The 141279-nt window shown below is 43.0% G+C and overlaps 4 protein-coding genes across 5 annotated transcripts; 3 read left to right on the top strand and 1 right to left on the bottom strand.

Annotated features, from left to right (window-relative positions):
* The first annotated feature begins 22849 nt into the window (after nucleotides 1-22849).
* PARP1 (poly(ADP-ribose) polymerase 1) lies at nucleotides 22850-51858 on the top strand. The gene is made up of 23 exons (XM_035562428.1): nucleotides 22850-23029; nucleotides 25575-25737; nucleotides 26614-26732; nucleotides 27796-28010; nucleotides 33313-33409; nucleotides 33740-33856; nucleotides 34770-34946; nucleotides 35397-35538; nucleotides 37070-37210; nucleotides 37884-38126; nucleotides 38925-38993; nucleotides 39801-39933; nucleotides 41271-41466; nucleotides 42956-43084; nucleotides 44382-44465; nucleotides 45387-45509; nucleotides 45923-46051; nucleotides 46766-46864; nucleotides 47373-47525; nucleotides 47789-47916; nucleotides 48287-48348; nucleotides 49403-49517; nucleotides 51029-51858. The coding sequence occupies exons 1-23, from the start codon at nucleotides 22910-22912 to the stop codon at nucleotides 51108-51110; spliced, it is 3036 nt and encodes a 1011-aa protein (XP_035418321.1). The 5' UTR covers nucleotides 22850-22909; the 3' UTR covers nucleotides 51111-51858.
* A 2876-nt stretch (nucleotides 51859-54734) lies between these two features.
* LIN9 (lin-9 DREAM MuvB core complex component) lies at nucleotides 54735-94798 on the top strand. Of its 2 annotated transcripts, XM_035562928.2 has the most exons (15): nucleotides 54735-54819; nucleotides 65988-66020; nucleotides 67095-67189; nucleotides 70658-70762; nucleotides 72632-72765; nucleotides 75373-75498; nucleotides 80126-80283; nucleotides 81458-81591; nucleotides 82583-82702; nucleotides 82872-82973; nucleotides 88013-88093; nucleotides 91386-91511; nucleotides 91856-92038; nucleotides 92135-92232; nucleotides 93406-94787. In XM_035562928.2, exons 1-15 carry the CDS (start codon nucleotides 54741-54743, stop codon nucleotides 93509-93511), a joined length of 1680 nt encoding a protein of 559 aa, XP_035418821.1. In that variant the 5' UTR covers nucleotides 54735-54740; the 3' UTR covers nucleotides 93512-94787. The 2 variants fall into 2 exon arrangements, with proteins under 2 accessions (XP_035418821.1, XP_035418826.1); XM_035562933.2 differs by lacking the exon at nucleotides 70658-70762 and having other exon boundaries at nucleotides 93406-94798.
* A 1223-nt stretch (nucleotides 94799-96021) lies between these two features.
* Nucleotides 96022-96822, bottom strand: MIXL1 (Mix paired-like homeobox). The gene is made up of 2 exons (XM_035558780.1): nucleotides 96526-96822; nucleotides 96022-96450 (listed from the first exon to the last, which is right to left on the bottom strand). The coding sequence occupies exons 1-2, from the start codon at nucleotides 96820-96822 to the stop codon at nucleotides 96022-96024; spliced, it is 726 nt and encodes a 241-aa protein (XP_035414673.1).
* Nucleotides 96823-113866: 17044 nt separating this feature from the next.
* ACBD3 (acyl-CoA binding domain containing 3) lies at nucleotides 113867-130126 on the top strand. Its single transcript, XM_035562041.2, has 8 exons — nucleotides 113867-114187; nucleotides 120389-120530; nucleotides 121576-121716; nucleotides 122431-122589; nucleotides 123713-123887; nucleotides 125782-125974; nucleotides 126706-126990; nucleotides 128053-130126. Exons 1-8 carry the CDS (start codon nucleotides 113923-113925, stop codon nucleotides 128262-128264), a joined length of 1572 nt encoding a protein of 523 aa, XP_035417934.1. The 5' UTR covers nucleotides 113867-113922; the 3' UTR covers nucleotides 128265-130126.
* Nucleotides 130127-141279: the final 11153 nt, after the last annotated feature.

The following is a 141279-nucleotide window of genomic DNA, read 5'->3' as shown; positions in this document are numbered from 1 at the left end:
TACTAGAAAAAATATCAATGTATTCTTTTCTCTGGAACAGTGCCATTTGCTTCTTTATACCTGGAGAGGCATTGTGCTAAAGCCATTACAAAACGTTACAGGTGGTGATGGTGTGAAAGCAGTGTAACTGCAGATTCTGAAGAGCCTCTTCTTCATAGCCACCAGGCTGATGCTGAATTAAAGAGCCTTTAAAATGGAAGTATTATTTCTTCCTTACTTTCATAACTTTCCTATTCCTCTAATGTCATAATAGCACATTGTATTGTGTTTACACGGCAAGGGTTTGGTAGCAGGGGAGCTGCAGGGGTGGCCTCTGTGAGAAGAGCCCAGAAGCTGCCCCATGTCAGATCTTGAAGTTAGATCTGTAGTTTTCAGACTGGCTGGTAAAGTTGGCCTCAGCTTCTCTGCAAACACAGGCTCTGAATTCTCTTCCAGATCTAATCCAGGTCTAGCTCTGAGAGCTTTTACATATCTTATGCCACAAATTTCCTAGTCAATATGTTGGCATTTTCTTAGAACTGCAGGTCTATCAGCCTTCCGCTCCCCTTCCAAAATATGACTGAAATAGATACTTTTCAGATGTTTGGTTTTGTAAGGGAAAATTCTTCACTGCCTGCAGGAAGGGTGACAGGAGATGATCTGACAGGCTGTATCCCATTTCTAATTTTTCTGAAGGGAGAGGTCTTCCACAGGTACTGCATATCTGCAACTGCCATTGATTCTAGGTGTGACAGGATAAACTGAAATGTGAAGAGACTTGATTACTATGGAGTATGGAAGCTCACTGTGACTTTTGGAGCATGACTGTCGCATAATGATCACTTTTTGAAATCACTGAGTCTGTGTTACAGCAGAGAATCTGACCCACAGGCTTACCCCCTTCCTGAGAAACCTGTTCTGTCTCACATCACCCAAGCAAGAGAAAAATCTACAAATAGCTCTGAGCTGACATTTCTACTGGTGGTGCCAGAGACAGGACAGAATCCAGCTCATTCCTTCCTTCTTGCTGTTTCATTAGTAAAGATAAGATTTACAAATACACACAGAACAGATAAACTGAGGAAGAAAGCCTTTTATAAACTCAGATTTCTAATTTGCTATTTAAGGTATTTTCAGCAAACTCTGTTTCCAAAGACTGCAAAGGAGATGCTGTCAAAACATCCCATGGTTATTGTATTGCTCAGGCAGTGTTGAGAAGGTAAGGGCAGTGTTTTCTACAGCATTGTCATGAGCAAAGAGGAATTACAGCAACATAACCCTGCTGAGAGACTTAGTTGTTTTAAGAGAGTATGAAAACTGACTTGCAGCTGATATTAGCATCAAGATGGAAAATAACCTTGTATTTATATTCAGTATGTATTCTATAATGTCCAGTACTGGAATCCAGCCTCAGTCAGAAATACCTAGACAGTGAAAAGGAGGTTCACCGTGAAGTACACAAAGATGTCCTTGCTGTAGACTTCCATAAATTGACCCACTTCTGACTTTCAGCAGGGCTGCATCATTTCTGGAGTTTTAGTTTTCACATTTGAATGCTCTGAAACAATTCAAGGCTTTTGCCCAGTGTTATGCTAAACTAAGTAAGAGATTGAATCAGAGCTCTGGATCATAACTATGTGTGCCTAAAGGATAAATCCAAACATGAACTTTCTATGCAGGGACCATCTCAAGAACAGTTTATTCTAATGTCACAAAGTCAACTTCACTATGTAACAGTTTAAGGGTACAGATGTATTTCTTCAACGGCAGAGCAAACACACTTTACCTTGACCATACATCCAACCCAGAAATGTCTCAGGAGACAACAGATCTCATGTAACACAAGTCAGGAATGTGAGCAGCCCTTTGTACATCGGACATTGTCTCCTTGTGTACATCAGTGCACAAGCTACACTGTTGTTTGCACAGTCCTGAGTATTATTTGCTGCTGTAGTCTTACTATTTTCCAAAAGGAGATTTTTAAAGTTTTGCCTTTTCTAAATGACCAACACAAGCATTTGCATTTCATCCTCTTTCAAATTCAGCAACAACACGTGAACCTTTAAAGTACAGATACTGCAGCAGTGTTTAACCTAAATGGCATTTCTAAGCAAACACCCACAGAGTTATTAGGCATTTGCTCAACACAGTACATCCATTTTACATTAGAAGGATGAAGCTGAGACCCATCTGCTTTTTAAATATTATTTGGCTCAGTCCCCCAAACCAATAATAATAATAATAATAAAGTAGTGTTTTGTGATTCTCTGCTAAGAGATTTTTACAAGATTATTTTTTTTCTTTATCTCTCTAGCAGTACTTGACATGACCCAAAGCTGTTTGTAATACAACTGCCTCACTAGGAGACTGCTTTTTCAGAAGTACTTTAAAGTAAGTTAGTAGTAGTGTAGAAAAGAATATATTGGTTTCTACAGTATCCGTGTGCCTTTCTAATGAAAGGGAAGCTCTGCTCAAAACTTCCCTTGGGTAGATGGGGGAAATGATGTAGCTTTCTGTGGGGGAACCTTACATGCAAGCCAAATTTTAAAAATGGTCAGTTTTTAAAGCAAGGAACTTGAACAGCTTCAAGATTTAAACAGTTTTGTGACATTGTCATAATATCTGAAATTGTTTTAAAAGTATGTGTGACAAAGTCCATTTTTAACATTAAAAGCAAAGAACTCTACTGAGTAGTACTGAGGCTAGAGGAGTATCTATATTTAGGTGAAAATAATAGAGCTGAGTTCAAGTAATTTAGCGTCCACCTCTTTGTTAATGAAAATCAAACTTCTGTACCACAAGACAGTATATTTTACTTGTAAAATGAAATGCTATTCCCTTTGAAGCTAATGATGATTTTGCTTTGACTGTAGTGAATAGAGTGTTTCAGCTATATTCTTTATGAGAGCACTGTGACGGGGATGTACAACAGCTTTTCAGAAGCAAAAGAAAGGTGTGTTAGAACAAAATAATGTATTGTTCTCTAATTTATTTACACTGTAAGTGAACCTTCAACACTAATTCAAATTCCGCCAATAAGCCAACATAGGAAGAATCAGCGCACGTTACTGAAATGTGTCAAAGCTGTAACACCTCAAAAATAAGGAGACACCTTAACTGCAGCCAGTCCTACCTAAAGCATCCATATCCACAAACAGATATATTAGAATTTATTCTTCAAAACAGGTATTCTCTGAGCAACCCCAACATACTGCTGCAACAATTTATTCACTGAGCTCAAGTGTGGATTTCTCAGCCAGTTGATTTAAGGCCAAGGCAGCTATTAAATCATTTACTGCAAAAAATGTGATTCAGGGTACACTTTTGGCTGAAAGGACAGAGAATTTGGTACTTTAGATGGAGCTAAGCCCCAGCCCTAAGATTTTGACAATCACTGCTGTAATTTCCAAATCCAACTTCCTTTCCTCCATGTCCTCACAGTAAGCCTAACACATTTGTTGACACTCAATCACCAGTGTGGGTTCAGTGATTCACACACTAACAGCCTTTGTGTTCACTTATATACGTGTTTGTACTTAATTCTTAGTCCTTAGTTTCTAACAATGTTGTTCCACCTGTGTATGAAGTTAATGAACCCCAAGATGGGAGGCAGAGTGTAAAGTGCAATTCCTTAAGGTAGACAGTGGGCTTTTAACTGTGTATTGTTGTGTGTTACAAAACATAATGCTTTCAATTAGGTAATTTTTAGTCTTTTCTGGACTTCAGTAGTTGTTCTTGTCAGGTACCAGACAAGGTATTAGTTATTTTCTTTCAAATAAATAACAAGGATGCAATTTTTGACACCATGGTCCAAAAAAAAGTAGCTTTAAAATCCATAAAACTTTTTGAAAAGAAACCATAAAGGTTAAAACTACCAATCTCCAACAGGCAAATTTTGATTATACAGAATTGTTCTTGAAAAAGAGTCTGTAGCATTGATGTTCAATAGATCGTATGCTAGGGGTTTCAGCAGTCAGAGACCACAAAAAGATCAACCTTTATTTCCTTCCTAATGACAACAAAATCCTGTTGACATCAATGAGTAGGCCAAATTCATCACTCATGATTCACACTATTGGGTCTTTGTCCTCCGTCACATTATTTCTCTGCTTGGCCTGCTCCTTGAGACAACTTATTCTTTTTTGTCCTTTCAAATCATTATTCCCCTTTCGTACTGCTATCAGGTTAATGTAACAAATACTGCCATTTGGGTGCCATAAGGCTTTTCACTCAATGATTAAAATGTACTCTTGGAATATTAATTAAATCTGAAAGCACCCAGATGAAGTCAGTAAGTAGCACATAGAGATCAATTTCTCTCCGGACATCTCCTTAATTGAGTTTAGCACTACTACATAATGCTTCAGGATAGAGAGTAAAGAAATGGTGAGCTTACTTGAAACCACATGGGATTTAACTTGCCAATATCCCATTTATTAAAGGAAAACTAGTTTTGATGGTTTAGAATACATCCAGTGGGGCTATTTCCATATCTGGTAGTGTATACAATTGCAAAAGTAAACACCATGTCTGTGGTTTTATACCCTTGTGGAGAACTCAGAGAAAGACAAGCTGTGCTCCCAACTAGCCTGTATAACCCAAAGAAAACAGGAGTTCTAGGCTGTTCTCCAACTTCTTCACGGAGAGGTTGGTTGTTCTTACCTTCCTCGGAGTTTTACTCTGAAGAGTAAAAGAAAATTAGAAAACCAAGAAGCAATTAGCTAACCCAGGAGCTATTAAATAACATGTTTCTGAGTATGTTGCTTTTAACTAGTATTGTTTTCATTAGAAGACAGATGTAGGTATCAGGCATGTTAAGAATTGGTACAATGGAAATTGAATTGACATTTTTGTCAGCAATAAATTAAAATGTTCTGCTTTTTGCAACTGCCAGTTTGTCATACTTTACACAGGAACATCAGAAAGGCTATACTTGCTCAGAGTAAAGGTCCATCTGGCTCAACATCCTGTCCCTGGGCAGTGGCCAAGAAAGGATGCCTGGGGTGAGTATAAGAACAAGGAAAATCAATAGCAATTCTTCCTCAGAATATATCTCCAGCCTTCAGTTGCCAGTGACTGGGCAACTTCCAGTCTTACTGTCTCAGTGCATTTTCTAAGACTAAGAGAGTCTAATTTGACATTGATACAAAGGGTATCAGGCTTTGTAGGTCCTGTGACATCTGTTAGTGATGCCCAGAGAGTTCTCAAAGAAGAGAAGATGTTTGGGTACCCCAGCTAGTCTGTTCAGCTCAAGGACAGCAGCAGTTCTTGGCTGTTCTCCATCTTGTCACTTTCCACTGTTGACAAGCATCTTTCTGTTCAAATACTGGGTACACTACCAATTTTCTCAACATCTTCTCTCACCAGCCACTGCTCTCCTTTGTTTCTTATTCTCTCATCAGGCACAGCTAAACCACTTCTCCTTTGCTGCACACACCTTCAGGCTGACTGTAATGAGTGAGGAGGGAGGATAAGGCCAGCCGCCCTCACAGTATTTCTAGAAAGAATGGGAGCAGGTCCTGCAGGAGCCCGTGCATCGGCCTACTGAGCTCCCCAAGACTGGAAGACTGGAGCTGCTTGTGAAATTAGTCCAGGTAAGTGTATTTGCATGTTCATGGGTAGACCTCCCAGCACAGAGTTTTCCTATAAAGCTCTTGACTGCATAAGGTCTGTGCAGAGGTCAAGCCAGCTTGATATAGCTCACTACAGGAATGATCCAGAAAGATTAGAGGTGATCAGAACCTTGTAGTGCAGGTGAGAAAAGCAAACACCCCATCAAACATGAAGTAGCTCATCTGGGAGTCATATCCTATCATGTGTTTTAAAATTAACAGCCATTTTATTGTTTCCATGGAAACACTGAGGCAACTTAACAGTTTGCTGTGCAGTTGACAGACTGGTAAAGCTCTGAAGTTGGACCTTTAAACAAACTAAAGCTTTCAAGTGCAATATTGTGTAACTTTTTAAAGTGACATTGAAAAGTTGGTACACTTTACAGGTGGAGAAAAGGAGCATGTAACTGTAGTGGGAGAGTGCACCCAGGAGAAAAATTCTCAGCTGTGGTGTTAATAGGTCATTAGTATGGGCTTAATTTATTACAGAGCTTTTCTTGTTAGTGCCTTGTTGTGGGTATAATTAAAGGGGTGTAATATGTATATCAGTAAAGACCCTAGAATGATTTGCTATGTGGCTCATGTTTGATCCAAATTACTGCCATGCCCTTCATTGTGTCAGCAGAATACAGCCTTGTAAGTGGTTTAAAAATAAGGTTGCTGCCCTAAGGAGAGACTTAAGGATATAAGCGTACAAAAGTAATGTGTGGTGAGTACCTGTCTCATTTTCTCCACACAGCTGACTGTGCACACGTGAGTACACCCATGATGGATATGGATGCCATGGATAAGAACTGGACCGAGATTCTCTAGGCTTTTTATATCAGTTACTGAACAGGTGGTAAGCTACCATTGTTGTTATTCATATTCCAGCCTCATGGAGCAGGGTTGTGAGCTAGCAATTTCTTTTTGCCAGCTTGGGACCAACAGATCTTGAAAAGTCACAACATTACTACTATTCCATTAATCCCTAGAGACCCATGAAGACTGGGGCTACTTGTACTGAGTACCTACACAGGATAGAGGCTAGTATGAATCCCTCGTCCCCAATAGTTTAAGTAAATATGGATCTAATTTTGGCATTGGCCTGTGAGCTATATATAAAAGATCCTGAATTCCTTTGTGCTGGTCCCAACATACCTTTTCCCTGAAAGGGACATTGTTTGTGTATGATCGGGTGGGTGGTCTGTGCCCCCAGCTTCTTCTGGCAATAACTGTTCATCACACACTCCAAATTTCCTGCAGTGACCTGCTGAAAGTGATTTACCTGTACTCATTTTATGTTGTGCTGGAATAGAGTATGTGTGTGTATGTAGATGATTAGTATGTTTGTTGTGGGGCAATAGGGACATCTGGTTCAGGCATGATCACTTTTAAAGCCACTTTAGTGTGATATCAGGTGTTTAGCTGATGATACCGATCATGTCAGGCGAGTACAAAAGGCCATAAAAAATCTTGGTGAAGTCAAAGCTGATCTGAGACCTTAAAACCACAAGCATTGTTTCTGCTAGACAGCACGATGACAGAAGCTGCAACAAACCATTCTTATATAATGAAGCAATTTATGTTTTCCCAGTCTCACAAGTTTTTGAAAACACAGCTTTCTCAGGCTTTCCACTGATAACACTTTGAGGTTTTTTCAGGGAAAGTATGATAAATAAGCAGTCACTATTGAAAGCACGTGTTTTATCATCGTTTTTTACTCCTACCCCCGATAGTCATCCCCCCCTAAAAAGAGAGCTAAGTAATGAAACTTACAGCTTTTCCAATCCATTTTTTTATCCTAATCTTCCTGAAATATTATATTACAAAAGCCGCAGCAGCAGACTCCTCGGACAAAACTGTGCCACGCATACAAATTAAAAATAAATTATAAATGGCTCTGTGCAGGAAAAAATGTGATTCTTCCCATCAAAGCATTGAATGAACTAAGGAGAATGTCTCCTATGGCTTGTAGAGACACTTGAGAAGGCTACAATTTGTCTTGCTAAAGAAGCAACAACTAATATTTGTGGACAAATTATGGTTTGCTCTTTGCAAAACAAGAATGGAACTAGAACTCTTTAAACTAGTAATGTGGGAAAATAAAAATGATTCCTCAATCTGTATTCCAGGTACATAGGGCTGTCACACAGACGGGTTTGAGATCCAGACGTGAAATTGCACATCTTGAAATTTGGTATCCCAAGCCCCCCTCTGTGATAATAGCAGAGGACCCAAGGACTCTGAATGGTTGTGTTTATACTGAGACTTCAATGCCAGGAAATGCCAGGAGTACATGCAGAGAGAGGGATCAAGCATTGCCTGCATTAGCGCCCATCTAAGTGTGCAAATGAGTATTTCTGAAATCACCTGATCTTAATGCACTCATAGGGAAGAGAGAATGCTCAGAGCATTACGTGAGCAGTGTTCAGCTGTGGCCAAAATTAAAAATCCTCTGTGCCCAAATTCACAGGTACGTCGAGCACCTGCAGCTTCCCTCTACATTCTCTGGAAACTGCAGGAGTCCCCTGGATGGTCTCTTAACAGCAATTATTCACAAGTGTCCAGGAGAAATAAAACCTCTAGCAGGCTATAGTTGTTCCAGGCCAGTGAAACTACAAAAACAGTGAATCATAAGAAAGATGTAGACCTATTGGAGTAGGTCCAGAGGAGGGCCACAAAGATGATCAGAGGGCTGGAGTACCTCTCCTGAGCAAACAGTCTGAGTCTTCTCAGACAGACTGAGGGTTTTTCAGTCTAGAGAAGAGAAGGCTCGAGACAGACCTACCAGTGCCTAAAGGGGGCCTACAGGAAAGCTGGGGAGGGACTCTTTGTCAGGGAATGTAGCAATAGGACAAGGGGTAATGGTTTTAAACTAGAAGAAGGTAGAGTTAGATTAGACACTAGGAAGAAATTCTTTACTATGAGGGTGGTGAGGCAGTGAAACAGGTTGCCCAGCGAAGCTGTGGATGCCCCAACCCTGGAAGAGCTCAAAGCCAGGTTAGATGGGGCTTTGTGATCTAGTAGGCGGTGTCCCTGCTCATAGCAGCGGGGTTGGAACTGGGTGATCTTCAAGGTCCCTTCCAACTCAAACCATTCTGTTATTCTATGATAAGTAGTTCTGTGGCTTCCCTAAGCATAGCTCTGGTATTTGTCTGAGAAATGAAATTCAGGTAACCAAGCTGGCAGGGACCCCAGATTTGCAGAAGAGGAGGAACAGAATTTGACCAGCTCAGCTTTGGGATCTGGTTCGCAGTGGCAACAGGTGAGTGGCAGAGCAGGGCTGGGAAGGGGATGGAGCAGGTCCAGCTCTGAGCTGCAGGCAGTTGTGAGATAACACAGCTGGGACCTGAAATCATAATACAAGTCCCCTTTAGACTTCTTTTGGGAATTTATTTTGCATTTAGACTTTTTGACTGGTGAAAGAAATTGATTTAAAAAAAAAAAAAAAGGTTTTATTTGACTCGAATTTGCAAGCACTTTGCTGTAGCAGAAGCAGTTGTCCAGTCCTGTGAATAACTACTGTCTTTTACCTGCAAAGGTCTTTTACTTCCCCTACCAACTCTCTGGTTCCAGAGAGCTCTACTGGATATATGCTGTGGAAATCCATTTTCAGGAGATGAAAATCTGATGGAAGAGCCTATGGCTCTTGAAGAAACAAATATACCTTTGTTAAACTGTGAGTGCCTGTGGAAATGCTAGCAGAAAGTCTTTAACTGCCATGGTATTAATAGGGTAGGAAGAACTTATTATTGTAATAATAACAAGATGGTTCTCAAAGAATAAATCATCTCTGCAGCAAACTATGCCTTAAATGCAGATCACTGTTGCAGTGACATCTCCAAACAATTATTTGTAACAGGAGTAGTCAGTTAGCATAAGCTATGGAGCTCAGTGACCCAGCAGCTGGAACGTGCTGGGAATAGTTCATAGAATCACAGAATATCCCGAGTTGGAAGGGATCCACAAGGATCATCGAGTCCAACTCCTGCCTCCACACAGGTCTACCCAAAAATTCAGACCATATGACTGAGAGCGCAGTCCAAATGCTTCTTAAACTCTGACAGGCTTGGTGCTGTGACTTGGAATGGGACTTCAGTTATCCTGCTGATAGATTGCGTGCTTGAATCAGCAGTTGCTGTAGCTCTTTACTTTTGAGACCTATAGGGTGGCTTTGGCAAAATAGTTCTGAGCCTCTTGGATCAGTACACTGACAAGCTGGGAAAAGGCGCAGCATATATGTATGGAAATGTTCACCCATCTCACAGGTGCTCTGTGGCATAGTGAAATGCGGCATTCAGTTGCTTTCTTATCCTAACTGGATATGTAACTAAAATACGAAATGCATTTGAATATAATTATAACTTATACATTTTTCAAGAGAGTTATTCACCTCTGGAAAGTACAAGTGAAAGCTGTACAAGTCAAGAAAAACTGCAGTATGTAGTTTGGTGTAGTTATACCATTGGTCTCTGTTTCAGGCATCTTTTGTCTTCTATGTAAGCCTACCAATTTCTTTGTGTCTACTGTGGAAAATACTTCCTATCAGAGCTATGTCATTAATAAGCTGAGTGTTCAGTTTTAAATGGTTACTTCATCTGGCAATTCTTGCTCTCTTTTCCACAAATTGAACAAGTAGTCCTCTTGAGAAAAATCACAGAGGGATGAAATGTTTTTATGACTATCCCCCTAGTATGATTCTTTGTCTCCAGGTGTTTTGTTAGCTTTCTCTTTGAACTTTGGAGGAGGGTTGATGGGACATGGTGATCCAGAGGTACTTCTGTTTTGTTTGATCACAGAATTTAGGTATTTATCCTGCATCTGGATTTGTTTGGATGAATTAATTTAAAATTTGTGCCAATGCAATCACAGAATGGGATTTTTTTTTTAATTTTTTTTTGAGTGGGGGAACATCGGTAAGTGAGTGGAAATGTATAAAGTCAAAATAATTCACATCTTCAGTCAAGCAAATAGCCAGCTAATATATTTGAGTAAATGCCTTAGCACTGAATTAAGTATATACCTAGGGACTAATATTCATAGGTTCTCCTCACAGTCTGCAAAGTGCATGGAGCACTATATATACTCCGAATAACCAACAGGGACATGTATTAAGTGTACTGAAAGAAAATAGTTGCAGTCATGCTGCTTCAAACAGCTGCTGCAGGAACAATTTATTTACATAAAGGGGGGAAATATTTCTAAGCTATTTCCTTTCTTACTAGCACAGAGAGGACTTAACTTCTAACTTACTTTCTTCCTTCTTAAACATAATTTGGTTTTCCTCGCTTCTACCAGTAAAATGTGCATCTCTTTTCCTATTGCCACAGCCCTTTTCCAGGCTCCTCTGCTCTACCTGACATTCAGATTTCTGTCCCCTTTTAATTGCAGTCCTAGTACTTGACAGTGATTGTCCAGTGGGGTGAAATGAGACATGAGGTGGCAGCTGCGATCTCTTCCATGTTGCCTGCAATGCACATACTGTCACATATATGTTGCTCCTTTGCAGGTTACACCATCTCTAATTGCTCCATATCTGTTTTTCCTTAAGCAGTGTTTCCACCATGATTCTATGGGCGTAAGGAACAGATTAAAATGTACCAAACTATATCATCTTCAGTGCTCAGAAAAATCCCTGCAGTTGGTGGGTGGCTATGGGGGAGGGAGTGATTGATGCAAAATGTCCCCTCTACCCAGGAGATCTTTCTCCCCCACACCCATAATGTAGCAACATAAGTACCTTGTACTTATATAACATTGCCATCTTATGTAGCACATATGCAATTGATCTGTCACCAGAAGGAAGCTCAGTCAGAACTTGGAGCAAGAGACTGAGTGTCAGAGGGTCCTGACTTCTGCTGCTGATGCACAGTGGGCATTTGGCTTCGATTTTCCTCTTTGCAAAAATAGATCCTACTGATTTTTGCCTTGCCCACTGAGCAGATGTGAAGTTTATGTTGATAGAAATGCTTGGAGATCCCTTGTTAGAACATGTTAATTTATTAATGGAATCTTATCAAATCAACAGATTTCTTTCAAATAATTAACGAAAATCCCTTGTAAGGGTACAGTATGATGTTCAGCAAGCAAGATAAAAACCCTGACCCTCAGACAGCTCTTCTAGGTGCACAGAGAGAGGTAGTGCTGGAGTCTCAAAGGGTGGCAATGCCAGAGCTCTTTGGGTGCTGCACATTGCCAGACTGCACTGGGGCCTGGCAGACTGCAAATCTCCAACAACTGTCCTGTACTTTGGCCAGATAAGCAAGATATGCATGTTAACTAAATCACATTCCTGCTCAAGCCCAGTCTCAGCAATCCTCTGCTGATTTACAGTCACTTGGTATTTCAACACCAAGAAGCCTGGCAATATTCTACACCACATTGTTCCTATGAGCCACTGAGTTATATTAGTCTGTCAAGTTTTTGCATTTTTTCCATATATCCTTGGGAACAAGCAAAGCACAAGCTGAAGGAAACAATTTCTAGCCCTTGCTTTACAGGGGGAATCCGGAGTTGGTTATGTCTCGCTGCCTTAACTGGCTGCTATCCTGCACTTCTGAAAGGCAGCAAGACAAAGATCAAATTAAGCAGGTCGGAATATAGCCTTTGGGTCTGATACATTTTGGTTAGAGTGATCTCTTTGGCTGGCACATCTGAGCAGCCAAGGTTAAGAGGTGTGTTTCCACTCACAGCTCCTCAGGTCAGGTTCCCAGTGCCTGCAAGTAGGACCTGATCTTCAGGGATAACACTGGCACCTAACTAACCTGTGGTGCTGGGCACAATTTGTTGCTCCTTTAAGCACAATGACAGCTTTTTTTTCCATCACAGTGTCTGTTGATGCAAAGAGAAATCCAAAAATACTGAGATGTAATTGTAAGTTAGCAAAAGGCTGTTTGATTATAACAAAAATGATTGTAATACTGTTCCTTTAGGGCTATCAATGTGTCTACATTCTCACACAGTCGATACCTTGTGTGGACACATTCACACCTCTTCCATCCCCAGTCCTATTCCAGGTCTACTGTCCTAAATATTCTGTGAGCTATGCATACTTTCCAGATACATAAATTCAAAGTACATCTGAGCTAATGTGGTATTTAAGAGTAACTTCAGAAGCAGGATTCGGTGCTGAAACAGTTACATCATGGGTTTGGATTTTAAAGCACAGCACTTGGACATTTTGCCTGAGGTCCTTTATCCTGAGTAGCAGAATCCAGCTGCTCTCAGAAACTTCCTGCTAATGCTGGGTGAAAATCATGTCACAGAATCACAGAATCTCCTGAATTGGAAGGGACCCACAAGGACTGTCGAGTCCAGCTCCTGGGTCCACACAGGAAATCCCCAAAGCAAACTGTATCTCTGAAAGTATTGTCCAAATGCTTTTTAGCTCTGTCAGATTTGGTGCCATGACCACTTCCCTGGGGAGCCTGTTCCAGTGCCTGATCACTGGGTGCAGTGACCTGCACCCATTCTCTGGGTGCAGAACCTTTCCCTAACACCCAGCCTGACCCTCCCCTGTCCCAGCCCCAGGCCGTTCCCTCGGGTCCTGTCGCTGTCCCCAGAGAGCAGAGCTCAGCGCCTGCCCCTCCGCTCCCCTCGTGAGGGAGCTGCAGGCCGCCATGAGGCCTCCCCTCAGCCTGCTCTGCTCTGGGCTGAACAATCCAAATGACTTCAGCCACTCCTCATACATCTTCTCCTCTAGACTCTTCACCTGCTTTGTTGCCCTCCTTTGGGCACTCTCTAATAGTTTTATGCCTTTCTTATATTGTGGCACCCAAAAACTGCACACAGTACTCAAGATGAGGCTGCACCAGCGCAGAGCAGAGTGGGACAATTCCTTCCCTCAGCTGGCTAGCAGTGCCATACCCGATGCACCCCAGGGTAGGGTTGGCCCGTTTGGCTGCCAGGACTCACTGTTGACTCATATTCAACTTGCTGTTGACCAAAACCCCCAGATCCCTTTCCACAAGGCTGCTCTCCAGCCTCTTGCCCCTGAGTCTGTACGTATAGCCAAGGTTGCCCTTTCCCAGGTGCAGAATCCTGGGACTGCTCTTATTAAACTTCATACTGTTGGTGACCAATACAAAGTACCAGAGAAGGCAGCTCCCTTACTGAAACAAGAGAATAACACTCAGCTGTATTCCTAAGCTCTCTCTGCCCAACGCAGCAGCTGGTATACAGCAGGGTCAGCAGTAGCCAATTTTCCACCTGCACAACCTGCTGCACCCATCAACTCTGAAAAGATCCACCACACAGACTGGTGGCACTTCCTCTCTCCACACCTGGACCCCATCACACATGAGGCCCAGATGTGCATCCTTTCTTCAGCTCTGCTGTATGCCCTGCTTGCCAGCGGGAAAATGGGAGACCAGTACTATGGGCATGCTTTAAAGCACATTTACTCTTCAGTTTAGAAGCAGCCATTTTGTCTACTTCGTATGGCACGCATTGCTGAACTCATGCAAGTCACGTTTTCAGAGCTTGTGGCTTCCCTATTTCTGAGCTGTGGGACCCAGAACTCATACCACATGTTGGAGGAAATCCCATCCAGGGACAAGGCAGTCCCGCTCCATTCTCTCAGCATGCACAGGTGGCAGCTCTTGCTGAAGCCATACTAAAACAGTATTTTTAACATGACTTGAAAGAACTGCCAGCTTTTCTACGGCTGAAAACTGGGCTATTTTTAGCAATTAGCCATGTTCAAATGTTCCTTGCATGATTTGCACAGACAGCAAATGGCTTAGTAGATTATCAGAAAGGATCAGATATTCTTCTGGATAAAAGCAGTGTTCACTATTTTCAACACAGATGGAAATCTGCACACTTCACAGCACAAACTGACCCCTTGGTGGTTTCAGAAAGGGATCTTAACTTGGGGCATACTGTTAACATCTGTTTGCCCACATCCTGAGAAGAGCTTGACTATTATCTGTTGCCTAGTTCATGATAACACTTTGCATAGCACTCCTTTCAGCTCACAGTCTCAGACCTTCCCCTGAGCCATGACAGCGATGGCTAACATGCTCAGTAGATGGGTGTGATCTGTTTCCATCTGGCAAACCCTTTCTGTTGAATGTAGCCCTTCATAAAATCTATCTGAGCTTCCTGGCCTGTTGTGGTTTGTGTCTTCCCATAAACCATGCAGTGTTGTAAACAGCAATTAATTTTCCCAGGAAGCATAAAGATACACTTGACAGGAGTTCCCAGGGAGGCATGGGGCTTTGGTACAGACTCGAGGCTCAGATCAGCAAAGCAGACTTTGGCATGAGGATTGGTGCTGCAGCATGAGGATTGCAGTAGCAGCCAGCGACACATCTTCACTTGCAGTAGTCCCGTGCTTTAGAATTAGAATGGCTCAGTTGGAAGGGACCTACAGAGATCATCAAGTCCAACTGCCTGACCACTTCAGGGCTAAGCAAAAGTTAAAATGTTTTAACGAGGGCATTATCCAAATGCTTCTTGAACACTGACAGGAATGCAGCATCAAGCGCCTTGCTAGGAAGCCTGTAGAACTGTGTGTTTGACCACCCTCACAGTAAAGAAGTATTTCCTAATGTCCAGTCTCACCCTCCACTGGTGCTGCTTTGTGCTGCTCCCATGTGTTCCGTGTGTCCCAGGGAGAAGAGACTGGCAGCTCCCTCTCCACATCTCCTCTTCAGGAATGTGTAGAGAGCAATGAGGTCGCCTCTTAGCCTTCTTTTCTCCAGACTAGACAACCAAAGTGTCCTCAGCCTCTCCCCACAGGACATGCCTTCCAGCCCTGTTACCAGCTTTGTTGCCCTCCTCTGGACACTTTCAAGGACCTTAATATCCTTTTTATATTGTGGAGCCCAGAACTGCACACAATATTCGAGGTCAGTCTGCCCCAACACTAAATACAGGTGGAGAATCTCCTCTTTTAACTGACTGGCTATGTCGTATTTAATGTACCCCAAAATGTGTTTTTGCCCTCTTGGCTGCCAGGGCACACTGCTGGCTCATGTTGAGCCTGCTGTCAGTGAACACCCCCAGATCCCTTGCCACAGAGCTGTTCTCTAGCTGCCCATCTCCCAGTCTGTACCTGTGTCCAGCATTACTCTGTCCCAGGTGCAGCACCCAGCATTTCCTTTTGTTGAAACTCATGTCGTTGATAATTGTTCAACTCTCCAAGATCTGTCTACAAGGCCTCTTGTCCCTCCAGACAGTCAGCAGCACCTCCCGGTTTAGTACCATCAGCAGACTTGCTGAGGATGCGTTCCACTCCTGCATCTAGATCATTGATAAAAATGTTGAACAGAACTGGTCCTGGAATTGAGCTTCCTCCTGTTCCTTTAAGCAAAAGGCAAAGAAAGGGGCTGACACCAAGTACCTGGCATTTTGCAGGTCATGCTATTATTTCATTGGCCTTGCCACAAGGCACAAGTGCACGTCTGTCTGCAGCAGCTGAGCCTGGTGGCTGTGCCATGGTTTAGTCTGTGTGTGACCAGAGGTCTGGGAGAGCACCTACACTTGTGGGAGAAGTGTCATGTTAAACATGGCACTTCACTAAAATTAACACTACTCTCCTAAAGAAGTCTGGCATCAGCCATCAGGTTGCCATGAGGTGACAGTTGATTTTAACGTCTCTTGCTTGACCTGTAAGGTTGGGGAATTATTCAGTTGGGGAGAAATGCAAAACACTGATGGCATGCAGATGGCACATTTCCTCGACTGCTGGACAGGAGTGAGCCCCAGGCCTGCCAGCCTCGGCGTTTCTTTGAATGGAATGTGCGGATGCTGAAGGTAATGGGTACTGGAGGCAGCTGTCCCATAGCTCAGGGCCTTTGGGAAGGGTCGTATGCAAAAATCTCCCTTCAGGCATAAAATCACCTATACAATCCTATTCTACGTGTTGGGGGGGAAGGGAGGCATGGTCTGCCTTTTCTTTCTCTTAACAAGCATCCGTGTGAGTCAAGATTTCCCCTGTAAGCCAATGTGGTATCTTTAATGCCTGACATAAAATATTCATTTTTAAAGCTGTATTCAACTGGAAAAAAAATGTCAAGTAGAGTCTCTCGCAAAGGAAAGAAAAAAGTCTATTAGCTAACGCAGTGACATTTCCTTTTTGATAGGAAGCTGGTGTTTCCAAGAGTCTGAGATATAGGCTAATAGGCAGTAATCAAAACCACATGAATTGGGCCTTATGGAATACTTTTCCTATCCGTTCTGCACAAACCAGTGATCAATGTGATCTTTACCATTAAGCAAGAGGATTTAACTTCACCCCCCCCCCAAAAAAAAACCACTCTTGCAATATGTGAAAAGAGTTATATCTGGGCACAAGCTTTCTGTCTGGCACATTTCTCCACAGCTGAACTACATTCAGATGTAAAGTTTGTTCTGTCCTAGTGTAAAGCTAGTCACCAGCCAGAAATGTAGATCTTGGAGCATCCTGGTTTCAGCTGGGATAGAGTTAATTTTCTTCACTGTAGGTGGTAGGGTGCTGGGTTTGGGATTTCGGATGATAATATGGTTGATAACACACTGATGTGTTAGTTGCTGAGCGGTGCTTATAAGGGATATTCCATAGCACATGATGTCACGCTCAATAATAAAACTGGGGGTAGGTGGCTGGGGTGAGGTGCCTGCCTTTACTCGGGGACATTGGTCAGCTGGTGATGAACAACTGCATTGTGCATCACTTGCTTTGTGTATTGTTTCCCGCTTTTCTTTCCTATTAAACTGTCCTTATCTCAACCCATGAGTTTTACTATTTTTTCCCAATTCTCTCCCCCATCTCTCTGGCTGGGAGAGAGAATTGATGCGTGGTGCTTAGCTGCCTCCTGGGCTACACCACAACACAGAGCTTGAGGAGGTATTAGAGCCGGAGTCCTGAACTCAAATTTGTGTGTAAGATGTGGGGAAGGTGCCACTCTGCAATCCCAGCTCTGGATCTTAGGTTGTCGTTCATCCGTCTTTCTCTTTGTTCCTATTTTGTTCCTATTTTATTCCTTTTTATCATCCTTCTAGTTCTCCTCTTACTTATCTGCTTTTCTGAGCCTTGTGCCCTTGAGATCTCTGCCCCAGCTCTGACTGCCAGGGCCAGAGAGGTCAATACATGTTGCCAATAGCTACTTTGAGCAAGCAGACACTGAGAGGTTTGTTCTTTTGGCTGCTTTGCTAATCCCAGTGCATGTTACATAGAGCCTCAGTGTCCTGTGCAATAAGAACATGAATTACAAAATACGCTCAGTGCTGAGTCCCCATCATGAACTTGAAGCAGCCAGCAGGATGCACTGGTTCCTGTTGCAGAGCATCATGTTTTTTCCCTTGTGGAGCAGGTGCAGAAATCTGAGCCCAGAGAAGGGAAGAGCCAGGCAACGGCTCAGGGTCGCTTCTCTGTGCTGCCAACTGTGAGCAGAATGCGGTGGCCCCATGCTTTTGAAGTTGCCTGGTAAGGGACTCGTGAGTTTGTAGAAGGGGACTGTGCCTGTCCTGCTCAGGAAACACATGGACAGCCAAAGCGCTCTCATGGCTGGACTTAAGGACTAGGGCAACAGAGTCCTCAAGGGAGGGAAGGACTTCAGTCCCCAGTGCTATCTAACTTGAAGCCTCCTGTAGCCATCGCCAGGCCACAGTCCTTGAGGCTCCCCTGCTCAGAAATACGGAGGTAAGTTTCTGACAGCAGCCACCGCTGCAGAGTGCAGTAGGAATTCCTGATCCTCATCTCACTGGTTTTCTTACTGCAAAGGTCAGAGGAACTCAGAAAGGCAGAAACATACTTCTTCCAATACATGATTTTTTGTTGTTTATTATTATTATTATTATTGTAGATTCCTAAATGCAGAGACTTCTGCTGCTTTTAAAGCAAGTTAGAAGCAACTGCCTTCAATGGGCTTCCCTCCTCACCCATCAATGAGATGTCCAAACAAGTGTTTGAAAACCTCTGGAGTTGTACCAGGCAGCCCAGTTCCTTCAAGCAACAGTGCTCTGGTTGTGAGTTCAGGCAATTTCTGGTTTGAATACCCAGTGAATTTTTTCTAGTGTTCTTTAGAGCAAACACTAATGAGCCTCAATCAAAAGTAAAGAATCTCATGCTTCATCTTCTGGCACTGCATGTTCCTTGATTGAAAAGAGACAAGCTGGTGTTTGTGTCTTTCCTCTGTAAAGAAGAGCTTGAGTGGGATTTGAAACCCAATGTGAAAACAGCTTTTGCTGAGAAAGTTCACTGAAGTCAGAAAGCTATTCAGAACAGCCGAGGCCAGTAGGAGAGGGAAGTGACGGGAAATGGTTGTGATTTCAGACTCAGAATCACAGAATCATCTAGGTTGGAAGAGACCTCCAAGATCACCTAGTCCAACCTCTGACCTAACACTAACAAGTCCTCCACTAAACCATATCACTAAGCTCAACATCTAAACGTCTCTTAAAGACCTCCAGGGATGGCGACTCAACCACTTCCCTGGGCAGCCCATTCCAATGCCTAACAACCCTTTCCATAAAGAAGTTCTTCCTGATATCCAACCTAAACCTCCCCTGGCGCAACTTTAGCCCATTCCCCCTCGTCCTGTCACCAGGCACGTGGGAGAACAGACCAACCCCCACCTCCCTACAGCCTCCTTTAAGGTAACTGTAGAGAGCGATAAGGTCGCCCCTGAGCCTCCTCTTCTCCAGGCTGAACAACCCCAGCTCCCTCAGCCGCTCCTTGTAAGACTTTTTCTCCAGACCCCTCACCAGCTTGGTCGCCCTTCTCTGGACTCGCTCGAGCACGTCCATGTCCTTCCTGTAGCGAGGGGCCCAAAACTGAACACAGTACTCGAGGTGCGGCCTCACCAGAGCCGAGTACAGGGGGACAATCACTTCCATAGCCCTGCTGGCCACCCTGCTTCTTATACAAGCCAGGATGCTGTTGGCCTTCTTGGCCACCTGAGCACACTGCTGGCTCATATTCAGCCGACTATCAACCAATACTCCCAGGTCCTTCTCTGCCAGGCAGCTTTCCAACCACTCATCTCCCAGCCTGTAGCTCTGCTTGGGGTTGTTGCGCCCCAGGTGCAGGACCCGGCACTTGGCCTTGTCAAACTTCGTATGGTTGGCCTCAGCCCATCGCTCCAGCCTATCCAGATCCTCCTGCAGAGCCTTCCTTCCCTCGAGCAGATCGACACACGCACCTAACTTGGTGTTGTCTGCAAACTTACTGAGGGTGCACTCGATCTCCTCATCCAGATCATCGATAAAGATATTAAAGAGGACCGGCCCCAGTACTGAGCCCTGGGGGACTCCACTAGTGACCGGCCTCCAATTGGATTTGACTCCATTCACCACAACTCTTTGGGCCCGGCCATCCAGCCAGTTTTTAACCCAATGAAGCGTACGCCAGTCCAAGCCACGAGCAGCCAGTTCAGCCAGCTCCCTTCAGGATCACCATATCACCTTTCTGGGTGCGCTTTCCATTTTTAGCTACAAAAATGGACGTTGTGAAGTACTTTGCACTTTATCAGCCTCCAACACAATGTGCATTCTGAGCTTGGAAAGTGAGGCATCCATGGTTGCATTCACTGAACTTGATGGGCATTTTTACACGTACTTTAGTGTGAAAAGGATCTCACACTGGTTCCCTTTCCTAAAATGTGATCTTACAAGATGGTGAACAACCTCAAATTCTGTTAAGGTTGATGCATGTGCTCAGCTACTGGCAGGATTTGGCCCCTCTGCTTTATGCCTTTGTATATAGCTTATGACTCTTTCTCCTTGGCTATGACGTTAAATGCCATATTACTCCATTGGTTCTGCACCAGGAACACAAGAATTACTGCTCTTTCAGGAAAATGTGGAAATGATTACTTTGTTTTTCCTGTGTTGCTAATAGGCTTCATAACAGAGCCGCAGATTGGGGCAGATGTACAAGGACCACTGTAGGCTTCTGCTTGAACTGAGTCCACCAACACCAGGTTGCCTTGTCCAAATGAGTTTTGAATATCTCCAAGGATGGAGATCCCACAGCCTCCCTGTGCACCTGTTCCATTTCTTTATCACACTCACGAGGATATATTTTTTCCTGATACCAAAGTCAAAATTTTCTCTTCCAGATTGTGTCCATTGCCTTTCATCCTTCTAGCGTACACCTTTCCAAAGGGTCTGGCTCTGTCTTCTCTAAACTTTCTCTAGCTCACAATTCCTGCTCTGGTAACAGAAAGGAAAAACAAAACATTGGTCTCGCATGTCCCCATGGCACTCGTCATCTAGCAGGATCCCAAAAGTTGGCAGTCCACTGACACAGGAATATTGTTAGATATGTGGAGAGCCTGCATGGAAACACAAAAATCATACCCTCTTTAACTGTTGTTGCTGCAGCGTCTTGTAAAACCCAGCAGCCAAATACTGGGGCTTCTAAAATACCAGATTTACTTAAATGGATGGTTGCCTAGGAAACTGGCCTTGCAGGCGCTGCATCTCACAGTTGCCACCAGAGCATCCTCTGGTTTGCAACAAAACCTAGTATCCTCGGTGCCATTTGCATTATTGAGGGCCCTGTGTGAGCACTAACTCACTAGTCCCTTGCTGGCATGTGAGAGGTGAAGGGGGACATGTTATGATCCATGTGTCGCACTTGAGAAACAAAGATGTGACAAAGGCAAGCCATCTGAGACCGTTAGATTTACAGCAGGGACTAACAGGACCTGGCAAACGTAACACCACAAATCAGGATGACAGTTTGTCTACAGAGCAAATTACATGTTATTAAAGTTAGAAGACTAACAGTGTAATTCTTTGTGTAGACATTCCTGTTTCAGAAAGACTTACACTGGTTATAACTGTACAAACTCCAGTACACCAATTCTCAAAATAAGGTAAAATACACAGAGCTTCTAACCTGATCCTTTCAAGCTCTGTGTTTGAACTCGTTCCTAAAGAACCACCTACCCCCTTTTAAAAAGAAAATCCATTAAAACCCATTTTGTATAGTGTTTATTTAGTGGCTTGTCTTCACAACAACAACAACAAAGGCTAAACTTTGAACAGCCATTTGTTACTGTCATTTTTCTTTTCCATGCTTTCATGTTTACATGCCTGTGAATGTCTGTGTATAGTTCTGTAGGCCACTTCATGATATTTTACAGATCCCCTGCTGGTCTCTAGGATGTGGGTTGTATAGCAGCACATTAGTATTTAGAAAGTGCTGCCTTGCCTTAGGAGTGAAAATGGCCCCAGCAGGAGGAAACACTAACAAGAAGCCGTATCTCCTTTTCTGGTACTCTGTAAATAAATGTTGTATAAACAGAAGAGTGTTTTCAGAGGAGCTGGACAAACTCATGGAAGAACAATTCCCCCTAGGGAGACATTATGCAGGAAACCCCAGGAGGCTGGGAGATGTTTGGGAGAGCAACCACTGCTTGCTTGCACACTGGGAGAGACAGGACCTGGGTTAAATAACCCATTGCCTTGACTTGGGACCTTTGTATGTGCGTAGTTTGCTTTTATGAAAACTGATGGAGCGGTGTATTTGTTGAAATGGGTGCACGCAACTCCTCGCTTCGCTTTAAACTGGACAGAGACCCTGGCAGGCGTGCTGGGTGTCATGTGGGGGCACCACCTCTGGGTCCCGATCACATCTCCTGGGTCTTCTCTCCAGCGTGAGACTCCGTGTGGTGATCTGCCTCTGAATGCCCGGTGCCTGGTTCAGGAACGTCTGAGGGAAGTAGTTAGGTGCAGTGAGGGCAGCGTGGTGGTCGTGTGGTGCTGCTATATTGAGCATATGTATCTGCCTGCGGGCACGCAGCACCACCTAGTGCATTATAGCGATTTTTTTTTTCCTCATTCCCTCAAACCGCAGCGATGCATTCGTGGCAGAGCTCTCCTGTCGCCCCCCGCCCTGCTGCTGCCCGCACGCCATCACAGGGTTTGTCGTGCACTGAAACGCTGACTGCATCCGCAGCAAACGCCTGCCGACCCGGGGGGTGGACGGGACGAGAGGAGCAGGGGGCGCTAACAGCTCACGGCCCACACGGGCTGCGCGTGCGGTTCTCAGCGGCACTCGGCACCTGCCTCACACCCGGCGGGGGGCCGGGTCCCGTCAGCACCGCCCGCGCCCCCCCCTTCCCCCCCCCGCGCTGAGGGGGCGCCCGCGCTGAGGGGCGGGTCCGCGCCGCGGCGCGCGGCCCGCGCTCCCGCCGCCACGTGCCCGCGCCTCCCGTCCCCGCCCCCCCACACGCCGCGGCGGAACGTTCGAGGCGCTGCCAGGCGCGCCGCGCCGACGGCCGAGCGGCGGATCCGGCCGGGCCCCGGCTGCGGGGCGCTGCTCGGCGCTCGGCTCGTGCCGCCTCGCGCGGGGCGGGGCGGGGCGGCTCGGCGGCGGGAGGCGGCGGGAGGCGGCAGGGATGGCGGAGCCGTCGGAGAAGCTGTACCGGGCCGAGTACGCCAAGAGCGGCCGCGCCTCCTGCAAGAAGTGCGGCGAGAGCATCGCCAAGGACTCGCTGCGCCTCGCCCTCATGGTGCAGGTACCGCGCGGCCCGGCCCGGCCCGGCGCTGAGGGCCGCGCTCGGGGCGGAGCAGCGGGGACTGCTGGGGGCCGGGGCCCCGTGCTGAGCGCCCCGGGGCGGTGCCGCGGCTCCAGGCCCCGCGAGGGGCGGGGCGGGGCGGGGGGGGGGGGGACACGGCGCTGCCCCCCGGGCCCCGGGAGGCGGGGAGGGGGAGGGAAGGGCCTGGGGCTGGTTCCCGCAGGGGAAACCCGCCTTCGCCTCTGTGCCTCGGAGGCAGTCCCCTGGGAAGGATGTCTGACCGGGCGGCAGCGCTGCTGCATGCGTTTCCGCTTCCTCTTCTTGTTTCTGGCTGCCCTCGGTTGTCACTCTCCTCCTCTTTCACCCGTGCCCTCGCTGCTTTTCTCCCGTTCCCCCTCGTTGGTCATTCCTCCCTTTCGTGCATGTACACAGCAGCTTGACCTGACCTGAGGCAGGCTGCGCTTCCTCAGCGCAGGACCTTAGATTTTAACATGCCTTACCTCTGGGTGCTCGGCCAGGCAGAGGGGCAGCGTTTCTTTAGGTCGGGTTAAGTTTATCAAGTGATCTCCTGGTGGATGAGCGGATCTGTGCAATCGGATCTGTGGCATCCCTCATGGAGCCGCTCCTTTTCGGCCGACCGTCTCCCTAAAGCTACTGGTCTTTTGCCAACTGCTTGCAATCCACTTGCAATTTTTTTCTCAAAACTCTTGAATTTGCTTGATCCTTTCTGTGAAAGGCTCTCTCCTCCCTCCTTATTTTTTTTTTACTTTTTGTACCTTGCTTCTGAGCATCACCCCCAAGCTCAGGGCCTGAATTTCACCAGTGCGCTGTGATCCCTTCTTTTCTCTTGGAAAAATACCCTGCAAGCAGCCACATGAAGTGTGCTCAGGTTTTCTGCAGATGATGCAGAAGAGATTAAAAGGAGACCCATGGCAAGTCACCAACTTGGTGCCATTTTTACTGCATCTGCTCTTTTCTTTTGGATTCCTACCTGAAGAACTCTGCATGGAAGTGTGATTTCCAGTATTTGGCATGGTGTGGGCACCCAGGGCTTCCAGCACCATCATGACTTTGACTTTTGCTTCCACCTGGAACTTGGCGGTTTGTTATCTACGTGCACAGCCAGAAAGCAAATTGGTCTCTCTTTTTTTTCATAGCTTATTTAGGAAACTGTGGTGGAGAGAAATTGTATAAACCTAAGTTTAGTTTGCCTGGAGGTTCCATTGCCCGCACGGAGAGAAGTCATGCTTCGGGTGTGCGACTCAAGTGGTGAAGGAGATCTGCCCCCTTCTGTGCACCCTAGCGACTGGTGCCCCTAAAACCTTTGTGTTAGGGACAGAACCGTGAACAGTTCTCCAGGAAAACACCAAACATGAGCCCATAGCTTAGGAGCGTCTGACTTTGAGTGCCAGAGGTATGTGCGCCTTCCAGGCGTGTTGAGAGCAGCCCCAATGTGGCAGCTGCGTGGCTGTGGTGCTACAAGGGTAACCATATAATCTGATTGTGGGAAGAGTCTGGCTAGAAATAGGAATGTCCTTTTACAGTTCTGGTTGATGGTTGGGCTGTCACTGGGGCTCCCATCTTTGAAGCCCTTTCTGCCTCCTTACTGCCCCTGCATGAAACTCTTTGATGATTTTTCAGCTCAGAGCCATCCCTTGAGTTGCTGAGTGGTATGTAGAATGCTTTCCTAGGTCAGTAATCCTGTATCATCAGTAATAATAATAACACAACACCGAGTGTTGTTAGTACAGCAGGTGTTTGTGTGCATTGCTCGGAGCCAAACCGCTGCACAGTTATTTGGTCTGATGGGTAACTGGAACGGTGACAGGTTGGTACCTAGTATGTCTGAGTCATAACAAAGCAGAGCGCTCCCGTGACGAGGCTGGAGAGAGAGCTCCAGAGCTGCTGTTTGGGGAAGACTTCGGTTATGGTTCTGTCCTGATGCAGGACTTTGGGTTCTGGCATTCCCTTCAAATTTTGCCTCTGCCTTCTGCAGCCCGCTTAGGAATTTCTTCAGGTTGCGAGTCAGTTTGCTTGAGAAGTGGTCCTGGGAGGGACGGTGTGTTGCACTTGGTGGTCTTACAGAGAGAGACCAGCGGCCTCTTCTGCTACAAGAGTCTCAGAAGAGGTTGTAGCAGATAAGTCAAGCGTTGTTACTTGTGCTGCTTTCTCCACAACCTCTGTTTTGCTCTGCTCATCACTGCAGAAGGACTGATTCTTACTGAGAAAAAATCTTTTCCTCGTCTGCTAGGGGTCGGTATAGCCATGTGGAGGCTGTAGCCTTTTTGTCTTGAGAAATATGGATGGGCTGAGGAGCTCAGTGATGGTCTCATTGTTCCTTCCGCATCTGTGCCCTTTGGGATCTCTCTGTTGGCAGCTTGTCTGTCACACTACATTTTCTTCTTAGGCTTTTCCTAATTCACGTCTAGGTGTTAATTTTAAAATAAATAAATAATGTCTACCCAGACATTCTTATTTTATCTCCCTCCACTCCCTGCCTTGGTTCTGAGTCGCTTCATCTTAGCCTAATGTGCTTTTTTCCTAGTCACCCATGTTTGATGGCAAAGTCCCTCACTGGCACCACTACAGCTGCTTCTGGAAGCGGGCTCGGATTGTGTCCCACACAGACATTGATGGCTTTCCTGAGCTTCGGTGGGAAGATCAGGAGAAAATCAAGAAAGCCATTGAAACTGGAGGCCCTGGAGGAGGTATGCAGAGGTTCGGAGGTTCAGCTGGAACAATGTTCTCTCTTCTCAAGCTATTATTATGGTTATTCGATAGCCACATCCCTCTTAGCAAGTGATGTCAGAAGAATTTCTGTGGTGCCGCTGCACTCCAGGGCTAGGACACTGGCAGTATGAATGTTCTTAGAGGAGGAAAAAAAAAAGCCAAGGCAGTTGGCAGACATATTGCCAAATATTTGTTGTTTTTAACACTGTTGTATTTTGTTTTCAGTTCTTCAGTATTAATGAACGTTCTTGTCATGTGCTGTATTGATGGTATCTTCACTGCAATGTGTGGTTATGGTAGCTCTTTGAAATTCTTACACAACAGAGTTGGAGCAAGTGAGGAGGGTCTAAGTACAGACCAGACCAAACACCCCAAGTCACTCTGTAAACCAAGGATGCTGAGCAGTTTTAGGCTGATGTCTGCCTGTTGAAATGTAATAATACAAAAAAGCTGGCACTTAGAACACATCTGTTTTGAGAAGAGTTCTCTTGTGAAGCAGAGATGTTTGTGACTTGTTACAGTCGGTCTTCAGTAAGACCTCATTTTACACAACTTTCAGGAGAGAGGTAAAAGGTGTCAGCTCTGTGCTTACTTGGTGATTTTTAAAGACTTCCAGAGGTGCAATCCTGTACAATTGCTACTTGTTCGCTTAAAGGAATAATCCTATTTTAACAGTGCTTTTGAGCATGGACCGCTTATCTTGCTCTGAATGCAGATTCTTGATAGATGAACTGCTGGACTGCAGAGGTTTTATTAATGCAGACTGCTAACAATCTGGTATAGAGGAGATTTTTTTTAAAAGTGGGGGAGGATCACATTTAAAGCTGAGCTCTGTGTTTGCCTTTGTTCTCCAGGAAAAGGAGGGGACCAGGAAGGAGGTGGCAAGGCTGAGAAGAGCCTAAATGACTTTGCTGCGGAATATGCGAAGTCTAACAGGAGTACTTGCAAAGGCTGTGAACAGAAAATAGAAAAGGTAAGAAGATTTTCTTTAATTCTCTGTTGCTTGTCTTTTCTCCCACCAGTCCCAATTCCAGCAGTGGCTTTTTTACTTGCTTCCTATCCATTTTGCATACGGAAAGCACTTCGAGCTGCATTTCTGTGTCTGAGAAGCAGCTGTGTGCTGGACATGTGACAACAAAGGCATCTTTCAGGCACTGGAGCCTGGGCTTTAGACCTGCCAGTGCTTCCTTTTGCCTGGGCTTTTGAGCAGGCTGGAACGCCACTCGCCAGTATTTTTGGTAGGAAGAGACAGGTGTCTTTTCCTGCCTGTCGAAGCACTGCAAAGGTGTAAGCCTCTTCTTCCTCCTTTGTTTGTGTGCAGAGCATCTGTATTGGCTCCACTGAAGCAGACAAAAACGGTGATGCGACTAATTAACGATGCTGCCCTGTATTTCAGCATGTCTCGTTGCTCTGCTTTTAAAGGCAGTTGGTGAAATGAAGCTGTGAGCTTGTGGTAGGTGTGAATAGACCTGCCAATTTGGTAAAGTTGATGAGGGTCAAACACCAGTGCTGATATACCTCTGTCTGCAGAAGCATCCGTGGCTGGAGTGTAGGCATTTCTTCATTGGAGCATGAAGTATTGCAGTCTAAAACTACGTGGAACGACTACTTCTGGGGCATCTGAAAAGTAATTTGCAGTTAGAGGGGATTAGATAGTATTAGCACTGATGTTTGACTGGTTAAAATGTAAACTAATTATTCAGAGTTGCCTGCAGGGGGTTTGGTGATGTGATCTTTGCTTCTTCAAGTTAACTGGCAGTCAGGGAGTTGAAGGAGTAAAGACTACAGGATTACCTGTTTTGGATGTTTTTTGAACAGAAAATTACTTAAAAGGATGTTTTTTCCAACCTAGAAAGAGTATTAGTGGAAGCAGAGGAACTGTAGGGAAGGGCTTGAGCAATAGCTGCAGGCATTGGTGAAGGAACCATTACTATTTCGCAGGTGTTTAGGAAGCATCAGGTTGGTAATGAGCTTACTGATATCCTGCTCTTTCCAGAGCAGCCTAACGATTGCTTTGTCTCTTTAACCTGCTCTAGGGACAGATTCGGATTTCCAAGAAGATGGTACATCCTGAAAAACCACAGCTGGGAATGATCGATAACTGGTATCACCCAGACTGCTTTGTGAGCCGCCGAGCAGAGCTGGGTTTCCTCCCTGCATACGGGGCCACCCAGCTCCTTGGCTTCGGCATCCTGAAAGCTGAAGATAAAGAAACTCTGAAGAAGCAGCTCCCAGCTACCAAGAGTGAAGGGTATGTGCGGAATGCAACCGGTTGTGTTGTTACTTGCCTTCGCGTACATCTGTGATGAATGTGTTGTGTCATTATTGTGTCTCTGTTAAAAGAATAGCAGCTGTAGGATGATGAGGTATTCCTCTGGCGTTAGGTAAATGGCAACAGACCAATTCCCCGTCCCTGGGAGGCTATAGTCCACTTGCCCTTGTGACTTCCGCGAGGGGAACGCAGAGACCAGCAGCTGTGACTTGTAGAACTGATGCAGGGCTTTTGGCCCTAAAATGTGTGCTTAATACAAATGGATGCTGGGCTCTGCACCTCCTTGTGTGATGCTGTTATCAGCGGTGGTTCCTCTGGTCTAACCACTTGCTAGACAGTTGATTTGATATCTCATCTACGTACTGCTGATCTGTGACAGATGCTGAGTCTGATAACATTGCTTGTTGGCTGCCTAGTGTTCACACTTGGATGTTTTTGTTGGCAAAATCTTTTGTGGTACAACTGAAATTGTATCGCCTGGCACTGAAATTTTCAATGGAGGCTCTTGAAAGAAGTTGTATTAACAGAGAGGCCTTTCAGGGTGGCTTGCTAGCTTTGGTCGATCTTTTTCTGATAGCGGAGGCGTTTGTTTGAATTTTATTTTTTTTTCCCATGAAGGAGGAAACGTAAGGTATTGCTGGGTTCTACAAACAGGAAAGATGACGTCTTTGTAAGATGTTGGGCTTTTCCACGTACCTTGTAGACTGAATTCAGCTCTACTTTTATAAGGATTCACTGTGAAACTGCCCAGTGAGACTGACACTGGCTTCTGAAAAGATGCAGTCAAGTCAAATCTGTGTGGTCTTTGTTGGTTTTGGTCCTGTAAGTAGGTGGCTGACGGGCATGATTCAGAGCCTTTTGAGTATCTCAGTGTTGTCCTTGGTTATAGGTAACAGCGCGGCTTGTGTAAACTGATGTGTGTTGTTAAGAGGATGCCATTCAACTTCCATGCTTTGTTCTTGTTTGGCAAGCAGCTGCTCCAGAAGCATTCAGCAGTGGCTCGGGTGCCATGGGGAGGGTCCTGCAGCGCCATGCAAATGGGTGCTGCTCCGTGAGCCCTGTTGGGTTCTGCACCAACTGGCTTGTTCAGCTGAACTGCTGCAGGCTGTGGCCTTTCAGGCTGAGACGAGCTGTCTGTGACTCCCTGCCAATTTACCTTTTCACACAGGCACTTTCCCTCTGCGTGTGTTGCAGGCTATAAGTAGAAGTACGGTGTTTTCACATACTTGCACAAATACTAAGGCTTTGGAAAGATAGGCCACAGAGTAGTTTGCCAAGTCGCTGTGTAAATAAAAGCCTAGAATTGCAATGGAAAAAAGCTTAGACTGGTGATGTAAGGTAATGTGAACCTTGACCTCATGCCAGAAAAGCAGCAGAACATCTGATCTTTTCTGCTCTTTAAGCACCACATGAGCAAACCCCTCAACTGTGAGGGTGCTGGCTGGCTCTTGTGATCTGCACTACCTTTCTTCTGCTGTTTGGGTTGCGTGCTTGAGACAAGGGTGTTAAGAATCAATTGGAAAAGTAGCTGTCTGTCAAATGAACTGAATGAATGGGACTATAAACAGGGGAGAGAGGTGTGGGTGTGCTTCCTACCTGGTGACTGTCTGCCAAAAAGCAGACAAGTTCTGAAGAAGCAAACCCTACAAACAAAAAACAAAAAAAAACCAACAGCCCAGAAGCTTGAATGAGACACAGTTACCTCCCGTCATTCATCTTGTGTGTTCAGTCAGATAACAGAAATTAATGACAGAAATTGCATCTTCTCGCAAAAACGGCATTAGAGCATCTGTTACAGGTGAGATTCTGAAAATGAACTTTAAAGTTATCTCTACCTGTGCTGCATCCAAATTACATCCTGAGTCAGGTGTTGTCTGCAATTCAGATATGACGTATCCAAATTCATGTCCTGCTTCTGCATGTCTGGCCCATACTCTGCAGAGAAGCTCCAACTTGGGCTGCCCCATCAGCCCTTTCTAAAAGGGTGGTGGTGTGACATCTGTATTGCAGGTTAGTAAAACTGAGGCACTGAGCAGGGTTACTGAGAATGGGATGGGGAAATCCCTTCCCTCTGAGGGAGAAAAAATAGGAAAGCTTCCTGCGAGAATCCTGGTGGCTTTTCTTGGTCGGCGCTGGGCGAGACATGCTGACCCTCCCCTGGGCTGCAGGCTGTCCTGCCTGAGTGCCAGCATTTTGCAGGCTTGGGGAAGGAGGGTCTTGTGTCCTTCCCAGTGGCCTCTCTGCAGCAGGTGCACTCATGTACTGGTGTAGGAAATGCAGTGGCAGCTTGCCTTGTCCTTTTCATTGTGCTTCTTTGGTAGCATGTGTTTTTGCCCTCCTGCTTTGATCTTTAATGCTATCTGCATTATTTCTGCAATGTTTTCTGCATTGCTTGCTCGAGTAGAATTGCTGCTCAGGACAGGAACGAAGCCTCGTTCTGGAGGTGCCATCAGGTAGCACCTGAATAACTGCAGACTGAGGCAGAGGGTCAGGTCAGCAACAGTCTGCAAGTGCTTCACGGAGAGAAAGGAAGGGGGTACCAGCTCCCCCCTGCATCAGCTGCTTGCTTTATCCAGGGTTGCTCTGACTGTCCTTACCTCTTCATTTTCGTTGTAAGGAGAATGTGAAAAACAGAGTAGATGGTAAGGAAGGGCCAGGCTAGAGTGTGCCAGTTCATCTTCCTCTTCGTCCTCTTGAAAGTCTGGGTAGGCCTTGTGTTTCTGTATCTACCAGGGAGGTGAGAAGTGTTCTGCATTGGATGCTAAGTACCAGTCCTTCTAAACAAGCTGTTGGACCCTATGTGTTGAGTGCCTCAACTGTCCCTTCCCCAGCAGGAGAAAGGGTGTACGCAGTAGCACCTGGCTGCTGCTGGCAGCGCGTGGTGTTTGGTCCCAAGGATGGCTTGTGGCTTCCGTGTCAGTGAGGATCTGTTCTGTCAGTTCTAAAACTTGCAATTCTGTGCAGACGGGAGGTGAATTCAGCTTTGTCTATCCCTTCTTCAAACTATAAAATAATGATTAGTGTTTACTTTAAGTCTTCAGCATAGCCAGGGACAAAAGAGAAAGCGAGAAGCCTGCAGCTTTATGCCTCTGCAATCCAGATGATCCTTCTCATTCTGCAGTTTGAGTGGCTGGATCAGGTACAGCAACTGCTCTGTACGTGGAAAGCAACCTGCTGTCCCCTTAGCTCTGAGAAGTTGCCAAAAGTGCAAGTTCCTGCTGGGATTTGGATGCTTTCCCTTGGTCCCAAGGCATCTCAGCAGGGTGACTGCCTTCCAGTGGTTTGAGTCCTGGCTTTCCTCTTTTCAGACAAGTTACTACACAGCCATGAGTCTTGGCCTGCTGGAGGCAGCCTGACTCTCAGCCTGCCAAGGGAGAGAGACTGCAGATACACAGCACTTGGGCACCCATCCTAAATACTTGCGTGATTAAGCCCTCTGGCTTGGGAAGGTACAGCAGGGCGCTTTGTGCTCAGGCTGATGTGTTTTTCCCAGATTATGCTGTGTACCTCTGATTCAGGTAAAAATTCAGGAGCCGTGATTCTCACGGTGAGCGCTTTGTTTTCCATGCTGTGCTGAGGCTCAGTGGATGCTCTGGCCTTGCTCCTAGTGAGGGCTGCAGCCAAAGGGAGGAGAGGGGACTTGCGAGGTCTGGGAACCTTTGAAGGCACAGCTGTGCTTGTGCTGAATCCATTCTTGCCACGCTGGTTCCTGTTATGTGGTTTAATAAAGAATAGGGACCATTTCTTGCAAAATGCAAGCAAATGCTGATAGCCTGGTGTAGCCATTGTGTGTCCCCTGGGGTAGCAAACCTTGCAGCATAGCCCAGGCTCTGACTGATTGGACCTTGCAAGGGGACAACTGGGAGACGAGGTCTTCCGCAAACTCAGCACCTTAAAGATGTGCAGAACGGTCTGAGTCATAATTTGGTCAGAGGTGCTAACAAAGGACTATGGTAGCTTCTGCAAATAAAATGAGATCTTGGCCCAATTTTAAGCCCAGGATACTTTTCCTAGAACTTGCAGGGTCCTCAGGGACAGTACCTTTCAACATCCTCCTGCAGCTTTATAGCTAATAAGCTATTGTACTAAGTTTATCTTAATGGTAGCAAAGCACTAGAAGATGAAGTGTTGAAAATTGTGGAGGGCAACCAAGAACATTAACTTTGACTTAACCATCAGCCACAGCTTATAAAGTTAGAATTTGCATACTTAAAAAAGATTCCTGGCTGATGTTTCCAAAGGATAGCAGCTCTGTCAAAATGAAGTGCAAGGTGTCCAAGCTGTGCTCATATTGTGCCTCAAGTGCCAGGTCCATCCTGCCTCAAATGGGATAAAATTTCACTTTATTTCCTCACGTTGAGAACATGCACTGAGATGATTTATTGATACTGATGTGTGTTGAAGCCATGCGGACCAAGGGGATGACAGGAGTCTGGAAACGTAAATGATCTTCCTCTGAGGTCTGTTGTTCTTCAGAAGTCTGCCAAAATCCCCTGGCTTTCATTTGGCTTCCTCATCTTTCTTGAGCACAGTTTTCTATAACTTCTCCCAGTGCAGCTCTGAGGGCCCAGCTAATAGCAGTATATTTTATCACACAAAACTGCAAGGTAGTAAGTACATCATAAAACCGCTGTCAGCCTGGGAGTACTTTACAGGTAGAAACTTCCTCCTGTCTGATTTCAGAGATCAGACTTAATTCCAAGCTGAAGAGGAACTAGCTGGGAAGTATCAAGTTTCCCGGTGTGTTAACTTACTAAAGTATTATGTTTGCTGTCCTTTATTTCAATATGCACTGTCTTAGCTGAAAAATGAAGCTGTTGATTCAGCCGAAAGACACTATAGTCCTGTCTTTTAACCTTCATTGCTACCTCTCCTTGGACGTGGAGAGATATAAGTATACACAGTAAGTTTTATCTATACCTTTGGAGTAATTAATACAGGTGTGGCTGAGTATGCCTGAAGCTCTCAGCGTTGTAGTATTTTCTGTGCTCTTCTGCCAGATCACAGTTATCTTGTGGAAAAGCTCGAAGTGTGCGTGACCTGATTGAGGTGGCTGTTGTTGCAGAACCAAGTACACGTTTGCAGTCTAGAATTGAAGAATTTGAAAAGTGGTCTTGCCTGCTAAAACTCAGGACATAACTCAGGACATTCAAGTCCCTGCAGATATCAGCAGTCAATAAACTGAGTTCTGGTAACATAAATATTAAATAACTTAAATTAACATAACATAAATTAAAATACCTTTGTGTGTGTGGTGTTTGTGTTTTTTTTTCTCTATTAGGAAGAGAAAAGGAGAAGAAGTAGATGGAAATGTGACTGTGAAAAAGAAGCAGAAAAAAGAGAAAGAGAAGGAATCAAAGCAGGAAAAACAGCTGAAGGTGAGTTTTAGCTGATCAGATCCTACAGACTGCCTTGTTAGAAGAGTGTAGTGTCAGGTACTAACTGAAGAGCTGGGGCATCTGGAGAGGGACTGTACCTGGTGCCCAGACAAAGCAGAGCTGCAGTGCAGAGTGGCTTTAAAAATCTGTTCTAGCTGTTTGGGTAAAACGTGTGACTCTCCCTTTTGGCAGAGCTTCTTGTTGCTCTCTGTCTCCCAGGCTGTCCTTAAGATCCCATGGGCTTGCTAAAACCTCATCCACACACTGCAGTTTCAGGTGTGTTCTTAGTGACTGACTGCAAGTAGCTGAGCTGCTGGTTTTTGTTAACAGGAACAGACAGAGCTGATCTGGGGCATCAAGGATGAGCTGAGGAAGGTCTGCTCCACTAATGATCTGAAAGAGCTGCTGATTGCCAACAAGCAGGAAGTGCCTTCAGGGGAGAATGCCGTAAGTACTAAATTTAGGTGTGTGCTGGGTCTTCAGTGAAGCCAACCCACGCTGATATTGCTGCACAGTCCACAAGCATGCAGCATGTTCCTAACGAGAAAAAAAAAGTGCAAACCCCAGTCCGTTTGTCCCAGGACTCTGACGATACTACTATTACACTGGCTTATGAAGGCACTGCATGGTGGTGTCTGATGCTGGATTAAATGCTTTGGTCTCAGTGATGTGCCATTTTTCTGCTGTGTCCCAACTGGTCCCTGTTTTTGTCTCTGGCCTTGCAAGGCCAGCTGTGTCCCAGGCCGCATCAAAAGAGGCGTGACCAGCAGGGTGAGGGAGGTGATTGTCCCCCTCTACTCTGACCTTGTGGGGCCCCACCTGGAGTGCTGCAACCATGTCTGTGGCCCCCAGCACAAGAAAGATGTGGACCTGCATCCACATGGATGGGATGTAGATTGGATGGGAACTATCTAGATTCAAAATGGTCAAGAAAATCTCAAGGCAGGAAAACTGGGATTTGTCTGAGCCTACATTCCCACCTACGTTCTTGTGCTCAGATGCAGTAACTCATCTCCTTCTTTCCCATTCCTGTACTGCTGTCCAGTCAGGGGCTGTGTGGTAGATATGCTCTCGTGAATGCTGACTCCAAATAGGAGATACTGTGAGTCATGAATGCGAGTGAACAGGTGTGGTGTGACTGGGGAAACTTTATGCCATGTTTTTTAAGGCACTGTAAATCAAATAATTTTGCAAAGAATCTTGGCTTATGTGCAATGTACATGTGACATGAAGCACTGGAAAAGTCTGTCTGTGTGCCAACAACTTTACAATAATTTTCTTGTCCAGCCCAGTGTAATGCAATATGTGGGCTTCCAGTTTACTCCTGCCATGACATGTTTTATATTCTTTGTGGCTTTAGATCTTGGACCGAGTGGCAGATGGGATGGCATTTGGAGCTCTGCTTCCCTGCGAGGAGTGTAAAGGGCAGTTTGTGTTCAAGAGCGATGCATATTACTGTTCAGGGGACATCACTGCCTGGACTAAGTGCGTTGCTAAAACACAGACTCCCAACAGGAAAGACTGGGTAATCCCGAAGGTGGGTATTAATTGCAAAATTGATGATCTGAAGTATGCTTCTTAATTGATGTTTCCTCTTGTAGGGAGTTTGAATAGACAGCAGTCAGTGTTGGATGCTAGGGAGAAGAGTGCACTGCAGTGCTGAGCCACTGTGACAGTGGGGAGGTCCTGTCACAGCTACGTCCCTACAGGGCTAGACAACTAATATACAACAGTCATCTTTTTTTTCCCAGTAACACTAAATTAAAAGAGATGTTGCTGATTTGATTTGAAACTAGTCATTTACTCTCTTCTAGCTTTGGTTTCCCTGTCAGTAAACCGGGTTTTTGCCTGTCTGAATATGAGTATCTCAGAAATCCTCTCTGAGATCTGCAGTAAATGACAAAATCTGACCAATGCTCAACTTAGCCTTTACATTTTCTAATATTATTTGTTGTTTTTAAAGTCTGTCTATGCTTCCATCCCACAGGAGTTTCGTGAAATTCCTTATCTCAAGAAATTTAAGTGTAAGAAACAGGATAGGATATTCCCTCCAGAGGCTGCAACTGTGAACTCTGCGCTTCCTCCACATGCATCTGCTCCTTTAACAGAGACCGTTTCTGCACCCCAAGGTGAGTGGAGCTCAGGATGTTGTGTAATGCCATTCCTATCAAAACCCTGAACAGGCATGCTGTTTGCTGTTCTGCTGCTGAGTGACTGAGATTTTGTAGTGAGAAACAGCATAGCAGAGTCTCATGTGCTTCATCTTCCTAGCAGTGGTAGACCCTGTTATGGTGGGTTGCCTGGGGACATGCACTTGGGATCCTGGTTGTTTTCTGACAAATCTTCTTGGGTATGTTTTGGTATGCGTGTGATGAATTAGAAGTGTAAAGGCCTGTGTCCCAAGTGACATCTGCTGTGAAATGCCTTCTTGCTTGACTTCTTGGGGAACATCCAGGGTCCTTAGTAGTGCCATAGTCCATATTCCATGTCCAGTGTTACCTTTTCAAGGTCAAGAGGTTGTTTGAAATCCTCTGTTTGGATTTGGTCTTAACAACCACTGACTAGCATTGCGCACAAAAGATAAGCTGTCTCCAACCTGCAGATTGGCGAACGATGCAATTCCACTTGGGACACTGGAACAAGTTACACCCTTTAGTGATTTGGCTAGTTCATTAAGAAGTGTGATGACTTCTTGCTTGTTTAGTCTTTTTAGTCCTGGCTATAGTTTTGGGAGTAGGGGGTTTGTTACTTGGTGAAAAGGGTGGGAATAATTCTGTCCAGCTAATTCTAGCCCAGTTGTGGTATTTCAACAATGAAGACAAAGTAACTCATGTCTTGGTAAGTTGATTCGAACCCCAGTGTTCCACGAAAGTAAATTCAATCTGTTAAGTAGAATTAAGCCCAGGTTGCTTTGTTTGCTAGCAGCTTAACTCACTTGTGTCTGGGCGGTAGGGGGTGAACAAACACCTCTGTTGGTCAACCAGAGTTAATAGCACTTACTTTTAGAAGTGGAGATATGCTTTGAGACATTTCCTGTGTCCTGGATCCACCCACATTGCGAAGCTCACTGCATCAATGTTCACACTATGATGTGATGGAGCAGCAGCTGGTTACCAGTTTGCTTCCGTCTTGTTACGGGGTTTGTGTGATTTAGCCAACTTACAACTTTGTACTGTCTACAAGATCAAAACTCAAATGTATTGTAACATGGGAACACTGCTGTTTGAGACACAAACGTTCTCCAGCTCTTCAAAAACGGATTTCCTTTTGTAGAGGCGGAAGCTTTCATGCTGTCCAGGCATCAAATGAAGAGGGAAGCTGAACAGTCTCTAGTAGCACAGTGTTGAAGCAGACTGATTTTAATTTTTATTTTTGTTTAAAGGAAAAAAAAATCCAGGCAAATAATGTGCCTACATATCCATCTTTCCTGCCCTCTGTCCCTTCTGTTCGTTGGGTGAGCTGGGTTTTGTTGCCTCTCCTAGGGGAACAGAAGCTTTCTCCCACTTGCCTCAGCACAGGTCAGACCTGTTTGGACCCTTGTCTCCCTGCTAGCTGGGCTGATCATTCTGAGTGTGTGGGATGCTGTCCGTTACTGTTTGTTATTTGTCGGGGGGGCTTTGTGCTTGTCACTAACGTGCTGTGTTGTTTCCAAACCCCTAGACAAACCACTGGCCAACATGAAGATCCTGGCTCTTGGAAAGCTGTCCAAGAACAAGGAGGAAGTGAAGAACATTGTGGAGGAGTTGGGAGGAAAGATGACGACGACAGCTAACAAGGCCACCCTGTGCATCAGCACACAGAGTGAGCAGCCATGCAGTGCTTTCTGGTAGTGCTCCTCACAGAGCTGAGCAGATTAGAGGGGGTGCACATCCTCAGAGCTCTCTGTGCATTAGTGTTTGGACTAGGAGGAGTGTTTGTGTCTGCACACTGCCTTAGTGTGTTTGGAAAAGTAAAGACATCATGTGCTTCTTAAGTTTTACTCACCTAGTACGTTAACCTTGTGGGTTGTGCCATAAGGCTGTGTTGGGTTTGCAGCAGCTGAAGCTCAGATCCCTGTGCAGACCGTGGTGGTGTGCAAGCCAGTGTTGGTGGACTGAAAGGTGCTGGGGACTATGACCTTGAAGAAGCCACCCTTGCCTTGGAGAAGCTGTGGAGTTGACTGTGGGCGTTTGAGGGCAGTGTTTTCTCTGTTGGTGTTGACCTCCAAACTGGGTGCTGAGGTAGGAGATCTGCTCCCACCTGGTAGGATGCCCAAGAGGGCAGCCCCAGCCCAGCTCTAGGAAGGGGAGAGCTGGACCAGCCAGGTAAAACACAAGTGTTCCTGCTCTAGCGCAGGCTACAGTTTTGAACGTTGTGGAAATGTATTTCCTCAAAGCTTTGGAGTCCTGAATCATGGCCAGAGGTAGGGGCTGAAGTCTGAAACCTCACTGATTTATTTTTTTTTTTCTCTCCCTTCCCCACCCTGCTTATGCAGAGGATTTGGAGAAAATGAGCAAGAAGATGGAAGAAGTGAAGGAGGCCAAAGTCCGCGTGGTCTCAGAGGAGTTTCTTCAGGATGTGAAATCCTCCAGCAAGAGCTTTCAGGAGCTTCTTTCTATCCATGCAATTTCACCTTGGGGTGCAGAGATAAAAATGGAGCACCACGAGGTGGCCGTGGATGGGAAATGCAGCAAGCCCCAGCATACAAAGAGTGCTGGGAAGGTCAAAGAAGAACAAGGTGATGAACAATGTAGTTGTTTCTCCAGGGGCCTGTTTAATGCTGTGTGTGTGCACAAAGGAAACCTGGGTATAGTCCAGCCTCTTGTTTTGCTAGAGTTCTCTGACTTTTTTTCTCATAATAAATTTAGATAAAAAAACGTGCTCACATGTGAGAAAATGCTGGAGACCAAAGCAGTGGTCTCTGTTGTAGTGAGTATAGAATGTATTTTTTTAATGAAGGAAGGAAAAAAATGCAACACCAATAGCATTCCTTAGGACTGCCGAGCAAGTTTACATTATTCATGCTGGAAAGTGAAGAAAGCCATTAGATCTGCTCAGAACCTATCTTCAGAACCCATTCTTTTCCATATTCCCCAAGCTTTTGATTTCTATTGCTCAACTGGGTGTGTTATTACCAAACTATTTCACAGCAGCAGGATCTCTGGGGGACTGAATGTCCCACATGTTCCCTATGAGGTTTTTAAATCCTATTTAAACACTACCACGAATGTGACTTTAATCTACTGTCTAGGTGAAAAAATGGTACAGCCCGACTTTTGGGGCCAGGAGGAAGGAAAATGGATGTTATGTGGGGAGACCTTGTTTTTCATTTCATTGGGTGGGAGGTGGGAGTGGATGGCTGTGAATTGGCTGCTAAAGGCAGCTAAAAAGAACATTGACATGTTGGTGTTCTTATACTGGGAACCTGATTTAGAGTCTTATTAAGGTGGTAATTAGGCAAATTGAGAATTTGTATCTTGTTTCAAGTTAAACCATGTTGCCTGGGTAAGGAAAAAATAACTCCTTATTCCTGCAGGACCTAGCAAGTCTGAAAAGAAAATGAAGCTAACAGTTAAAGGTGGAGCAGCAGTAGATCCTGATTCTGGTGAGTGATTGCAATGGTTGAACCTGTGCCACAGTGCGCAGGATGCGTGATTATTTACAAAATAGATTTTTGTGTGAAAGGATGAGGGTTTGGAGCCCTTAACATAAAAGTTAAGGGTTAATATAAAAAATAAGGGTTCCACAAAAGGAACCTGAATTTTTAAACCAGCTTTTCTTGCTTTCGGAGGAAGGCTATTAATTGACATCTAAAGATGGGTTTTCCAAGATTTTCTTGTGCAGCTGTCTGAAGGACCACTTAAACTGGAGTATACACCTTGCTCAGCTTCGTGAGCATCTGTCAGAGGAGTAAATAAAAGCTTAGCTAGTAGAGGCCATGGGTCTGGCATGAGCATCTGCCTCAAGATTCTGACTGGGGGGCAAATTCTACTGCTCTCCAAACCTACAGTGTACAGATGTCATCCTGAGAAGTCATACTGCAACCAAGACGAGCCTTCATTTTTTCAGTCTATTTTCTAGTTGGCACCTGCAAAACTATATCTCTTGAGAATTCCTCTAGCCAGCCATGCAGTGTTAAATACTAGATTTTTAGATGGTCCTTTCCCAAACATACAATTCTTTTTTCTTAAGTTAGGGTTGAGGTTCATTCCAATATATCTGAAGGTGTGTGCTCACTATCTGTTGAAAAGAAAATATGCTTCAATTAGTTTTGAATTAGCATGTTATCAATGGTTTTTTCCAATAGTTTTGTTAAAATTCACACAACTTTATAAAATGTCTGTGTGAACGTGAATGTAGCAAGACAACCTAAAATGGTAACCACTTCTGTTTCTGATTTTCATCTATGTAGGTTTGGAGGATTCTGCTCATGTGTTTGAAAAAGGTGGAAAGATTTTCAGTGCAACTCTTGGTCTAGTGGATATTGTGAAAGGAACGAATTCCTATTACAAACTGCAGCTCCTAGAGGATGACAGAGAGAGCAGGTGAGTTTAGCTTTCCCCATAAATGTCTTTGTTTACTTTTTTCCAGTAAGTACTGGATTTTTTTGTTTCTACAAAAACACGGAATGGGTAAAACGTTTTTCTGAGAATACGCAAACATCCAGGGGAGGTCTGTGCCCTGTATGGAGACATTTCTTTGTGGTGTTGACAAAACCTAAATTGGGAAGTAATAAAGGTTGCTGAGTTGTATCTGGAAGCATTCATTCTTGCATCGTGGGATAAGTGAGGCACATACAATAGGAATCTTCTCAGGTCTAGGTTAACTGACTAACAGGAGGGCCGTGCTGCTCTGTGACTGATGGCTGCCCTTGAAAATACAGAAGGAGAAGGTTCCTCTGTTTTAACATCTAAGATGCTACGCATGAAGTCTGCAATGTTAGGAATCTTTCCCATATTCTCGAACTTAGTTTTGTCTTCCAATTGCAGAGTTGTAATTCTGGGAAACAAAACCAGATTCTGCCTTTTCCATCACAGTGTATTTCTGAATTGAGTGTACTGAGGCTTAGCAAAATGCATTGAAATGGTCAGGGGACGATAATGCATTTAGCTATCCAGTCTCATCAGGCATGTGGAAGAGCTGTCCAGTGGTTGTATTTCTGACAGCAGGTAAAGAAGTGAAGAGGGTTCTTTAAAATGGAATTGTGCCCACAAACATGCAAGGGATGCACAGAAATCTAGAGGAGCTAGTAGCTGTCAGCAACAACCCTGGTTCGTCTCTGGATTTGTACTCTACCTCGATCATTGTAAGCTTTTCTTGCTGGCTCCTGTATTTGGAGTTTTTACTTGGGTCTGTGATTTGGTACATGGAGGGATCTCAGCACCTGCATTTTGTACCTGACAAATTGGATTGTTTGCTTGATTGTATCCCTGTAAATAGTACATAAGCTTACACAAGTTGGTGTCAGTAATGGAAACAAATACGTGAGTTGCTTCTTGGAGAAACTGGAATCTGAATTCTAGGAGTTCAAGTCATAGGCTTAAAAGTGCATGGTGTTTGTTTTTTCAAATATACCCCAGAAGTCTGAAGATGTGTATTTACAAAGCATTGACTGAAGTGGTGATAGCCTTTTTTTCCTTCTCCTGTGCATGCATTTGTCTTCAGGGACGTATGTCTGGTATGTAATAAACGCAGTGGGTGTTTATTACACCAGTTTTTGTTGCTCTTCTGTTGCTCTCCTGCAGAATGTCTCCCCTTAAATTAATGGTACGGAAATGGCCAATTCACAGTTGCATGGTTGTTGCAGAATCAGTTTAAGTTGGACTGAGATCTAGAGACAGAGATCTTACATCTGGTCTTTTCTCATGTTTCACTTCTCTAGGTACTGGGTGTTTAGATCTTGGGGTCGTGTGGGCACTGTAATTGGGAGTAACAAGCTGGAGCAGATGCCATCAAAAGAAGATGCTGTTGAACACTTCCTTAACTTGTATGAAGAGAAAACCGGAAATTCTTGGCATTCAAAGAACTTCACTAAATATCCCAAAAAATTCTACCCACTGGAAATAGATTATGGACAGGTAACTCTGAAATGTCCCTGTGCCAGCTGGAGCATTGCTCAGCTGCTTTCCTGTAACATTCTCTTCTGTGCTCCCTCTTGGATCATTTACACGTTAACAAATTTGAGGAATGAAGCGCAGATGTTTTTGTTGCACGGGTTATTAATATAAGCGTAGGGAGACCACTGGGAGGACAAATATATGCTACTGTGTGTACTGTTCAGGGCATGTTTAAAAAATATATCTATATATTCATAGCGTTGTATGAAAAAGTGTCCAGTCAGGGAAATACTGAGATTCTTACTAACAAAGTGAACTGACCAAGCAGTAAAGTAACTAGTGCCTATTCTTTCCACTAGAGGAATAGAGCTGTAGATCAAATGAGAGCAGTCGTGTGTAAAGATTAAAATAGATGTGTTGGTAAACTAGTCTGTTTTCCATTGTCAAGACTGAAGTTCGTTTAGCAATTACTCTTGTTTACTCTATGTAATTTTACAGATGTTCATTTGAAATTAAATGAGCAGTCATTTCACATACTCCCTTGTCTGAAAACACCATTTTCTTCTATTTAGATACTTCTCATCTGTCTTCTGCATCCAAAATCCTCCCAAATGGTGAAGCAAATCTTATGTAGCACACTGCCTAGTGCAGATATTGAGCAGACTAAGAGAAATCACTCGTTGTTAGTAGGATTTGGCTATTTAGACAGCTAAGCAAAATACGAATTCTATTTCTCCTGCCCATTGGGGTTTGTGTCTTTATTTAAATATTTACCCATAACTTAAACTATTTTCAGATGACATAGTTGAATGCTGTTAATAGCTATAAAGACATCAGAGGACGTGTTTTCTAGACGTTGCATTTTTCTATGGCCACATTACTGGATGACTTCTTCCAGTATGAAGTACTCAGTACTTAGCTTTATTTCTGGAAATCTGAATATTGCAGCAACAAAGTGTCTGTTACACTGCAGTGTACAGTGACACTGAAGCATCTGGCAGATGCTTTATTGGTGAAATGCTCTATCCATGAAAGTACCTAGATGGTATTGTGGCTAATTGATGATTCCTGTACTCATCTATGACAGTTTTTATTATAAGAACTTAGCAAAACTAATTATTACCTCTGTATTTTGTCATAAAACAATGAAGTAAACAACAGTCTTTTTTTCATATCAAGGTCTTTATGTAGCAGAAAGCTTCCAGAAAAAGTAAATGACTTATTCTTTGAGGTAAACCAGAGATGCACACAGAGTTCAGTTCCTTAATTCTACGTTTCTACCTCTGACAATTCTCCCTCATGAAATAAGGTCTGCTAAGTTACTGAATAGGTGGATTTTTGAAGCCACTTTGCTCCAGAATGTCAGAGCAATGTCCCACACTCCCTATGAATTTCAGTCTAATAATAGTATGCATACACTAAATTGAGTTTCATTTGTTACCATGGCAGCCAGTTTATCACCTTTATCCTTTGTGACTTTGCTATTTCTGATACTATTTCTTCTTCCCAGGATGAAGAAGCTGTCAAGAAACTCACAGTGGGTGCCGGAACTAAATCAAAACTTGCTAAGCCAATCCAAGACCTCATTAAGATGATCTTTGATGTGGAGAGCATGAAGAAAGCAATGGTGGAATTTGAGGTGACCACACACATTCATGTGTTTCACTTCCAACCTTTCTTTCTCCATTTACATTGCACTTACACAGCCAGAAGCAAGTTCTTTGCAACCCAGAGTGCATCATGCTTACCAGAAATAAGTGTCAGTTTTAGATCAGCCTTAAAAGAAGGGCTGACCAGAATTTGCCAAGCACTCGAAGTAATAACTTAGTTATGATGCACACAGCTTTTAAAACAGGTGTGTTCTTTGTTCTTCAGTAGGGAATGTCTGTATCAGCATCTTTAACTTCGCAAGCCTATGAGAAACTCATCTGCTGGTCCTGGTATCAGTAATCATTCTTTTTTTTTCTTTTCCCAGCAATACATGCATCATGACTACTGTTTGATGAATATTCTTAAAATATTAACACAGGTAGCCAATTTGCTGGTGTTGTGAGGCTTTTTTTTTTTTGTAAGGGGTAAAACAGATTTTTTGTGGCAATGCTGCCACTAATTTAGCATGCAGGTCAGACTTGAGAAGTGTTGCTAGTTAATACCAAGTGTTAATGAATTGCCTTGTCAAAGTCCAGATCCTCTTTTGAACTGGGCCAAACTCTATTTTTTTTTTATTTCCCACTTGTTCTAATGATACCCTTTTTTCTTCCATACTTTGTGATCTGTGCTGTTATCCTCAGTGCACCTGGCAGTATTAATCTCAAATGTGTCCCCAAGACATGATCACTTTTGAAGCCTTTCTTCTCTTTCTACAGTCCGTCTTGGCTTTTCTTAGTACCTGGCTATATGTATGCGTAGCTGCAACTAGAAGTAAAAGTATCTCCTTAAAAATCACCATAAGGCTTTCAAACTAGTCTCTGTGTTTTAGAAGAGCCTTCTGAGGTTCGGCTTGCAGAGAAGATTTTCATACAGCTGGGTTTCCTAGCTTTATAGTGAGTCAATAATGTAAAGCTTATCCAGATAGTACGTGGTTTCATAGGATTTTCTGTCTTTGAGCTGAATTTTAAACCCATCAGATTAAGTAAATGCTAGTTTGACCTGCAGGGTGTATAGTGAGTACTGTCAAGAGTCCAGAGGGTATGTGTATGACCTTTGTAAACAACTCCATTGGAGTCAACTTTTGTTACCTGCTTTTGTATTCGGACAGTCCTTAATTATGCAAGAATTTAATGCAAATGTGAAACTCTCCCAAGATCAGTCAATACAAAAGCGACATATGAAATAAATCAATAGCCAAGACATCACTTTTGACTTCACATTTGACTCTGTGTTGCAATGGTTTCAGTGTCGTGAAATCCTGTTTTAATTGTTCAATTTTTCATCAGATTGACCTGCAGAAGATGCCACTGGGAAAACTGAGCAAGCGACAGATCCAGAGTGCATACTCCATCCTTAATGAGGTTCAGCAGGTAAGCGTGAAAGAGACGTTAGAGCAAGAGTTGTTCTGAGCTTGGAGTGGGGTGAATGCTGACGGGTGTGTATGAGCCTGTGTAGTTTCTTTCCTATTCCATAACTTAAAAGACAATGGAAAGAGGTGGCATTTATCTTAAAATAAAAAGGAGAGGGGAAAGCCTTTTTGTTGAAAGTGAAATTATTAGTGATTTAGGAAAATATCTGAGCTGTTTCTAGGTGAAGATGTAGTTTCCATGGGTAACTAGTTAGTTCTCTTCACTACTGTAAATGTTTAGGTAGTACTTGTATCTTTCTAGCTTTTCTAGCACAAAATTCAGGCTAAGACAGACTTGCTATTGACACAAATGACCGTTGAGCAAATGAAACTGGTGTCTTGGTCTAGTAGTGAGCTGGCGTTTTCACCCCAGAGGAGTCTGACTATGAGAATAAATGTCTGGTTGACTCAGAGAAGAATATTTATACATCGTGACCTGGACCATTCTAAGAATCACTGCATAGTACTTCCTGAACAGCTTGCAAAAATGTATCAGCGTACCCCCTTTTTCTTTTTTGTCATGGACTCCCTGGGAAAGCATAGATACAAGAAGTTATTTCAATTGCTAGAGTACCTAGCTGAGTGTGTGCATGCATACCTTCTGTATCTAGAAGGCTTTATTTTGCTTTCCAGAAAACGTAGTCCCCATTAGATTTTTCTTATACCAGAAATTCTGTATATTTCTAGGTAGGTACAGTGACTTACGACATGCAAAACGATTACGTACAATTCCCCCTTTTACTCCTGTGGGAGTTCAACATTAACATGATTTGTATTGCTGCTTCTATTTATTAGTTCTCAAGTATCTTGTGTGTGTCTGTTGCCATGGAGCCTTATTCTGCCATGCTTGATAATTTTCTTTAATGCTTGTTTTCTTGTGTAGGCAGTTTCTGACAATGGTTCTGAATCCCAGATCTTGGATCTCTCCAACCGCTTCTATACTCTGATTCCTCACGACTTTGGGATGAAGAAACCACCTCTCCTAAATAACTTAGAATACATTCAGGTAATGATGAGAAACAGTACGCTGTTTGCAGGCAACAAATCTAATACCAAACATCTAACACAGAAACTTTTTGAGGTTTGAAGACTTGTTTTAACCTCATGAAAGCGTGAGGTTAAGCTTGTGTTGTTTTTCTCAAAATATCTTTTTTGTTTATGTGCACATATATTTGTGTGTATAAATACACAGATTATACATAAGGTATCAGAAGATATGTTATATATTATGATCTGTTTTTATATGTGTGTGAATATACATATATTGAAATATATTTTCATAGATGTATGTGAAAGGCAGTCTTGTTAGGTGCCAGTGCCTGGCATGTGCTTCACATACATTTTTATAGTTTGGGGTATTACAGAGTTATTCTGAACATTGCAATGGCGCAAGTAAAAAAAACTCTTTAAATTATTCAGGCTAAAGTGCAGATGTTGGACAACTTGCTTGATATTGAGGTTGCTTACAGCCTTCTCAGAGGTGGAAATGAAGATGGAGATAAAGACCCAATTGACATCAACTACGAAAAGCTCCGAACTGATATTAAGGTAAAGGAAATGAGCGACCAGGAATGCAACCTGACATCTTGTTGGTTTGGAGTGCAACAGATCAAGTAAACTTTAAGTGGACAGATGTATTGGCATGAGTTCAATAAGGGCTACTGAGATGGTTAAGGGAGCATTAAGGGACTAGAGCGTATGTTGCACAAGGTGATACTAAGAGAGCTTTAGGCTTTTTAACCTGCAGGAAAGAAGGTTTGGTGGGTATCTTATCGATGTGTACATCGATGTGATACAGTTTGTGGAAGGGAGCAGAAAAGACAGAGGTATCCACTGACAGGAGGAGAGGCAATGGGAGCAAATTTAAATACAGGAAATTCCACTTAAACTTTTTTTTTACTGCAAAAGTGGTCAAACACCAGAAGAGGTTGCCCAGAGAGGCTGTTGAGGCTCCATCCTTGGAGATACTTGAAGTGTAACTGGAGTCAGTCCTTGGCAACCTGCTACAGCTGACCCTCCTTTGAGCAGGGCTATTGGAAATCATGTAGACTTCCAGAGCTGCCTTCCCACTTTACCTGTCAGCCATTCTCTCTGGTTAAGGGCTCTCTGTATATCTTCTCTATCTAGAAAAAAAAAATCACAAATGATAATACGAAGAGGTAGCTTAAGCTGGGGAGTTGCAAGCATAGGGTGGATGTCCTCATCTTATAAGAAGCCTACTAATTTATATTCTAAAGAAACTTCTCATTTGCCTCTTTTCAGGTTGTTGACAAAGATTCAGAGGAAGCCAAGATTATTAAACAATATGTGAAAAATACTCATGCTGCTACTCACAATGCATATGACCTCAAAGTCGTGGATGTAAGTGTGGCAATACTGGGTTTGTAGTTTGTGAAGACTGGCATATACGAGTCTACCAACTTGTTTGTGGTTTCTCTTTGAGTACCTTATTTTGTTTCCCTTATTGAAGGTGTAGTTTGATAGACCAGTTGGTATTTAATAGAATAGCAAAAGTACATCTAAGCTTACTGAGGTGCTTCTATTTCCTTTTAATTTGCTTCGTAAAAGAATAATCATCTTCGGAAACTAAGCCTTAGTTCCTTAAATGATTTTTCAGAAAACTATGGTCTCAGGAAAATGTAGAAGGTAGGCTGGAGAAATAATTAATAACATGTACTGTGTGATCAAAGCTGCTACTTTTGCTAACGTGACATAGCAAGCTGCAAATACTGAAAGCCATGTAGATCATTTTTCGTAGCTGATTGATGTATGTTCCAAATTGGGTAATTTTTGGATCTGATTACTTGCATGCAGGTGATGGTTTATTTACTTGGTTTTTCTTTTTCTCCTATCCCATTTTGAATTGAAGATCTTCAGGATTGACCGTGAAGGAGAGAGTCAGCGCTACAAGCCCTTTAAGCAGCTTCATAATCGCCAGCTGCTGTGGCACGGTTCCCGCACTACCAACTTTGCTGGTATCCTCTCACAGGGTCTCCGAATAGCTCCCCCTGAAGCTCCTGTGGTATGTTAAACAGATACCTTCTCTGGCTGCCTCCCAGAGATGGCGATTGTCAGAGAGAACCTAAATAAGAGAATTTCTGCGGGAATTACCCAATGTTATCTCTGAGCATGAAGAACAACATTGGGTGTCCAGAGCAGGTTGCTGTACAGTGTCTACAAGAGCTAGAGTTGCAGCTGTGCTCTCCTGAGAGCCCGGCCAGATGGATTCAACGCTGCCTTTATTAATGTCTCAATTTTTTATTCCCCCTCCTCTGTTGCTTGCAGACTGGCTACATGTTTGGGAAAGGCATCTATTTTGCAGACATGGTATCCAAGAGTGCTAACTACTGTCACACATCTCAAGCTGATCCAATAGGGTTAATACTCCTGGGAGAAGTTGCGCTTGGAAACATGTAAGTAACAGATGAAAAGCATTTCCTAAACATACTTAAGGTGCCATGATGGAAGTTAATGTTAAAATTGCAAGCCTCTTCAGTGTGAAAAAAAGAGCACTTTGTATTTCTTTAAAAATAAGATGTTTTTTCTTCAAATAAGAACTTTTGGGAGGGGAAAGGGGGAACATGTTGCAAGTCTAGAATCCTCTCTTAAATGCCAATATCATTAAAGTTAGACACTGAGACAAAGATGAAAGGCCTCTGAATTTCAGAAGAGTAGAATTTAACTCACAATACACTGAAGCTTGAAAAAGTTTGGTTTTTTTCTTCCACCAAGATAGTTAAAAATGAATGTAAAATGCCATTGTGTGTTCTTTGTGCTATCCAGGTATGAGCTAAAGAATGCTTCTCACATTACAAAATTGCCCAAGGGAAAACACAGTGTGAAAGGTAAGCGTTAGCAGTTGTCACTGGTAATCTGTTGATGGCAAAGTCACCTTTTGGTTCTCTGCTTAGTGAAGAGAACTATAGGCATTTCGTAGCTGTACTTCCTTTAAGAGTTTGCATAATGTTGCCTTATGATCACATCTGAGAATGTGAGTGTTTTGAGATGGGAATTAGCACACTAAAACTGAAGTTAAAGAGCTGTCTGAAGTTCAGGAGCAGACTTTCCTTTGATCAAATACAAGAGAAAAGGCAACGTGTATTTTCCAACTTCTACTTTCATCATAATACTATATATGTTAGTAGAAAGCTGAGAGGTTTGATAGATCAGAGGAATAATTGTTCAGCTTTCTAAGTGCTCTGGAAGCTTGGAGAGAAGGGAAAGGCTAAGAATAAAAGTTCAGGTGGAACAGCTGTTCTCGTTACATTTCTATCACCAAGTAGCAGCAGTATATTCCACTGGAAAAAAAAAAAAAGAGAAGACTGCCTAATTCAAACAGAAGAAATGGTAATCATGACTATCTTCTGTACAGTGATTGAAAAGAGAACAGTAACATTCAGTAATGAGTGGCTTTTCTTAAACTGTTTGTTTTTGAGAGGCTTAAAATTAGTTTTCTAAAATTGAATTTAATATGCACTGAGAAAAAGCTAAATCATGTTACTATGTCAAATTAGGTTTGTAATGAAGAGTTAAAAGACTAAGAATTGACTTGTTAAAGTTTTCTGAAAAATGTTACAATGTGCACATATACATGCTAGGATATGAAATCTGTAAGTGTAGTCTGATCCATTTTAATCATCTAATCTGTATGACCAAAGCTAACAGCAAAAAGTGTGCAACTTTCACTGTAAATACAGCAGAGTACAACTACTATAAATGCAGTGATGCTGAGTTGAGTAAACAGTCTATATCCTTTGTGTTCTTTTTAAAATACTTCTGTTCCTGGTCAGCATTTGACCATATATGTGAAGTAATATTTGGCTGGCTGAGTTACTTTCTTTATGCATGAAGTATGTGTTTGCCTTCAAGATTTCTAACTAATTTTTTTTCCCCTTCTAGGCTTGGGCAAAACTGCACCTGATCCCACAGCTACTACCAACCTTGATGGTGTAGAGGTTCCCTTAGGGAATGGAATCTCAACAGGAATTAATGACACCTGTCTTCTATATAATGAGTATCCTTTGCTGTCATGTTGGCTGCACATTGTGTGTGAGTGTTGCTGAGTTTAGCAGGATCTTGCTAGTGTCAGCCAGGAGTTTTTGCCATGGAGTTTTTTGTTTCTTTTAGATCTGCTTTTGAGTACTCACTCTTTTTTTTCAAGGCTGATTTTAGAGATGCCATGCTTAAATTGTCATCTTGCAAAAAAGGAAACGGTACGTATAGCAAATAGCTGTTGCCCCAACAGGACTCAGTAGCTGAAGGTGCTGGAGTGGCCTAGGAATGCTGCCAAGTAGTACCTTGCCTGGAGACATGCCAGGACAAGAGAAGTGGAATGCAGCCTGTGGTTTCACATCACTCCAGTGGCTTCTTCCTCAGGGAAAGTCAGCTTGGCTAGGAGGAGATGGGGGAGCAGGCTATGTGACTTGTAGTCTCTTATGACCTAGCTTCTCTTCTGTTTCCCAAATCCTTTACAAATATTATGGTAAACCTCAAAATGCCTATCAGAGAATGTAGCCTTTAAGCCTCTTCCTAGTCAGAAGTATCCCCAAATCAATGTGTGTTCTACATTCACGAGAGGTCATGAGAATAAGTCATGTCTAGTCTCAGTGAAAAGACTGGCTACTACTTGCTCGCTGTCAGTGATACAAATAACTAATTTATACAAACTCTGGGCTATGTAGAAACTGAATTCTCCCTTGGTAGGTTTTTCTCTTATAAGCCCTCTTGTCAACGGAACTCGCAGCAGTACTGACTTCATCTTGAATTTTCTTCAGTACTTTATCTGTATTGGTCAGATGATAGGAAAATGCAGTTAATAAGTAATTAAGATAACATGTGCATTTACTTCATTTTACCCTGTGTTTAATGGGGATGCTTTTCATCTAAAGTTGGGATTGGAGGTAAGTTTCTGGCCCTAAAACATCCCAAAAAATAGGCAAGATGGACTTGAAACTGTCTTCTGAAAAAATATAATGGTACAGTGCGGTCACAAAACATTCTAATGCTCTACCAGTCGCTGTAGAGCTCTTCTCTGTGGAGATTTTTTTTTTGTGAGAAATGAAGAGGAGATTATCTTCCAGCACAAAGTCCGTAGTAGTAGAACTACACATAACTTGAGGAATGTCAGGTATGTAACTGAAGATCTCATCTAGGCTATGTTCTTCCGCTCTTTAAATAGGAGGAAAGCCATTGTATGTTGTGTCTGCCTGACAGAAATGATGTTCAAGAACTACAGCTCTGTACCTAAGTCAGTTCACGTGCCTGCCACTGAGGTTTCCTACTGCACCGTTATTGATTCTGCACGTGGCTGTTAGTTGCCAGTTTCTAACTGTTGTATAAAAACACTTTTGGATTCAAAGAAAAGCAAAACTTAAAGATTCTGAGTTTAAGCTATTAGAACTGCTTAATCACACAGGCATGCTACAATGTGGTAACTTAAGTTCAAAGGTGGAGTTTGACTATGTTTTGAGTTTCTCTGTGTTACTAATATCAACAGCTTGAATTGTTCCTTAACATTCTTCCTAGATACATTGTGTATGATGTTGCTCAGGTAAATCTGAAGTACCTGCTGAAACTGAAATTCAACTATAAGACATCACTCTGGTGAACAGTATTTAGAAGCCCTGTTAGAGTTATACTGTAGTTACACTATAGCGTTGACTTCTGACATACTTAAACATTGACTTCTTTTGTCAAGATACCAAGAGCTAAACTACAGAAGCGGTTACTAAATCCTATTTAGTACGACAGTTAGTGGAAGTTTTATATAAATGTTTGGCAACATGTGGACCTGAATTCTGATGAGAATGATTAGCTGGTTTTGTTTTATACCACTTCTAACTGTGGGGCTATCAAGTGTTTCTTTTAATTGAGCAAACAAAATTGACAAAAAAAAATAAAAAATAAACTCAATCTTGTGGTTTTTAGCCAGAGATGGGAAATGGCAAAGAACTTGAAGATGTTTGATGTTTGTTCTATTAAGGTTCCCACTTGATTACGATATCCTTTTCAGTTTTCATTTTGAATAAAAGATAAATGTGCATTTATTTTGAGGTAAAAAATAAAAGCTAATTTCATACTAACAGCTTTATGTTTCAAAACTTGCAAATTGTTTTGACTTTGAGTAATGATTTAAATGTATTTGCTGGAATGTTTCTTGAAAATATCATTTCTCTGAAGATCAGATGCCAAACATTAAAATCTGTAGTCGCATCTCAGGAAGTCACGGTGAAATGAAAATTTTCCACTGAGACTTCATCTGTCAACGGTTGGTGTGGTAAACATGGAAAATGAACTTGTAGCTGTTTGAATTTAGTATTGGCCCCAATAAACCTCTTTTAAATACCTACCTTCAACATGATGTAAGTTGGTTGTTGTAGACTTAAATCCTAATGAAGCCTTAAGTTGACTTTGGATGTAACAGGGCAAGTTTCACTTGTCATGACCTGAAATGAGGTATGGGTATATAATTTTTTGATTTGTCATTTAAGACTTAAATGTAATCTTGTCAGTTCATGAAGGAGAATGTGAGAACTGGTTCAGTTTACTCAAGGTAAAACAACTTCCTTCTGTTACAACCTTTTTTAAAAAAAAAAAAAACCTGAAAAAAAATCCTGCCGTGGAGTACATGCACCTGACCTTGGTGCCCTTTTACTTTCAAGTAAACACTAGGCTACTTCTGCAGAAATGATCACTTTGAAGATGTAGTGTATCCTATGAGGAGAAATGTAAAGAAAGTACTTACTGTTACTCATTCCAGTGCGGACGTATCATACAAGCCAATGCACAGTTTTCACAGAAAGTGAGATGCAAGTACAGCCTGAATACAGGAAGGAGGATTGGCTTCCCAAGTTCTGAGAGGAGAAACTACTGCTTCCCCCACCTCCTCATTGCAAATTCTAATTGCATGAGAGGTGGTTAATGCAGGGGGACTCAGACTTCACAAGAATGTGCCTCAGTAACTGAAGAGCACACTCGTGGTTTCTGCTAGTTGTGCTTTTCTTCCTGTTATCAGGGCCTGCCTAGGGTATGTCAGAAAATGACACCCTAGCTGTCTTCTGTCCCTGGGATGTAAAACTACCTGTACAGTGCTAACAAGGCTATGAACAGATTGATTAGTAGGTGTTGTAACCAGTATCTTAATGCCATCTGCAATAATTGGGGAAAAATGGGAGTGTGGAAGTGCTTTTTGTGCCAAAATGCTACATACCATTAAGAGTAATCACCTGCCATGACACTCTGGGAAAGCTAATAGCATGACTGAAGCCAATTTAAAGGTCTTCTGCCATCTGTGCAAAGCAGGTGAGTCAGCAATACTTAATGACAGGTTGTTAGCAGTGTGCACAGATGTTCTTGGTGTGTGTCTATCATGTGATGTGGAAATGACACAATTATACTGAGTGTGAATTGCAAATTTGCTGGAATAAGGACACTGAAAATTTTGTTTTTATTTACAGACTGTCAGAGGGCCCTGGGTACGGCTTTGCTAAAGAGTCATGTTTGTGTGACTTGGAAATGGCACCCATAATAGAAATGAAAAATCCAGAATACAGAGATCCTGCAGCAGTCAAATAAGGCCAAGATGTGAAAGATATAGCAGGAATCCTTATGACACAGTGTTGATTGTTAACCTTTCAACACAGTGAATGTCAATAGCTTCTGCTAAATATTTTCAGAATGCAGCACCAGGAATAACTAGTGTAATACTTACTGTTGGGAGTGGAATTTTACCTTCTGACCTGGTAATTTTTAAGATGACTGGCAGGAGCTGTCAGTGGTGGTGGTGTTGAAATCTGCTAGCTTTTTCATTTGTTTTCTAGGTTTGTCACAAGGTAAAAACTCTGAAAGGTGTTAGTTTGAGGGGGGGATTCTAATGTCTTTGTTTCCCAGAAATTCGGGCTCTAAACAATGTTGCAAAATGTGATTGCATTGTCCACTTCCACACAGACAGACACACACCCCTTCCCCCTCCTGTGATAATTCCTTGCCTTGGTCAATACTCAAGCATTGGGGAGGCTCCAGGCAGCAACTCCTGCTTTCAGCACAATGAGACCTGACGGCAAGGTTTACAAAGCACAGCAGTAAAAATCTTGCTAGGGATCAGTGTCTTCTGTCAACTGTGGAAGTCTGTGTCACCACTCTTAGCTGAGCATTAACATACAACTCCTGCTACAAGGAAGCTTAGCTGAAATACAGGAGTATTAGTGTCATTAACACATTACTGTTCACCCAAGCCTGCAAGGTCTTGTCTGTGTTGAGCCTTTATTTAGGTGATGGACATGTCTTGGGAACACTGTACAAGGTTTAATGCTGGGTAGTTTTTGCCTTTGAAATAGTAAAGATTGCTTTTTTTTTTTTTGCAACTAATTTTTTTGGTGCTATGCCTACGCCCTGTTGCATCTATCCACTTTAGTTGTGCTTTTGCTGCGCTTTATGGAAAGCTTTCACTGTAGTATCTTAAGGCCCTTTGTGGGTTAAGGAAAAGGAAGGCTGTTTTAACAGCCTGACCTGAAAAAGGTTGTAAATGTATGATAGATATGACGTATGATAATTTGCCTTAAAAATATGTTTGTTAAATTTTGCCTTATATATACATTCATACTCTGTACAGTCTACAGACGAAGTCCTGGGGCAGTTTCAAAAGGACTGTTTTTTTTTCTTAAACTCAATTTTCCTCCTCAGCATGGGCAGCATTGATTTAATTGTTTAATAATATGGCCTATACCCTGCTCTTCTCAACCTGGTGTAGTGCTTAGTCATAGAAGTTGGTTACCAATTAAGAACACGAAAACTACACTCAGTCTACATGCTTGTGTGTTTTGTGGGTTCCCTAGTTTCAGTAAGATGTTTGTAGTTTATGACTGCGTCTGTACAGACAGATTTCTTGCAGAAGCTTTAAAATTCGCTGTGCTGTAGGTCCCTGATGGAACTATACAAGTAAAACTACCACGCAAAGTTTTCAGGTGTGACGGGTGGGACTGCGTGAGGGCAGACGGTGACTAGGAAAGGAGCTCTCACACTTGTGTGAGGGCAAGCAAGCCCTCGACCTTCGAGCCTTGAGCCTCGGAGCGCCGTGAGGAGGGGCGGGCACGGCGCCGCCTCACCCGCCCCGGCGGCTCCTGAGGGCTGCGGGCGGGCGGCCGTTACCGCCCCGCGCACGCGCCGCCGCCGCCACCCCGCGCGCCTCGCCCGCGATCGGCGGCACCGCCCCGCGCAAGGCCCCGTCTCCTCCCCCACAATGCCCCGCGCCAGGCAGCCTTTGAAAAAGCGGCGCGGCTCGTTCAAGATGGCGGAGCTCGATCAGCTGCCTGACGAGAGTGAGTACCCGCACCGCCCCGCGCCGCCCGCACCCGCCGCGCCGCGCCCCGCCGCCGGCTCTTCGCGAGGGCTCGGAGCCCCAGCCCCGGCCTCCTCCCCGGCAGCCGGGCCGCCCGGGCCCCCCGCCGCCGCTGCCGCCCCTCGGCGGCGAGGCCCCGGCCCAGGCGGCGGTGCGGGGAGGGTGGCGAGCGGGGAGCCCCCCCGGGGGCGCCGGGGCCGGGCCGCCGCCGCCGCCCCGTCAGGGCTGGGAGCGGCGGTGGGGCCGGGCGGCACGGCACTGCCCTGCCCTGCCCTGCCCCTGCCGTGAGGGCGACGGGGCGAGGAGCGCCCTGCCTCCCGCAGCAGCCTGCTGCCCCCGTGCCCTCTGCCGTGCTGGGGGCAGGAGGGGGAACGGGTCCGTAACGTGTGGTGTGGGAGCACCTCTGAAAGGCCGGGGGGTAGGGCATGGCCCTAGGGGGCACTGGTAAATGCAGAGGGGAGAGCTCCCAGGCTCTGTATTGCGTGTGAATGGTGAAAGCAAGTCACGTAGGAAGAGAGTACAAAAATACATGTGTGTCTACATACAGACCCATATGCCTACGTAGTGTTTTTAAGTGTATTTTCAACATACGCAAGGGTTAGGTAAAAACATGCGTATATAAGATACGCATTTCTGTATACAGGGATTAACGCACAATGTACATTATATGTTACATAATATACAATAGGTGTTGCAGAAGAGGAAATTTTCCATGTAAAATGTGTCTACCGGCATGTCTTCTTAGAGAGAACACAGTAGAATTTAGGAAGGCTGAGTTCTGCAAGTGAGTAATTGGAGGTGCTGGTGTGCCAGAAAGAAGAGAATATGAAGGGAGAAGGGGGTACGTAAAGGAGAAATTGTTTGTAACTTAACCCACTTTCTTTGTATTCTCCAGTGGCATTCAAAGTAATCAGTGGGGCAGTTTCTGTGTGCTGTGGATTCTAGTTTTAACTTCTACCATATGCCATAAGGCACCTACACTGCTGCTTTATGGGGGCTGGGGGAAACACCCTGCCGCCAGGGTTCCTTAATACCTAGCAGTGGCTGAGCAGGGCCCTAAGCTGACTTAAAGGTATTAAAAAATACGTTTTTTAGCCCTTTCTGTACTGCAGTTTTTGCTTTACCCTATTTACAGGTATTTTGGGATCCTTTTCTTTCTAGTGATATGGTAAGCAGGAGCTGTGATCCTCACTCAGTCTGAGAAACCACAGGACAGGGAACGGTGTGAAATCAACAACTGAAATCTGTTGTATGCTGTTATAATCGCTGCTGTATTTTAAGTTCTGGCGCTTATAGCTGAAGACAGCGCCTGTGTAAAGGAGATTCAGAGGATGACAGAGGAAAGGATGGGCTTTGTGAGAGGCAGTTTGGAAGGCTGAGATGGCTTATCTTACAGAGCTGGCGCACGAGATGGAAGTAATAACTGAGGTGGAAAGGACTGAGCAAATGTGAATGCGTTGCCTACGTAGAACACAGCTGCACACCTGCGTGCAGGTCATGCATATGGATACTCGCAGATGTTATTTCTGTATTACTATTTACACAAATGTTTCCTTCAGACTAGTACTTCAGTATTTTTGCAAGATAAGTGGCGTTACTGTTGGAGGTTTTTTTCAGAACCTTCATCAGCTCCAGAAAGTATGCATCTTACAGCACTGACTTTCAGGCTCACTCATGAGATATTTGTGTACCGTTTACATGTGATATTCGTATTAACTTATACAGGAAGATTCCTACGTTAATCGCTGTGGTAGAGTGTTACAATACGCTGTATACCTGCACTTACTTATTCACGTAGAACACAGCCCTGTGTGCATTTCATTGCAAATGAGCTAGTATATATTGCAATTGCTTAATATGGAAAAATAAATGTTACGTCACACCCCTCCTGTTAACACCAAATGGTAGTCATCTTGAGCACTGTCAGCTCTATGAGTGCGCTGTGGTGGTTTGGAATTATTTTGGTATGGAATTGGTTATGTGTGAATATGGATCTGGATATTCACAAGAGTTCTCCGGAGAGAAATACGTTCTGTTGGAAGTGACGTGGAGTAGGGTAAGATCAGGCAGAGAAAGGTCTGCCTCACATCTGGTTTTATGGCCTCTATTTTTCTGAGGGGAAAAATAATTCACTTGTTTGTGTGTGAAGATTTTGTTGTATTGATATGCGTGGGGAATCCATTGTCATTCATTTAATTAGAACACAAAGGTGGATTTACAGGTGAAGGGCTTTTTCCTGAAAGGCTTGACACGGTACTCTTGTAAGATTATGTAGACAATAGTCATGACGTAGTTGAATTTTGATAATGGATTTCAGTTTAATAATTTTAAGTCTTTAAAGAAAATTACTCTGAGTAATCGCTAAATCATTCAGCAATTTAGGAAAGTGTATAGACTAATAACCATTTGCTTGTAAAAGTTATTCTGACAGTGGCTTTTCCAAAAAATGAAAAATAAAAATCACTTGGGACATCTAAGAAGTTTTATATTTCTTTCAGGATTTGTCATTTGCTTTCTGTTGTCCTGTATGTTAGCTGTAGCACATCTCTACTTACGTGAAGCTCTGTAAAACTTTAAATGAAGCTGCAAATGTGTGTCAAACTAAAACTAGGGCATTTAATAGTTTTGATAAATGTATGTACAACAAGGCAGACTTATATTTTTAGTGACACTGTTTTGTGCATCACCATGCAAGCTCGTGAATATGTGAACTGCTTCTGTAACAGAAGAGTCTTAGTAAGAGATGGCCCGGAGTTGAAATCTTGCTTCTGACTGCACGGCATGGATCTTTGTTACAGCTCCAACAACTGTGAGGAGAAAAACTCTTTCCTTTGTGGCATGTGTCGTTGTTTTAGCCAAATAGATTTATGAAGGATCATCATAAATTACTGATAGAGTGGACGATCTCGATTTGGTACAGCTCAGTCATGTGTGCTGTACCATGTTTAGAATGTGGCTAATGCAAATCATAGGGCAACTAAGAGAACCACAATTTGTAATTAGCAGCAATTTATTGCTTATTGGATTTACTCTCCATCCTCACTAGAATGGACAGTGTTTAAGTTGCTGTTCCTACTTCTGTCGTACCCATGTTCCAGGGAAGGTACCATGTGTTTCGTGAAGTTAACTTAAAGGTGGCAAAGAGAAGAAAAAACTTATGTTGCCTACAGCAGCACCAGAAAGGTTTGACAGATCTGTTGCTCCACCTGTAACTGTTCCTACAATACAGTACGTTGCTCAGTTTCCCTTTGGATTGTGCTGTAGCACAAACCCTTGCCAGCAGTGAGACCACTGGCACATGAAGTGTCTGCCTGGCACACGAAGCAGGCACACAGTGCGTATGTTTTGAAGGCAATAGGTAAATAGGAGCAAGGTCAGCACAGCAGAAGCCAGCATTTGGTGCAAGTAGGGGACGTTTCTCTGCTTTCATCAAATAGAGAGGGAGCTTTCTGGAGTGCTGGTGAACTGCTAGAAACATAGAAGTCTCAAAAAGTGTCTGTCTTGTGCTTTCATCCCTATTCTTAACTCTTTTGGTGAACTGGTTGTTTTCCAGTTACATTGTAATTATTGTTACACATAGGTCTTTCACTTCCAGTCCTATACTTAAAATGAAGAAACAGACTTAGTCTGATAAACTGAGATCAATTTAACTCTGTCTTCACGTGGCTTTCTGCCTCTAACTTATAAGGGATAATAACAGTGAGCATTGCAAAATTGTTTTTGAAATCTTCCATGGTGATGTAAAAATCAGTCTCTGAAAGAGCTACAATAGTACACAACCATCAAACTTTGAGGTTTTGAGGCCTAATCCCGTGACTTTTCTCTAGCAGAGTTTATAGTCAAGCAGTGGACTGTAATTGAGTTTTCACCTAGAATTATAATTAAATGCAGTGTACTCAGTGACAAGATAACTGAAATTTTGGAGCTCCATTATTCAAACCATGCTACGCTTATAAATCTGATTAAATGGCATTTGCTTTCGGTGTTGTGAAAGCACCTGCTTGCCCTCTGGCAAGCTGTGTGATGCAGCTGAGCGGTGAAGGCAGAGGAAGGGAGCTCACACTAACAACCTAAACAATCAAAATGATAGCAGTGTGTAAGTTCGTATGCAGTTTGTGCCTTTAGTTTAAGCCTTTTCTCACTAGTTTTGCAAGGGGAGAGGGATGCAGTGACCTGGTGTGAAGCAAAGTTCTGTGAAAAAGGAGCAATTTATTGCAAATCTTGTAACAGAGAATTTCCAGATTATTCAAGGTCCCAGTTGCAGAAGTACAAAATACTAGTAATTGGATTCATATTTTGGAGACAAAATTGTTTCTGTAGATCATTGGGTCAGTGCCTTCCTGTGCACAAGTAAAGCTGAACGGAGAGGACCTGCGGAGTTGGTTCCCTAGAAGTCAGATTTGGAAGAAGTGAAAGCAAGCTAAGCTAACTAAAAGATCATCAGCACGGTGCCACCAGTAGGAGCAAGCCACTGAGCTGATAGCGAGTGCTGTGTTTGTCATCTGCAGGTAAACACCACCAAGTGACAGGTGAAGCCAGAATGTGGTAACGTTGGGTGGCAAAGTGTTAGCAATGCAAGTACTGAAATGGTACTAGACAGCCAAATATGTACTGGTAGACATTGCTAATGCTGTTTGTAGGGGCTTGTGTTTTAGGACAGGCGGAAGGGAAGGGGGATGTGGATCTTTTATCCCACAGGTGAAGGCTGCAGCACAGGCAAGCACTTGAGGAAGAAATCCTCCTCTACCCCCAGCACACCTCCTAGCTGTGGTTCCTGGCACTGCCCCCTGCGTATGACGCTTCTGAGAAGCTGAGAGAAGGATGGGGCGTACACATTGCTGCTTCGGTTTTCCATTCCTAGGGCAAAGGGGCTGTGAATGCAGCACCACTCCGGATATTTGAGGCAGAAGCTCAGCAGAGCCTCGAGATTACAGCACTCAGGAGAGGAACTCAAGACGTATTTCATGGCTGCTAAGCAGTACCCAGAACTAATCATTTTGGCATTGTTTGTACTGCATACATTCAGAATTGTATATTACCATGGTATCAGCATATTGTCCATCATGAGAATGTAATGTTTCAAAAAGAGTGCTTTGGTGTTGTGGTTGTTATCTGCACAAGTCCTGTGAAGGGATTCACAAGGCTGAAAAAATGGACTTCCCCCCAGAAGTAAAATTAAGATGTGGAAGCGCACAAATATCAGTCTGTTAGTGGTCTCATAACATGAGTGAAATGCTGGTCCATGCTTGAAGCTAAAGTTACTGTTCTTTCATTTATTTATTTACCTCTACAGCAAACCCAAATTTCATGGGGAGCTTTAAAGCTCTCGAACTCATTTTTTTTCTATGATGTGTGTGCTTTTAACTTTCTAAGTTTTCCTGAATTTTAGTGGCAAATCATTAGAGATGCTTCCTCTGCTGCGAACAACCTTTGCTGTGCTTGTGCAAGTGAATGATCTCTAGGCGGACTAACGACTCGCTCTGTGAGAAAGGCTGGTGTTTCTCCCCTCTTCTCCACAAGTTTCCACTGTCACACCATTTTTAGAGCCAGCAATGGAGTTTAATTACATAGGTTTTTGAGGTATTCATGCAATCAGTGTTAAAAAATAACTGCTCACTTGTGCTGAATTGAGACAAAATGGTGTAACAGTCTGGTGAAGAAAGGTTTTACCTTATATTATCACTTACCTGAATAATATAATTACCTGTATCGATTTAGGTATGCTCTTGGAATACCTCTTTGTGCTCACACATTAGTAAAATCAGCACCTATGGGACATCCATTTGGCTATTTCTAACTTCTATTTTCAAAATTATAACCAGCTGTTACAAATTCATTATTAAAAAAAACAAACTGAATAATCTTTCACAAATGTAATCCACTCGGTGTTCCTGTTTAAATGTTAATCTCAGCTGTTGAGAAGTTGTTTAAACTGCTTGGCCTTCATGTTAGTACTGAAAATCCACATCAGGGCACCCACAACTGCCCGTACTGAATGGCAGTGATGCTCCCTCTCATTCAGATATGTTTTTTTTCAAATGGGAAGAGGGAATAGGTGCTTGGTTTTAAACTTAAGCTTTTCCCCTTTTCCAAATACTGAAGTCAGATTTCAGTGCTTTTCCTCATGCCTTGCAGCCGATCTTCACATTAAAAAAAAATACTATTTAGAGGGCAAGCTATCAGAATTCCTCTTTAAGCCTGTTCATAGCGCTTGCAAAGCAGTCAGAGGAGGTGTTTTAGGTTATCTTCATGGCAATATCCATAAGCTGGTGCTTGGAGAGCGAGGCTGGGGCAAGAGGAGTGACTGCTGGAGCGTGGATGGGGCTGGCAGACCAGGTGCTTTGGGACTGGGGGAGCTGTCCCTCGGCATGGCCCCTGCTGCCAGTTTTTCTGTCCAGTCTGGTGTGAAAAAACATAGTCCTTATAGTGTTAAACCTGTCAGACTTAACGTTATTTTAACGTTGATTTTTTATTTGATTCAGTTTTATATGGACTTCCGGAAAATCATTTCTTACTAGAGTTGTAAAAACATAAATACTCTTACTCCTGACTCTTTAGGTACTAGTAAGTTCCCTGTTATGAGACTATTAAATGCCTTGCAATCTGTAACAGTTGTTTTTACTGCACGTCTGTGGTGCATATATTCTACAGATTTTTTTTTTTTTAAGGCCAGAAAAGGCCATTGTGTTTGGAATATAAGTGCATCAGTTCTGTGTTTCCCTTTTCTACTACACTTTTCCCTTTAAAAGTAGACGTGAATTTGATTTAAAGATTTCAAATGGTAGGGAGTCCATGTTGCCCTTCCTTAGCATAGTTAGTACAAAAAGTGGCAAACTTTGGCATTTGTTGCTAATCCAAACTTACCCGATGTCATCTTTCAACAAATAAATCTATTTACATCTTTCCTTGTAAGAGAAGGCTGCAGAGCTATTTCTGATCTGAATTCTCTTTCTCTGTAGATATTTGCAGTCACTACAGATCTTGACCTTCTTTGGGAAGAACAAGATTGGGTGGATCTTGACTTTTTTGCATGAAGGCATGTCTTCAGAGCTTCCAGTCTTCCTCCTAGCTCTGTGCAGAATCCTCTCCCAATTTTTCAAACTGTCAAATATGGACACTGTGTTCAAGTAATGCATTTACTAGCAATGTAAGCAAAGCAATAAAACCATAGAATGGTTTGGGTTGGAAGGCACCTTAAAGAGGAGCTGAAACAAATTGCAAAAATAATGTTATGTAATCACCATCAAAGGAAAAATAGACTCTGAGAACCACGGTAAGCAGAGAAGCGAATAGGAAGCTGTGATGTTTTTGCTTCATTGTAGAATATCTTTCTGCAGATTTTCTGATGAAATGCAAACAGCCAAGTGCAGCGATAAGTGAAGCTGGAGCGCAGTCCAGTTGGTGGCTGGTCACCAGTGGTATTCCCCAGGGCTCACTGCTGGGGATGGTTTTGCTTAAAGTTTTTATCTGTGATCCGAATGAGAGGATCAAGTGCACACGTAGTAAGCTCGCAGATGATACCAAGTTAGGTGGGAGTGTTGAGCTGTTGGAGGGCAGGAAGACTATGTGGAGGGACCTGGACAGGTTAGATCAATGGGCCAGGTTCAGCTGTGTGACATCCAGCAAGGCGAAGTGTTTGGGTCATGCCCCTGCACTTGGGTTGTAACAACCCTATGCAGTGATAACAGGCTTGGGGAAGAGTGGCTGGAAAGTTGCCCTGAAGAAAAAGACCTGGGGCATTGGTTGACAGCTGGCTAACATGAGCCAGCAGTGTGCTCAGGTGGCCAAGAAGGCCAGTGGCATGCTGGCTTGTATCAAAAGTGGTGTGGCCAGCAGGACCAGGGAAATAAAAAGGATAAAAATAAAAAAAAGCCAACCAGGATACGGTTGGCTTTCTGGGCTGCAAGCGCACATTGCTGGCTCATGTTGAGCTTTTCACCAACACCCCCAAGTCCTTCTCCTTAGGGCTGCTCTCTGTCCGCTCATAGCCCATCCTATATTCATGTTGGATTGCCCTGACCCAGGTGCAGGACTTTGCACTGTATGAGGTTTGCATGTTCCCAGCCGTCAAGCCTGCCTAGGTCCCTCTGGATGGCATCCCTTCCCTCCAGCGCGTTCACTGCACCACACAGCCCGGTGTCATCAGCAAAGTTGCTGAGGGTGTGCTCAGCCCCACTGTCCTATACTCAGCAGGGTACTAAAACACATCTAAGCCACTCACACAGTTCACAATGGAGTGACATGACCATGTAGGCTATTGAAAGCAGACCTCCTAACTTCTGCTCCACTGCTGGGGTCAGTTGCCTGTACTTCCACCTTAGGCTGAGGTTTTCTTACTTTCAGTATTGAGTCGCTTCCATGATGATCTGAACCGGGAGGAGCTAGAATTAGATTTTGGTTGTAACATCCAATGCGATGGATAGGCCTTCTTTCATCCTTTCCACCCATTTCTTAAGTGTTTGATGTTTGTACAAATGAGATGTCATTGTTATAATAGGTATTTACATTCAAGCACATGTTTAGATTCTGCTTTAATCTTTGTCTGTATAATTAAAATGCTGTTTAAAAAGACTGATTATGTATTTGTTGTTCAGAACAGAAGGAGTGTATAAAATCAGTGGTATTGAATGTGGGGTCGCACTACTATAAATCCAACAATTCTTCTAACTAAAACTTAGGATAGTTTTTAAAAAGTTAATGTATTCTGAATCACTGCAATTTTTATAGTTTCTGAAATGCTTTTATCTGCGTTAAATATTGAATATGTTTTATCGTAACTCATTATTGCACAGAAGATCATCCTAGTTTTTGTTTTTGTGGCCCTGCTTGTACGTAAAATACTGCCAAACTAAATGGAAAACGCAGGGGAATGTACAGCTTTCCTTGAAGTTTGATAAGATAATGAACTTTATTTGGACACTCGTATTTCTAAATAAAGATTCCCTTTTCTGTTTAGATTACTTCATTTTCAGGTTAAGTGGGGAAAAAAAATGAAAATTGTCTTAAGTATGCATCTGTTGAGGATTTTGGTTATGGGGCAACTTACTGATTCCTAGCTATGCCAAGTGGATAAGACCTTGGCAGCTAATGGTGTTTGGAGTGGTAATCTTACAAAGCTGGAAGATAGCACAGTAGCATTCTGATGTCCATCACTTCTCCACCTGTTGATTTTGATGCCAGTCATTTAATGCCCTGTTCTACTGACCATCATCAGTCTTACCAGTGAAGCACCGAACTTTGATGGTTAGCAATCTCAGGTACTTCACCTATGAGACTGAATCCCCTTGTAGCAGCTTTGCTGCTTCTTGCTGAATTTTTTCGTTTTTGTTGTTGACAAATTAAACTTTGACTGAATTGATTTAATGTCATTCATATGAGGAAGATGGTCAGAAAAAGGAAATCATTGTGTGTTGAGGTGAGATGCCTGAGACTTTTCAGATTAGTGTTCCATTTTGAGAAGCCAGCATCTTCTCCATCTAACAGTACTGATGATAACAGCTTTTGCCTCTCCATCCTCAATGACGTGTACTTTCCCCCCATGTTTTTAAACTGTGAGTATTTAGTAGTCCCTGCACAAATTTCCCACCATCCCTTACACGATTTTTTGGGGGGAGGATACAGGTTTCTTCAGCGGCCGTTACATGACTTGTACTGTTCGGAACTGCGTTCCTAGTGAATAGCAGGGTATCTGTGTATTTATGCAAGCACGGTGTATGGCATGTGTTATTAGTATGAAATACTTGAAAAAAAAATGCCCACGATGGCTTTAATTAATCCTGTAATATCTTTGAGGTATAAATCAATAGTACCATGCCACACCTCCATTACAAGAGCTGAATTCACTGTGAACAAGGTCACCATAGAAGCGAGTTCCTGTACCAGCCACTTTTAGGCCTCCAAACCGTCAAAGGTGATATATCAGAACAGAAATGCGTAGGAAGGGCAACAGTACAGCCCAGGTCTGTCACCTTATTTCTGACATTTAATCCCATGTGTAATAGCCATGTTAGATTTGAACAGCTTGGAAGACACTGGGATGGGGCCCTCTAAGCCATCAACGAGTGAAAACTAGTTCAATTCTATATCTCAAACTCAAGCATATTTTTAACTGTTTGCAAATAATACTTTCATTTTGTATTATTTTTTTCTACACAAAGTACAGTGAGATGGTAGTGAACAAAATATGTGGGAAAAAAATAAGGAAAGTAGGTGTTTTGGTCTTTTTTGTCCTTGCTACACCTGTGTTTTCTTCAAGGGTCCACCCGAAGCCAAAATACTCCATTCTCGTGGAAAGGGGCAATAATTCATTTTTGGCTCTGTGATATTCCCTTGAAAGAGTCCCAGTGAGGGAAGGATCTTTGGCACGATAAAGTTAATGGGTTTAGGACTTAGATACAGAACAGTCGCAAGCAAAGAGATTTTCAGACCTTTGGAGTCAAAAATTCTCATGGAATTTCCAAAGAGAAACTGAAGGAGGAACCTGGGGAAAGTGAGGGGGAGAAGAGGATGCAATGCAAGAATGAAAGGTGTCGCAACAGTGGAACATGCGGGAAGTTAAACCTGATTTGAAAGAAAAGCATGAATGTTGAAGCACCGTCAAGCAGAAATATCTTTCCCTTCTCCTAATATAATTGATTCAAACAGTTTATTCTTAGAGAGACACTTGCAAATCGCAGAGCGTGAGGGCAGCAGTCAGGCTTGGCTTTGTGCCTTCTGGCCCAAAACCACTGCAGAGGTTTTGCAGGAGCAGTAAAATTCTGAAGGATGTGCTACCCAGTTGGAACAGTGAAAGCAGAATAAAGCTCACACCTACATTTCTAATGACCGACTGCTGCATTTCTGTGCAAGGAGTTCCCACCAGGGGGCAATGGGCTAGCCATCTCTCTACTTTTGTTTCAAGCTTAGCTTGCCTAAACTGCAGCTTCCATGGATTTTTTTGGCATTGAAGAATTTTGAATTAGTAGGACAATAAAAAAGTTAATTACTGTATCCTAGTAAATTGTATAATATAGTTACAACTGCATGGGAGCATGTAGATTGGACATGAAGCCCGTTCAGAATCTGCTGTGTTAAATAAAAGTGCTCAGCATTTGTATTCTTTGAAATAACTTATGATTTATGTGGATTTTCTGATGTATTCTATTGCAGGTTCTTCAGCAAAAGCACTTGTGAGCTTGAAAGGTAAGCAACTAATGTTATTTACATGTACAGATGAAACAGCCATGCTGACCTTTAGGCATGCTTAGTTTCTGGCTTCAAAAACTTCAAGAAAATAACACTGAAAAAGTGTTGTTGGTTGTTTTTTTTTTTTGGAGGGGGCATAAAATATGATTAGTTTTATTGTGTTTACTTGTTAATTCTGTAGATTGATAATCCTTGGTGGTTGAAACTGCATATGTCGTGGTGTATTTAGACACTAATCTTCTGGGTGGCATTCCTGAAGTGTGTTTCTTCTTAAGTACCTTCTTAGGCATCAGGTTTGATGAGAAAATTGATGTAATTTTTTTCTGTCTTGAAGATGAGATAGGAGAGATTCTCAGTGAGATCTAAACATGTGACAAAATTTACATTAGGAAGGAAATTCATAAATCCATTGTGTTTTCTGTCAGCAAGTTGTAAACTAACTCAAAAATCTTTCTTATATCTTTTATTTGAAATTGTTTTCCTGGACATTACATACAAATTTTGAACACTTACAATCTACCCAACAATAGAAATTTCTTTATATATTATGAGTCTTATATTACACAAGGAAGAAGACATGGTCTGCTGAATCTGTTTTAATTAACATAGCTTATTTCAGTTAAATTTGTTTGACTTGTTGATGTACATTCTATTAATCACTTTTTAAAACGAAGGTAGCCATGTCTTTTAGAGCTTTACCTTCTCCGAGATTCAGTTACAGCCATGATAAAGCTGTCTAGATCCATGTTCCCCGGTAAGTGGAAATAATGGAAGTAACTGATTCCAGCAAAGGAGGTTCCTGAAATCTATTTTTTTCAGGAATAGTAAAGTTTTGTTCAAGTTTCTGCTTGTACTGAAAATTTCTTTCAATTTTTTTAGTTAATGTTCAGAACAATTTAATACAAATATTGAAATCTAAAATCCATTTATAGTTGAACCCAAAGAAGACACTGCAAATAACAAAAGATATATTAGTGGACGATGATGTTATGCTAGCTTTTGGGTAATAGCTCTGTTAAAACACACACACATATGGCTATGTATATTAATGGCACAAATTCTTCACAACAGAGGGAAGCTTATCCAATTCGTGGAATGAAAAATATAATTCTCTCCAGAAAACACCCATTTGGAAAAGCAAGAATGCTGGTTCTGCTGCGGAAATGGTAAGAAGCAGTAAAAAGACAACTTTTAGATTGGTTAAATACTGTAAAGTTAATCAAATGTAAGGATCAGAAAGTTTGAGAATTCATACTTTCATAATCTTAGAATGTTAAACTGTATCCTTCGAAAGCAGTCTACACAGTTTCAGCATGAGTTGAAAGCATTTTTCATAAATGAATAAGCAAACTAACTAAATTGCTGACCTTGTTCAAGATAGCTCATAATCATTTTCTCTCTCTTTTGTCGAGAAAATGTGTGAAATGTCTGTACTGAATCTACAGACCTTGAACGTAAGAAACTCCACTTCTTATCAACCATTTGCTTTATCTCATGAAATCTCTCATTTCTAATTTTGGCTGAGAACTGATGCATAAGGAAAAGGAAGAGAAAACATCAGAGCGCACTTCTATCATTGTGCCTTCTGCGGGAGAGATTTTAATAAAAATAAAGAAATGTTAGGGAAATGTCCTGCAGGGTTCTGAGAGGACTCATAAGGGGACCTTAAGTTAAAGAATGACCTTGGAGTGGGGGAATGAAAGGTAAAGGTAAAGGCCTTGAAGTCTCCAAGGCTTCCCCCATTGTTTAGGTTGACCGTTTCCACCTTTCTGAAACATTCCATTGTCATTTCTTTCCCCATTGTACCAAGTTCAGACTTTCCTAGATTATTCTGGACTTCCCCTACCTTACCTAGTTACTTGATTTTTGGTTTGGTTTTGCCAACAGCTATATCACACCTGATGCCTTGTTTGTTTACATATGTATTACTGCGTGCTCTTTCTACAACACCCTGGAGAGTATATGATATGCTCCCTCAACAGCTATGCAGATCTTTCTCCTATGTTCTTTTGGTGCTGCCTTCTTCCACAATAACTGCAACCAACTTGCCAATTCTCACCTGGTTTTTATTCAAATCACAAGTTGTTTGTTTATTATGAACTGCTTGCTTACTCGAAGGGAAGAATTTTGTTTAGAAACTATGGTACTTGCCTGCTCTCCACGTAATCAAAATATCTGAGAAGCATCCAGTAGAGCATTAAGCAACGTGGCTAACATCTCCTGTGTAGTTTGTTCTGTGATTTTTATCCCTGAAGAGAGAAACTTACACAGAGAAGGTATTTATTTTGGTAGGATTCATGCAGGTATATGTTTACATGTTGCTATGTGCTTATGCTGGAGAACTACAAAGGTCTACAAAATGCAGTTCCAGACAGTGACTGGAACTTTGTGGTGGCCCTTACTTCCTGCTGGAATTCACGTTAAGCCATAATATTTGTATCAAAACTTTGTTAGTCTTCAGGTATGCTACCTGTAGGTATTGAAAATAAGGATTCAAACTTTGAATTTGACTCAGTATTCTCTAGAAAGCTGGGACATGATCAGAGGATAGACTGATGTTTTAGCAGTGGCCCATGTTGCAATGTAGTCTTCTATACTAGGTTGAGTTCCATGCACACTGGAAGTTTTGCAGATATGTTGTACTACCAATTGAAAACTCTTCCCCAAAATGCCTGACCTGTTCAGCTAAGGTAGATGATGCTTCCTTTCAACACCTGTTCTTTTATTCTGCTGTTAGGCACTTGTTATCCAGACTGATAAAAGTTTGTTGTTTTGGATAGTTCCTTAGAATAGAATTCAGGAGCTTTTGTTGAGGGTTATAAAACAGTTCACTTGATCTGTAACATGGCCGTAGTGTAAGGTTGAAGGAACTTTCATGTTTTGTCTAGATGGAGTATTTGTGTTCCTGTGTTGGCACGTGATGTTCATGGGGTATAGTGCCACCAAGACGTTTGTGAGGAAAAAAATGTTGTTCTAGAATCAGCACTTCAAATATCAGGACCAAAATATATTTGCAAATATTCAAGAGAACCTGACGCCTTGTCCTGTGGGCAGAACTCTGTTATTAAAAAAAAAAAAAAAAAAAAAATTGGAGTTTAGTGATGTAAGAGTTTTTTATTGTTGAAACAGGTTTGTGGATTTATTTCCTTGCTCAAAAGTTAGACTAGTTCTGACCTTTTTTTTTTTATGATCATGGTTTTTCAAGGACAGCAGAGATGGTATAAAAGAAAGAAAAAGTTGTAATTGAAATCTAACATTGTTTTTAAGATCTAATAAATTGGAAGAAAAGAACTCAATGCATTCATGTGCAGAGAGAAAAACAGCATCCAGAAAAATTAACATGGTAAACTAATTACTGTGCTAATGTGCTGTGGGCACTGTATGGTTCCCTTGCCAGTGTGCATCTCTTTTCTGTTTGTAAAGTATACAAGGAATAGGAGTTTCCTTCTTTTGTGTGCTGAATGTTCTTAGGTGTCTAGCACATATATGGCACTGCTGTTACTTAAATACACCAGTGTAATTATATTTATAAAATATGTAGGGCTTATCTGTCATCAGTATTCTTTGCATTTGGGTGCTACAGGTTTCATACCTATGCGATTTGCATACAATTTGTAGCATTTCCACCATTTCTACTGAAAGAAGCAAAATCTGCATTTATTTGGCCTTTACTCATCACCTTTGTTAATATTTTGAATTACAAGGAATGCTACGTAGTGCAGTCTTGGAGTTCTGCAAAGGAGAGACCTCTCAGTTGTAGCTGGCTCCTGTGCTGGGCCACAAAGTCTTCACTGAAGGGAAAGCTTCCTGCTTTCAGCACTAATAGCCAGTCATAGGTTACTGTTTTGTCCTCGTTGAAAGCTCTTTTTTTTTGTCGTAGAGTTAAATTTTGTGGAATAACTAAACAGAAGTGGTTGAAAAGGGGGAGACAATTTTCATGACATATATTTGCAATATGATTTCTCATTTTCAGTCAGCCTTCTGATTCTCTTTGAGCTATAACATCTTACCACCACACAAGTAAATTTTAGCATAAATTCTAAATTCTTCTCTCATCTGATGTTTTTATATAACTTACTCAAGCTTTGCTTTCTTCAGCCATTAGCTTCTTAGCATTTTGCAGCGTAGGCATTTTCAGTGAGTTTAAAAATAAATAAATAAATAAAACACTTTATTAGACTCATAAGAAGTTATTGAAAGAAATTTTATATAAAGCTAACATACCAAAACACAGTTTGAATAAACATTTTTACCCCAAATTTAGAACAAACTGCTAGAGAGATGTGCTTATAAACAAGTACTATTTTAAGCTTTGATACAAAAGTGTTTAGACACCTAACTTGTCTGGAAACAAGTGAGAGTCAGGTTCTAAATTCTTCAGTGGAACTGAGCCAGCAGTACAGTAATGGGTTATAGTTTGCATTGGAAAGCCCAGAATCTTAAATTCCTTCCTCTCTTCTTTCAGCCCTTAGGTTTTTAACTGCTAGGAGGCACTATTTATTGTGTACCGTGTGCCTTAAATCCAGTAGGTGTCAAGAGAAAACACGTTCCATTTCTATCACTGTGAATTCTGTGCATGTACAGAGAAATCAGTGTTTTTTCTTGTAATTCATTCTTAATTTTGATACGTGCAGCCCTTCAGAAATTCAAAACGGAGTCGACTCTTCTGTGAAGAAGATGACAGACAAATAAACACAAGGTCACCCAAAAGAAATCAGAAGGTTGCGATGGTTCCACAGGTACCTACATGTATGCAGATATTTTTTTACCAAAAAGGGGAACAAGCCTATCTGTGTTAGCTGAAGATTAGAATATATTTGCTTTTCAAGTTGCATTATCAGTTTATGAATATGCCTGTGAGGAAAGCTGTTGCTAGGAGTAAGCCACAATTCAAAACAGATTTGTATTTTTTTCCTCACAACTGGGTTCCTAAGTTTATTTGTGAGAGTACTTGTTCTTTTTGACCCTGGACATAAGCATACAGAGCTAGAAAGCAGTCCGTAATTGCCTATCTGGCTCCTGTGAACAATCACATTCTGTAATCTGCACAAATTTTTTCCACTTCAGTTAAAAACTGACTACGGTTCTTCCACAAACTAACTACATCATTTAGAAGGCTGCTGTAGAACTTTGTGTTCCAATAGGTAGGAACTAGCTTTAGATTAGTAGCCAAAATGTATTCATGGCCATCTGCACCTTCTTGATCCTGTAACGATACTGTCCTCCACTTCAAACAGCTTGGTTTTCTATTCTTCTACTTGTCTACTCCTTGGTATAGCATGAAAGAGCAGCAGTAATTTTTCTCACCCTTTATTTGCTGTGTTAGACAGGGCAACATCTCTTTGTCTCAAAGAATTGACTCTGTAATACCTTTGTCATCCAAATCACTTCTCTGTATGTACCGTCACCTTATGAGCCTGGATTTGCCACACCGAAAAGATAGTATTTGAACACTGGTCTTACTTCCTTTCTGAACTGTAGTGCGTAGTGTAGAATAGGGAAGACTTAGCAATTGCTGTTTTGCTGGGTCCGTTTTGTCAGAGATGAGGACCAAGGCATTTTTCTCTTTTGCTACTATGATTTCTTAACAGTAGAAAGGCCTGGTTAATGTCCTAAGCCCAGTTAGTTTGTACTTAAATGTCTGGTTCAGGATGTCCTGTGGATTGCTAGATAAACCTTTGTGAGAGATTGCAGCTACTGTAGCTCACAGATCTTGCCATTGTGCTAGGCTTTGTTTCCTGAAGTTCCAGCAGAAGAAAGTGGAACTGTATCTAGAAGGCAGTACTTCAGCGCAGCAGGAGCCAACAGGATGGCAACTTTATGCTTTATTCTATTATTGCTGCTGCTCAATGTCGTTTTTGAGCATTTAGACAAGGATAACAACTAATTATGGCATGGGGACCCAGTTAAACTAATATTCTCGAAAACCTGTTTTTTCGAGTAAGTTTTTCTGTCAGTTAAGATAGCCATCCCTGCAAGGAAATTACAGAATTATTTTTCCACAGTCTTGTTTAAACACAGCATTGTGTAGTATGCATGTGATCTAAGACAAATGCCTTGTTTTGGGATTTATAAAATAGCTTTCAAACCTAGTTAAAACTTGATTATGTCCATGCTAGGTACTCTTCCTTTTTATAAAAAGGCGACGCTCTGCTCAGGGCTTTGACTTGATTACATCAAATTAGTAAGAGTGGAATCACTAGTGCAAATGAGGGAGTTGGCGTTGCTGGCATTTGAGTCACCAAATCACACATGCCAACTTGAAACAATGTTCAGTGGTGCCTCAAACATTTGAGGTCTGCGTGTAGTTAGTGCCAATACTGTTGTAGTTTCAATGCTGGAAAATCTTTTCCTTAGAAGAGCTTCACGTAGAGATAATTTATATTGATCCTGTTAAAGTTTGCCATCTGTTTTGATTGCATTGCTGATATAGTGCAGTAAGGACAATTGTACATCTGCAACACAAAAAATTGTCATGAAACAATATGTGCAATGAAGATGTAACAGTTATTAATATATGAATTTTTATCAAGAAAACCTAGTTTAATAATTTGAATATTGAAGAATATTAGACCATGTTTAACTGTTTCCTTTATTTTATTGTATAGAAGTTTAATACAACAATGCCAACACCAGACAAGAAGGCATCACAGAAGATTGGTTTACGGCTTCGTAACCTGCTCAAACTTCCTAAAGCTCACAAGTGGTGCATATATGAATGGTTCTACTCAAATATAGATAAGTATGTATTCTTTATATATTATTAGTATAAAAACAAGTAGTTTTCTGAAATTGAGCTACAATTTTCCATATACTGGTTAAACATGCCAAAGTTCATTCTTAAATTTTTAGATCTTGAAAAATTTTTTTGTTTTTATAATGAGCAACCTACTTGGGTAGCTCTTTTAGTCTTCTATGGAATGTCTTCCTTCATGGAAATATTTTTCTTTTTATGATCTCTGCCTCTACCAAATAGAAGATTTTATTCATGTACTTTTATCTTCTGAAGCCTGAAGTTATCAGAACACTTTAGCTTTTGTGAGCCCTTGGATCAGTGGTACTAAATGGAGATGGAAAGGAGACTGCTTCTTTGTAAGATGCTGCTTCCCTGAAAGTTATACATTTTTATTTTGTATATTTATTTCCCATTATCCTGTTTTTACTGTGATCACTAACAGAGTGCTGGGTTATGACTATTCAGGTCACCTCTACATGTCAGATCTTTCCTGGATCTCCTAATCTATAGCGCTTAGATTGTTTCCACAGTCTGTACTTCAGTCTTTTGGCACTTGTTCTCTTAACACCAGTGGCAAGGTGGTATGAATTGTTTGAAAGAACCATTTTAATTTAGTCCCTAATCAAGTAAAAACTAAAAATTCTAAAATGTAAAAATTGTTACTGGTTGACTAATATATGAAACGCTAACATTCAATATTCAAAAGGATGGCTTCAGAGTTTACAAGCATTCTTTTCCAGAATTTTTTCATAATAAAATTGTTCTTTTTTCCTATTTTAATCAGTATTACTGTAGCTCTTTTCCTTCAGCAGGCAGTCATTGCAACAGAAGAACATTTTAGGATATGTTTACCTCAAGCAGAAAAACTGCATGTTCATTTTAGTTTGTTTATAATTTTTCTGTGGAAGTTATTTTGAAAGAAGTAGTCTTTACATACTTTTTTTTCCCCCTTGGTCTTATTTGGAAAACAAACAAACAAAAACCTTATTATTCCTAGTAGTAATTTTAATATCTGATGCTTATAATTTTGATATTTATAACAGTCCAAGAACTTTTTTTTTTCTCAAATAATTGTCTGTGGAGCTTTAGGTCTATCAGTAAACTAAAATTTGTGTTTAGTGGGTGACTCTAAAAACCTTTTTGATAGTTATCTTACATTACAAGCATACACTGGTATGATTATGTTAAGATATAGTATAGCTTACTAAGAAAGTACATATCTGCAGAAGAAAAACTGATTTATGTTGCGAGTGATACGATCTAGACAATATGAAGCACAGAAGAGTTTAAAGCATAGAGCTGTCAGCTGATGAAATACGGCACTCTCTACAAAGCTCAACGTATTTTAATCAAATCTTATTCTCAATTGACATCATCTATTTAAATGCCTGCCATAAGTTTTAAAAATATTTTAATGTATCAAGCTATCATCTGATTATATATCATCTGTGATTATTAGATTATTGAGGCTGTTTCAGTTGGATTCTGTCTACAGTGCTATATGTAGGATGGTTTCCTGTAAGCTTCTGACACACCTAGAGACATCTAAAGAACAGCTTACTACCACAGTGATCATAGACCCCCCCAGAACCAGATACAGCTGTAGCTTGCTTACACCACATCGCAGACCTTCCAGTCCTATCAATGTGTTTATAGTTCACCTGTTTAAAGTCAAGTGACAGTTTAAAAAAAAATCAAATACAGATTTTCTCTTAAAAAAAAAAAAATTGTTCTTTACAACTTTCTTAGATGCTAATGTTAAAGACACTAAAACTAGATAAAGATAAGTGTATAAAGGTTTTATTTTTTCTTGAGCGCCATTGATCATCCTTAGCAGTTTACTGTCATTTCATGCCACAGTTGCAGATCCTTTTACTGTAAAAATACTCTTCCATTCTTGCCTGAGTTTCCTTATCTCCATGAACCTTCCCTCTCTCCTGACACCTGACACATTCAGTTGAAAGTGGTGTTGCTTCCAAGATCCTCTCTCTTTGGGATATTTCCCTCTTAAACCCCAGTACCCTGTAGAGAATACAGGAAAGTGGCTTTACCTAGGATGCAGTTATTCTCTTGCTCTTACCAGGTGAGATTTATTTCACTTGCTATGGTCTTTAATCATTAACCTGCTATTAGGCAGGCATATCCATTGCTGCTCCCTTGTCTCCTCAGCCCAAGAAGAATGTGGTACTACAAAGTAAAAGACAGTCATAAAACATAAGGTATATCGTTGTGTTATGACAGGTCATAGCATCAAAGAAAAATTCATAACTTGTGTAGGTAGGTTCTCTAAACTGTCACTTCTGTAATAGTGATCCTCTGCTTTATCATGGAGCCACGCTGTGGTAGAATAAAAGTCTCCTGTATAGCTACTGACAATGACAAGTTGGCTCAATTTCCTGTATTTTTGGAACCCTCTGTTGAAAATCTGGTTTATAATTGAATGAATTTATGAAAAGGCTACTATTTTTTCTATTCCTCAGTACCACCCTGCACCTATTGTCCTTTCCGTTACTCTTAATACCTCACCATATGTTTATGGTTTCCTTTAGTGGGTTGCAGTACTTTCATGACACTTCATTGGCTTTGCTGAAGTTTCTTTTGATGTTTTAACAGACCACTATTTGAAGGAGATAATGATTTCTGTGTATGCCTGAAAGAATCCTTTCCAAACTTGAAAACCAGAAAATTGACGAGAGTAGAGTGGGGAAAAATCAGACGATTGATGGGAAAACCACGGAGGTAATTTTCTCCCCCTACCTCTCCCTTTCCCTCACCCTTTCCCTTTCCCTCTCTCTTCTTCTTCAGTCAACGATTACATGTAGTTTTCATGTTACCTGAATTGTTCTTTTTTGAATTATTTTGCATGCAGGTAGTAAAGCTAAATAATAGCTGAGTGTAGAACAACTTTTTATTGAAATGGTTTTCTCAGAGTGCGCACACTGCTTCCCACCCCCCTCCCATTCCTTGTGTGTATGTGTGTTCAGTCCATGCAGTTCTGATGAGCCTGTACTTTAAATGTTCTCTTCCCATCCTAGATAACTTGAGTGTTCAAGCTAGCCTATGTTGAAATTATTACTCTATCTTCCATGTTGCATTGCTTCCTGGCATGAAGCCAGGCCAATTTTCTACTGCATGTTTTTTGGATATAACTAGCTCTTGGTGGGGAGAACAAATGCATGTTTTCTTCTCGTTTTTTTAATTGTTTTTTAAACCATTTTTTAAGATCCTCAACTTCTCCTGGCTGTCAAAACAGGGGCGGGGAAAGTCACCCATATAATATTGAACATCACAGATGAGAATCCAGAGTTGAATGAAAAGCATATTTTTTTCTCTGATTAAGAATTCTTAGATTTTAAACCCAATGATTCAGTTCAGTCTTTTCACAGAATCTATACAATTTAGGATAGAGAAGAGAAAGTTCAGGGGGGATCTCATCTGTGTGTATAAATCCCTCAAGGGAAGGTGAAAGGACAGGCTCTTTTCAGTGATGTCTAGAGACAGGGTAAGAAGCAGTGGCCACAAACTGAAACACAGGGGAGGGTGCTGTCTGAATGTAAGGAATCAGATTTTTACCGTGAGGGTGATTGAGCACTGGAACAGGTTGATGAGAGAAGCTGTGGAGTCTCCCACCTTGGAGTTGCTCAAAGGCCATTTGGATGTGGTCATGAGCAACCTGCTCTCAGTGTTCCTGTTTGAACAGGGGAGTTGGACCAAGTAACTTCCAAAGATCCCTTCCAAGCTCAACCAGTCTGTGACTCCCTAAATTCTTTAAGATCAGGAGAAAAAAATGTGCAAGTAGTGTTCAGGTAAGAAAAGACTGGTTTATTTATATAAATTACTAAATATGCAAACTAAAGCACTAAATCAATTTCATAGATCACTGTATCGAGTCAGATCGTATTTTGTCTGATGGAGGCTATTTAATCTTACATGGCCGTAAACGGCTTTACATAATTATAAATGCTACTGTGTGGAAGGCAGCAGAGACACCTTAAAAATAGCTCCTTTTGGAATGGTGTTCATATCATTTAAGCTTAATTGTGAGTTTTTAGTTCTTCTATCATTATGCTTCCCACTGAGAGGGAGTTGGTGTAGCTGGAGCTTAAATCATCATGTACTCTTATTCATTTGACTTTTGCCAAAAGTAAGTACCTATATAATAGATGTATATACTTTTTTTTGTTAAGCTGTCGTATAGTCTTTTTTTTTTTTTTTTTGAAAAGGGAGCCTCATGCTTAAGAAGCCACAGTTCTAAATGGTCAGGAAGTTCTTTTACATCAATTCTAAACTACAAGCACTTGACTGGATGTAGAGTCTGTTTTTGTTTGTTAACCAAAAGATTATGAGATCTTGCTTTTTGTCAGCCTAAAATAGGCATTTGTTTGTTTTTCATTTCTTTAATAATTAAAAATAAAGAAATACTGGCAACATTTTTCAAGATCTCTGGAGAAGTCCTTGGGTTCAGTTATAACAGGTTTTGAATGATTCTATATCAGTTGAATGCTTTTTCAAGACAGTTTTCATCTAGTTCTAGAGGAAAGTCTTTTGACATTACTATTCTGTTAGAAATGTCTTGTCTGTCCTCGGTCATATGCAAGTAAGGCAAATTCCATGGCCATACCAGTATCTTCCCTGGAGGGAGGAAAAAACATACGACATATTACATTCACAGTGTTAATGGCAGAGAGAATAATAGTTTCTCTGTGTGATAGCTGTGCACATGGTTGTCTTTCTTCTTCTTCCATTTTGTGTTAAATATATTGTAATATTTTCTTATGTCTGCTGCTACTTTAAATGTCCTATCACACCAGCAACAGTGTGGTTGGTTGGCACAACAGTATTCTTCCTGGGAGCCTGCAAAGCTTGTAAGATTCCAGTAGACTCTGGGGAAAGATATACTCCAAGAAAAGGAAGAGGTAATAGTTAGTCTTGTCTACTCTATATAAATTTCAGTGGGGTTGTGAAATAGGAATGGATGTGAATTAAGCTTAGATATGCCTGTCCTGACATTGTATGATGGTGATGATTCCCGTGTTCAAACTTTTGTGACCAAGGTAGAAGCCTAAAAGAGTGTTCAACCTCTTAAATAAGTCTCTGTGGAAAACTAAAGAGGTTGCAATGTGATCTCTACCATAGTTTTCACCTTCATTTTTTTTCATAGGAATGGTACAAAGATGAGAGGACCTTTTTAAAGGACATTTTGAGGGAGAAGGGCTTGGAGACTTCCTGTAACAGAAGGCAGAAATACATTGCAAATACTTTCTACCTCCATGACCCACAGCATTTGGGAAAGAGTCTGTTTGAGAACATCTGGGCTAGTAGAGAAACATTCATAACGTTTATGTTGTAGGGCCTTCAGTGTCGTTGATTATGTCTATTCTTGGCCCTTTTTTTTCCTCCCTTTTTTTTTTTTGGCTTGCTGTGATTAGTCACTGTTCTCCTCAATGGAATTGAAATGCCCTGACCTGCATTTTGCTACTTGACATTTAGAGCACATGACAAGCCCCATTTCACACTTGTTCCTCCCCAGTAGTAAATACGGGGCAAATAATGTCTTTAAATAGCAATATCCAAATAAGCTTTGCATAAATCCCCCAACCACCATATATCTCTACTATATCCTTTCCAGATAGTTTGAATTTCTAATGAGGATCACGAGGCAATACACAACTCCAAGGTAAATTCATTCTGCTCTTCAATGGTAAACCAGTGAGTGGACACACCCCCACAATTGCTCAATCTACTATATGTTTATAGACTATACAACAAATAGGGATTTGAAAATCTTGAAAAAGAACCTTTGTTGCAGTGCATTACTGCCCAGGTCTAGCAGAAGTACACCATAGCTTCAGTTTATTTCTGTTCATGCATTTTTGTATGTCTTTCCTGGGGCTTAGATCTCATTGTGTTTAATGTACATATTGATCAAAACAGATGGTTCAGGTTCATGCCCCATAAGAACTTTGAAACCATGAATAAGATAAAAGGCAAAATATGTGTATGCACATAGACAGCAAGTGTGAAACTGCTGCTTGGTGTGAAAGGAAATGGTCTCAGCACGTTGGCAGCTTAAGAGAAATCATACGTACTGCAAGAAAGAGAAATTTTGGAGAACAGAAAAATGGCTTTTTGAAATTCTTTGAGTGAAGGGTATACAGAAAGCATAAGAATGTTTATTTCATCATATAGTAAGAGTAATAAGCAGATTTGCAAATAGGAGCTGACTGCTCAGTGCTACATGATAGATAAATAACGAAGCAAGATCTTGAAAGGTTTTAAAATGGAAAATAGTTGACAGTATAGTGATAGGAACCAGTGGAGGAGTTATCAGTGTCTTCTAAAACAGTCTTGTAAAGTAGCACTTCTTATTGATCAGTAATCAGTATATACCTACAGACGTTCTACAGAGAATGTTTAAATTGCACTTGACTGCAGTAAAGCAATTAAGAAAGGTGTAGTAAATTATTTCATTAATAACTACTTCTGCAATTAAGCAGACCTACAGTAGCAACCTGTTTTCCTTTTTTAAAGGGCTTCTGTTGTTGACACAAGAATTATATTCCTTTTTAACAAGGAACAATAGATAGGATCAAATTCTAATGTCTTTATGCTTTTAGTATTCTCCTCATGCATCAGTAGATTACAATGAAAATGGATAAAAACAAGTAAGGGCTTTGGGACCAAAGCAAAGTGAAGTGTGAACTGTTAGAGGTTATCTGATTTTTACACAGTAGCCCACGTTCAAACAAATTTATACTGTTACTGTGATCAATGTCAGAGCAATTCACCTGCATAATAGAGATTTTTGTATCTGAGTTGTACTCTGCACGTATGCAAGTAGAAGAGGCAAGGAAGTGACGTTTTATGTTGAGCCTAACACTCTTTCTTACAAAGTCAGTTTAAGTCAGTTTAACTGATCTAACTGATCCAATGGGTTCTATTCTGTATTGGCAAGAAATGGCAGGCAGAGACCTCACAGTAAGTTCTGAGTACAAACACTGAACTAGTATTCAGGGTAGGCTGGATGTGAGACCTGCTTTAGCTTTGTTGTGAGACCAGGTGGATCACTGTAAGTAGAAAAAGTCCTAAAAAGTTGTACTCTTCTGAAATACTAATGCAAACAGCATTTCTGAGTGTTTGTTGTTGTTTTTTTTTTCTTTGTTTTTAAGTAAACTGTTATTCTAGGATAATTTTGGGGACTCAGGCTGTCTAAATCTGTTCACTGAAATTGTTCTCTCTTGAGCACTTCAGACTTTTTCATTTTCTCTCGATGAGTTGTAAACTGTGCTTATTTATTTGTTATGTCTTTGTGTATGTATGTTTTCAGTGTTGAATTTAAGTATAGTTTTACCTAATTGTATTATAGATGTTCCTCTGCCTTCTTTGAGGAAGAGAGATCAGCGTTAAAACAGAAGCGGCAGAAAATAAGGCTTTTGCAGCAGCGTAAAGTTGCAGATATTTCACAGTTCAAAGATCTTCCAGAAGAAATTCCATTACCACTTGTAATAGGAACAAAAGTTACAGGTAACTTCTTAAAAACAAACAAATAAAAACCAAGATTCTGCAAAATTTAGTAAACCATAGAGTACTTAGTGTATATAGGTAAAATAAATTTAAAAGATTACAAATTGTATGTTTTTATTGTTAGCTCATTGAGAAAGTGCTTGTGAGGATTACCTAGTATTTGTAAAACAGTGACAGGGTTTTGAGATATGAATTTATTATGGTTTATTATTTCTGGTGTTCATAATCCAGATTTTTTTTTTTTTTTAAGTCTAGTATATCTAAAAAATCCTGGAGAGAGAGATGCTTCAATGCAAAAAGCTGAGTACTGTCTGAAAGTTTAAAATCTGACCTAATATAAAACTTAAGCTCTGTTTTTCATAAACATAAAAATACCTTTCAAAGCAGTTATACGATTAATTTTCCAGTGTAGTTAGACACATATGCTAAACATGACGTTGTTTTACACAAAAAATTGCACAGAACTGAGAAAGCAGTACCGGTAAAAACATTCCTTTGGAAAATGACTCAGCTTTGTTAAAACACTCAGCTTTGTTAAATTTCATAAAATCTTGAATACCTCCATCCTATCTATTCGTGGTGTGGGGTTGTTTTCACTTGAGCACGGTATCTCCCACTCAGGCCACTTCTGTTTATTCCTTTCTGATTTCTTCAGCATCACTGTCCTTAATTCTTGCTGATGAGCAGGCATGCAAAATGCTGTATCTCCTTACTCTCCGAGAGATGTATCCTTGAGCCGTATTCTTTGTCGTCTTTCACTAAATATGCAGTTATCAGTGGAAGACATCAAATAGAAATGGTATACAAAATCACTCAGAAATTGATTTTTGCCTGCAGAATCTGACTGTCAGAAGGTATTGAGTATTAAATACTGTTCTACATAGATATAAATGTAGTGCTAAGGAGTAGATTTGAGAAATATTTGACTTGCAAAACTAAATTTGACAAAAATTAGGTAGTATTTCTAGTGCATACAACTCTTTTTCAGGGTTTATGATTTTTTTCATTTAATCTAGTCAGTTTTTTGTTTTTAATATAAATATATACGTATTGGATGATGCCAGGGTTACTTGCAAAAGATACGTTAAGTCTGTTTTTGGCATCACAATGTTATAATATTTGTGTGTGTTGTGGTGTTTCTTTGTTTTTTATTCATTTATATATTTTTTTTTAGCACGGTTGCGAGGTGTCCATGACGGACTGTTCACAGGACAAATAGACGCCGTGGACACTCTTAATGCTACATACAGAGTTACTTTCGACAGGGCAGGTCTTGGAACACAGACAGTCCCAGATTATGAAGTTCTTGTAAGTATTAGCAACGCATTCTTAAAATAGTTTTAATGAAAGAAAACAGCCTACAATTCTATCCTTTAATCAAAAAGAATAAAATTCAAAATATTACATCCAGATTGTATTGTCATAAAATAGAAACAAGCGTACCAGATGCGTGGGAATTTCCAGGAGAGTGAGCTCATACTGCTCATGGTTTTATACAGCAGGATAACCTTCTGTAATACAAACATAACGGCTCAGACTGGAATAACTTACTAGAGCTAGTGTTATAGCCTGAGTTGAGTATGAAGAAGTATAATGAGTAGTGTGAGATCCCAAAGAAAATTCTGCTATGGGATCCAGGCAGGAGTTGTAGAAAATGTTCAAGGAAACCTGACCCTTTGTAATTTGACAAAATGAGTAAAGGCTTGTGGTAGTTGGAAGCAAGTATTATGAGTTGATTGAGTCTAATTTTCAAGCTTCTGTGGTAATGAAACTAACTGTGAGGACGCTGCTTTGGTCAAACAAATTGTAGTTATTTCCTAGCTCTCGTGCTTTTGTACAAATTTATGAGCTCCATGGATTGTTCCTGCTAAATGTTCTGACCTAGATTGCAAAATTTTTAGATGGCATCATATTCTTTAGTATCTTGTGTAGCATTCAATCTACTAAGGGACAACTAACTTGTCCGAGGACTAGTCTCTGTTATGATGAGAGTTTGGAGCCTCTGGTGAACTTGTGTTCAGTCATGATTTGTCTGCAACTTGCCAATAGAATTTTTGGAAATACTCTTGTGAGGGTTTGTTTTTTGATGTGATGCAAACTCCAGCATTGGAATATGGTTTTAAAGCTCTTGCTACCCCAAAAGCAAAATGTTACTCTTTCAATCTTTCAGTGTTTCTTGGGTTTGGGATATGGATGTACGTGGCTAGTCCAGATTCCAGAAATAAAATATGTATACCGTAAGGGGTGTTTTTAATTAGCCTAGCACCTGAAGTATGTCCTTCCTTTTCCCGTCATACAGAGTAATGAGCCCCATGAAACAATGCCAATTGCTGCCTTTGGACAGAAACAACGGCCTTCTAGGTTCTTTATGACCCCTCCCCGATTGCATTATACACCTTCACTCCAGTCTCCAATTACAGTAAGTTACTTATTTCATGTAATTTGTAATATTAATCAGTAATATATTTTCTGATATATGGTACAGCTGCTACTTTATACAGTTTTTAATTTTCTGAGGTTGTTCATTAAGATAATTTCATTTAATAGCTTAATTTAGAGGGATTTACTGCAATCTTCTTTCTTTATAGGATAGTGATCCTTTATTAGGACAGTCTTCATGGAAAAACAAAATTTCCGGCACAGATAGTGAAACACTAGGTGGCTTTCCAGTAGAATTCCTCATTCAAGTGGTAAGTGTTAACTGCAACTCTTACTTCTGTTGTGTATTGTCTTTTTTGTGTTTATTCTAATTCTTCAGCAGTTAAATGGCCACCTGTTGATTTATGAGGTGGTGATATTGTGATATCAAAACGAACTTTTCAGAAGATACCAGTAATGCTTGTTCTGATTTTCTTCCTTTTTTTTTTTTTTATTGTTCTCACTTGTTCATAAGCTTTGAAATGTGTTACTCTTAATTTAGACCGCAGGACGGCCTTTTGACTCCAAAAGTGTATTCTTAGCTCTACCAGTTGGTCTGAAAAAAAATTATTTCTACCTGCAAACTTTGTACTATGCTAAAGACTTTTTTTCATTTAAAATATTCTTGCGTTATGCAAAGAACATTTGCCCGTCTTACATTATCATATGTTGTATAATATTGTATCCAGTGTTAGGTAATGTGCCCCACCTGCCTTGAAGAAGAAATGAACCACTTTATTCCCTGAATGTATGCTATAGATCTTTTTTCTTCCCAGGAGAGCACCAAGACCTGCCAGGAACCAGCAGATCTCATGAGAGAGATTGGTGGTACTTGGGCAGGGCCAGGAACAATGGCAGCCACCCTCTACATGTACAAAAGGCAGCCCTTAGGGAGCGCTACAAACACGGTCTGGTGCAGCAGTCAGGGTGTGGAGTGTCAGTTTGTGTGTGGTGGATGTGCAGGGAGGGTGTATCATGAAGGAGTGCCAACCTACTGGCTGAGTAGGAGGCTCAAAGTGCATGTAACCCAGCACCCAGGGACCTGGTCAAGAGTACTCATTCTGCCTGAGTCTCAAGGCCAAAATTTAGAGCGAAGCTGCTGTTCCAAGTGGGGAGTCTGCACCATCTACCCCAGAGATGGCCAGCGCCTCCACACAGACAGAGTTGCTGAAGGGAGAAGCTGCAGGGAAGACCTCAGACTGCAGGAAGTGCCTCGACTCCTGTAGCCTGCAAAAGGTGTGCCCAGGTGGAGGACCTCCTAGCAGGTGGCTGAGCTGCAGGAGGCAGTGAGAAGGCTGCATAACATCAGGGAGGCTGACAAAGGAGCTAGATAGCTGGTTCCAAGCACAGTCTCCAGTGAACCCACAGACAAACAAAAAACTCCCCCACCGGCACGTGCAGCAGGCAGAGGGGCCATTAACACAGAAGAATGGAAACTTGCAATAGCAAGGACCAGCAAGAGGAAGAGATTTTCCCCAAACCTTGAGGTGCCATTGCAGAACCACTTAATCGCTGGAGACTGAAGAGGAAAGACCCATCACATCAGGAGAGATGCTGGAGCTGACTAACGCAGCTCGGTTTGCTCCTATAACAACCAGTGCAACTAAGAAAAGGCGATGGGTGATGGTAGTAGGCAACTCTCTTCTGAGAGGTACAGAGGCACCCATTTGCTGACATGATACCTTCTCTAGACAGGTGTGTTGCTTAATGGGGCCTTGTATTAGCGATGTCACCAAGAGGCTACCAAGCATTGTACAGCCCACTGACTTATCCACTGCTGTTGTTTCATGTGGGCACCAGTGATACAACCAGGAGCAGCCTGAGGAGTATCAAGAAGGACTACAGAGCCCTGGTAACAGCGATAAGGGACTCTGGAGCACAGGTAGTTTTTCCATCAGTCCTCCTGGTCAAAGGGAAGGGATTTGAAAGGACCAGTCAAATCTGGCGAATCAACAAATGGTTACAGGGCTGGTGCCACAGCCAGGGGTTCAGCTACTTAGACCATGGGACTTGCTTTGAGGTGTGTAATCTTACTGGCATTACGGAGATGTGGTGGGAGGGCTCCTATGACTGGAGTGTTGGAATGAAAGGATACAAGGATACAAGCTCCTTACGACTTTTTTGCCTCAGTCTTCACCAGCAAGTGCTCTAGCCACACCGCCCAAGTTGGAGAAGTCAAAGGCAGCGACTGGGAGAATGAAGAACCACCCACTGTAGGAGAAGATCAGGTTTGAGACCATCTAAGAAACCTAAATGTGCTCAGGTCCGTGGGACTGGATAAGATGCATCTGTGGGTCCTGAGGGAACTTGCAGGTGAAGTTGCTACGCCCCTGTCCATCGTACTTGAGAAATTGTGGCAGGGGAAACATAGCCCCAATTTTCAAAAAGGGAAAAAAGAAAGACCAAGGGAACTATGAGCCAATCAGTCTCACCTGTGTGCCCGGCCAGATCATGGAGCTGGTTCTTCTGGAAACTATGCCAAGGCACGCAGAAAATGAGGAGGTGATTGGTGATAGACTACATGGTTTCACAAAGGGCAAAAAATGCCAGAACAAATCTGGTGGCCTTCTACAACGGGGTTACAGCATTGGTGCGTAAGGAAAGAGCAACTGATGTCATCTACTTGGCTTGTATGTATTATGACTGAGAATAAAGTCATCAAGAAACAAGTAATAAATGTAATAAATTTTTTAAAAAGTCTTTTATCCTTACATGCAATATATATCCTTTTATATTTAATTGAATATTCAGCAAAGTCTGTACTTCTAGTCAATGCTAAAAGTTAGAAGATGTTTTTTCCAAGTGCTCAGCTGCAGTTTTAGGTTTTTGTGTTTGTGGTTGTTTTTGTTTGTTTGCTTGTTGTTTATTTGTTGTTGTTCATATTGTTTGGGAAAAGCTTAAATTTATATTGGGAAGAAAACAATCAAAGACAAAAAAGATTGTTTGCAATGCTGCTGTGTGTCCAGTAGAGGGAATACAGAACAATCAGAAAAGTTGATCAGTCTTTCAGATTTCTATGGAGAAAATAAGTATTTTTTCATCTTAAAAGATAGGAAGAAAAAACTAAGAGTGGATGCTGGATTTTTGTCTGTTTTCTGCTTGTGAAAATTTTGGAAATATTTCATATTAAGCTATTGCAGACATTGAAATGCTTGTTGTCTTATATATTCTTTTGACTACAAAATGAAATATAAAGTACAAATCTAAGCATACTGTTTGGGTTGTTCCTTCATGTCTTTTAACGTGTGGAAAAGCATTGTACTAAAACCGCTTTAATGAGGACTATATAACAGTAAACAGGATGAGTTATGCTGAAAAGGGAGCTGCTGGGCTAGAATAAAATTCGGACTGGCCTGAATTAAAGTGTACTGGCAAATGAAAATGCAATTCTGTTTAATAAAAATATACCAATGGGAGAAAGTTAGTAGACATAAAATGGTGGAAAGTCAGTTTCTTGTAGAAAGAATTAAATTATCTTGACCACTGGAATATTTCTGGGAGTAGGATGAATATAACAAAAAAATGCAAGGTCATGAACTGGAGAACTAGAGCCCACATCCTTGAATATATCTGGGCATCAAAATAGAAGTGAAGCACCGCGTACCTGTCCCCCAAACCTGCAAGGTAATATAGCCTGCACTAAGCTAGGGACTCACAGACTTTGTCAAGGAGAGAGGTCTACATGTGTTAGTTGTTAGGTGGTGCTGACAGCATAGCTTGGTGAGGAACTTCTTGGCAGCGGTGTCAGATGAGGTACAATCCTTTCCTTCCTCCCAGGTGTTTTTTTGCCAACATGAGCATTTGTGTGGTAGTGAACAAGATAATCCAGCTCAAAAGCAACGATTTAAACACTCTTTTTCCTGCCTTTTCTGTATGTATTGTTCATCATTTTCAGTTTCCTGATGGGGTTCCCCATGTAGCTGCAGAACTGCATGTGCTGGCTCACCGTGGGCATTGGGGGATAGCACAAGGACAGAAGTGAATGTCTGGAATTGGAAGTTATCTATGCAGTATTGTTCTGTGTGTCTGGCTGTAGCTTGTCATCAGTTCGTAAGATGCACCTGGCAAAGTATTTGTGGCAGAGAGTATTGATGCTGGCAAAAATGTCGTTTAGAATAGTGGTATAGATGTCCTGGTGCTCACATTTAAGGAAGGATGACAGCAAATAGAAAAAGATACAGAGAGAGCCTCAACAGTGTAAGAGAGCAGGAGCTTTTTATGGGAGAGTAGACTTGAAAGGCTTGGGTTGTGAAAGTCTAGTGAGAGAATGGTGGAGAAGGGTTGCTTTTACTGTGTGTGAAAACAGGGCTAAACACAGAGGACAGGCTGTATTTAAGCTGAAAAACAGCTTGGTCAGAACAAATTCTTATGAAGTGAATAAGAATGCATTTAACATGGAAATTTCAAGAAGATTCATAATTAGCTGAAAGAGGTCCTGGAAGAGCTTTTCATTAGGATTTGTGAGGGCAATAAACCTGGCTGCCTGAAGACTGAGCTTCAAAATCAACGATGGGGATTATAGATGAGGAGATGTATGTTGAACTAGAAGTTCCTGTTTCTCCCAGTCTCGTGTTCCGCTTTTAGAATGCAGTTAAACCCTTTGAAATTTTTAAACAGAGACAAGATGTCAGGTTTTATATCAATAATAAAACTGTTGTTGGTTGTAGTGGAGCTATAATTTCTCTCCATGTGCCTGAGAGAATATGAATGGCTTTATAAGTGATGTGTGTGTTGAGAGCAGTCCAAGTGATTTCCTGTTCAGCTTGGTAGATTCACAGGGCAGAAGAAACAGGGTATTCCCTCTATAAAAGAAACGGGGAAAATGGAAAGACCAGAGTTGTTCTCTATAAAGCAGATCCAATCTTTATACCAGGAGATTGACAAGGTTTCACTGCAAGAACGTACATAAAGGGCTGCTGCTTAGTCCAGGCACAGCTGAGAACAGAATTAGAACTCTGAGCAAAAGCTATGGTAGGACACGGGCTGTTAGTTGTAGTACATGATGGTATCACCATGAAGAGTCTTGATTCTTCAGCCTCTAACAGTACCTATTGTTTTTCTATAGGGAATTCCAGCTGATAAGTTTTAGCTTTCTTCTATCTAGGACACTTGAAAATGCTTTTAAAATCTCTGAAAAAAATCCATTGTTTAGTTTTACTTATTTTTTACTTCTGCATCTTCGCTTGAAGAACAACCGAGAGATGTATTTTAAAATTATGAAAGAAACATACATTTTATTATCTTGAATTTGTATGCTGTTTCAAAACTGCATAAGGACCTGTTTGTTCTAAAACTAGCTCCTTTGTTTTAGACCAGGTTATCAAAAATCCTTATGATCAAGAAGGAACACATCAAACAATTAAGAGAGATGAATACAGAAGCAGAAAAGCTGGTGAGAATTTTCTCTTTTCAGTTCTTAAGTTATGGTATACTTTAACAGCTAATACAACTAGATAAAAATTAAAACAGTCTATATAAAATCCATATATTTTATTGCTTTCTACTATGTGGTGGGATTCTTATTTTTTAAGACAAGTCAGAGAGGTCAGTTGTTTCAAATGTGATTCCACTTTGAAAGCATTAAGCTTTGGAAACAGATTAATGTGAACATCAGGATAGTATTTGCTTCCTTTATGTGTTAATTGATATATGTTATGTACTTTGAGGGTTTGGGGAGTCAGTTTATACAGTAAGGCATTTATCTTAATTTTATTTTTTGGAGGTAGGTAGGTATTTAGCTTTCTGGACAATAACTCAGTTTAGGGGGGTTATTTATACATCACTGAATGTCCTTAACCTGGATTTCATATTACAATACTAGACCAGCTATGGCATAATTATCATCAGCAGAACAGTTTTTCTTGCTAGGTTTTTATCTAATCATCAGTCAGTAAATCCAAAATGATAAGAATGCCTCTTCTACCACCCATGGCTATCAATCAACTTGAATGCAGAAAGGTGTCAGTCTCAACCGTCTGCCAGCATCCGTTCTGCCAGTATCTCTACAATGCACAGAAAGAACGCTAAAGTTTGTGGAGAGGATAAGGAATCCTTTTTATTTCTTTAAACCAAAAATGCTGATTTTTTTTTAATTTAAAATATTTGAACGTTGAAGACTTTATCATAGTAAGATCTCCCTCTTTGTCCTTTCAGTGATCATTTGCATGTTCTGTTATTGTTTCCTACTGTCCCAAGGCTGATCTTCAAAACCTTGTTAGTATTTCAGTTATTACATTATCTTTTTGTCTTTTAATAGTGCTTAATAAAAATAATAATTAAAATAGATGCAAAAAGGAGCAAGATTAAAACATGCTATTGCAGCACGTAACTCTGATACTGAAAAGTTACCAGCCCTTCATAAACTAAAAAGATTTCTGTTCCTACTGAGATATTAGTACTTTTGCAGAGGTAAAGAAATCCACAGAAAGGGCTGAACTTTCAGAGCCTTTCTCTGGCAAGAACCCAGATATTAACATGCCACTCAGCTACTATGTTATAAATTTCACTTTATTGTGAAATAAGAATATCAAGGAAAGTGGCAAAATGGAGAGAGCATTCTAAGAAGCAATAAGGAAGATAATGATTCAGGAATAAACATTAAATTTTAACTCAGTTATAGCCTAGATAAGGACTTTGAGATACCTTTCTTATGCTGTTTGCTTTGTAAATAAGCAATCGTAACACACTTTTTTTGTCACTATTTAAAGCTGTCCTGATAAAAATAGGGGACATGATACCTTTCTACTGGGTCATGTTCTTAGCCTGTCTGTAATACTCTTCGTCCTCTTGGTAATCCCATCTACATTTGTTCTGCTTACCATACGCTATCTCTCCCTTAAAAAGTATTTTCTTTGAATGTTCCTCTTTTCGGCACCAGTCCACTTGAACGTCAGTATCACAACTGAACATGCATAAAATGGAATCCTTTGAGTTCATTCAGGAATAGTTCAATTGTCAGACTTTGCTAATCTTTTGTAAGATTCATAAAATTGTTAGAATAACACTGTTGTTTGGGGACACTTTTTTTAGCGATTGGTCCAACATAGAAGTAAAGGGAACTGACCAAAATCAGAAGTGGTACTGAATGAAGCCCATTATTATCTGGCAATAAATTCAAATTTACATGAGGCAGGGAAAGGACAGCTTACTAACAGTTAAGCATTTTGACATCATTATACTAATCTTGGTTGCAGGCTATAAACAAGTTACGTATGCAAAACAGTAATTACTTTTCTGATAGCCACTTGGAGAAACGAATGCAAGTAAAAAGGATGGCTGGTTCATTTTTTCACTTGACCTGCAATGAAGATGAGGTAAAGGTGATGCTGGTTGACCAAGAGAAGCATGTAGATGCTCCATGAAAGAGATGTTACCTGTTTCCATCTACCGAAAGCCATCCATCTTTTGTCTGTGAGGTCAGCTGTTTGTCAGTGTTTCCAGATCTTGGATTGGTCTTGGATCATAAATAATGCTGGTGCTGAGAAATATGTCTTTCATCTTCAGTAATACAGAATGCCCTCACCCATTTCTTTCTGATACGGAGTTCACAATCGCCTGTGGCTTTCATGGCTAGCCTGTATTAGGCCAGTATGCTGTACAGGGGGCTGGTCACTGAAGAAGGTCTGAAAGTTACAATTATTTACTTATATTCCAGAGTCGGAGGAAGCATATCAAATTTATGCAGGTTTCCTGTTTGCTAGGTGAATTCTGAAGTCATGATGTTAGTTTAAAGCACTGTTAAATTGGTATTCAGACTTGTCAATCGCTGGGCATCATTTCAGAGGTCAAGTTTAAAGTCCTTAATCCAGGACTGATAACTAAAACCTTGATTTGGAGTTTCTGGCCTGGAGCCTCCTGATGAAGGCTCTTGACGTTTAAATTTACTTCATCTCTTGTAAAATCTATGGCTATAGGATTGATTGTATGAGGTATCTGTATCTCAGACTTGTGGCTGAGGAACTGTGGAAATGTATCTAACTTACCATGAAAGAGGCCATTTGTAGGGGAAACTTACAATATGTTGTATATTTTGTTTCAATTCCATAAATATTACCCAAACAACATCAAGATACGCTGTGAAAGCAATGTAAGAAAAATAGTACTGTATTGGTTTTTTTTTTGTTTTGTGTTTTGAAATTGTGCTTATCCAAAATACTTACGTTACCAAATGTAAGCTATAGTAACTTTTATTTTTTGGCAGAACTGTTAGTTGTAACAGAAGGTATGTAGCACTGGAATTATTCTCAGATGACCACTAACTTACTAGGCAAGCGTACCTCCCACCTGCAGTACAGGTGGTTGTGGCCATGTTGTCCTATACTTTTCTCTTACTGACAGGATCATTTTCAGTTCATGCAGGTCTTTCGGTAGAAAGAAGTCATACCCAGCTACTGGTGAAATAACTAGGTCAGAACACAGTTGTCATCTGTAGTATTTAGCACCACAGATTATCACAGCACTTTCTGAAGAGAATAAAAGCATGCTAGTTACTACACAGTTGTCACTTGGAGTTGCAAATAGCATTACTAGGTTTTAAGATTTTGCATGTTAACACTTTTCTATTGGACACTGGGATTTCAAATATCTCAGTATTATTTTTAAATTGAAAATTTGTTTTGATGAGTTCAAAAGGCATGTATGTAAAGTATTGCATTAATTTTAATATGCTTTTGTCTTTTCCACAGAAATCCTATTCTATGCCAATAAGTATTGAGTTTCAGAGGAGATATGCAACTATTGTTCTAGATCTAGAACAACTAAACAAAGACTTAAATAAAGTGTTGCATAAAGTTCAACAGTATTGTTATGAGGTAAGATTTTGCTGGAATCTGTACGAATTTGCTATTTCTGCTTAAACTAAGTTTTAAAAAAAATATTTCCTGGGAATAGGGCATGGCTGGGGCTCACCTGGAAACGAAACTAATAGCAGCTCTATCAGTTTCATTCTGTCTCTTTTCTCTGTTTCTCTTATCGGAATGTATGTGCATTTATTGATGCCAATGGCCAATTTTGAAATAAACATGCATGTACGTAAGTGAAAATACTGCAGGCTATATACCTGTGGACTCTCTTTGAAATGATTTGTCACTTCACTCACGCACCAAATGCAAAAGGAGATGTTTAATCTTCATTTGTCTTTATTTTATCTGTACAGCTTGCTCCAGACCAAGGCCTCCAACCTGCAGACCAACCAACAGATCTGAGGCGGAGGTGTGAAGAGGAGGCTCAGGAGATTGTTAGGCAAGCAAATTCCTCAACAACAGGACAGCTTTGTGTTCAAAGCGAAAATTTAACTGATCTTATCTCCAGACTCACAGCGATATTGCTACAGATTAAGGTAAAATGTTTGTAAAAATAGTGTTTCCAATTAGTATTAAGGCTCTGTCGGTTTCTTTGTGCTGAACTATTAGAACTTTTTTTTCTTCTCCTACAGTGTCTAGCAGAAGGAGGTGACCTGAATTCCTTTGAATTTAAATCACTAACAGATTCATTAAATGACATTAAGAATTCAATAGATTCCTCAAATATCAGGTATTACTTTTTAAATATTTAATTCCTAATTACACATTTTGTGCCAGCAAGCAACTGTTGATGTATTTTAGAGGTGAATGTTCATTATAAGAGTTTTAATCTGGTAACTTTTACTTATAGGAATGGTCCGTTTAAAGGGGGCTTCTTAAAAGGAGTGTGAAATTATCAGTTTTCAGTGAAGTAAACTGAACTTTAAAAAAAAAAAAAAGTGCTAAATCGATACAACAACTACTAAAATGAAGAGCAAGAAAATCAGGACAACTAACAAGTTATTTTAGATCACTTTCAGTACAATTTCAGTATTTGTTTTGCAGTGTTATTCAATCTCTCGTCTAAATATCAAAAGCTGGTATATGAGACAATTATTATAGCTTATGACCAGCTTCCATTAGCAGTATTTTAAATGAAGAAACAGAAGAACAGCCGTATTGTGCCAGATCAAAGGCCCATCTAATCTAGTATCCATTTTTCAACAGTTGTCAGAAGCAGGTGCCAGAGGAAACATTATAAAAATAGCAAGAATGTGGTGATACTTTTCCTGAGTATTCTGCAGTCTCCAAGAATTTGTGACCAGGATTTTTTCAATTATATAGCTGCTGAGTTACATAATTTTAAAAAATTACCTAAATGCCAAGTGTTTCCTTATCCTCTCCGTATTCATACTGCTACATAATAATGGGAGGCTACGTGCATGAATTTTTTTTTTTTGCAAAGATAGTAAGACGGCCTTTTGATTTAAAATAAAAAAAAAAAAAAGTTTTATAGCACAGTTTCATTTTGGTAAAAGCAAAAATAAAATCCAAATATTAGTGAAACTTCTCTGTAATCAACACTGCAAGTCAAAAGTTGGAATGGATCAACTGATAAACACTGCTAAGAAGGTGATGATCTTTTCATTTCAGTGTACTTAGCTTGGGTATTTTAGCATCTTTTCACTGTGTTTTTGTTTCATTAACTCCAACCATGTTACAGTCATTTTTAAAACACCCAAGTCAGTAAGTCTGACTTCACACAGCTGTTTATACAAGTGCTACTTTCATATGTCTTTATTAAGGTGCATGAGTATGTAGTACTCACTCATTCATCTGAATCTATGTTTGTAACTTGTAGAAATACTCAGATGTGACTTTTACTTAAGAGGTTTAATCCTTTTTTTTCTTTTTTCCCCTGTAGTTGTTTTCAGAATAATGTGGAGATCCATGTTGCACATATTCAGAGTGGTCTGAGCCAGATGGGAAATTTACATGCCTTTGCAGCTAATAACACCAACAGAGACTGAAAATTTTCTAAGTGTACAGCAAGTAGTTCTGGAAAATCCTCCTCCTTTACATAGGCTTCACCAAATATCCTAACTGCCAGAAGATAAGGGAAAAGAAAACCTCTCAGAAAGGACCCTTTTAAATATATCTGCTTCTTACGAAAACCAGCATTACTGGCCAACGTTATGTTAGATTTTTCCATTTGTTATTCACATACAATAGTTTTGCTAACTGGTAATCTCTTAGTAATTGCATTTATTATAATAAACCTGGAAATATATTTTCATATAATTTGAACTTAGTTTTAAAAGTTCAGATTAATTCTGCCCACCTCTTCTCGTTGGCTCTCCTAGTATGTTAGAAATGATGAAGAGGAAATGGCTCACATCAGTTAGCCATATGGCAGGTCTTTGTTCCTTAAAGCTACACTCCGGTAGGTATCCGAGAGTTGCCGTTTCACCCTTCAGCTAGTACGGTGACAGCACAAGCTGAGTGTTCCTGATCTAAAGAAGCAGCAGTGGGATATGGACAGTGAACGGAAGTTGCAAACTAGGGGATGTTGGGCAGATCTATAGATCAGTCAGCGTCTTATTGGAACTTTTAATTTATCATAACTTATATAAGGAAGTCTAATGAAGGAATATGAAAATGTAACTTTTCAGAAAGTCGTTATGTTTTTTTCCTTTACATGGGGCAAAGGAAGTGTTTTAGTTGGTATTTTATATACATGACTGGTCAAACATACAGTTTTTCCAACTTTTTTGTTTGTTTTGCACAACTTTTGAATTAGATTACTGGTTATCCAACAATATCCAACATATAAATATGAAGATTTTTATAGTGAAATATAACCAGTGAGGTAAACTGCAAAAATAAAAAGTGACAACCTGCCTATGAGTAAATTTTGGAATGTTAATCTTGTAAAAAGTATGTATTGGTTTGTTTAAATAGTCTTGTAAAGCTTCTGTGTAATGAATCGTTTCCAGATATGAATTTTCAAAGATAGGTGTAGAGATGTTTTTCATTCTTTTAGATGCCTCATTAAATGAGGTCTTTTATATGTTAATGTATAAAGAATATGTAAACAGGATTATTTTCAATTTTAAAATTTTGTATAGTTTAAAGATGCTTCTGTATTCTGTGTTGGTATTGTGCCACTGCAAAACTTTAGTGCAGAGTTTATATTTAGCTAAACTTGTTCTGTTAATTAAGAGAAATGCATAAATCTTTTATTCTCAGTGAAATTTGTAACTGAATAAATTGACCTATGAGAGTTGATATATTTCACAAAAATGCAAACGTTTGGCAGATGGTTTCAGGTCATTTTTCAACAGAAGTTAATTTAATTTCTGAAAATGAAATGTTATGGGCTGGAGAACAAGGTGAGCAGCTATTTTAAAAGATACCTACAAAATTTACAAGGGGTATTCCAAAATACTAAACAGTAATTTTGCTTGAGTTAGCCATGGACATTTACCTCTTGTAATGTAACAGACCACTGTAGCGGTCCCTGCAATTCCTGTGTTTTGTGGGGTTACCATCTGTTTGGTAAAGACGACAGAAAGGTCCCCAGCCACCACACTTTTCATTTGAACAGAGAAAGTGTCAAGGCCTAATTTAAGGCACAAAGGCTTAGCCTGACAGTAACTAACATGATCTACAGCTAACTCAGGGAAAAAGAACCATCCTCTTGCTGTTTACTCCCACCCCTAGCCTTGTCGTGTGGTGCTCATAGAACCTACCAGTGCACCAGACAGATTCAGTTTTGAAACTAGAAAAAAACTACAATATTTTGTAAACACTGTAAAAACACTTTAGCTTTAAGTGTGAATAATGTGCTTTTACAGTGTTCACAAAATATTATTGTAGTTTTTTTCTAGTTTCACATTAACCTTGGCTTAAGTGTCAGAGTTGACGCTGTTGTTTGATTGAGCCAGCAGATGGTTCGAGATGTATTTTCTTCATTAATTAGGTTGTAAATTTACATTTTCATTCAGGGAAAAGCATCATTGTAAAGTAAAGTGAATACTGACCACAGAGATCAGACATTTTTCATAAATTGCCCTTCAGTCCCATTAGGTCTCTTCTTCCGAACTGCAGCCCTGGCGCGCCAGGACCTCACCTGGGAGGGGGATTTCCAGCACCTCCGAGTTGAGAAACCCTATTCCTGCCAGAGGCGTGAACACAATTCCCAGCTCGCAAGCAGCACAGAGCAAAAATGTAAACTTTTATTTTTCCCCTCGAAAAGTAACGACAGACCAGCCCCCACCCCCCAAAACAGCGGATTTGGTTAGCTTTTTGGCTAAGAAAGGTTAAATAGAAATAGGAAACATGCTAACAGGAAACGTTCAATACGTAGAAAGATGCCATCGGCGGGTGAAGCTGACCCCTCTCTCCCTTAAATAAATAGGTAAAGTCTGTCACTCCGGAATAAAGTGCAACAGTGGCAGGGCAGGGCACGGTGCTCCATTAAGACAACGACGTCGTCGTGCAAGTCCCAGCAGGCCGAGGGAGGCTCCCGGGGCGGCGCTCAGAGGGCTCGGAAGGCGCCGAGGGCGTTTTCCTCCCACTCCGAGCCCGGCTCGGAGAAGCCGCCGCCGTCGTCCGCCTCCGAGAGGGGCGAGTACCGCCCGCAGAGGCCGCGCGGGGGCGGGTAGGGGCCGGCGGGCGGCGGCGGCCCCGCGAAGGCGCCCTCGGCCCCGCCGTGCTGCCGCGGGGGGCAGCCCTCGAAGTCGGGGCCGGGCGGGAAGGCAGCGGCGGCCGGCGGCCACTCGCGGCCGTCCTCCTTGTGCCGGGCAGCGCCGCACAACGGGCGGCGGGGCTGCTGAGGGGCGGCGAAGCGGAGCGGGGCGGCGTGGGGCGGCCGCGGGTAGCCCGGCGGCTGGGGGCCGGGGCCGGGGCCGGGGCGGGGCGGCCCCCGCTGGCGGCGGGACTTGGCGCGGCGGTTCTGGAACCAGACCTGCGGAGAGAGGGCGGCGGTGAGGGGTGAGGGCGCGGGAGGCGGCGTGGCGGCGGCGAGCGGGCTGCCCCTCACCTGGATGCGGGACTCGGGGATCTGCGTGGCGTCGGCCAGCTTCTCCCGCAGGTGGATGTCGGGGTACATGGTGTCCTGGAACACCGACTCCAGCGTCTCCAGCTGCGCCGCCGTGAAGCTCGTCCGCTTCCGACGCTGCGCCGCCGGCGCCCCCTCCGCCGGCTCCGCCGCCCCGCGGGGCAGCGCCGTGACGGGAGGCGAGCCCGGCCCGGGCCCCCCGCCGCCGACACCGCCCGCCGCCGCCTCGCGGGGCCACCTCCCCGCCGGGAAGGGCTCCCCGAAGCGCAGCGTGGCCATGGCGGTGAGCCGGGGCGGGCACGGCGCCCGCGGGGCTTTATAGCCGGGGAGGGGGGCTGAGGGGCGGGGGGCGGTGGAAGGCGGCCTCGGCCCGGCGGGAGGCAGGTGAGGGGCCCGGGCACCACGCTGGGCTGGGGTGAGGCGTGCCCTCACCTGGGCGCTGGTACACGGGGGCAGGCGGTGCTGTAGGGTTTGCTCTTTCAGATACAAGTGAGAAAGGGCGTGCTTTCCAGCAGCCGCCCGCTCTGGTTAACAGATGTGGATTCCCCGTCGTGGATCACCAACAGCCCTGGGACGGCTGCGTGGGGGAGAAGGAGCCGCCAAGTGGGCCGGGATGGAAACGGGGTGATGGGGGTGCTTCTGGGGGCTGCCAGCACCCGGAGCTGGTGCTGGGCTGGATGAGGGCAAAACCGGGACAGACCTCCCCAGAGTGCGGTGGTGGCAGTGTCAGACTTCCCGTTAAGACTGTGACTTTATCGATGTGTACTGAATATATACCTAGGAAAGAGCGAGTACCCGGAGCTAATAGAGCTATTCCCAACACATAAATCTGGAAATGGGCTCGCTCTTTGATCTCTGACTGCTGTCGCTGCTGCGATACCCTGCAGGCCAGAAGCGGTTCCCCTGCACTTCAGGTACCAGAGGTGTTCCAGTAACTGTCTTGTAACAGCAGCCAACACACTTCCCATGGTGGGAAAGACCGGCGACATTTCCCAGGCCTGAAAGCTTTGATGGGTACAACATGTATAGACCATAAAAAGGAGAAAAGTAAGCTTTGTCACAGTAGAAGAGAGACAACTTGTACGTACTGTTTTCTTTTTTCAGTAGATCCTGTACAATTAACAGTGGTTGGCTGCAGTACCCAGTCAGGAAATCTGTATTTTGTAGCTCTGTAAAATAGGATGGGTGCATCGGTGTCACTGTGTCTGAATCAATAGGCAAAAGGGGTTACAAATGCAGACTCCAGGGTTTGTAGTTGATGCTCAGTCACTGAATTACCCACATGCAGATTGTATTTTTAGTACACATTCACACACATTAATGGCGAGGGGCTGACACAGCCGTGTGAAGGTGCTGTCTGCGTTGACTGCTTGCACACCTGTGGTGCTGATCACTTCCATGCTCCACGCCTGAATTTCCTTTCCTGTTTTGGCTGGCGCTTTGGTGCATCTTGTTGATGAGTCTGTGCTGAACACAGGTGTGTGCTGAACAGGGGAGCAGAGTGGTTCGGAGGCAAGACCAAAGCCATCGCTCTGAGCGTTGCACACAAATTTCCTCTGTAAGGTTCTGGTAGTTGCCCTTCCGCATTGGGCTGGTTTGCAAGGTTCGTAAGCTTGAAGAAAAGCAAGGAAGGGGTCGGTGCTCTAATTCTAAAGGAGCGTGCTGCTGGATGGAGAATAAAGTACAAGTCTTTTGCTGCCTCACAGGAAAGCGGGATGGCACAGAAGACCCCTCTTTTGTTTTCTCTTGCCAGCTTTCTCCCCTCCTAGTGCTCACCACAACTCCCACAGAGTTTCATTCCACCAATGTGCTAGAAGTGATGCCTGCCAGGTATCACGGTGTGCCTCCTGCTGTGAGAAAAAGCACTCTGTCTAGATTTGGCAGAGTTTCCTTTTCCCTGACGAGTTTTGCATCCATATATATTTAGTAAGCCATAGATACCTTTATGGTTGTAAAACTGCATTTGCTCCAGAGCTTTTGCTGACATGAAAATTCCTTATAATTTCCAGCTTCTCTATCAGAGCCCTGATAGCAAAAATCATTAATGCATGCCAGCCTTGGCTTTTCAAGTGTTTGGGTTTTTTTTCTGCCTAAAAGGAATCCTTTAGAATGAACACTTCATTCCCCCCCCATTGCTTCTAGTTACTGTATAACTCCTCTGACAGTGCTCTTTACAACCTCTTAACGTTTTTAGAGGTTTTTCAGTCCTTCCCAATGTACGTACACTGGGATTTACGTTTTTAGTCACATCCATGCTTTTAAGTAATATTCTAAGATCTCACTGTGATCTCATGTTCATAATTTAAAGTTGTTATTTAGCAGTGTTTGTGCTTCTGGTCCTCACAGCTGCAAAAAGGAGGAGTTTGAGGAGGTGAGCTGCATATTGTCCTCACTTTGGGACTGCTTGCAGATGTTTTGAAGCTTATTCTTGAGAAATCTGAGCTGCCTGTCCATTGTGGGTGTTCAGCACCTTGCCAGGGCCCCGGTGATGTGCTGAGGACGTCCTTGCTGTGTCACCTTTGCTCCTCACAGGACCCTGCACATCATCCTCTGCTCATAGGGGTGTCCCAGAGCAGCATCAGATCCTGGTGACACCAAACCCCTGTACAGGACGCTGGTCATGCAGGCCAGTAGTTATCACTGGTTATTTCAGATCACAAAGTAAAGTCCGGTCTTGCATGCACAGGTCTTCCGTGGTGTTAAAATAAATGCGATCTGACAAGCGTTTGGGTCCTTTCTGAAAGATGACTGGCTTGTTTGGCTAGGATTTGGTAACATCTATATGTACACAATATGTTAGTCATTGAAAATTAAACTCCTGCCTTTCTTTGTTTTTAGCAGCAAGGAACTACTTAATGTCTCCTGACTCAAGCCTTGTGTTTAGGAGGGGGATGTGAGTTGATAAAGTAAGCCATTTCCTGGGAGGTGTGAGACAGGACTTCAAGACCTCATGGTGCCATTCGTGTATTCTCCTGAAGAGTCGATAAGAGCTTCAGACACAGAAAAAGCCTCAAAGAAAGCAGCAGTGGGGGAGGCACAAGAGCATCGCAAATGCATATGAAAAGATCAAGGGGCTGCATTTGCTAAGTCCCAACAGGAACAGATTTGGGGTGAGATGTCCAGGTTCAGAGGGGATCCAGACATAGCAAAGGGGCAAAAGTAGAGTAGGTCTGATGGCTGGCAGCTGGCTCCCTACCTTCAGAGGGGGAAGATCAAGTATTTGGGAGTGGGAAGGAGATAAGAGCAAATGGCAGGGGTGGTGTCAGGAAGGGGGAAAGGAAAAGGTAATAGGGGGGATGCTACCCAGAGACAGGTAAGGCTGGTTGGAAGGGGCATGGATATTTAGGGTTGAACTAAGACACTGTGAAACCTGAGCTTGCCTTTGAGCTTGGAGATAGCCTGAGAATGGCAGGTTGCATGTAGCTGGCAGTCATTTTGCTTCTGAAGTGAGTGGGCTGTCTCAAAAACTCCTGTGGCAGCAAACCTGAGGCTTAAGTAAATCCTTGTTGCCTTATTTTCTCTGTGCCCTCTCTGGTTTTGTAGAGTGTGATGCTGTGGAAGAGCTTAAAGCATTTATTTAACTGAGTTCATCCTGTTGCCTTGCTTATTTGCATGCTCTGAATGAGGTCTCTAGAAGAGTCATATCCTATCCTTAGAGATATTTTTTCTTTAAAGAAGGATTTTAGAACACTTGTTGATGCAGGTGCTTGTATATATAAAATTATTGGGTAACCTGAACTCCCAGTAATGTGTGATTAATTCACAGCATGGGCAAGGGAAGAAACTCTTATCTCTGCAGATAGATAAAAAGAAGAAAGGGAGGTGAGAAGGGAAGAGCTAAGGAAAAAGATAGAGCCCTATTTACTTCAGTTTTGTACAGTACCCGTTTACCTATAGCCAGCCCGCTATGGTGCAGCCAGAATATGTACACACAGCAGTGCTGGCAAGGGAAGGCAGGTGATAATGTAGTAGAGGGGCCACATCTTTAATAGCATTGAATAATAAACAGAAAAGTTCCAATAGTCCCGTGTCTACCTTTGTTAGACCGCTTGGTCTTAGCAGGCAGTGTTAAGCTATTGTTTCCCACCATTGCTTGGCTGACTCCTAAGCTGTCACCCCCTGCATGTGACACGATCTTCCTCCTACCCCAGCTTAAACGAACGACAACCAGAAGACTTCTGTTTCTGTATCGCAATATTTGGTATCTTAGTGCCTGAACTGCTGAAATTAGTAGATTTTATAAGAATCTCAATTTTTCATCTCTTTTTTTTTTTTAAGCTGATGTCCTAGGGTTGTTGAGAAAAGAATCTAAGTGTGAAGCAAATTGTGCTCTGATGGTTCTAAGCCAGAAGGCAACGGAAAGAGACAGAACTTCCCTGGTAAGGTCAGATGCCTGCAAGCAATGTGAACACAGATCCACTTTCTTTCTCCTCTCCTGGCTGCCCTGGTGCTGTTAAACCCCACAAGTGTTCTGTCTCTGAGTGCACTGCAGGTTTCTTCAGCTGGCTGCCATGCACATCCCTTCTGTGGCTCAGGCATGTGCTTGGTACATGCCGAGGTTGGTGCTCAGGCTTCGGTCTTCGCCATTCATTCTAAATGTTTCCTGTCTTCCTTTCTGGTTAGTTTCAGAGACAAGGGGCTACTGGTCTCAAGTATTTTGGCATTTGCAACAAAGTCATTTTGTTTTGGCATTTTTTGTTGGCATTTTTTTTCTGGGGTGTTTTATTTCAAAGATACTCAGGCTCCCTGTACAGTCTGGAAGATTTTCAGCTTTAACATTTAGGTGGAAGGGGGAAGTTCCACCTGAGCTGAGGATTTGCTGTTGATCGTTAAATCAGCAGTTTCTGGTGATCAGAGCTGGGGAGTACCGTGGTTACTATGCCATTTAATGAAGTAATTCTCTTCCATGCATGAATTGACTCATATTCCTTTGCTATTTAAAACTGCACTGAAGAAGAGACAGAGAAAGAAAATGCCACATAACAAATGCAGTTGGCATTATTTCTTGGGTTATCCTGATTTTTGTAAGCCCACGGCATGATTTTCTGCTGTCTGGATTACACTGAAGCTTTGCATGCTTGCATGGAAAAGCACCCCGTCTTCCTCCCTGCCTGTCCTCTCTCCCTGCCCCAGCAACCCCGGATAAGCAGACTCACACCACCCTGCGTGCTGCCTCGCTACTCTCTGCAAACATGGGCATGTCCCAGCTGCCTCCTCCCAGGTACTGTCCCTGCCCTCCACCCTGGCCGGTGCCCCCAGCTGCCTGCCTTGTGCAGCTATGACCCCAGACCTTCACAGTGCTTCGTATTCCCTCTCACCTATTTTACACCGCAGCTCTTTTTCTTCCCCATTATTCAGACTCAGCTCCGTTGCTTTGCTTTCTGGCAGGGTTATTTTTCTATCTGACTTGAGCCCCATTTATCAAGTGCACACCCCTGTCACCTCTTTAGTCTAATCCTCTCCTTTGTTGTCAGAAGGTCTTCCTCTTTCCTTTTCATTGGTATTTTTATCTCTTTCTCCATTATCTTTTAGCCCTGTAGATTCTTTCTCCTCTCTTTTGCATTTGACCAAGCTTGTCTTATCAGTATTACTTGGGAGATTTAAGACTTTTCTCCTTGACAGGTTTTCTTCCCCATCCCCTGGAAGTTTCTCCATGCCACGGGACACAGGCCAAAGAGCAAACGTGTGTGTTATTCTAAGAGACAACTGCAGTCCCGGACAGAGGGTGACTCCAGGCAGTGGTGACCACAGCAGCTCTCTACTGCCATCTTAGCCAGGCCGCGTATCCTTAGGAAACCACATTTTCCCTCTTTTACAATCATATCTTCATTACCTGGCAGGCTGTCCTAAGGTCTTAGAGGTAAGAGAAGGTACAAGAGAGTGGTGAGTTTGGTGCAAGACTGTTCAAAAGAAGGGTTGTGGTGGTTTCACTCAGGTGGGCAGCCGAGGTCCACCACAACCGCTCTCTCACTCCCCTTTCTCAAAGGGAAAGGGGAAGAAAATACAATGAAAAAGGCTCAAGGGTTGAGATAAGGGCAGGGAGATCACTCAGCAATTACCGTCATGGGCAAAACAGACGCAGAGTGGAGGCAGCAGCAGGGCCCTTTGGAGTCAGCTGAAACTGCCCCTTATCTACCATGGGGCAGCTTCTGGATCGTTCTCACAGAAGCCACCCCTGCAGCCCCCTGTTACCAAAGCCTAGCCACGTAAACCCACTACACGGGTGCAGCAGCACCATGGTGTGTGTTTCTGTTTGCAGTGCTACCACGACTGTCGTCTTTTGTCACCACACTCAGCCATCATTGCCTCAAGTGTGAGCACAAACAGAGGCAATATGACAGTGGCTGGAAACTGCAAAACTGGGCACAATGTCACATCAATTGTTAAAAAAAAAAAAAAAAAAGGCAGAAGATAAGGAGTTTCCTTGGAATAATCTCTCTTGGTTGAACTGTCCTGTTGCTCAAGGGAAGGTGTATGGCCTGTTAGCAGAGAGACACAGTGTCGTTCCCAGGAGTGATCCCTGTTCCAGAACAGGGATGGTGCCTCCTTTCTGCTCTCCAGGTCTTATCCTAGTGCCGTTCACAAGGCGTGCAACAATGCATCTTCACCAGATTCTTTTGGCTAGCCAATGTGGAAAAGCTGTTTTCAGACATTAATTTTATTTAGGACCACGTATGCACAAAGAGCTGTAGGAGATGGGGTCACTGCATGTCTGCCTGACTTCTTTTCTCTGCCCATGTTTCCCACAATCAGTTTTCAAACTCTTGCCAGCATCTTCAGCAGGTGCAGAAACCATGGACCACATCACACGCCTCTTTACTTTTTCTTCACAACAGAAGGAGAGTGCCTCCTGTGAAGCACGGTGAAGGAATGCTTGGAGGCAGCACTGGGGTTGACATCGTGGGGGATGTTGTAGAGCAGCGGTCCCAGTTTCCCTGCACAAAGTACACCCAGGCAACACCAGCTAGGCAACAATTCGCATACTTCAGGTAAAATTAGTTAGTATGTGTGACTTCAGCTCCACAGCCTGGCAGTATTTGTAGCTGACAGAAATGTTAGGCATATGGAAGAAACAAATCCTGTATCTCATCCCATGTCTCCAGCAGGTGGAGGAAGGAAGTGGCTTTTCATGCACTGTAATATTCGAGGTGCAGAGGTTTTGCCTGGGAGGTCTGTGCTGCTACAAATTTCACCTCCAGCTGTCATCATCCCAACACCCCTGAGTTCTGAATGAGCTTCCCCCAAACCCAGCTTCATTATTTTCTTAGTCGCAAGTCTCCTGCTGGTGTAAAGCACTCTCCTGAAAGCTCTGGAAACTCCTGACCAGGCCCCTGAAGGGGCTTCGGTGTGTGATGCTCCTCACCAATGTTTTTCACTGCGCAGCTACTGTTACCCAGCTTCTAGCAGCACCACAGTGGCACCCAGTGTAAAAGCAGCAACGGTGATTTTAGAGGCTTCACTGTCACTGTTCTCCAGAGGCATTTGGTCTTTCTAGAGCACTTCTTGTAATGCGTACAGGGAAAAGGAAGAAAACATACCCAATGTTTTTCCGCCTTTCTGGCATTTCATCGCTTCCTATGGCCCTCTCTCCTCCCAGCAATGCATGGCTTTAAGGCTGCATAGGCCGGGTGGAATATATTTTAGAGTGAGACTCTATTTAGCCATGATGTCAGCTGCAGCCAACTATAAAAAGATCAGTAATGCTCTTTGGAAGTGTAACAGCTGCTGCTCTGCACCCTCTCTTCTGTATTAACACTCTGCCCTATTTCATGTGCACACAACCAAAATAAAATATTATAGCAATCATCTTGTTATATAGTTCAGGGAATGTGGGACATAAACTCCCCAGAAACTAGGAGGGATTCAAGGTTAGCTGAACTGGGTAATTTTACACAGTTTGTTAACAAAAAGGTAATTTTATCCTGATTTGCAATATAGCCTGACTTTAACTTAGCACTTGACTATGTGCCATTAGCAGTTCCTACGCAGTGGCAATACACCAGCGAAGCTTTTCTTTGCGCAGTTTTGCCTGATGATACTCACATACAGTTGGGTATAAAGGTATAAAGGCATAGAGGTATGCTCTAGCGATACAAGAAGCAGAGCATTGCCCCCGTGGCTTGGCCAGCCACATCAGGCTGGGTTTGCCGTGGCACAGACAGCGAGGTGCCACCGCTCAGGCAGACGGAAAGCCCCAAGCTGCCTCACAGTGCAGAGCAGCTTACAGGTCCCTTCTGCATCCTCAACGAGACAAACCAGTGCAGAGGAGCCACGCTGCTGTATCTGGGTTGATTTTGTTTGTTTTGTAGTGCAGATAGGGTCTTTGTAGCAGGGGTGAGGAACTGCCTGTTTGTAAGTGACATGTAAATCCTTTGACAAGGGTCTGAAGTGGCGGCGAGCTCACCAGTCTGAGAGGAAATGGTCAGCCCCAAACACGACTGTTACCGAAGGTGACAGGACAGTTAGGCAATGTGAGGAGTGATTTTGCATCAGACAAAGCCACCGGGCTGGAAACACACATACTGTAGGACAGGCCCTTCTGTGTCTCTGAGCTCCGACGTGGCTCACTGGGCCGTCTTGGCACCCAGTTCCCACACAGGAATATTTCAGAGGCACCCAGAAATGAAAGCAAGCAGCCTGCAGTCACACGGGAAGTTTGGGACAGAGCCAAGGAACAGCCTCAGCGCCAATGCTCCTTCCTGGCTCTGTTGTAAAACCCTGGGGTTTCTAGGAATCCCCCCCCACCCCCACTTTCACTCAGCTTTTCACTGTTCTGCAGGTGTGAGCAGCATCTGGTAGCTCAAGTCCCACTTGTGTGCAGGCTAGAGAAAAACAGACGCACCCTAGCTGTTGTCCAGCAGTTGTGCCACATGATGGCCCTGGCGATTACTGGGGGCCCCAGAGGCTGCTTGAAGCAGAAGGACTCCTGTGGTTTGGGATTTGCCTCTACTTCATCACTGCACCGGTGCAAGGGACAGGTAGCACAATGAGGCACCACCAGCCCTTGATTGCTTTTCTCTGGAAACAGCTCACCAAAAAGTATCACTGGGGCTCTGCTTCTTTTTTGTGTGAACCTCATAGGGCTCAACACCCTAGTTCACAATGTGGCATATGAATTCTTTTAAGGAACAGCTCCCAAGTGCAAAATCAGCAGAGTAAAGAGCTAGGGGAACTAGTTTCTCATAAGTACAAATGCACATGCAAGCACATACTGTATGGTTGTTTGAATAAAATCATGCTGAAGAAGGGTGACTTATGTCAACAGAGATGAATTTACATGCTACAGCATGCTGTCAGGTAAGAATCGGCACATTTTTGTGTCAAGTCGTGTATACATCATAATATTTGGGGCAGAGGGGGGGCAAGCTGAGTTGTTGTGGAATTTAAGGTTGCATTTTTTGAATGGCACTTAGAAAACAGGATACTGGAAATTCTTGATCATCCAGTAACTCCCCAGCCAGAGCTTTTATTTATCCTCTAATACTCCACAGATTAAAACTTGATTATATCCCATGATAACTAAGAGTTTATTTCATTAGATAATTAAGCATTAGTAGTCTCCATTCTAAATAGGGATGCCTGAGACTGTTTGCAAAGCTTTTGCCTACCTTTGTCTGAGTGTTTGTGACAACTAAGTGGCTTCCACACGTCTAGAATTGAGACTGGTAAATCATTGGCTGTGCGCCCATTTGTTCAAAGAAGAAAAGAAAATAGTATGCAATCCTTCACTGGTGACAGGACAAATCTGTCTTTCTCATGCAATAGCCACAGAAACCTTAGGTGCCCGCTATTCTGATTCCATGGCTATGATTTTCCACAGAGAGTAGTTTATTTAATCCTTTCACTACCGCTTTGTAGGGTCTTGGAGCTTCAGGGTGTCAGAAGGAATAATCAAAATAACTCCTGCAAGGCATTAATATCTCTTCAATATCTTTATCGATGATCTGGATGAGGGGATTGAGTGCACCCTCAGTAAGTTTGCAGACGACACCAAGTTAGGTGCGTGTGTCAATCTGCTCGAGGGCAGGAAGGCTCTGCAGGAGGATCTGGATAGGCTGGAGCGATGGGCTGAGGCCAACCATATGAAGTTTGACAAGGCCAAGTGCCGGGTCCTGCACCTGGGGCGCAACAACCCCAAGCAGCGCTACAGGCTGGGAGGTGAGTGGTTGAAAAGCTGCCTGGCCGAGAAGGACCTGGGAGTATTGGTTGATAGTCGGCTGAATATGAACCAGCAGTGTGCTCAGGTGGCCGAGAAGGCCAACAGCATCCTGGCTTGCATAAGAAGCAGTGTGGCCAGCAGGGCTATGGAAGTGATTGTCCCCCTGTACTCGGCTCTGGTGAGGCCGCACCTCAAGTACTGTGTTCAGTTTTGGGCCCCTCGCTACAAGAAGGACATGGAGGTGCTCGAGAGAGTCCAGAGAAGGGCGACCAAGCTGGTGAGGGCTCTGGAGGACAAGTCTTACAAGGAGCGGCTGAGGGAGCTGGGCTTGTTCAGCCTGGAGAAGAGGAGGCTCAGGGGCGACCTTATCGCTCTCTACAGGTACCTTAAAGGAGGCTGTAGAGAGGTGGGGGTTGGTCTGTTCTCCCACGTGCCTGGTGACAGGACGAGGGGGAATGGGCTAAAGTTGCGCCAGGGGAGGTTTAGGTTGGATATCAGGAAGAACTTCTTTACTGAAAGGGTTGTTAGGCATTGGAATGGACTGCCCAGGGAAGTGGTTGAGTCGCCATCCCTGGAGGTCTTTAAGAGACGTTTAGATTTAGAGCTTAGTGATATGGTTTAGTGGAGGTCTTGTTAGTGTTAGGTCAGAGGTTGGACTAGGTGATCTTGGAGGTCTCTTCCAACCTAGATGATTCTGTGATTCTGTGATTAAAAGGTAAGATCTTGCAGTGTGCCACTGGGAGGGGGGAGGGGTTGGGGGAGAAAAGGCATTTTCTCTACAAGCAGACGTATTCCTTCTAATGTACTTTACAAATTTAGGAGAACAAGATATATATTTAAAAAAAAAAAGTATTTGGATACTTTTGCAATTGGTGTTTTGCTAAAGCTTATATCTTGTTTCTTTTACTTCTGGTTAGAGAAATTTTCTTCTCTAGGCCTTCAGGACCTATGTTTGGGATTGCTGCAGCCCAGATGCTAATGAAACACTTCAGGTACTTCTCTCCTGGGAATACAGTTCAGAAATCTGGCCACTGAGATATAATCACCTTGAATAAGCTTTTCATTTGTAAACTTGTTTAAGCTTTTCCTTTGTAAACTTCTTTTCTACTTCTTGCCATGTTTTCCCTCATAAAACTCCCTCATATGCCAGCCATCCCAGACCCTGTTACATGAGATACACGAGGTCTTCAGTCGATGACTCCATGACTACATTGAATTATTTGTTACTATGTCCTTCCCCTCCACATGCAAAGATTCTATGATCTTGCAGAAAAGCATACAAAAGGAAGAGGATTCAACATATCTCTATATTTAAGAGGAGAAATGTATGACCTGTTCAGTAGTGATTCCTCTCAAGCATCAGCAAAATATGGGCCAGAAGGTATGTAAATAAATATTTTAAGCCAAAAGTGCTGTTTCAGGTGACAGATGTACTTGATGTGCCAGTCTTGACTTTAGGCTTGATGAAGAATGAGGGTTCGGCAGTTTAAGGAATTCCTGCCTACCATTTAACTCATTCACACTCCTCTCTTTGCAGCCTTGACAATTGTATTGACTCAGTTTTTTATGGGACTGGGCTGTGAACCAGATCTTGGAATAAAGCTGTTTAAAACAAAAAAAAAACTGAACTGAACTGAACTGAAATGAAATGAAATAAAATAAAATATTAAAAAAAAAAAAAAACAAGAGGGGAAGGAGGGAAGAAAGAAGGGAGGCTGTATTTCACTAAGATCCAGCACTGCCTTCTGCAGTGATGGGAAGGAGGAGCCACCATCTCTCACAGAGGGACTTCTGAAAGCCAAGAGAAGGCGCAGTTACTAGTGCAAACTTAGATTTGTGATACTGACATGTAAATAAGGATCCTACATTACTCTTGTAAGAGATTATGCTATCATTTATCTCCTTTGAGGACATCCTACTCACACATAAAGAAAATGGGAAGCCCTGTCTCAGTAATTTGTCCAGTGCTGTCAGTTAAGAAACTGGAGTGAGGAGGTTTTAGCTCAAGTTTCCATCTTTGTTCAGTTGCTTTGCTCTCCGTAATCTACTCTGATTTTATTATCCTGGGTGAGAAATAAATTAAAAAAAAAATAAAATAAAATAGGAGGAAATGATGCCAAACACTCTCGCCAGTCTTACGGGATTTGGGTGATCCTCAGCAGTTCTGCTGTGCAGTATATTTCAATCTATGGTTGTTGCCACTGTGAACAACTTCCCAGGTCCATAAAAGCCATAACGGGGTGGAAGTCGATAGATTTAGATGTGCGTCTCCACTGGCAGTGCACAAATCAGAAGAGGCTGAAATTGCCTGCTGTAGTGCAGCTCTACTAGCACAGAATAAAGGAGATAAAAATACACTTCCTGCACTGAAAATATGTTTGTTAGAGCAGAAGAGCACAGGTAGGAAAGCAAACTATCTAGTCTGACAGCAGGATAGCTGACTTGGTATAGCTACTTGTTAAGGTGCAGTCCAGTATTACAGTTGAGCTAATCTATGAGCTATTTGCTGTCCATGTTTCCCATTTACATTACTTTCCTTACACTGCATCTAGTGGCTGTGTGGCCACAGGGCAATTCTGTTCATCTGACTGTTAACAGCAGAAAACTAACTGTGCCATAAAAATGAATAGTTTTTGTCTAGATCAGCCAGCTGCATCAACTCACACAGGAGTTGCTCCATTGCTAGATTCGGCACACGAAAGAGGGATGGAGGACGCAGGTAGGAGCAGTAGTGAAACCACCACTATTTAGCATTAGCTCGCAGCTCTAACTGCAAGCTGTCCATGAAAGGACAACCTGCTCTCGTCTTCCTTTCCCTGCTCCCAGTAGCTTGCTCCCGCCACCTCCAGTGCTTGTTTGAACCCTCAGCGAACTAGGCCTGCTCTCTAAGCCAGCAATAAACTAACCCAGCACCTAGAAAGCAAATAGTTTTCTGCCTGCTTAACTAGGTGAAGGAGAGAGGTGGGATGAGCATAAAAGCTGGTACAGGGATGCTGATGGGACTGTGTGGTGTGCTGTGTGGCTCCTTACGACAGCAGCCATTTCATGAGAACTCATTCTCAATTTAACCCAAACCAGGAAAAAAAAAAAAGAAGAGAAAAGAAAAGAGAGCCACAGCTGAGCAGATTCTTCATTGAAAAGTGTGCACCTGACCATTAGATGAAGAAGGACAGGTTTACAGGTTTAATGCATTCTTTTGAAAGGTATGTTATCCTCCTGACTGCTGAATGGAAGAGAGTGGCATGAATAGCACTGCATGTTGCACACACAGCCCCGCTCTTCCCCAGACACAGGCAGGAGGGTCAGCAAACAGTTTTGCAACAAAGGCACTTTGCTGCCTATTATTTCCTGTGCTATTGGGTGGGTTGGAGGCCGAAAGGCAGATACAGTTCATTTTAAAATAAATCCAAAAGGAGGACACAGGAGAGAAGAAGCTGGTACAACAGCAAAGCGCAGAGGAGGATATACCCAGAACATCAGGAGAACTCAGGGCAGGGTTTTACTGGCTCTGCAGGGGTCTCCCACTGGGGACACGTGCTAGCTGGGTTTAGACGCTGACTCAGAGGTCAGTACCCTCCTGGAGGTGTTTTAAAAGAGCACCGAGAGAGGTGCTCTGAACTTATATGGGTGGAAATCATTGTTCCGGCTGTTGATTCACAGTTTTTTTCTGGGCAGGCAGCCAAAAATGCAATTGCTAATTGCACCAATTTCCATGTCCTCTCTACTGTAAAATGAGTTTATTAGAGGAGTTGGTTAAATTCAGGAAGTGCTCAAATTCCTGGCCATATCTCATTTAGTAAAGACTTCTTGATAACAGTGCTGTACTTCTCTCAGCAAGTGCCTGTAAAAGGCGTGATCGGTTACTCTACTCCTGCAGATAGAATTGTATCAGCATAAGATATATTAAACTGCTATAGTTTATTTTATCAGACTGAACGCCAGTATCTGTTATAACTGCATCCTCCTAAAGGATGTTTGCTTGCTGTCAAAATGGCAATATTACGCGAAGACGGACTTTAGCACGTGCATTTTTCCTCATGAGTCTCTCTAGCACTCTGTCAATAAACCTGTTTTCAGCAGTTTGCTGACACTGCTAAAAAGGTATTGCCAGACCCTACATCTGATTAACTGTTATTCTGCAGCTCATGTAATAATTTAAAGAAGTCGGTGTGCATGTCACCATAAATTACTACATAAATGCAAGGCGGCAGCACAGTGAACTGTTACCTTCAAAGCAGAGACAGGTATTATCCACCCTGCTGTAAAGAGGTCCCAGAAGGGACCAGAACATGTTTTCAAGATTGCAACTGTACTGCAGACTTTCAGAGTTGTCTAACAGGATGTGAAACACACAGCACTGTTTGTTCTTGTGTGCAAGGCAAGATTAGACCGTGCTTTAGAGGAGACCTCTTAAAGGAAAAATAGAAGAGTATTGTGGTTATTTTCAGGCATCAACCCAAATTACATACGGGTTTCTACTCAAAAAATAACTTTTTTTTTTCCTCTGTTTCTCGAGATTTCATTATTTCTTAGTAAAACTGAAACTATTAGTTCTGGAGGTGACAATGGTGGAGGTCTTGCAGAAACAGATTCAAAGTGTTCTAGCGTAGTCCTGAAGCACAGGAGCTCTGGGCTGGTATGACAACAGTAGGGCTGGGAACGATGTTGATACCTGTTTTATTTAACGTAGCCATTCCTGCAAAGCTGATAACAATATTTTCATAGTGAATGATTTACATTTCTGAGCCTCTAATGCAGTGCCAGATCTAACTGCTCAGAGATGTTCATTTAAGATAACCAAATATTTAGCAGCTCTTGCTCTAGCAAACAACACATCAGGCAACATTTTACAAAGCAAGGCTCCTTCCCCAGCAAGAAGCCACTGTGCCAGTGGGACTCCTTTAAAGCACAGCCCCAGTGGCCAGGAACACACATATTTCACCCATGGGCACCTTGGGAAGAAGGACTGATGATGGTCTTGGTACTTGTGAGTACCAGGAAGAGTTAGTTTAAGTCAGACTTGTGCCCCATGAATATTTTAATGTTTTACTGTACAGTTGCAAATACTGCTATTTTTCACTGTTAAACATTTACCAGCTTCAATTAAATAATTAATTTATTATACAAAAAGTTTCTAGGACTACGTTTCCTAGCGGAGGCCACTGTTGCTGGACTAGACTACCCCTCTGGGACCTGAATTTCTTCTGTATTTCATTTGCCATGCATAACCAACTTTTACAAGAAATAAATTATTTACTGACCGAACATAGCATCTTCGTCTTAACCATGAATTAAGCTAACGGTTTTCTCAAAGATATAAATTATTGGTAACTCTGGGAAAATATTTCTTCATTTGTTATTACATTATTCCAGACAGGATTTCCTGATGGAAAATCTCAACCTGCATTTTTTTTCTAGTATTTTGTATTACAGCTTTTCCCCTTCCTATACCTGATCAGGCACTCAGCCTGTCTGCTAGTTGCACATCACAGCATTTATACTGACACTGCGTATCTGTCTCTGTAAATAGGACTCGGAAACAGTGTGAAACAGAGGAGAGTGGATGTAGCAGGTCTACTCCATGCTCACTAGACAGCTGTGCTAGGGGTAGGGCAGGCAGGGAGCCACTGAGGGCAAACCTCTGCTGCTGGCAGGAGAAGAGAGGAATAGTCACACATTTGCTAAATGTACCAAACATTTGCTACAGAAGAGATCCTGTTAGGAAACAAATCAGTTTTCTGTGATTATTCTCCAAATCAGCTCGTCAAGCAAGATGCTTGTGGATTTAGCTTGGATTTAGCTAGGCCTCCAAACATGAAGGCAAACTAAGGGCTGTCCAGTTTCAAGCAGCTCCTACCATGAAGCAGTAACACCTCTGGTTTTGCTGGTATATAAAATGAAATAAATATTTCCTTCCATTTGGGTGAAATGTAGCAAACCCTGTGGGGATCATTAAGGACGTCTGTTTCTTTTACCTGAAGGATGCATTTAGGATAAAGAACTCAAAGCTTCTTAAAGCAGAAATTTTAAGATTAATCTCACTGTGGATTAAACTGTAAAATTAATGCAAAATAAAATATTTATGAAGTACAAACTCTGCAAACCAAGCAGGAAATGCGTCAGACCAAAACTTTGAAAATAGATATTTTAATACAAGTAACTTTATAGATGAACTAACAAATCTTAAAGTGAAGCTGATACTGAGATGCCAGATTTTGTAAAGCAGGGTGCAGGCATGAGGAGATAAAATTATCTGTGCTGCTGATAGCCTGGTACACAAGATAGCAGCAGAGTCAGTACAGGGAACTGCATGCCCTGGAAAGCAAAAATTGTCAGAGGGGGATGATACAACCTTGTTCTGTAGTTTTAGGATAAAGCAAACAGTACAGTGTTGTTTGTGGTCCTTAACCAAAAGGAAAACAAAAGCTATTGAACACGCTACAAAGGACTTCTGATTGGTTGTAAAATATTTATTGAAGCTTAGATCAATCATCATCTGAGTTAAATTCTGCCTTTCTCTACACGTTTCTAATAAAGCGTCCTGTTTGGCATTCACTCTTTCAAGAAATACAAACTGGAAATTAAGTGAGTACAACTTTACATTTCTTCTTTCATCCAAAGGCTTCAGAACACTTTACAAGCATGACTTTATAAGATCTCTTCAGCAGCATTCCTGGGCAATCAGCAGGTGGATATAAAGCTGCCTCGAACGAAGATAAAACCCCGGGCAGCAGGAGCAGCTCCATGCCACACAACCTAGGAAACTGGCGGCAGGCCAGCGAGGACCTGCAGACGGTGGGCTCCTCACTGTGCCCCTGAGGCTCAGGAGGAAGCGGAGTCGCTTGCTTTTCTCTCGTGTTTGGTTCTCCCTGCGGTGGTTTCATTAAACATCGGGCACGGATAGCGAGTGCATCCTGTGTTTCGGTGAGAAACGTGACCAAGGCTTCCGCGAAGCGCTGTGACGAGGGCTGCTCGCACTGGGGACAGAGGCGCACGGGGCTGTCCCCTGGCGCAGCACGGGGCTAGGTAGCTGGGTTACTGCGGGCAGCGCCCCACAGCCACGGGGGCAGGCGGCTGACGGCAGCCACGGCCGCCCGCCTCCCTCCTTCCCCTCAGGTGCCGCGGGGGGGCGGCCGCTGGCTTCGGGCGGGGCGGGCCCGGAAGATCCGGGTCGGAGGGGACGGGAAGTCGGGACGTGGCCGCCGCAGCGGAGCCGGAGGATGGCGGCGGCGCTGGGCTCGGGCCGCCTGGAGGTGTCCGTGGACGGGCTGACGCTCAGCCCCAACGCCGAGGCGCCGCCGCCCTGCGAAGCGAGGCCGGGGCAGGGCGACCCGGCCGCGGGGAGGAGCCGAGCGGGGCCCGGCTGCCAGGGCCAGGCGGAGGCCGGCGGCGAGGCGGCGGCGGAGGAGACGGCGCTGAGCCCGGAGCGGCGCTGGGGCTTCGCGCTGGAGGAGCTGTACGGGCTGGCGCTGCGCTTCTTCAAGGGTAGGCGCCGGGAAGGGAGGCGGCGGCCGGCCCCGGGCCGCTCGGAGCCGGGCGGAGCCGCGGGCTCCCGGGGGGCGCGGGGCGGGCGGCGCCGGGCTGAGGTGTTGGGGGGGTTCGTGCCGCTCGGATTAGACACGGCGCAAAAAGCGAGCCCAGCGCTCAGGTTTGTCCCTGCAGGGAGCTGGAGGCACCTCGCCACGCGTGGTTTTGTCAGTAGGAAGGCAGTGGTGCGGTGGTTGAGGAAGAGAGGCGCTCGCTGTGCTGTTAGGTTGTGCGGCAGCCGTTGAGCCCCTCAGCTGGGTGTCACTGCTGGCTTTGGAGCTGCAGCCGCCTAACGAAGGGCAGAGGATAGCGGGGTGCCCGTGTTAAAGACGATTTTACTCTGTACTTGTGAAGGTTGGTCGGGTGGTGGTCTGGTGTGGGGTGACCCACGGCAGAGCTGCGGGTATATCAGAGGGCAAATATACCAGCAGGTAGAAAGCTGGGAGGACAGTCATCTTTTTTCATCACTTTGGCTGACTTACACCCCAATAGCTGTTAGCATGTAAAGCTATAAGCAGCGTTCTGAGTCCTGGCCCTGTTCTTATTTACTTTCACAAAGCATTTTAAATCCTAATATAGATTTTTTTTTTGTAAGAATCTCTGAATCCTAAAGGTCTCGGTTTTGTGTGTCAGGAGCTGCTGCCACCACGTATTAGGCTGGGAGCACTGTAATTTCTGTCTCTTGCCACTCTGTACAACGAGCTGCTTGGGAGGGTTTTAGTTTCTTAATGAGTGTTTGTTCTTAAAACATGATGCAGAAAAATGGTTCTGCAGTAGCAAATTCCTCATCTCAGTCTAACTGTGATTTCATTTTGTCCTCGGCTTAATAATCTGATGAAACCGGTATCGACAGTAGAGAAATTCCATGCTGTGCTTGGGCTTACCTAGTGTATGTCTATTACGTCTCATCTCTTAATACGCGTCCTTTGCATTTAACTCCTTTTGAACGGTGAGAATTCTTGTTTCTAGGTTATAGGTCATTGTGGTGCATTTCATTTTGTCTCAGTTTCTTTGTTGCCTTCCTTTTGTTAAAAGCTCATCTGCAATTTATTGCTGCTCTTTAGCCCTCCGCAATTCCTTGCAGGGCACAGTTTTGTTCATAAGAGAACTTTCCGCCTTGTATGAAACTGTCAGACTTTCCAAATGAAGACCATGCTCCTCTGGCCTTATGGCTAGAATAAGTCATGCAAAGTCATTGCCTCTATCTTCATGTGTACTTTTTTTTGCTGAAACTGGTGTAACACGAGTGTTTTTATTTATAGATGTGATGATGAGCTACAGGAGCTTATAATACTCAGATTACTGATTCTGCTAGCTCGTTCTATATCTGTATGACTCTGAAAGTAATTGGCTTTGTTTCTGAATTATTTTGATTTATCCGCTGTCAAAACAGCGGTGGGAGTGGGCAGCCTTGTAGATGCTGAGGAACAAATTCCTCCTTTACTTCAGAAAGGAACACACTCGGGATCTGAAGGCTGCCGTGTGTCGACAGGGATGAATTCTGAATGCTTGTTTTCTGATCGTTCTTCTACGCCATGTTGATACGGAGGTGGTGGTGGGGAAATCTTTGAAAAACCTGATCCGTCTTAAAGCCATTTGGTACCAGTGCTTCAGCGTATGATACTAACTTACCATACAGCTACTGTGAGGCAAGCTAGTGACTAAAGGCAGCCCGTGGGGAGGTTGGTATCTGGGTTAACTGCGGCTGTTGGGGTGGGGGGAGCTTGAGCAGGGGGGATACCAAGGAAGTTGCTGGATGTCAGAGGTAAGTGGTGATCACCAGTTCAGTAGCTTCTTTTCTGTTTCAGCGTATAGACTGAGTTCTCTGGTTGTAACTCGTAATGCACTCTCTTCCTAGAAAGCTGATTTTGATCAAAACACTTCAGAGTTAGGTATTACAATGACTGCTAATGCTTGTCTGTGGTGGCATATTGCAGAATTGCTCAGAGCCAAGACAGGGTGGGAGTGCGTGTAAACACAGTGAAAAACACAACTGAAAATAGGCTAGGATATTAAAGAGCCTCGAAAGCTACTTTAGTCTGTCTCTGATAAAAGAAAGACAGAGGCAGTTGACAGAGGAGTGTCTCTGACAGCTGCTTTTGCTTGTGGAGCTGGGAACTGTCAGTGCAGGTGATCTGTTCAAGGTGTTAGCTGTCCCCTGCTGTAGGAGGGGGTAGCTTGCATAGCTCTGCCAGCAAATCTTTTCCAATATCAACTGGCTTTACAATTTTTCTTTGTTATGTGATTGAAATGCCATTTTACGCAGCCTTTAATATATGACTGTCCCTGAAGTGTGCATGCATTGTCTGAAGTGACTTGCAGTGCTGCTTATCTGGGCAGACTGTACAAACCATGTCACTTTGCAATGTAAAAGCTGTCCTGGTGCTGTAAGTACTCCAACTTTGTTTAACTACTCCAAGTTATTTCCTCTTATCCTAACAGGAGCGCATCTTCAACTCAGCAATATAGCATTCAGAATGAATTTTGACCTCATTTTTGGTGTGCTGATTTGATGGCATGGTTGTAGTTCATTAGTTAAGTAGATTCTTGCCTAAAAAAAAGGAAAAACCCTATAATATATCTACATTTTTTATAAAGTTAAGCTTCGATCAGATTTAATAGGAAGGATTGATTGGTAACGCTCCTGTTGATGCAGAGCATCTTCAGGAAAAAAAGAATTACAAGTGTAAGAGGTGGAATCACTGCCTGCAGACCAAAGTAAGCAGTTCTCATGTTTCTTGGTTTTAGTTTTGCTCATTAAAACACTGCAAATGAATAGCATTGACATATGTGATACTGGCTTTTAAAAGCTACAAGGTGACAAATGACACTTCAGACTGTTTCCTTGTTTGCCTGGGACTGAGTGCCGTTCTGTGGGAATTAAGCATTTAGGGTGAGCACAGTAGATGAGCTGGAGTGGAAGTTGCAGCAGATTGTGCAGTGTTCCTTACAGGAAGGAAAAATCTGAAGTTAGAAAGTACACTGCATGATGCAGTGTTTTCTGAATCATATTTGTTAAGCTCCCTGGAGCCTGAATTTGTGGTTTCATACCAGTTCAGTCCAGTAGCACAGTGCCATATAGCAACATAAATCTCCATTATGTGCTTTTCATTAGTAGTTATTGGGATGACTTCATCTTTTGGTGTATGCAAATACAAACGGTGGTGTTCAAGCCCCTGTCAACTACCTCTACTGTAAGGAATGTCCTTGGCTTCCCATGTACTGTTCTTCAGGAATATTCAGCCGAGTGTATCTGTCCCCTCCGGTCTCCCCACCTATTTCTGTGCACATCGTCTGGATTTCTTATTGTGTCCCTTAGAGCTGTTTGATATTCCTAAGTTTCCTGTCAGCTGTGTAAGATCCGTGGGTAGTACCTACTTGAATGATACAGTCATGGATACTTGAATGAATTTGGCACTTCTGCTTATCTGCACTCACTAAGACTCTTTTTTGGCACATTTAACTCTGCAGATGGGTTCAGGTCAACTTGCAGCATTTCTAAATCTTCAGGGTAATTGTACAGCATGGTTTCTGCCTAAGAATTCAACTGAAAAATGGTTAACATATGGCTACTCTCTCTTGACTGGCTCCAAATACTTCAAGAGTTTGCTTCTGATCTGTATTATCTACAAGTTGCTGAATGCCTGCCTCTTCATTTTTTTGGTCTGTTTTCATCTCTTATTTAGCTTGTTCGTTCTTCTTCCCTGGGGTTCCTGTTCTTTGTAAATGCAGATTTTTGCCTTCCCTTGTTAGGCCTTCAGGTCTGACTTCTCAGTTCTGTGAAAATGCAGGTGTGCTGCACTCAGCTGCCCAAGGAAATCATCTCTTTTTCTGCTTTAACCCTGTTCAAAAGTGAATACAAATACTTGTGTCAGCTGGCTTAGGCATCAGTCCAGCAGAGTGAGCAGCAGTGTTTCTGGCAGACCCGTACAGGTACACAGGTTGTGCAAGGTAAGTGGTGCTGCAGCGACCCCTTGAGAGGCATGCCTCTCGCAGAAGCCTAGCAACAGCTTCACTTCGGTACCCTTTGTGAACTGACTTGGTTTTAAGCATGTAGCCCTGGGGTACTAAGTGTGATTTCCAAGTGTCTGCTGTTTATAAAGGTTAATGGAAGTGCAAAGTGCTTGGAACTGAGGAAAAGCCAACGGGCTCCTTGGGTGTCTGGGTGGTAAGACCTGAGACCAGGGAGAGAGCTTACCTCTGCTGGCTTCATTGCAAAAAGTGCTGTATCAGGGGTGGAGTTGCAGGACGTGGTAGTTGGCATCTTTTAAGGATCACAGGCTTGCTGGGGTGGGAAGGGACCTCCAGGGCTTGGCAAGAGCAGCCTTCTCAGGACTGTGTCCATTTGGATTTTGAATATCTCCAAGAATGAAGGCTCCTCAGCCTCTACGGGCAACTTGTGCCTGTGGCTGATCACTCGCCCAGCAAAGAGGGCGGAAAAAGGCCACCTCTTATACTTAAGTCGAATGTCCTGTATTTCAATTTGTTTGCTGTCTCTCGTCTTTTCACCGGATACCACTGGGTAGAGTCTGGGTCACTCTTTACCTGATGGGATTAGAGGGGGGGTGTATTTTCAGGAATAGGTACTTCTGTGCACAAAGCCTTCTGTTTTTTGAAGCTGGAATAGATATTTGCTGAAAGATTCTGTGATGCCAGGAAAAAAGCGAATAATTTTAGATTCTGAAAGAGTGAAGTGAACCTCTAGGAATGGCTAAGAAGTGATTAAATGTCTACCTTCCTAATTTGATTCAGGCTTAAAAGCTAATGGTATGTGCACAGTTGTTCTGTGTGATATTTTAGCTGAATAAGTCCAGTAACATACTAAACTTTGTCAAGAAAAAAAAATCTTGCTGTGATATGCAAACGCTTTTCCTCTGGGGTTGTCTCTGATTCTCAGTTTTCAGAAATACCAACTGATAGCAGTATTTTCAGCAAGCCCCAGGGGAGGGGTTTTCCCTGCCCTTCTGTTCTGAGATTTTTCTTTTCCTGTTAATGATTCTATTTACGATCATCAGCTGAGCAGTTTCTTAGTGTGTCAACTTGAATGTCTGAGAATGAATTGAACTGTTCAGTTCTGGGCTCTGGGCAACTTGATCCGAAGTGACCTTTATGGTAAAGGAGAGCTGGAAATTAGTGGCAGCCGTGCTGTGACTCCTGACTGAGCGCAGAGCAGTTACGTGTTTCACGTGACTGTACTACTGTTGTTTACCTCTGATAACAGCTTCCTCATTTCAGTCCTTCCCAAAAGAGGTGATGCTTATTCGTTTGGGTTTCCTGCTCAAGAAAAGGGTCTTTTTTTTCACCAAGTAATTGCATATAGGGGTGTCTGTTTCTTGTTACGACAGTTTGTTAGATGGGCTGAGGCAAGTCCTAGTTGACTAATTCAACTATCATTTTAAATCAATGCAACTTTTTCCCACCGGTAAATGGCTTGATGGGATCTAACCAAATTTGCTTTAGAAGGTGTTGGTGTGGAGCCCCTGGAATTGTGATACTGTTTTGGTTTATGCTGCCTGTATCTTATGGCCAGAGCTCTCTATACGCACTGGTGCTGGTTAAGTCACCTCTAAAATTTCTCACTGTGAGGAATTATTCCAGCTGCCTGGGCAAAGTGCAGCAATCAAATTGCCTCAAGGAAAACTTTCCCATAGTTATAATTTTTCTCTCTACAGTCTTTCTTGCCTTTAACCGTGCTTGTTCTGCATTCACTAATGTGAAGAGTATGGAAGAAGAGCTATTTATAAAGTTAAATAAATAAATAAAGTCACATCTTTCTGTAGAAAATCCCTCCTATCCACATTACAATACACTTGGCAGACATGTTTGAAATCAAGTTAAGCTTTTAAGAGTTTTGGCAATATAGGTCCATATGGTATGATGGTCATTAATTAACATAAATATTTGTGATAACTTACTAGCTAAGATTCACTTTAGATAGCATGATAAAAACACTTCAGAGTTAAGTTTCAGCAGCTGAAGTTAGATGTGTTTCTTCTGGACAAATTGTTTTACTTGAATCGACTTCAGTTGTCTAACCTTTAATGACTTGTCTTCATTTCCTTTTCTTAGAGAAGAGGTTGTGATTGTTTATACAAAATACTCTGCTGTCTTGTGCTTAACGAATTAATCACAACAGTGAAACTTTCTCTTACCCTACAGAAAAAGATGGCAAAGCCTTTCATCCAACATATGAAGAAAAACTCAAACTTGTGGCGCTGCACAAGCAGGTTCTGCTGGGACCTTACAACCCTGACACTTGCCCTGAAGTTGGATTCTTTGATGTGCTGGGGAACGATAGAAGGTAAAAGGCCTGTTGCCTTCCTTGATCATAACTCTGCTTTTCCTGTCTGAAGTAAATGCCTCCTAATTTCGACAATAAGAAAAGTATGTGGGTTGCCTCAATATGGGTGGATGGTAGTGGAATGTGAGAGCAGCCTTTTCAAATACATCTTAGAAATATGAGTCACTGTTTAGTAAAGGAGTTATCAGGCAATTACTGAGTTTTTTTTTAAACCACTCTGGGAGAAGCTCTTGTGCTGAGGTCTGGTTTCTCATAGCAGTTTAAAGACTGTCAGGTCTGCATGAACGTGCAGGCCCAAGTTTCCTCCTCCTAATTTCACATCAGGGCTGCAACAGGACAAGTCTTTTGCCAGTGGTAACAGCATTTGCTATAACTTTCCTGTTAACACTGAGGATAATTTCTGAAATTAGATACATGTTGCATTCAGTCTAGTAAATGTAGGTGAGGTCAGGGCAGTCTCTGCCTACAGTTTTCTTGTTGTTTGATGCTATTTCTGGTGGAGAAGGGCAGTCCTGTGTTGTATTTTGCCTCTCAGAGCTGGACCCAGTGCACTGTTTTTGCTCAAAGAGATGTAGCCATTCTTTAGAAAGAAGCAAGCTGTTGCATTCAATTAGGTTGAGAACTTTAATCAATAGTTGTTACTGTGTTTGCTCATCTGGGAAAGCGTACACATTTTTTCCACAAGCTGGAGCGGAAGAAGGGTGAAAATAAGACTCATCTTCCAGTTTCCTTGTGCCTTGGAAGTTTTTGGACACTATTTAGAATTCTAAGTAGGGTTGGCTGATGGTATGTATTAGATTTCATATAAGCACTCGGATATGTCTGTTTGAAATGGTTGTTCAGGTAGAAGAGAGCACTGAAATCTGCAGGTTTAAGATCTGTTTTGAGGGAAAAGTTGTTGATTCTCTGAAATGCCACATACTAAACTTTGGTCCTTGGTCTCCCAACTGTTCTTCCTTTTCTGTGTTTTCTGAGTTCACTGCTGACTTGCAAAGAGTTGAGCCACCTGTTCATCTTTTCTCTCCCCTTCTCTTACGCCCCCCAGGAAGGAATGGGCTGCCCTTGGAAACATGTCAAAACAAGAAGCTATGACAGAATTTGTTAAGCTCCTAAATAGGTGCTGCCACTTGTTCTCAACGTATGTTACTTCACACAAGATAGAAAAAGAAGAACAAGAAAAGAAAAGGTAATGTTTTTCACTGCTGCATCTAGCTTAGGTTTGATGAAATCACTTCGGGAAGAGAAATGCTTGAAGTTCGGGTGGCTGTTGGTAACCAGTTGCTCTCGAAGTCTTTGTACGTTGCCAGCAATTAATGATTTTTTTCTCAGGTGAATATAACTAGAACATAAGATTTTTTTAAAATGTGGTGATACTGTGATCTTTTTAAGAAATATGCACTTCACAAAATATCTGCTCTGGTACGTCAGTATATTAAACGTATAGAAAATGAAATTTTCAGATACTTGAAACTTTTATCAAGTTGCTAACCCATACTGAAAGAAAGGATGTCCTGTACTATTCTTTATAAATCATGTGATTATTAAATAGTAGTATCTCTGTGATTATTGAACATATATTACAACTTGGAAGCCTTGAAGACTTCTTCCAGAAGCTTTTTCTACAGTTTTTTGCTACAGGTCGTATAGTAATAGGTTAGAGTGGATATCAAATTAAAACACACAATTCACGTTTGTCATACTGCGTAGTGCAGTAAGACCAAACAGTAAGGTTTTATTTTGGTATGCAATAAGACACTTCTCCAGTCAAGTTGAAGTGGGAGATGATGCCAAATGAAAAGCTTTTTTTTGGGGTAGGCAAAAGGCAGGTTACAGCATGCTGAAAATAGCTCATCCTAGGGTTGTAGAAATATTTCAATATCTTACTGAGTGGATGTTGCAGAAGAGAAGAAGAAGAACGAAGGCGCCGTGAAGAAGAGGAGCGTGAGCGTTTACAAAAAGAAGAAGAAAAACGTAGGCGAGAGGAAGAAGAGAGACTGAGAAGAGAAGAAGAAGAGAGGAGGAGAATAGAGGAGGAACGGCTTCGGATGGAACAACAAAAGTGAGTAGTTGAAATAAACAACACTTGAAAGAAAGTACCTGTCTTGCACTTGAGACAATTCTATCTAACTATTTAAATAGTTATGGTAGCATTGAATACCTGAAGTTCCAGAGCACTGTAGTCTAGCAGTGACACTTGCAGTTCTTAGTTAAGAGGCATACAGTCTGCAGAGAATAACTATCCCAACATGTTATTGTATGCAGTCTTCTCAGCTAAAATTGCCAGAGAGATCTTGTTTGAAGAGAATCTCTGGAGATCTGTGTGTTCAAGGACTGCATGCACCTCATGAAATGTGTTAGAGGAGGGCAAGAAAGAAGGATAGGAAGGAAAGAACTATTAAGTTTGCATGATACTTTTATCTTCCTCTGAAGTATCAATAGCTGGTCATTGATGAATGTAACACATGAGGGAAAAAATGAACCCTGGGTCTAGGTGGTAGTTCTTACTATACAATTTCTGTTCCTCTTTTGGAGAGGGGAGGAAAACTGAGCCTGTGCTTGATGAACCCATGTGTTTCTCCTGAAGTTTCAGCAGTTCAGTTTGTTGGAAATGCAGATGTCCTATTTGGCAGCTTTTTTCTGTTTGTGAATTAGGCCACGGTCAGTCATGCTCTTCATATGGTTGCACAGTGTCTTGGGAAATTAAGGTGGTAATATGAAGTGTTTTTAGATTTAACAAAAAATATTGACATGCAGCACCACAGTGGGCCTCTTCTTACTACTGTTTGTAGAAGGGCTGCTAGGATGGTTTCTGCATGTTTTCTGGAGGAAAAAGATGTGGGATTTTTTTCCCCTTGGTTGTTTGAGAAATTTAGTAATGTTTTTCTAGCACTACCTCTTTATTGGACTATAGATAGAGAATTCTCTAAGAGCTCTTGATTTTTTTTTTAACACTTGATGTTGTCAAAGTATTAGGTAGAAACTGTTGCTCAGTCCTATATTCTCAGCATATTTTTAGACAAAACTCACGTTTGCATATACCTCTGGGCTCTGCTGTGTTATGTAGATTTGTTTCATTTTTTTTGCAGAAATTGAATTGGATGTCACTTAAATAACCTAAGTACAGGAATTTCCCAATGACCTCAGCTGTTTGTAATCTTCATACTCTCTTCCCACTAATGCAGGCAACAGATCATGGCAGCACTGAATTCCCAGACTGCCATGCAGTTCCAGCAGTACGCAGCCCAGCAGTATCCAGGCAACTATGAGCAGCAGCAGATACTAATTCGACAGCTTCAAGAACAGCATTATCAACAATACATGCAGCAGTTGTATCAAGTCCAGCTTGCACAGCAACAGGTATGACAGACCAGCTGAGAAACTTGGATTTTGTGTTATAGTCTCCTTGGGAGATGTTAACTTGCCTACTTTTATCTCCTTGAAAAGCTAATTGCTAGAAGGAGGAGAAAGAGTGTTCTAGTGACTAATGCTTCAGTTCCAGACTCCAAAGCCTCTTTGTCTTTTCAAGTAGTTTTCTGAAGCAGCCATTAGTTAAGAAAATTCTAAGCAGCATCTATTAACCACTTTGATACAATTCCTGGAAACAAAATGTTAAGTGCTTTGCTGCAGCATCTATTTTATGCCCAATTATATGGGGGTATGCACCAGTGCAGTGAGTATGAACAACCCTGTTCAAGTGCTTCTCGAAATATGTATCACATCTGAGGATCTGCAGAGCAGCAGGCTTTGGTTGGCATTGTTTCTAGTCGAACATGCATGTAGCACAGTCACGCCACTACTGGGTTTGAGATCGTTCCTTTTTGTCAACTTATAGCAGTATCAGCTTACAGCAGTACTGACTTCTCTCCCCTCTTTTATCTTGTCTGACATAAGTGTCTAATAAGTTGTTTGGTTGCCTGCAATAGCCTGCTTGTGGTCTGGGTGGAAGGAGACCATGTTTCTGGTAGCAGTGGGTGGGAGTAGGACCTTGCTTCTGCACAAAGACTTTGTGCGTGGGCTTCAAAGGCTACTCTTCTGTTTGGAGGAATGTTGCATCTCTGGAAAACGTGTTGTGTTCTCTGAAGCTTATTTTGAAAGTTCAGGGTAAGTGTCTTAAACAGATGTAAAACAGGCTTCAGACTCCAGCACGTCTGACCTCGATGGCCAGGATCTGAATCTTAAATAACCTGTATCTGCCAGCTTGAGGTCTGTAATCCTTGAGCTGAAGGTAAAATCCAGTGGCTAATTTCCTGCGAAGACATTTGTATTTTGAAGAGTCCAATGCTCTCAGCTAAGAGCTGTTCACGGAAGGAGCAGAACTGAAGTGGTACAGGAAAGTCAGAGGCTTTCTGCCCTTTTATAGTTGCTCTTCAGGCTTAATGCCACCTTGACACCAAAGCATTGGTACCATAGTGGTAAGTGAAAGCTACAGTCTCATCAGTCTTGTCCTCGATGCCTTCTGTAATTGATACTGCTCCCTTGAGACTGAGGTGTCTGAAGAGATGCTGCCAATTTTCCTTGAAGAAAACTTTCCTTGCCAGCACTCTTCCTTGCAGTTATGGCTGGCTGTTTTCTACACAGAGAAGACTAATGCCCACTGAGATCCAGGGCAAAACAGTCTTTCCTTTGTAGTGGCTTACAAAATAATGTATCTGCCAGGCAATGAAGTTCATCTTTCATATCAATACTTGGACATCACTGCTTGCTGGAGGAAAAAATGAAAACGAAGCAATAACGGAGCTAAGATTATCTAATCCTGCTTAAATGTTCCTGAAGACTCAGGTAGCCTACGTAACGCTTTTGACGAGTACTTTCCTTTTGGATGCCTGTTACCTCAGTCACCTTGGAACTTAGCGCAGTTTAAAAGTACTGTTGTGTCACGATTGCTTCTGGTTGATCTTCTGATATGATTAATTTCACAAAGGCTATATACAGTACCTTATAAAAAGTACCTCACCACTTTCCGTTGAAATGGAGCTTTGGTAGTGAACCTGGACAGAATCTGTATGATTGCTAAAATCTGGAAATCTAACTAATATTTGACTATTACTAAGTGACATGGACTTCCCCTGATAGTAAGTACATGTAATTCTCACTGGTTAATGTGTGCTGCTTCTGGTGTTTCATGTCAAGCTTTCTATTGGGGAGGAAAGGAAATTTGGTGACTCCATTTATAACTTCTGCTGCAAAAGGGAGACTTTTTGTTGTTGTTGTTGTTGTTTGTTTGTTCTTCACTTAATTTCTTTCATTTTAGGCAGCCTTACAAAAACAGCAGGAGGCAGTCGTGGCAGCAGCAGGGACACCTCTGACTACTGCATCAAAGGTGAATACACCTGCCCAAGGGGATATCCCATCTATTAATGGGCAAGCCAGTACGCATGCAGACAGCCCTGAAAAAGAGCTGGATCCAGAGGCTTTGGAAGAAGCACTGGAGAATGGACCAAAAGGTAGGACTAGCTACATCACTTAATAAAAGATAAATCACAAAAGCCTTCATTAGGATTTAGATGTCTTAGGTATGATTACTGTGGCTCTTTGCTTGGCTTCATTGAGCTATGCAAGAGCTAGGTTTGATTTCTGGGTCTAGTTGTTCTCAAGGGAGAACACTGCACAGGCAGAGGATGTTTTGGGGGAGGACAGAGGAAGCAGCAAAAGCATTTCCAGCAAAGTGGATGGGATACAGAATCTTCTTTCACTCTTGACTTAGTCTGTTTTATTGCATGAGTTCTAGCAGAAAGCTGTTTTGTGCAAAAGTGCATTCAAATGTCAAAACTGAGCATTTATTTCGTCTTGGGGATTCAAATAAAGTTGTCTTATTCTCTGTTACTACTGCCCTTCCTGTGGTTTAGCCTTGTTGTGTGTGCAGTTCAGGCTGCTGTCCCCTTGCATCTCCCACCTTCCTCCAGCTGCTTCTAGGAAGCTGCGGAAGTAGAGCAGGAATAGTAGCCTCCCAGCAGATCTTCCATCACTGGTATTTCTGGGTGTTGTCCTCTTTACATTCATCCACAATCAGTAGTCTTCAAGACCTGCTTGGATCTCAGTAAGAAACCTGTACTAGTGCAGTCCCTGTCTGAATAGAAGCAACTCTGATGGTCCTCAAGTGCACCTAAAGCAGACTTCAGCATGCTTCATATGTTACTGAAACAAAGCTTAACTGGGATATCTTTCCCCTGTCTAGATTCTGTTCCAGTGATAGCTGCTCCATCAATGTGGACACGACCCCAGATAAAAGACTTCAAAGAAAAAATCCGTCAGGATGCAGACTCTGTGATCACAGTGGGCCGAGGAGAAGTGGTTACAGTTAGAGTACCAACTCACGAAGAGGGGTCTTACCTCTTTTGGGAGTTTGCTACAGACAATTATGATATTGGTTTTGGGGTGTATTTTGAATGGACAGACTCCCCTAATACTGCAGTCAGTGTGCATGTCAGTGAATCCAGTGATGATGAGGATGAAGAGGAAGGTAAGCACGCTTATTTATACGAAATTCCAGTCTTGCAGAACTTGTGATGCAGGAAAACCCCACTGACTGTCTTATGCCATTTCCTAGATTCCCAGCCTCTACAGTGCGTGGCTTCCATCTAGCTGGCATCTTGTCTGCAATTTTAAGTAGAAAGTAAAATTCTGACAGTAACATTAGATGCTGCATTTGATCGCTGATAGGTTAAAATAGTTGAGGGTGAGGAAATACTTCTCTTATGTATTACTTGTAACTTAGTGTGCCCTCTTGTCCAATTCGGCTGTCGAGTAGGCTAGATTGAAACCCATGCTATAGAACAGCATAGCAGATCTGCACATTGAAACCTGAAGAAAAGTCCTGCCCCTCTGTTCGTGAACTCTTTCTAAGGAGGAAACTTCCTTGAGGCTTCAGAATAGCTTAGAAGAGCAGTTCCTTATATTGTCCAAGACCCAGGTCTTAGCCTTTACCTACAGGGGAGCCCGGCATACCATCAGAAGAAAAGACAGTGTTTTGAAACCATCATGCAAAAAACATCGTGCAACTTGCTTAGAAGGAACTGCTCTGACATAGGAAGCAGAAGCTTTTTGGACATACTTGCTGCTGATTATTTAGCAGTAATGTCAGAAGGTCAGTAGCAGTCAGTCAGTGTGGGGGTAATATCTTAAAACTAGAGCTTGACATCCTTACAAGCTGACACAGCCGTGTTGGAGATACATGTAGAAGGTTTTTATATCAAAGTGTAAATCTTGTGAGTAAAGCAAGCAATGTCTATATTGAACCAGAGTCAAACTTGCCTTTCATCCAGTGCAGTATTGCAATGGTAAACTGATGATTGTTTTCTTAAAGAGGTAGTAATTGATGCTTTTTCAATGAAGGAGCACAACACACAAACCTATGCATACTGTTCCTCTTCCCTTTGAATGCTTTAGCCACAGCCTTGGTATGAACTTCAGCCCATCAGATTTCTAAACTAACAAAGTAGTGTCTTGTCTGCTGCAAAACAAGATGACTCCTATTTCTAAAGTAGTCATCCTTGTTAACCGTTGCTTTTTTTTCTTCTTACAGAAAATACTAGCAGTGAAGAAAAAGCCAAAAAGAATGCCAACAAGCCTCAGCTAGATGAAATAGTGCCTGTGTACAGACGAGACTGTCATGAAGAAGTGTATGCTGGCAGCCACCAGTACCCAGGGAGAGGAGTTTATCTCCTTAAATTTGACAACTCCTACTCTCTATGGCGGTCAAAAACAGTTTACTACAGAGTTTATTATACTAGATAAAGGTGTGGCTGTATTTGAGGCTGGGCTGTGCAGAAGATGTCATTTTATTTGGAATTTTCTTCAAGCATAATGGATCCTTTTGAGTCTGTGTTTTACCCTGTCTGTATCTGTATGGTTTGTGTGAACTTGCCCAAGCAGACACTGGGATCTTCCTGCTCCATGACACTAATGCATATTGCATTGGGCTTAACACAGGATCTCCCCAGCCATTTTGGGTATTGAAGTTAAGCAATGGAAATCATTGGATCCAGTGCTTAAGGTCACATCAGCTGCATTTGTTCAAGCCTCATGTAAAAAGGGGGAAGGAAGTTGCTGGTTCACTGGCTGAGTGATCTGATGTTTCCAGGTCTGTATGCTTTGAATACCTTGTTAACGGTTAATTTAAAGGTCCCATCAATAGCTGGTAGATTTGGATGCAGTTTGCTGTGTAGCAAGTTTCTCTTAACTGTAATCGAATGTCAGATTTTTACACCATTAAAACTTGAAAATTTAAGTTGATGCAGTTTAGAAACAAGTTGTCTCAATTCTGTCCTCATCAAAGAAGAAACGTTCAGTTCCTTAAACTAGTGTAGTAGTTTAGGCAAGGATGAACAGCATCATGGAAGTACAGCAAGTAACCTCTTCTGAAGACATAAACTGAAACACAATTGAGAACATAGGGAACAAGTAGAACCTTAATCTCTGCCCTGCTGCTAATCCTAGAACAAAAGTCATTTCTGGAGGCAATTGACCTTGATCCAGGGCACAAACAATTTCTAAGTTTGGGTTTTTAACGGGGTAGGTTTAAAAAAAAAAAATCTGCACAACTTCCTGGTTTGTTTGTTTTTTTCTAAAGCCAGAAAGAAGCATGTCGTGCATCTGAAGAACAGTAACGTTGCTTTACTGAAGTGTAGGAATTAACGTGCACTAATTATGGGAATCACTGCCAGTCCCTTTTAATCTGAACTGGTGGTACCTGTGTGCAAACTTTCTGCTTTAATCTGTAACTGCAGAAAGCCAGAATGCACATAAATATTTAATAGTGTATCTTTTAATCTCAAGTTCATATGGCTTGTATGGTTCGGTTGGGGCATTTCAGATTTTGTGTAGCTGAACAATGCAGGTGGCTACTTGACTTGAGGATGCAGTAAACATTCACTCTCCTTGGAGCCTTGCACCCAGGGGGTCATGCATTACAATGATGACTTGTGGAAGTGCTCTCTGCATGGGTAATGCACTTTGTTACTGAAAGGAATTGGTTACTTTGGGTCTGTCAGATCAGTTTTTGCAGTAAGATTTCCATTGATTAGCTGTAGCATGTATAATTCCACAGCAAATGATGTTGAGTTTGGGGGATTTGTCTGAATGATCAGTTTGTACATACATGATACTTTACTTTACTCACACCAACCATGGAGATACTTCTCCTAGAGTGCTTAATTTGTCATCTTGCATTTGGTTCTGCAACACCATACCAGCTTTTAGCTAGTTAGTGCTGCTTTATCCAAAAACACTGTACAATGTTCTGCTCTTGTGTACATACAGTATATAAACCATGAATTTAGTACCTTGCTTTTAAAGAAAAACTGTATTTAATGTAAAAAAAAAAAAAACTTTTAAAAAGGCAGGCACTAATATATTTCTTCTAGTCTTCAATTTAGATTTTTGTCCATACAAAACTGTTATGACATTTTCCTCTAAGAATATCTGTTCTTGGAAGTGGTGTTTGTTGCTTTAAATGGCAGCACTTACTGTCATGTCTCGATGTTAAACTTTTACGTTTTTTCAGACTTTTTTATTGCCTCTGGCTGTTGATTAGTGCAGTACAAGTGCAATTTCAAGATACCCTGAGATAGTATTTAATCCGAATTAAAATACATTTATCTGTAATACTGTTGGCTTTTTATTAATTTGGGAACCTTGGCATTGCTATGTATTTTAGCTGAATAGCCATAAGCTTGTCATCTTCCCTTTCAATTTTAAAGTCAGTTCCATGCACTGGTTTTAGCAGCCTAATCAGTTGGGCCAGAAGCTCTCTACAAGAAATGTTTCGAGCTTGTTTGGTAGATGGCATCATTCATACTAGAAGAGCCCAGCTTGAACAGCATAATCACTTGGCTTTGAAAGCAATCTTCCGTGTCAGAAAAGGTTGAATGCAGGCAGCCAAAAGCCGTGAGTTTGTTTTCTGCCTGGGAGAAACGTGCCTGCATTTGCCCCTGAGGTTTAATGAGCCAAGCCCAGCTTCAAGCAGCAATGTGAGCTGGCTACGTGGTCCTGAAGAGCCTGAGGATCCAGCAGCAGTGAATTGGCTCTAAGTTACTCAGCCAAGTACTGCTGGCAGCAGCTGCACCATTCACATAATTTTGTTTGCATATTTTCAATGGGACCTGCTAGTTAGTGCTGGTTTGTACAAGATCTGGGTGCTGCAGTAATGGGTGCCTGAGGTTGAGCTGGGGGCTCCTGGCATGGCTCTTGGCCCAAAGAGCAGGAGACGGGTATCACTGTGCATCATCTTGGTTCTCCTCCTCAGTCCATAAAGCCAAGTTACGCTAAGGTTGGCCCAAATCACCCTTTGCTGCGCTGCTATCTACTACTAAGAAGTGTTTTACTTTGGAGCTGAGGCCAGAAGAGGGTTTCTCACAAGTTCAGTGTTTCAGGTCCTATGGGCCTCATCTATGCCCATAGACAGCAGTATCTCTAGCTTGTGGTTCAGGATTTCACCTGGGGAGCAGAAGTCTCTTTAGTGAGAACAAAAGTACGTGTTGTGCTGTTAGATGGGGGATGCTGAAAAATAAGTTCAAATTGCCATTTACTAGTCTGGTTCTGTTACGGATTAGTTTCATGTGAATCTTGAAAGTGCTCTGAAAACCAAAGCAATTACAACAGCAAGTCTACCCCAAATTGACTTCTTTTACTTGTCACATGCATGTATAAACCTTCCTTTCTCTAATTAAAAGTGAAGCGCTGTACTTCTCCCAGCTCACTTAAGGTAGCGCTCTTCCACAAGAGCATTATCACAAACATTATTTTTTTTGAAATCGCATGGGTCACTTGCAATATAGCTCGGTGATGCAATCTAGATGCCAAATGCACTGCTCTTTTGAGGAATATTAAACAATCTGATGGACAAATGGGGCCTGTACAAGCAGTCATTAGAAATGATACTGTTCTCAAAACCACTGTTCATGTGGGGATGTTGCTTGTGCTACCTCTTGAGGCAGTTGCATGGGAGACATGGCAACATCTTCCTCACTTCTGCTCTCACAGAAGGTTAAGTAGTAAAAGTGAAATAACTTGCTAATTAAGCTGCTTGGCTGCTGTGTGATATCCTTGCTTGCCTTGCCTAGCCTCTTCGTCACCCCCCTATACCCTGCCTTGGCTTTTAACACTGTGCCTGCTACTTTGCTTTGTAAGTTGCAGGTTTGATGCTGTGTGATTTACAGCAGCTGCATGCAGCCTTTGAGGTAACTGCAGTGTGAAGGGCAGGGGGTCATGAAGTCACTAATCTGTTGTCAAAGGAGGCCTTAAAGGACAGTTCAGCCATTTAACCACCTCCTACTTATGCAGTTGCTCTAGAAATTACAAGAGTAGGTTTCATGGGACTGTTGAGTGTAAAGATGTAAAGCAGCCATCCTTTATCCGTGTGCTGTGTGTACTTCTCCAAATTGAGTAACAGCTCAGTGGATTTGTTAGCCCCATGAATCTAAAACAGCATCATGAGGGCTGCTTTCTGACAGCTTAATACTGTTTTCTTTCTAGCATCACATCCTGCGCTCCCAGTCCTCTTCCCATCCATTAGTGCACTTGCAGGGAAAAGACTGTACAGGGAAGCTGAAAAAAGCCCCCTTGAGCTGTCAAACCCCTCCGAGCCTGTTTCACTTGTGTTCCTGGCTTCTGGGTTCATGTCCTGTAGCTTCTGCCCTTTCTTAAGCTCATCAGCCGTTTGCTGCACTCACATGCTACTGGGATGGGGCCAGCACCTTCCATACACATGGCACTGCTTAGATCGAGAGCCCAGCTAAAATGCATGTACACACATGCAGTCATGTAAATCGTAGTTCTGTTCTGCTTGCACTGGGCTAAGGTGTGCCAGCAGTGTTAGTACCAAAAGCTGGGTTAACAGGGCAGGTTACAAATGTGAGCTATGTGCTTCTGGATCCGTTGTTTTAAATAAAAGTATTAATAGGAAAAAAAAAAATAACCTCCCATTGCAGCTGCATCGGCTGGTACCACACAGTGGAAGATTAAGCAGAGCATGAAATTTTATCCCCGGTCTTTCTCCAAATAGCAGTCATCTCAGACCTGCTGATTGCAAACTCAAAGCCTTTCAAAGGTGTCAGGTTCACGGAAACAATGTCAGCTTGACTTAAGTATATTAAAACATATGGATTAGTGATACTATGCATGTAAAGCTATCTTGTGGTATCCTACAAGGGAATCACAAGGAATGAGGAAAAAAAAGATGCTACTTGTTCTCTGTAACCAGTTCTGTTCCTGGCCCCTGGCCTTTTCACCTTCCCATTTTACGTCATCTTCATTGTACCAAGCCAGGGGAAGGAGATTGAGAGCCTTGCTCTTGTTAACCAGCTCCTTTGTGCTGACCTGATGATCACACCAATACCTTGTTTAAGCCTACACTTGTCCTCTCTAATTCACTGTTGAATCAGAGAGTCCTTGGTGTTGGCTGTCAAGTGTTTAGATGAGTGCTGTTGCCATGCACCAACTTCCTAACAGTAAACGCATCTAATGATGATTTTTAGTTGAACTTAATCTCTGCCTAGGGTTGAAGATGAGGCAGTGACAAAAGGCACAAAAGGTCATGAGAAGCGGGGGTTGGTTTGGAAGAGGAGGTCCTGCTGCTGCTTTGCGTCCTGGTGGCTGACGCTTCTGAATATTCAAGTGTCAGTGGTGGCTGAAACCCAAGCCTTGTCACCACACGAGGCTGACCTTGTGATCCAGAGCCAGATTTTGGTGTTAGGAGAATCTGAAACTATGCTGCCAAGAGTGACCACTCCTCTGCATCTGCTTAGGGTCAGAGAAAGAGAGAGGTGCCTTCTGCAGCAGCACGAGCAAACTTTGGCCATGTTATTCTCCTGCCTGGCACGGGGTGTGCACTCACAGTCCGTGCATAACATTGGGCCCCAGCCCTGTGGCTCCCTGAGACCCCTGAGGCACTGCGGGACAAGCCTTGTTCCCACAGTGATGGACCTGTGCGTGTCACTGCTGCGGGCAAAGAAATGGAGGGGACGAGGCAAGGCGCACACACGGGGTGGGGTTGTCCCTGATACAGACCATTATTGTGACTTCCTTGGCTACAAACAGAATCAATCAATCAGCATCTTTCACAGAACCACAGAATGGCTGAGGTTGGGAAGGGACCTCTGGAGGTCACCTGGTCCAGCCACCTCACCCCTTCCCACCCCCACAACTCAAGCACAGACAACTAGAGCAGGTTGCCCAGGACAACCTCCAGGTGACTTAAGCTCTCCAAGGACAGAGACTCCACAAACTCTCTGGGCAATCCATGCCACGGCTCTGTCACCAGCACAATAAAGAAGCGCTTCCTGATATTTGGATGGGCCCTCTTGTGTGCCAGTCTCTGCCCATTACCTCTTCTCCTCAGCACCAGGCAGCACTAAAAAGAGCCTGGCTCCATCCTCTATGCACCGATATATCAGGTATTTATACACATTGCTAAGAGTCCCTCCTAAGCCTCCTCTTTTCCAGGCTGAAGAGGCCCAGCCCTCTCAGCCTCTCCCCATAGGACAGGTGCTCCGGTACCTTGATCACTTTGGTGGCCCTCTTAGCTGGACTCTTTCCAGTATGTCCAGGTCCCTCTTGTACTGGGGGACCCAGAACTGGCCACAGTACTTCAGGTGTGGCCTCACCAGTGCTGAGTAGAGCAGAAGGATCTCTCGACCTGCTGGTGAGACTTTACCTACCGCAGCCAAAGGTACCGTTGGCCTGCTTTACGGCATGGGCCCATTGCTGCCTCATGTTCAGCTCGGCGTCCACCAGGACTCCCAGGTCCTTCTCTGCAGAGCTGTTTAATAGCTGAGCAGCCCCCAGCACGTCCTGGTGCCTGGTGCCATTCCTCCCCAGGTGCAGGGCTCCGCACTTCTTGCTGAACTTGGTGAGATTCGTGTCAGCCCACCCCTCCAGCCTGTGGTGCTCCGTCTGGATGGCCGCAAGGCCTTCTGGCCAGTCAGCCACCCCCCCCAGCTTCATGTCCCAGTGCCTCACAGGGAGCAGCTGCAGTTGTGCCATTAGGTGGGGCTGTGGCTGAAGAATCAGGATTTGAGAACTAGTTTCAGAGCCAGCAGCCTGCCTGGTCGGGGGCAGTGGGGACAGCTTGGCCACCCCCTGCCTTGGGCTCCCCACCTGCATGGCAGGAGGGATGGCGCCTGCACAGCCCTCGGAAAGCTGCAGTGGGGGTGTTACCACATTGCCAGTGACCCTAAAACAAACAAACAACAACAAAAACAACAAAGGAGCCAGAGACTGAGGATCCTGGTTGCACCGCAGCCCGATATTTTTTCTGTGACTAAGTACTGGGTTATAAGCCATAAACTGACCTTCTCCATGCCATGAGGCTGCCAAACTCACCCCTCTAGATTTTCACGCCTTACCATAAACACAAAACAAGTGTGTTTTGTCCCAGCACTTTCCTCCCCTAAAGTGCACAGGAGTCACTGCTACCTTCCTGCTCCCACAGCTGCTTCTTTTTGTGGCACAATAAATAAATAACCCTTCCTCCTCATTATTTTTTTTCTTACTGATGTGTAGTGCTTATTAGGTAATTCAGGATGAGTGGGACAGTCTCAAAAAGCAGTCACGATGGTCATACATCAGCCGTGGCACTTTGTTTGAGGCTCCAGCCTCCCCGCAGCGTGCTTGGGCATGGGGGGATTGCTGAAGCACCAGCAAGTCCACAAAGTTATTGTAAGTACTTTTTTTTTTTTTTCTCCTCACCGACTGTTTAATTCCAAACAAAGGAAACAACAGGAAAAGCCACAATGCTGTCAGAAACAGGCAGGATTTTGTCTGCACTCCCCAGCTGCCACCTCCCATTATTTCTGCAGATAAATCCCTGCAGATAAGCCACGGGGAGGAAGGCGCAAGGCCCTTGTCCTGCCCCCAAACCCACCACGCTCCCCGCTGCTGGAGAGGGGAGAGGGCAGCAGAGGACACGCTCTAGAGCAAGGGATGTGCTGTCCCAGCAGGAATCCCAGAGCCACCGGTGAGCCCGGCCACAGGCAAGCAGGAAAAACAATAGGAAGCTGAGACAAAGGCTTTTCACCGTGTCTCCAAGCTGCTTTCCGCAGGGGAAGCCAGGGGACATTTTCCAGGCACTGCAGGGCTGGGGCTGGACAGAGCTGGGGCTCCGGGCACTTCCCAGAGGACAGCCAGCATCCTCGCCACAGCCGTCCTCATCCCCAGAGCTTAGCACCACAAAAGGCAGCTCGTGAGGAGGGAAGGCGACCCACCTGCAGGTACCATGGCCCAGGCAATAGCTGGGAGGCAGACGGTGAGGTGTCACCATCAGGAGGTGTCAGGAGACTTGCACCACACAGGTGTGGTCCCCCACTGAGGCCCACCTGCCTGCTGTGAGATGAGGCCTATCCCCAGTGTCACATCAAAGCAGGGGAACAGAGATGCGATAACTCACCTAAATCCACAGTGAAAACCCACAGCAGCCTGGGCCTCCATCGTACCTCGACACGTGGAGAAGCAGGAAGTGGCAGTAGCACCTGGGAGAAGGTTTTCCATGGGTGACACCTGGAGATGGTCTGGGAGGAGCTGGTGGCCTTCATGAGCTCCAGGTGATGGCGGCTCCTGCTCAAGGCTGTCCAGCTGAAGGCCCCGTTGGGATGGTTGAATATTTTCAACCATATTTTCAACCTGTTTCTGGATCCGAGCTGCTGGGATGAGCAGCAGCCAATTGTGGGCCAGCACGCTGCCTTCAGGGCATGGGGACTTCCCACACATGAAAGGTGGTGTGCCAATAAAAGGGTGTGAGAAGACACACTATTAACCGTGTTCTGTGTTTCTATCAGACTTTATCAGTGCAGCCACTTGCCAACACACTACGGCCCCTGACATGGGATTAACCCTTTCATTATTTTCTTCTTCATACATTTGGCAGTAGGCAGTTAGCACATGTAGGTGCAAGCACCCACTTAGACAGCCCCATGTTGTTTTGTTAAGCATGCTTGTACATAGGATTTCTCTGCCGCCCCCCCAGGTGTAACAAGAGGAGCTGATGAATTTATTGGAATTATTTATACCACCTTCTTCCCTCGCATAAGAGCTAAATATACAGCCAGAGCAAGAAGCGCCAACACGTCCACCTTCCTGGAGTTACTTCAGTCCCACTGCAGTACACCAAAATATTAACAAGCCGTAAGGCAATCATGGTTAATGCTTTAGCTAGTTAAAAAGGTTTTTTGGCAGCATTAGTTTATCAAGATTGTGACAAGGTTATATGCACAGTTAGAAAACTATCTCATTAGAGCTGTCACTGTGCAAATACTTGGCTATGCATTACTGTAACAGCATAACGTAACAGGGCTGGTCTCAGTGGGGAATCATCCCCGTGTTGCAGCTGAAGGGTCTCAAATTCACAGATGCTGAGACAGGACTTAGGGAAAGGGAAATCTGCTCTCCTGTAAAAACTTCAGACTCAACTGAGCAATGTGAGGGCAGCTGGCCCCGGGCAGGATGCGGGCTGTTTGCTCACTAAATGTGCAGTATGGTACGTATGAGACGCACGGTGATGAGACGGGCTGCATTGTAAATTTTCCCCATTTCTTTCATGCAATGAGCAGCAAAGAGGCTGAGTGTGTTTAAGTCCCATTTCTGACTGTAAAAATGCAACTGACCTCAGACGTACAGATCCTCCCCGACCTATAGCCTCCCACACCACCCGAGGCACCCAGCCATACATCCAAGAGAGAAAAGGTGAACCACAACCAAAAGCCACCTCTTCCTGGCCCTGGGGGTTTCAGTGACCAAATAATACCTCTACATTTCAGAAGGACAGCTAGTAGCTTATTTCAAACCCCATTGCCACTGCTTTTGCCCCTGTGGCCAGCTTCTCTCCCAGCACCCTCACCAGCACATTCCCCTCCCCGTCCCCAGCCCACCCTGCTGTCCCCAGCGGGGCACCCACCTCTGTGTGGGGTGCTCTGCCCCCAGGAGGCAAGCAGAAGGGGGACTAGAGACCTGGCGTGAACTATGACAGTGTTGTTACAGCTGCGACACCTGGTTATTAAAGAGAGGCAGGGAGAGTTTGCACCTTTTACAGGAACAATTTATAGTGCTGGGAAAATTGGCTTACAGCATGGGAAGCCTTTCATGGGAGAACGTATGTGCTTCCTCTTAGCTGATGTCTGTCTGAAGAGATGTATTTGTATGGGATGAGGAGGAACAGAAGGACAAAACCCCTAAAATAGACACTACTGCGCATCTTTCTGATACAAATTCTGTCCCCCCTGCGTCTCTGCCACATTTCTCATCTTCCCTTGTCAGCCTCTGCATGCTTACATTCAGGTTACACAAAACACAAAGTGGCAGGGCATTTCACAGCCCAAGGGACAGGAAAATGCATAGGGAACACCCCAGCTGCAACCCAGGAAAATTACTGGTGGGAGAGGTGATGGGTGCTAATGCAAAGCCCGACGGGATGTCAGGCAGACAGCCAAGTGAGCAAACACAGAGGGGTGAAAAGGAAAGACATCTCCTCACCAAAATCCATCCCTGTGTGGATGACCAGCAGCTGCTACAGGAACGATGTGGGGCGGGCAGAGGGGAGGCAGGGATGCCCCCAGGAGACACGGATGAGACATCCAGTGGCTGCTCCGACAGTCCTGCAACAGCACCTAACTGAACTGAGGAGCTTTCCCCAAGTCTGTCTCACCAAGCGATGGAGTGGGGTATTTTTTTATGTTTTTGTTTTGTTTTAGCCCAGGCCAATGTCCGCAGTTTCTGGACCAGCCCTGCCTGTCGCAGCCCATCCCATCCCGTCAGGAGCTGCCATCCCTGACCCAGAGCACACCAAGTGCCACATCCGCTCTCCGACACGAAAGACTTGGCATGCTCCCGCTCAGGCCAGCCAAATATTATTTCTGTTGATTTGTTTCAGGCATACCAACCAGAAACCACAGCCTCCAGCCTCGTTTTCCATTGCTGGGACTCAGAGGCAGGAATGGCTCCAGGTCTCGTGGTGCTGGACAGCCCTGGTGAGCTTTGCCTGCTGGGCAAAACCCTTTGCTTCCTCCCAGCCTACCCAAAACCTTCTCTTTTCCAGTCCCGGCTGCCAGTTGGCCAGGCTGGTGCCCTCTGTCCCGCAGTGCCTGACACCGCTCACCTTGCCCAGGCCAGGCCGGGTGCTGAGATGGCCACTTCCCCTGGCAGTGCTGCCGGACTGACGAGCTCCCACAAAAGCTTCATGCAGCTCCAGGTATGCAGCACTTAAGAAAATTTAGCTGCACAGGCTAAAATTACTTTCTTTCCCCCCCTGCGTGTAAGAAGCCCATTTCCTCTCTTCACTGACACCATGCCCTGGGCAAATCTCCTCCTAGACGAGCCCTTTACCCCCAGTGCTTTTTGTCTTTTTGCTAAAGGAATAAAAAAAAATGGCAAAAAATGCCCCTGTGCACACAGCACAGCCTACCTGACCTCCTCGCTGAATCGCTCCGTACCTCTGCTCCCAGAATAGATGTGTAATGGGCAGGAGCAATTTTCAACTACTTTAGCAAAGTAATTGATCAAAGAGGCATTTTCCCCTTTTTTCTCCTTGCGAAACGTTTGTCCTCTCCCTGCAACACAGAGATCCAGGAATGAACTGAAGCTGAGGGCAGTGCTGCCCCCATAGCTGGGCTGTGGGTCCAGCCCCGTGCACCCAGTGGTGCTGCACAACTGTGCACAGCCTCGCTGACTGAGGCATCAATCACCTGCAAAAGGCATCGCACAGCACGGTTCAGCTGCTGCCCCAAGGAGCGTTCTTTGAACTTCTCGGCTGCTGAGGGAAGAAAATCAGCCCAGTGAAGTTTGTTCCTGTGCAAAACGTGAACTTCTTGCCTGACACAGCCCCGAGACGATGCTTGCCATGAGCATCCTGTTGCAGTGACTGTTGTGCTGTGGATGAAAGGCAATTTCTCCTTATGAAGATTAACAGGGTCTGGTAAGTGATGGATTTATTCCGTAGCACCCTGAAAAGTGCACTATCACCCTCCCATTTTCTGTCCCCGGATGCTCACAGCTGAGCAGCGTCAGGGTGAAGCCAGCACCACAACCTGCTGCAGCTCAGCTCTCCTGCTTGCCACCAGGTGTGGTTCTGACTGATGTCTTCCCTTCTTGTACGTACGCAGACATCATCCATGCACTCAAAGCAGCTTAAATAGGAACGGGAGGGATTAGTTGACCAAATGCTTTCATGAGTGGGCTCAGGGGGGTGGTTAACCTGGCGCAGAGGAAGGATGATCACTGAGTAACAGGGCTGAAAATAGGGGACATCAGCTCAGCTTCCAGCACTCTGCTCCTCTCTCAGACGGAAAAGAGCAGGTCACCTCATCTTGGCAGTGCACAGCCAGGTCCAGTGGAATTCGAAGTCTCCCCCACTCATGATATCACACAGCATCATCACGGTTGGAAGAGACCTCCAAGATCATCCGGTCCAACCATCCCCTTACTACCAATGTCCCCCACAATGTCAGCATGTTTTCCCACCACTGATGCCCATGTGCAGGGGCAAAGGAAGGACACAGAACTGGACCAAGACGCACGACTGTTCTTAGGGCTGTATTTCTACCACAGCCATGTTGTTTAGCCTTGGAGAACAGCAGCAACAGCAGGTAACAAGCTTATCATGAAAACCGAGCTGCTTCTGTGAGAAATAAATACAAAGAACAGAGAGGTTAAAGTGGCTGGCTTGGATGTGACAGAGCCAAGCAATCCCCAAATTTCCAGCAGACCCTTGCAGTATTTTTTGGGTGGCTCCAAGGCATCCTTTCAGCACTCTCCACCCCTGCAGCTGGAGTCAGCCTCACACACGCTCACGTAGCCTGGGAGGCACCGTTTGTTCAATACATCCACCGTCTCCAGAACAGCTGCAAATGCTGAATTTGCAGGCTGGCGTTGCAAATGCAGAAGGTTTGCAAGGGCATTACCATCTGTTAGGAAGGAGAGGAAATCATTGCACCTTGCTTCTTTCTCTTTTCAGCTTTTTCAGACTGGATCCTAAACATCTGCTCAACACACCAGCCAAGCAGGGGCATGCTCTGCTCATGGTTTATGACAGAGCAAGTCCTGAGCCATGGCCAAGGGAAGTCTGGCTTTGATACACGGCCTGGGGGCACGCACATGGCTCTGCCTTCAGCAGCCAGGCAGCAAAATGAAAGCAGCTACAGGAAACAGGGGGAGGCAGGTCCCACACAGCACCTACAGAACAGCTGAGACAGGCAGGCAGCTCCACCTTGCCCAAACCAAAGGCTAGCGCCATCAAAGTAGGAGATCCACCTATCATGGCATCAGGCAGCTGATCTCATGTAGCAAAAAGTAATGATAAATAGATGGTAAATGGTTCACTGCATGCTAATTTCCCATGAGAATCAATTAACTGTAGTTAAAACATATATGTTTAATGTAATAGCCTTCAGCTATCGCTGGCTGACTGCTGTCATGAAGTAGAGACATAATCCGCAGCCAAAGATGTGAGTTTCTCACTTAAAAACCCATTTTGGCTGCTGACATCAGCGCCGTGTGGCTCTTTATCCAGCAGAGCTGCAGAAACCAACACTGGTGATGCCAGCGATGGGTCTGACAGCCAGAAGAGCATTGTGACATTCCAGTAAATAAAATACATTTATTCAGCTGCTTTTAAATAAGGTGGATGCGCTTCCTGCTGCTTGAAGCTGTTCAGAAATGTAGTAATATCATTATTAACATCCACACTAACATTTAGAGCAGCAGGGAGCTCAGCATCATTGCTGAAAGCAGATTTTCCATCGGCAGGAATACTCTGCTCTCAGCTAGC

This window comes from Cygnus atratus, chromosome 3 (assembly GCF_013377495.2).
Source record: "Cygnus atratus isolate AKBS03 ecotype Queensland, Australia chromosome 3, CAtr_DNAZoo_HiC_assembly, whole genome shotgun sequence".
Lineage (NCBI taxonomy): Eukaryota > Metazoa > Chordata > Aves > Anseriformes > Anatidae > Cygnus > Cygnus atratus.
This window is presented reverse-complemented; position numbering and strand designations above follow the sequence as displayed.

What these genes read in the sequence shown, in the direction of transcription:
- ACBD3 (XM_035562041.2), top strand. Translation starts at nt 113,923, where the DNA reads ATGGCGGCGGCGCTGGGCTCGGGCCGCCTGGAGGTGTCCGTGGACGGG. An exon ending in GAAGAACAAGAAAAGAAAAG is followed by an intron (nt 121,717 to 122,430) that starts GTAATGTTTTTC and finishes TGGATGTTGCAG; the next exon opens with AAGAGAAGAAGAAGAACGAA. An exon ending in TCCAGCTTGCACAGCAACAG is followed by an intron (nt 123,888 to 125,781) that starts GTATGACAGACC and finishes CTTTCATTTTAG; the next exon opens with GCAGCCTTACAAAAACAGCA.
- PARP1 (XM_035562428.1), top strand. Translation starts at nt 22,910, where the DNA reads ATGGCGGAGCCGTCGGAGAAGCTGTACCGGGCCGAGTACGCCAAGAGC. An exon ending in GCCTCGCCCTCATGGTGCAG is followed by an intron (nt 23,030 to 25,574) that starts GTACCGCGCGGC and finishes CTTTTTTCCTAG; the next exon opens with TCACCCATGTTTGATGGCAA. An exon ending in CCAGCTACCAAGAGTGAAGG is followed by an intron (nt 28,011 to 33,312) that starts GTATGTGCGGAA and finishes TTTCTCTATTAG; the next exon opens with GAAGAGAAAAGGAGAAGAAG.
- LIN9 (XM_035562928.2), top strand. Translation starts at nt 54,741, where the DNA reads ATGCCCCGCGCCAGGCAGCCTTTGAAAAAGCGGCGCGGCTCGTTCAAG. An exon ending in TTCAACAGTATTGTTATGAG is followed by an intron (nt 91,512 to 91,855) that starts GTAAGATTTTGC and finishes TTATCTGTACAG; the next exon opens with CTTGCTCCAGACCAAGGCCT. An exon ending in ATAGATTCCTCAAATATCAG is followed by an intron (nt 92,233 to 93,405) that starts GTATTACTTTTT and finishes TTTCCCCTGTAG; the next exon opens with TTGTTTTCAGAATAATGTGG.
- MIXL1 (XM_035558780.1), bottom strand. Translation starts at nt 96,822, where the DNA reads ATGGCCACGCTGCGCTTCGGGGAGCCCTTCCCGGCGGGGAGGTGGCCC. An exon ending in TCCCCGAGTCCCGCATCCAG is followed by an intron (nt 96,451 to 96,525) that starts GTGAGGGGCAGC and finishes CTCTCTCCGCAG; the next exon opens with GTCTGGTTCCAGAACCGCCG.